The following is a 144,179-nucleotide window of genomic DNA, read 5'->3' as shown; positions in this document are numbered from 1 at the left end:
CATTTTCTGACTCGCTTTATCCTCACAAGGGGCGCAGGGGGTCCTGGAGCCTAGCCCAGCTGACTTCGAGGCGGGTGACACCCTGAATCAGTGGCCAGCCGATCGCAGGGCACGTGGAGGCGGATAACCATTCACGCTCACACTCATACCTAGGGGCAATTTAGAGTGTCCAATCAGCCTACCATGCATGTTTTTCGAATGTGGGAGGAAACGGGACTACCCGGAGAAAACCCACGCAGGCCCAGGGAGAACATGCAACTCCGCCAGGCCGCCAGTTACTGGATATTTCATGACCAAATTAATGACATCTCTCCTAAACACAATGCGACAGCCAACTTTCCGCTTGCACTTAACTACTGTACTGCAGTTTTCCGCAGCCTCATGAAATATGTAAGAAGCAGTATTGCCACTGCCCATTTTGTGTGTGTGTGTGTGTGTGTGTGTGTGTGTGTGTGTGTGTGTGTGTGTGTTGCTTGTGTCTACATGCAATGATGAAATCAAAGAGAAAGCTTACTCAGCTGTGACTCTGAATGGTCTCACAGCACCTTTTTGAAAAGGGTGTGGAACCTCTTGCTCCACGTGTGAGGTTTAGATCCAGATCAACATATAATTCTAAAAAATAAATACGTTATAAAATCAATAAAGGTTACTCCCAAAACACACAAACGTCCATAATCCATATATCCATTATCCAAATCACTATATTAACTTTTTGTCGATCAATTTAGGCGAAAAATAGCTCGCAAAAATAACATTTGTGCAAAAGTTGGAAAGCTGTTGCCCAAAGAAGTTTATACCCCGAAGGCCAAACAGAGGTACCAAAAGAGAATAGAACGGTATAAATGATCAAAGTAGCTGTTGAAATGCATAGCAGGGGACTTTGCGCAGTGTGCACTCCGTTTTCTGAGTGGTGCTGTACAAAGGACTGTAGCGAATTGAATCAAAGCTGAGTCACCAAGCTCATATAAGACTATGAGTCATGTCCACGAGGGAAAGTCCTTTTACTTGAATACTAGCTTGAGTAATCAAAGTGCAACAAGCAGCGAAAACCATTGGTGTGCACAATGTCAGGTGCAGTTGTGTGAGTGTTCTCAGGGGGACACAGGTCGTATAAAAAGATGAATGACAAGTCATATTGCCTGAGAGCACATTTGCTAGGCAAGCTAAATGTTTGGAGTATTGGATTAACGCTTTGAAGCAGCAACATTTGATTCTTTGCAGAAAACGCTTACGCTCGAGAAAAGCTTTCAATTGTTTTCCAATTTTTCAAGTGCCAATTTCTGTCGTTAAGTACACTGATCTTTCGTTTATCGCGGATAATGTAGACCAGGCATGGTCGCGGTAATCGAAAAAACGTGAAGTAGAATCACCCTTATTATAACTACATCCCATACTACATGCTTGTACATATATCAAGAAGTTTATTTATTAAATATCAGTTATAGGCATATCAAAAGACTATAATGTATTAATATCTTAATATAATCTATAAATTAAAAATATGTAAATACTTCAAGTACTGTACTCACAGTCCTCTTTGCCAGATTTGAGAGGCAGTTTTCTTGTACAAATATTGCTGTTGTTGCTGTCTTGACACTCTCAAGACGATTGCCAGAGACATGGAAAGGAGGCTAAAAATTGAGCATGATGAGTGTATGTCAAAACAAAGGATTGAAAGACAGCATCCTGATTGGTTCAGTCAGAAAAACTAACCAATACGCACGCTTTCAGTGTGGACGAGTTTTGATTTATTGGTTACAAACATGACATCCCAATCACTTGGGCAAAATTAATGATTACAAAAGAGGTGTTAAGGTAGGCTGAGTTTTTTACACAGCAACATGCATTTTATTTCTGTAGGTTAGAGACTCATAAAATTAGGCAAAATGTAGGCATAATTACTGTTCTAAAAAGTGACATTTAATTTATTATTCATAAATAGATATATGAATCAATATGATTCAATTAATATTCATTCAATAAAATGTCTTAATAATAAAAAGTTGGAAAAGTTAAGTGGTTTTAAGTGTGTGTGTGTTTGTGTGTTTGTGTGTGTGTGTGTGTGTGAGTGTGTGTGTGTGTGTGTGTGTGTGTGTGTGTGTGTGTGTGTGTGTGTGTGTGTGTGTGTGTGTGGCTGGATGCGTGTGTGTCTGTGTGTGTGGAGGGGGGTTGGTATAGGGTCGATAAACATCTCCCTGAAATAATGTTTTAGAACTTGGAATGTCTGCATGGCCAAGAAATATAAGTACGCTGACAATCACATGTTCTCTTTATACCCCCCGAAAAGCAAGTTTCATCAACCATAGACTGTAAAAATAACCAAACACAAAACAAACAAACAGAAAATGTTCTTCTTCCACTGGTGTGCAATGCTTCCCTGCAAAGTGCTGCCTACTAATGCCCGAGATGCAAATACACTTAAAGCTGTTCTTTTGATAAATGAACTGCAATGTTAAAGAAATTTATTGCATAGTGGTACCTCTACTTATGTGATTAACTTGTTCCAAAAGTGGTTTTGTAACTTGGATTTCCCATAAGTAGAGATATGTTTTACAATGAAATGGCCTAATTCATTCGACTATCTTTATACTATTGCGAAAAAAACACATTTAAAGATTATCAACGTATACCAGTTTTGCATGAAATACGTATGGAAAAAAGAGGAAAGAGATGAGATAACTATTCATTAAGCAAATCAAATGAATAAGAAATGCAAAGTCATTTCCAATGGGGTGGAATTACGAGTGGCAGCTGAAAAAATTAAGAACATAAACAGAGAACTTATCCACTTAAAATTATGTTACACACACTTGGGAAACCTCTAGAAAGAACTTAAAACTCTGTGACAAACTGGAGTCAAAGGTAACAAATCAGGAACTCGCCGCCGGAATGACTCCACCATTCGCACCCAAACTCTGTCAGTGGCCTCTACCCCATTTTGGGCCGAGTTCGACATCCGCCTGGAGCACTCCATTTTCTATTCAAATTGGCGCCGTTCCCCCCGTCGAACCCAGTGGCCGTTTACCCGCATGGGCTGGCTCTTGCTCCCCCCTACAGCACGTTAACTTCGGTTCCAGCATCATGGGTATGCAGTTTCCTCCCACCTATTTGGATGTCAGTGAGGTGTTGGGAGATGGTCAGTGTGAGCAACTCTACCGCGATAATTAAAAAAAAATAAAAAATATAGATAAAATAATAGATACAAGAAGTGTATTTATGTTTCAAGATGTTTGATTCCATTTGACATTTCGTAACTTGTTTTTTTATTTTTGTAACTTGGGACATTTTTTTCTTCCCATCGAGGCTTTTCATAACCTGAATATATCATGAGACATTTGTAAGTAGGGGTATCACTTGGGAGGTGTACTGGGCATGTCCCACCGAGAGGAGGCCACGGGGTCAACCTCAGAACGCTGGGGAGCAGTGGCGGTCCGTGCATTTTCTGGTAGCGCCTTCAACGAATCAATCCAACCCTCAAAAACTATTTTATGGCTATAAAACCTCTACTGCAGCTACAGCTGCGACACATAAAAAAATAATCAATAAATCAATGCACAAAATGGGGTAAAATCCACTTCCTACCAGCATTTAATGATTAAATACAAATACTGGAGCTTTTCAGACATTACAACCAAGCCAGGGGGGTGATTTTCCAGGGAAAAGACAGCGATGAACGTCAATGGCGTACCGGCAAACATTGCCCAAAATGAGGTAAAATCCAGCCGAAAACAGCATTTATTGATTAAATACAAATACTGGAGCTTTTTAGACATCAGAACCGGGCCCGGAGTATAATTTCCCCGGGAAAAAGACAGCGATGAACGTCGATATGTCCATATACGTCCATACGCGAAACGGCAAAAATTGCACTAAAATGGGGTAAAATCCAGTTCCTAGCAGCATTTACTGATTCAATAAAAACACTGGAGCTTTTCAGATATCAGAACCGGGCCCACAATTTAAATATTATTTAGGAATATAGCCATATTTTACTCACCAAAAATCATTTTTAACTGTACACAATATCCATCCTCCTTTCTTTCTTCCTTTTTTTCTATCGCCATCGAAGCTAATGCTGAAAGTCGAGCCTGTCCTGTCGTATTTCTGGCATAGTCCGCCTTGAAAATGGCTTTAAATCAACACAACAATATATTTGCTTGTGCTCGCTCCAGATACAGTTTGGTAGCTCTGGCTCATCACTAGTCAATCATAGTTGGTGAAAGCGATGACGTATCCCTACGCCTGCGAGAAGGAAATGACGTATCCCTACGCCTGCGAGAAGGCAATGACTTATCCCTACGCCTATGACAGGGCATTGTGGTGTTGCCAACTCGAAATCTGATTGGTTAAAGCAACAGTCTTATCGACGCTTGTTTAATGCAGCAGAGACTGCAGAACTGATTGTGAAGGCCTTGAGGCAGATTTCTGACCCTGGCAACAAATCATGGCTGAAATGTGATTGGTTAAATGCTTCAATATGAAAACACACATCTGGAAGCAGTGCAACCAGGGGGAAAAGCAATGAAAGGAAGCTAACAGACAATTTGGAATTATTTAATAAGTATTGATGGACAAAATATAATATATGATTCAGATATTTCTTAGGCCAGCAGAGAAGACTATGTCTCCTGGAAACGCCTTGGCATCCTCCTGGAAGAGTTGGATGAAGTGGTTGGGGAGAGGGAAGTCTGGGCCTCCCTGCTGAAGCTGCTGCCCCCGCGACCCGACTTTGGATAAAATGAGACAAGATTAGATGAGAGATGAACATTTCAAATATGGTCATGTTGACTAAAAAATACTAAAAACATCTCAAAACTATCTATATAATCTTTTTTTATTACACTTACCTTTCAAAAAGCCCAGAATCTTTCACTCAATGCCACTGTTTAAAATTGACATAGTTTTCATGACTATAACTGTCAATGGCAGTTTAGTAGTGCATGACTTTTGGTTTCAAATCACAATGATCATGACATGTACACTTTATCTAGTGCAGTTTATGAATCCATCTCTCTCTTGCTTCTGCAGCCGCAGCAGCCGCAATCACGTAATCAAAGTAGAACGAAAAGCTGGCTCACCCATCCTGTCATTGAGCTGGATCAGGATTCTGCAGCTCAGCCTCTGCAGCATGACTCCACCTTCTTCACTTTGTTGAACTGCCCATAGACATATTGCAATGCGACCAAACCCGAGGACACACCAGCCACAATATTAGGGAATCGTCAAACCTACGTTTTGAACAGATTCACATTCAACTGGAAGAGAAAAAATGAACAACAAAGTTGATTTAAAATTTATTCACGTCATCATTAGGAATACTGCATTTTTTGGACTGTCGGTCACACTTGTGTTACGTAGTCACAATTTTGAAAGGGCTTTTTATTTTATATCAGAAATCAAGAAGAAACATATAGCTAAATGATAGTGACAGAAAATAGAGTAATAAGAAAAAAACATCTATCTCCTGCTACGTCATTGCAGGACGTACGCAAACGCAAATAACATGCATCAACTTTGTGTTTCTATCTAAAATAACAAAAATGCATATTCATTCATTTTCTTAACCGCTTATACTCACAAGGGTTGCAGGGGGTGCTGGAGCCTGAGGCGGGGTACACCCTGAAAGGGTGGCCAGCCAATCACAGGCAGACGGACAACCATTCACTGTTACGTTAAAAAGAATGAACTACACATTGTGAGCAGTTTTGTGTTATTATTTTTTATAAAGAAATGGAATAATTTCAGAATGGGCAATTGTTTAAGGTTTTCATGGGGTCTTCAAAAGCTTTAAATTGACTCATTTTGATAAAGTGTCTTAAAACGGCATTGAATTTCAAAGATTTGTCTTCCATATGACTGTGAAATTCCCAAATTCAAACTTTCCTGCCTCTGAGTTTGTGTTGGTATCCATCCTCAACCGCTGTATTTCATTCATTCGTTCATTCATTTTCTGAACCGCTTATCCTCACATGGGCCGTGGGGGGTGCTGGAGCCTATGCCATTTGACTTCGGGCCAGAGATGGGTGACACCCTAAATCGGTGGCCAGGCAATTGCAGGGCACGAGGAGACGGACAACCATTCACGCCCAAACTCATACCTAGGGGCAATTTAGAGTGTCCAATCAGCCTACCATACATGTTTTTGGAAAACCCACGCAGGCCCTGGGAGAACATGCAAACTCCACACAGGTGGACCGACCTGGATTTGAAGCCTCTTTTTCATAAAAAAATATATTCATTTATATCTAGCCTAGTGATTCAAGCCAACTTCCTCTACTCTATATACTAAATAACACCTACAAATTCAGTTTCACTTTTTTTTCTCGCTAGGTCATATTTCCTGCTGCAAACGGCTCGGCAATTCCAGTTAGCGGCAGTGTTGGCTTTCACGCCATTCATATACGTCATGACAAAGCTGCTCAGTGTTACCTGATCCAAAAGCACGATCTAGTGAATCATACCAGTGTAACTATACATTTGCTAGCTGTCCACAATTCAAAGTGATAATACTGCAAGGTGCTGCTGCCATGGGCTAAAACACACCCACTGACTCTTAAAAACAACCAGCAAATATTGCAATAATTATAATGTGAAGCTGTGTGCGTATAAGGAGACGAGTGTAGAAGGAAGGGGAGGGTTACAGAAAAGGAGGGTGATGAGTGACTCTGCAGATTCTGACAACAGGCAACACTCCAGGATATTAAAACAAAATGGAGGGTTTTTGTGTGTGGTTATGATGCTGTGATTAAAGTGAATATCTTTAGAAAATGCACTGCAAGAGATTTGTCAATTAAGGACTGGATGCTAATTTAATACATTTTATGTATGTGCATGGTACACAAGGGAGATCATTGTAACTTACAAAGGTTTCAAGTAAATTAGATGCATTTTAAATTAAGCTGTCAAATGCTTATTATAATGCTTGAAAGGTTTGAGGTTTTTGTTCCAATCGATCCAGCACAGACAATTTAACCATTGAGATTTCTGCAGAAAATAAGAAGCACCGACCGGGCTGCAATCCACTGATCACACTTGAAGGACACCAGACTGGTGAAAAGGTGTCCTCATTATGGCTTTGAATGAAAACCTGCACCAGACATGGTATATATATATATATATATATATATATATATATATATATATATATATATATATATATATATATATATATATATATGTATATATATATGTATATATATATATATATATATATATTTATTTTATTTTTTTCTTTTAATTGCTGAGTCCTAGTAGCAGGCGGAGGACAGGGGAGTGGCTTCAGTTACGCTTGTGAATTTCAGCGTGAATTTTCCCATTTTGAGTCAGCTGGGATAGGCTACAGCACCCTCCCCCCCCCCCCCCCCCCCCCCCCCCCGTGACCCTAATAAGGATAAAGCGTTTCAGAAAAAGAGAAGAGAGAGTGATAGATTAGTTATAGTATTTGTTGAGCACTCATTTACACTTATGGATAGTAAACATTATGATAAAAATACATTTGAACAAATATTTTTTTCTCATCTCATTTTCCAAACCGCTTTATCCTCATTAGGGTCGCTACCAAATCTTTTTATTTACTTCTAACTTAAGAAAAACTAATTGATTAGTAATGTGCCAGCTAAATAATTGATTGAGTTGAATCTTTTCGCCTTCCCTTGATCAGTGACTTCCTGCTCGAGGTAACCAAAGCTGCTGGCGTAAGGCTACGATGGAGAGTTGAGCACAAGTCAGCATATTGATGCTGTCTTTTAGATGCGGTGTGCCTGTGTATTGTCAGCGTGATTTTATGACTGTTTAAATATTACACGGACTTACACCTACATGATATATACACTTGTGGGGCCAGAATCTGAAGGAGAACTATGAGGAGAATCACAAAATAGCCATATCTCACCTTTGTGTGCATCTGAAAAGCTGTAATGATCCACTTTATGGCAGTCTTCAAAAGTCAACATAAAAGGTTTTATTTGATTTAATGATGAGGTGCGTTGTGTCATGTGTTTAAAGTATTAGATATTAATTTGAAAGAATGATGGTTGCCTCATCAAATTTGCCTCAACAAAGTTGTTGGTATCATCTTTTAACTTTAAACAAAAAAAATCCTGTCCATCACTTACCATTTTCCCACCAATGTACAAATACAGTTTGTCATTATAAATGTAAAGTGAACAATTTGTATTTGAGGCACTGTTGCACACTTAGATGAACGGATAAGAAAATCTGGGTGATGCATTCATGCAAAATAATATCTCAGAGTGTATAAAAAAATTCTGTCCTCACAATCCATGCATGCAGAGAGTGAGAGAGAAAGAGAGAGAGCTAGTGATGCATTGCAGATAAACTGCAGCGTAATCCCTCCCTTTTTCCTCACCTATGCACCCCACCATAGACACACCCTTGTTTCTCATTTGTTTCCTGCTGCTGTCCCGGTCCACACGGTCCCAAAAACCACTTACCACCCGGGACCATCCACACCGTGTCACAGACACAAGTCTTTCTATGACCTTTACATCTATATGTGCCATTCATCCATCCCAGGTCACCTTGAATCAATGTGAACATCCTTCAGAAAGAAAAGACAAATGTGGAATATTTCAAACTATTATAGATAAGATTCACCAATATCATACAGTTTAGGAGACAACAGTGATTCAATGGAGATATTGTGGAAAAATACAAGGAACTCTGGAGTTAACGTTCTACCTTCAAAACACTTTGACGGCCTGCTGATAGAAACAATGCCCCATTGGATTTATAAGTCAACATGAGTTTTCTGGGAGAAATGCAATTTTAAATTGAAAAAAGAAGAAATCAATATCACTGAATTTGGATGTACTCCCCAAATAACCAGCCACCTCCATTTGAACCATGTAAAAAAAAAGTTAAAAAAAGAAGAAAGGTCAAATGACAGAAGTGGATCAGAAAATTTGAGCAGTACATTTCAAAAACACGGTAAACTTTGAACCTGATGGGGGTGGGAAGTAATGATAATTTTAGACGCATTCACTGGTTACTGTCTTTAGTTAAGTGCCCTAAACAGTAGTTTTGCTAGAACTCCCATGGAGAAAATACACAACTGTCCTTTGTTTTATTGATAGCGAATAAACAATATTTCTGGTTATTCATTCACATTCGCTTATCCTTGGCAGGGTCGTGAGGGTGCTGGAGCCTATCCCAGATGACTAGGCGAAAGGCACAACAACACCCGAAAATTGTCACCGATCAGTAATAGAGCACACATACAGTAAGACAACCATTCACAATAACACCAAGTAGAAATCGAACCCACGCAGCCTGCCCAAAGTCTGGTGAAAGAACCGCTGCACCATCGGGTGGCTTGACAGGTAATATTTTTGGGAAATGTATCTTGAAAGTCATCTTTTTTTTGTTAAATATACTAATTTAACAACACTGCTAATACAATATTTTTCCATTTTGTGAAGCGTGAGCAGTGTTTTGCCTGTTCTAAAAACACAGTTTAGATTAATTATTCTTGATAACTTCTGGTGTATTAACTTCTGCCAAGTCAAGAAATTTATGGATGTCAATAAATCAAACAAGAGTGCTGTAGGTATTCACAATGCAAATGTTTCTGCTTAGTGGGCTCATTTGTAACAGGGCAACAGTTTGTTAACGCCCTCGCCAGCCGTGTGTCAGCTCAACGCGAGGACACAACGTCCTTGCCTTCTCTGTACACAGAATCGAACGACAAGAGGCATCTGCGTTACAACACCTCCATACAGTGTGTTTGCGACTTGAGAACCTCTTTGCGTGTATTAGTCAGACAAATTGATGGCCCGGATTTGGAAGCGCGTCTATTTGGCTGCAGTATCATTTCAGCCCCTTCTGCAGCTCACCGTAGCCTTGAACTCCAGTCGACGACTCGCCAGCTGTTATTGCAGGATGCTACCCAGCCCCACTCATCACGCCACACCGACCGTCACCCTTGCAAGACCCAATGACACAACCCCTAAAAGACCAGCATCCTCATCAAGCAGTCTTCAAGGACAATGCAACATTGTGTGAGCTTGTGGCTCCTGGATCAGTTCATTTGCAGTAGCTATATTCCTAAAAATAGACGCGGCTCTCGTGGAGAGGAACGCTGATAGGACAGTAAAGAAAAAAAACAAGGCATTGATGCAGCTGGTTTTGGTGCATCACTCCTACACCCGGCTGGTAATCATTCAAATCGACCAGATTGAGTTGAGATAAGAGGGCAGTGTTCAAATTGACAGGAAATCAACAGTGTAAGCTATCAATAGCCCGCAGTGATGCTGCTAAAAGGAAAGGTTTGGTAAATGGTTTTTAATCGTACATTACTGCATAAAATGAAACCTTACAGGAGGGAAGACATGCACTAGTGGAAGGAATGAAAGACTATTTCAGGAAGTAAATATATATCATAAGGTGGTGTTGAGCTGTCGGTGCTTGCTGGGCTTCTTGTGTGTTTTGAAGCCCCCCACTGGCCTCTCCGCTGCTGCTGATTAGGTGATTGGACAGTTTAGGCAAGAAAGATGATCTTTAAAACCTTCAGACTACTGAGGGACTCAGTCTCAGTCTGCAGAAGGTCCCCACCTTGTGGACTTCCTGTGTGTGGCTCCAGTTTCTTACCTAGGTCTACAATGTCTTGTGTGTCTTGTGTCTGTCTTGCTACTGCAACCAAGAAATTGCCTGAATACGGGATGAAATAAAGTTCTAATCTAATCTAATATTTTTGAATTTGTGTCCTTTCCGGGAAAATAACACAGATCGACTCCTCTTGAAGCATCTAAAATTCACACATTTTTGTTTGATTCATCCTTAGTAGTTGGCATTCAGTTTAGGGTGTACTCTGCCTGTTGTTAGCTGGGACAGGCTCCAGCAATCCCGAAACCCTTGTGAGGAGAAGCAGTTCAGAAGACGAATGAAGGAATATTATTTAGGAGGGAAACACCAGGGTAAAATGACTTCATGGCAAACGGACGAAAATTAGTGATCTACACAAAAGAATCTGAGGGCAGTTGAAAAATTACAAAGGATTGAGGGAAAAGAGAATATGTTAACTTCTGAAAAAGCTAGAATTAATTGCATTCAATGGAATTTATTGTATCAATAACTGCATTTTTAATGATGTGCTAAGATAAAAAATTGGCCACCTGATTGTGTAGTGGTTAATTTGGCTGACTTTGGTGTGGGCAAGCGTGGGATTCTCGCTTGGTGGCGGTATGATTTAATGCATGGTCCACATGTATATTACTGCTCTTTTGTGAATCTTTTGCATATTCTTTCATTCATTCATTTTCTGTACCGCTTATCCTCCTAAGGGTTGGGGGGATGCTGGAGCTTATCCCAGCCAACTATGGGCACCAAGCGGGAAACACCCTGAATTGTTTGGCAGCCAATCACAGGACACAAGGAGCTAGCTGGACAACCATTCAGGCCTACACTAATAACTATGGGCAACTTACAGTGTTCAACCAGCCTACGTTGCATGTTTTTTTTATGTGGCAGGAAACTGGAGTATCCGGAGAAAACCAACAGAAGCCCGGAAGAACGTGCAAACACTACAAAAGAAAGTCCAGACCTAGGATCAAACCCTCTATCTCAGAACTGTGAAAATGAAACACTAACTTCTCGTCTTCAGGGCCGCCTTTTTTCATATTCATTTTAAAATCCCATACCTGTCAACCTCTGCCGATAACTGCCCTTATAAATGATTATGATTCCCCTTACAAACCCCCAAAAAACCTTACAAACACCGTACGAGTCGTACGGTGTTTGTAAGGTTTTTTGGGGGGTTTGTAAGGGGAATCATAATCATTTATAAGGGCAGTTATCGGCAGAGGTTGACAGGTATGAAATCCTCAAATGAGTACCTATGCACACATTACATTAAACTATACACTTTACATTCATACCTAGATCAATTTTAGAGTGTCCAATCAATTGCAATCGTACAATTTATTAATCAGTATTCCAACAAAAAGCACAACAATTGTGCTGCATATTTAAGATGTAACAATAACTAGATGGTCAACACAAAGCACAACAGTTGTGCTGGATATTTAAGATGTAACAATAACTAGTTGGTTTACTTATTTTTCCCCCTATGCCTGCAGGATGACTTTCCACTTTTTTGTTATACCTTACACCAACAGGAAGTTGTTTTTAGCAAAAGAAAATAAACATTTGGCTGCATAGGACGTTATCTTGAGCAGATTGGAAAAGTAGAACAATGCAAAATATCAATAATTGACCCATAGTAATTGTTAGTGTGCAGCTCCTTAATTGGATTTTTAGATATGAAAATACGTATCAGGGCAAGAAAGAGAGAAACAGACACCTAGTCACGTGCTCGTGACTCGCCAATAGGAGAGGTTTTGATGGAAGGACCTCTCTCCCCTCCCCGCAGGGTAGATGCAGGTTGCCTGACGAGCGTGCCAACGCTGCCCATATAAAAAGTGCATCGGGATGAGGTGGTAGTCGCTGTGAAAGCCATTCACCCCTCACATCTGCACAGGCACGCATACCTACACACTCCCCCCTCACACCCTCATCGTCCCTATTCTCTTATTAGTTACCGCACACTTGAGCAGATGGACGCCATCGGGAGCCCCTTTCGGAGAGTTCCGGACAGCAGGGCGAGCGGCTTCGGCTACAGTCGCTCGGCCGGCTGCCCCTCCACCCTTGGATTCCGCTCTCAGACGTGGTCCCGGGCCAGCCCGGCTTCCGGCACCAGGAGGAGCGGCAACAAGCGCATGGACACCTTGGAGCTGAACCAAAGTGCCCTCCTGAGCGCCGACTCCTCCCGGCGGTCCAATGAGAAGGAACAACTACAGGGTCTGAATGACCGCTTCGCCGTGTACATCGACAAAGTGCACTACCTGGAGCAGCAGAACAAGCAGATCGAGGACGAGATCCACGCCCTGAGGACACAGCAGGTGTCCCGCTCGCAGCTGGGTGACCTATTTGACCAAGAGCTGCAGGAGCTGCGCGCCACGCTCGAGCAGATCCACCGGGACAAGGCTCAAATCCAGCTGGACGGCGACCACCTAGAAGACGACGTCCAGCGGCTCGGGGAGCGCCTGGACGAGGAGGCGCGCCTCCGAGAGGACACCGAGGCCATCATCCGCGTCCTCAAGAAGGACACGGGTGACTCGGAGCTGCTCAAGTCCGAACTGGAGAAGAAAGTGCAGTCACTGCAGGACGAGATCGCCTTCATCCGCAACAACCACGAGGAGGAAGTAAGCGAGCTTCTGGGCCACATCCAGGCGTCTCAGGTGACCGTGGAGAGGAAGGACCCGCAGCGGGCCGACATCACCGAGGCTCTGCGCGAAATCCGCAGCGAGCTAGAGGGCCATTCCGATCAGAACCTGCAGCAAGTGGAGAGCTGGTTCATGTGTCACTACGCCAAGCTCAACGAAGCGTCCGAGCAGAACAAGGGCGCCATCAAGAACGCACGCGACGAGATCAGCGACTACCGGCGCCAGCTGCAGTCCAAGACGCTGGAACTGGAGTCCGTGCGTGGCACCAGAGAATCCCTGGAGAGACAGCTGGGCGATATCGAGGACCGCCATAACAGTGACCTGGGTGGTTTGCAGGTAACACCGCCTCCATCCCGTGCATTTCCAATAAACTATAACATTTATAGTTTATTCATTTATAGCTAAATGAATGCAAATTTGTTGGAAACAACTGAGCCGCTGAGTTTACTGGAAAGGACAAGTTATTTTCCCCCCATATAACATGTTATCTAAATACAAAGTAATCATTCCTGGGAATGTTGTGCTATCCTCATTTTCTTTGCAGTCACCTTCTCCTTTCAAAGTCACCTGAAAGAGTTAACAAAAATGACTGCAGTAGATTCTCTCATCCTTACTTTCTCTCTCTGCACACATTTTTGCTGACTAAGAATCATGGCGGGGTGCCCTCACTGGCTATGTCCTCATATCACACTGCCGCTCCTCCAGGGCGGGGGTGTATAGAAATCAGAATCCCTGACCAGAATATACGCACAGTCTGTTGGCATAAAAATACAGTCAACGTCATTTCTGTCAACCTGAAAGACGAGCAAATAATCAAATATCTGTTTTCTAGGAAAACATCCACCAGCTGGACAATGAGCTCAAGAACACAAAATGGGAGATGGCACGTCATTTGCGCGAGTACCAGGACCTGCTCAATGTCAAGATGGCCCTGGACATTGAGATTGCCGCATACAGGTGAAATGCGCTTCATGTACAATTTTGAAGAGAGTAAAGAGAGATTGGAAAGCATACGCATTACTGCTAGCAGTGCAACAGTTTTGATTTAATTTGGTTGGTGAACAATCACAGGTGTGGGATATAATTGAAGCCTCATGCCTACATTTTTTTATACAGCATGTGTCTTCATTATGATCATAATGCTGGACAAATCAGGAAATTGTAGATCACCCAATAGGCAAACAACAGTTCAAACTAAAACAATTTGGCATCTTTATTAATTACACGTGCATGCGATTTGGAGATATCGGGACTCAAAAATCCCAGCAGGAGCATCAAAAACATACAGTAAATATACATGTGCATGCGATTTGGAGATATAAAGACTCAAAAATCCCAGCAGGAACATGAAAAACATACAGTAAATATAGTACAAACAGTCGTCGACTTAGGACCACATCCTTGTAATGTACTAATTTTTCTTTTCATAAGGAAACTCCTGGAGGGTGAGGAGACCCACTTCAGCACATTCTCCCATCGTCCCGATGCTTCATTCTCAAGAATTTCAATGACCAAGTCTGAACCACCCAGAATGAAGGTGCAGCATAAATTTGTGGAAGAGATCATCGAGGAGACCAGGGTCGAGGATGAAAAGGCCATTATGGAAGATGCCCTAGATCAGATTGCCCAAGAGCTCTCGGCCACCCTCGAAGGCGGCGCAGGCGAGGAAGAAGATGAAGGTGACGAGGACGATGGAGCGGAGGAAGAGGAAGTCGTAGCCGCAACCGATGCAAAAGTCAGTTCCAAGGCACCGGAAAAGGAGGACGATGACGGTGATGAAGAGGGTGACGATGAGGAAGAAGAAAAAGATGAAATTGAAGGCGAGGAGGATGAGGAGAGCAAAGGAGATGAGGAAGCAGGTGATGTCATGGAGGTTGTGGAGGAAACTGTCCTTTCCTCCAAATCTCAGGAGTCCAAAGCGATTCCTGAGAAAATGAAGACCGGAGAGGAAGAAGATGAGGAAGTAGAAGATGAAGCCAGCGAGGCAGAAGATGAAGCTGATGCTGAAGAGGATGAAGACAAAGATGAAGACGATGAGGAGGAAAATGAGGTTGAAGATGAAGGAGAAAAAGATGACAAGGTCAAAATTGATGATATCGTTGCAGAGACAATAGTCGCCAAATTAGGAGTTCAGAAAACAGAAGCTGCAACACCTGAAGCCAAAAAAGACGAAATTGTTAAAACTGAACTAACCAAACCAGATTCTCTAAAACCTGAATCACCAAAAGATGCTTCTCCTAAATCAGAATCCCCCAAAACTGCTTCTCCACAGTCTGAATCCCCAAAAGCGGTTTCCTTAAAGTCTGCTTCACCCAGGACAGAGTCTCCAAAAGCAATTTCCCCAAAGGCTAGCTCCCCCAAGACAGAGTCTCCAAAAGCAATTTCCCCAAAGGCTAGCTCCCCCAAGACAGAGTCTCCAAAAGCAATTTCCCCAAAGTCCGAATCCCCAAAGGCTAGCTCCCCCAAGACAGAGTCTCCAAAAGCAATTTCCCCAAAGTCCGAATCCCCAAAGGCTAGCTCCCCCAAGACAGAGTCTCCAAAAGCAATTTCCCCAAAGTCCGAATCTCCAAAGGCTACCTCCCCCAAGACAGAGTCTCCAAAAGCTTTTTCCCCAAAGGCTAGCTCCCCCAAGACAGAGTCTCCAAAAGCAATTTCCCCAAAGTCCGAATCCCCAAAGGCTAGCTCCCCCAAGACGGAGCTGCCAAAATTCGGGACCACAAAGTCTGTGTCCCCAAAGTCAGAATCCCCAAAAGCTGTTTCACCCAAGATGGAATTGCCAAAACCTCTCTCCCCCAAGTCCGATTCCCCCAAGTCTGCATCACCTAAATCAGAGTCCCCTAAACCCGAATCTCCCAAGCCTGCAACCCTCAAGGAAGACTCAGCGAAAATACCCTCCCCAAAAGCAGAGTCCCCTAAATCGGAAGCTCCCAAACCTGCATCACCTAAAGAAGACTCACCGAAGGCTACTTCACCTAAATCAGAGTCTCTAAAACTCATGTCGCCCAAAGCGGACTCCCCCAAGGCTGCATCACCGCAATCTGAATCCCCAAAAGTCATCTCCCCCAAACCTGAGTCCCCTAAATCAGAGTCTCTAAAACTCATGTCGCCCAAAGCGGACTCCCCCAAGGCTGCGTCACCGCAATCCGAATCCCCAAAGGTCATCTCCCCAAAAGCCGAGTCCCCTAAGTCAGAATCCGCAGAGCGAGAGTCGCCAAATGCGGGATCTCCTACGACGGAAACTACCAAACCTAACCAAATGTCGGAGCCTACTGAAGACGCCAAGAAGACAAAAGATGTGGCAATGAATGGCGATGTGGACAAGAGCGACCTCAAGGAAGAGGAAAAGGCCAACCAAGTGATCATCAACGGCGTGGACGAGAGCCCTGTCAAGGATGACGGCAGCCAGAAGGTGGTGATCACCAAAACGGTGGAGACCATTACTACTGGGGAAGACGGCTTGCAGCAGGTCACCAAGTCCATCACAGTTACCGAGACTGTGACGGAAATGGAGGAAATGCTGGAGGAGAAGTCAGTCTCCACCGTGAAGACGGAGAAGCACTCCAGTCAATCCATCAAGCTGGTGACTGAGGGCGACTGAGGCTCTATGAGCAATTCCCGTGATGAAAAGCAATCAAGCAGAACTAACAAGAAAACGCCATACAGCTAGAGCCACATTATATAACACACAAACCTTAGAGAGAAGCCAAATGCTACAAATGTTAGAAATGCATGTTTGCAGACGCTGTGAGGAGTGAGCCACCGAGACAATTCTTCTTCCGTTCTTGCTACTGATCACTGACGAGCTTGTGTTTTCGGGGGTGGGCGGGGCTTTGCATGCTTTGGCTCAGGGGCCGGAGGGGAGGGCACTTTCCTCTCCGATGTATGTATGACTAAAAGAGAAAGCACTGTATGATAAAGGATTCATAATATAGAATATGGTTAGGCAATGAGGGCGGATGGTTAGGGGTGAATTGGGGAGGAGGGCTTTTGCACATGTGAATTTGTTGTGTTTAAGTAGCCTTATACCTGACGTGACCATAGCAACTCAGCCAAAAACAAACAACACACCTGCAGCAGCGAATGACGACGGGCCAGAACAACAACCAACATGGAGTTTTCGATAAAGCCTGTGAAAGTTGTAGCCTTAAACATGCTTATGAATGCTAAGCGCAAATGCAAAGAAATTCAGTACGAGCGCTCAGGGGCATTTCGGTCTTGCATTTGCAATGTAAACTAACTTGAATTGAAATACTGAAGTTTATGAGGTGCTACTGTTTGCAGGCCCGTGCGTGACCTTACACATAAGCAATTTCCCAGCAGCATTTGCTTAATAAACATCATCAAATTGAACACCTGCTTCTTCTTTCTTTTCATATTATGTGTTGTCTTCCTGGCGGCTGAATGGTTAGCGTGTTAGCATTACAGTTCTGGGGTCAAGGGTTTGATTCCCACTGTGTTCTCACTGTGTGGAGTTTGCTTGTTCTCCCTGGGCTTGTGCGGGTTTTCTCTCCAGGTACTACGGTTTCCTCGCATATCCCAAAAACATGCAAAGTGACTGGTTGGACTAAATTGCCCTTAGGTATGAGTGTGAGCGTGAATGGTTGTCCGTCCCTTGTGCCCTGCGATTGGCTGGGCACCACTTCAGGGTGTTCCCCCACCTGGTGCCTCTAGTGTTTGGGGCTACTTGCCAACACTTAAATAAACTCGAACACAAGAGCACACATTAAGACAGAAAGAATGAAATTTAAAGCCGCGTCTGCAGAGGCGGGGGAAAAGCAACAATTCAGATACCGGAGAATGTGACTACACTCCAGGCTCCTCCAAGCTATTTCCCGCCAAAAAGCTGCTTCAACTGTGTTTTTAATAGAGATAGGACAAGTCATAAAAATGGGAGGTGTTGATACAAATGAAGGAGGTGGAGTACAAAAGGTGTATTGCACATTTTAACCAATAGGTGTAAATAAATTCTATTCTAGTAACTTCTAATACATCAGTGCAAAAGTGTGCAAGATTAAATATAAGAATACAATTCATATTTTACATTTCCCCCCTGAAGTGATTAAAATCATTCTCTTTAAACACATCAATTTGTATCCCTCCTTTTCAGGTTTTAGAATACAAATATTATCAGTTACTACTCATAGGGTATGAAAAATAACAAAGTCACTTGTCAAGGCAGAGGCGAAAACTCAAGTTTACTCAGCGGTACTTGAGAAAAAATTCCTCTACATCCCTCTTAATGAGCGAACACAATTTTTAAGTCAAGACAAGTACATTTACCCAGAGGACTCCACATCTGGGGATTCGTCACACTTTGGAGGAGTGCAAGAATCTCCAGCATGGTTTGTCATCCTGTGGTACTGTATGTCACTGTAAGCTACCAGCGTGTGCTGGATAGTGTTTTGAATCATAGCTTTCATACAAGGGATTACACACATTAAGAAAATACAGAATAGTAGTAAAACCGCAAGAAAGGGAGTTGCAAATTTAATCAGAATAGAGAACCATGATCCGGTTGTTAACCACGACCAAAGCGATACACCACCTACGGCTGAGTGATCCTGGGCCATGGTGTTGGCTAGGGCTTTCATTTCAGCTATGGCACGAGTTATGTTACCTTCGTCACCGGTTTCATCTAGGATGAAGGTGCAACAGTGTTCTCCAACTATGGCACACACCTCCATCCTTGGCCGTTAACAAATCTAGGAACATCCGGTCTTGCAACTCCATTTCTCTAAGGACTTTCAATTCATCTGCTATACCTTATAGGGAAGGGGTCGGGAACCTTTTTGACGAAGAGAGCCATAAACAATTCATATTTTCAAACATTATTCCTTGAGAGACATAATAAATACACACATTTGCATTGGCATGAAAATGTGTGCATTTATTAATCATTTCACCACTTTGAAAGTAAAAAAGTCTCTGAATTCTTTTAGGAATATTTTTTCACGGTTGCTAATCAATGAGTATCGATAAGAGTATGCATGCAGAAGAGTATAATGAAGAAAAATTATGATTCAAAAGCTGCTGCGTTCGGGACTTAGGTGGTCTCTCACCACCGGTTCCCATATTTTATCACACAGGTTAGCGGCGAGCCATATACACCCATCAAAAGAGCCACATATGGCTCCCGAGCCATAGGTTCCCTACCCCTGTTGTAGGGCCTTGACTGTTTGGTTAATGAACAGTCCCATGCGATAATTCAATGTCTCTACACGGAGCATAAGTTTACCTACTCCAAGCTGGGGAAGTAGTGACAATATGATTTTTGGGGGGTGGACCATAATTTATGATCATCAAGAACATCACTGCCCCAAATTGAATCATGTGATTTGAATTGCACTGGTGTTAATCTCTTATTTCTTACTAGTATTTTCACTCCCCTTAAAAGGAATGCATCTTGGACCATCTGCACCATTGCACAACGACCTTTCCATGCTGTGGGCAAACTCAAATACACTGTATATCCACACATCCAATACCCATCATCTTGAGGATCAGTGCCCATCACATCAGGGACAGTGTAATAGTCCCTGCAGGTGGCACCCAGGGGTGCTCCTGTGGCATTGAACCTGGCTTTGTTAGTGGTGTCTCGTGTGCACGGGGTAAGTACCTCACTACAGTATTTCATGGGGACTTCTCCTACCGGCCTAGAGTTGCTCCAGAATGCCATGTTACTAGCGAAACACACAGCCTTAAAATCGCGTGGGAATGGGACGTTGTTTAACATAGCTAGATTTGGTGGTACAGTGGCATCAATCTTGGGAATTATAGATCTAATTACTTTTTCTAGGTACCGTGATCTCAGGATGTCGGGATACCATAGAGGTGTGTAGGTGTTATAGGCATAGGGATCAATTGGCTTGGGATACACTGGTGGGGTACCTGTGGAATAGGGCATACGACTACACACATAACAACTTTCTTTCACACCAGTTAGTTTTTTCTGAAATACCATGAAATTATACCACATATTTTCTTCATAGTGGTTCTTTGGATTGTTCTTTTCATACCACTTCACTCTCCTCTGTGACAGGAGCACGGCATCATCTCGTTTTTCAACTCAAATCTCTGGGGGCGGGGCATTCAGCCACACCCAGGCTGCCACTGACAATACAGTCACTGTGATGAGGGTGGCAACAGCTTTCATTTTGGCTTCTGTGTGAGAGTGCAAAGACTATGAGAGGTCAAGGTTAGGTGACGGGTGCTCGTGGCAGGTGAGCAGACGTCAGATGAGTTTTTCACGAACAAGGGTTTTGGCACCGTCCGACTTCCAGTCTACTCAGAGTCACCGATGTCTCAAACTACTTTGACCTGGGATTGGTGAATCCACGTCGACCTCTCAGCAATCTTTACTGTTGTGGGGGTGGTGAGTTGAACCACGAATGGGCCTTCCCAACGTGGTGAGGACCAGGACTTCCTTTTTATGACTCGAATCAGGATCTGGTCACCATGCTTCACCACCTCCTGTAAAGGAGACAAAGGAGACAAAGGGGATAGCGACAGCTTACATGTATTTTGGACAAGTTTTTCTCTAAACATTTTTACCATCCACTCTGTGACTGGATCTGCCTCGTCCTTAGTCTATTGCCATGGTTCACCTTCCCATAGGGGAAGTTGGAATGGTCTTCCATGAACTATCTCAAAAGGTGTTAATCCCGAGCTAGTTGGTACTATTCTCATAAATGTTTTGAACAGTGATATGCATTCTGGCCATGGCTTTTTCGTCTCTTCCATGGTTTTCTTAAGCCTTAGTTTTATTGTACCATTTGTTCTCTCTACCAGTCCCGCGCTTTGCGGATGGTACGAGCAGTGTTTTTTTAGACTTATTCCTAGGTGTTTTGCCAGATGTTGTACTATGCTGTTTACAAAATGAGCTCCATTGTCACTCCAGATGATTCTGGGGATCCCATGTTCTGAGATTATGTGTTTACAGATGGCTTTAGCCACCGTCAATGCATCTGGTGATTTTGAGGGGACTATTTCAGTCAATTTTGAGAATGAGTCAATCAAGACTAAACAGTAATTATATTGGTTGCTTCTGGATAATTCAATGAAATCCATGTGTATAATTTCAAATGGATAGGTACCTTTTGGGCAAGTGACCTTGCACATTATGTCTGCAACAAATTAAACATTTCTTACATTTTTTTAAGTAGGTATTTAGACCTGTTGGCACATGGAACACACACTGTACCATATTCATCATTCCCCCTGTTGAGACATGAGCCTTCCCATGGCTCAATTTTGCTACCATTTGGAATAAATTCTTTGGTGAGCATGGTAGGCCTTTTGTTGTGTATAGGCCGTCTGCAGACTGTTCTGCGCCTTCATGTATCCATGCATCCTTTTCTTTTTGTGTTGCAATGTTTTGCATATCAATTAATACTGTTTTTGGGATTGAGTCATTTTTTTGTTATTGTTGTGTATACTGTGCAGTGTTTGAGCTGCTTCTTTAGCTGCTGTATCTGCTCTAGCATTTCCTCTACTAATTCTGTCGCTGCTGTTAGTATGTGCCTTACATTTGCATACAGCTATGTGGCTTGGAAGTAGTACTGCGTTAAGTAATTGTTTCAGCAGTTCGGCATGTTCTACTGATTTGCCTGTGGATGTTTTCATCCCTCTTCTATTCCATTGTGCAGCAAATACATGTAGAGTGGAGTGTGCATATTGGCTGTCTGTATAAATGGTGACCTTCTTACCTTTAAACAATTTGCATGCCTTTGTCAATGCTATAATTTCTGCATCTTGAGCTGAGAGATTAGATGGCAATTTTTATGCACATAAGACTTTGTTGTCTGTGACGACTGCGAATCCTACTTGATTTTTTCCTTGTTCTGATTTGGATGCTGATCCATCTACGTATACATAAGTGCTGTCTGGAATAGGAGTATCTTTGAGATCTGGTTTTGGTTTACAGCTTTCACTGGTTCTTTCATCACATTGGTGTGGATCTCCGTCTTCTTCAGTTGGTATTAAAGTTGCTGGGTTCAAGGTATTGCATCGCTTAATGGTGAAATGGGGTTGCGATAACAATGTGGCTGTTATGGCCAGGTGTCTTGCTGGTGACAGGAACGACATTTTGGTTTGTGTTATCACTAGATCCACTTCATGGGGAACTTGGAGTGTGAGTGGATGGAACAGTACAAGTTCAGCTGTCATCTGGACGGCTAATGCTGCTGCGCACACTCCTCGTATACACGGAGGTAGAGCAGCTGCAACTGGGTCCAGTCGTTTTGAGTAGAACGCTACTGGTTTCATCTTTGTTCCATGTGGTTGTAGTAACACTGATGCCCCTACACACTTTTTTTTTGGGGGGGGGCATTTACAAGTATACTTCCGGCATCCCACATCGACAAAACATCACAGTTGTAAGTTAAGGCTTGCTTTTAAATCTCGCATCAACAAGGACGAGTGATAAATACTTTTAATACGGATTTATTTACCCCCCCAAAAAGATCATTTTATAATTTCTGTCACGGCCTGGCTGTAATTGACCGCATTATCTTTAGCCTTCTCATGGTTGTACTTGGTGTTTAGTACATTTGTAGACGATAGATGCATCACATGACTCTGGCAACAATATCAAAGATGACTTTGCCCTCAATCCAGATGTGCATGTAACAATCCAAAGGATGAAGGGTGCACAGTCCTCTTTTCACATGCTTGAGCCTCAATTTTATCCCCATGGAATTTTTTTTGACCGGTTGGGTTACAACAGGTGATATCACATTTAAATTGATGCTAATTTCTCTTCAATATTTTATTGTAAAATTAGCTACATTTATTGTTGTTGAAGTTAACAGTTCTGTAGGACCAGGGATCCGCAATAAATAATTGGTAGAAAATTATTGAAATATAGTATTTCCACAAATACTGTTAGGTTCATCCAATTGTAAGTTTATCCTTAGGTTTTTCCAATTCAGCTTTCAATAAAAAAGGCATCTGTAGTCACATCACATTTAATTCTTGCAAGAAGAGAATACATCCGGCAGCTCGCCCCACAAGATTATTCTAAAGAGCGGCATTATGTCCTGCCCATTTAAGGCTTCAAATCAAAACAATTACAAGGTTATCGATTCCATTTGCGTAAGCAAGAAACAAAACAATTCCATAATCAAGCAAACCAAGCGTCAACCTAGCGTCACAAATTAAAACAATATGCGAGTAATCGATCCAATTGCGTAAGCAAGAAACAAAACAATTCCATATCAAGCGTCACAAAGGAAAAACAATATGCAAGTTGATTGATAGCCATCCGTTGAGCCAACAACAATTTAAGCGTCCTTCACCGATCTTCATTGCGAACTTGCATCTGGGGGAAAGGGTTGAGGTGTATCTTCCAGTACTCAGTCCTCGGAGCAAGAACTTAGTGTATTGTTTTATGTCCTTGCGAACTTGTATCTCTTGCTGGACCCAGCTGTCCTGGAGAGCGACCTTGGCATAAGCGCTTGTCTTCGTTGAAAGCGATCAACACATATATATATATTGTTTAATATAGTTACACATTTAGGATGAGCATTACTATTCCTAATAAGCAAATATATTGATTAATATAGTAAGCATGTATATTATAAGGCTTTATATTCATTGCAAACACATTTATAATAATGATTACTCCAACATTCCCCCCTATATTATAAATTTGCACATGATCCCCTTAATAAAACTTCCTTTCAGCTTTATTCCATTAATTCCAAATGAACATATAGTAACATCCCAGAATGAACCCAACATTCCCCCCTTTTTTATTATATGTTCGTTATTTATTTTATGGCAAATCCAAGAAGAGAGGGATATCTTTGTTGGCTGTTTTAATTTTATCCGCTTAGGCCCTACTCGTTCGGCAGGTCTGAAAGCAGAAAACAAAATCATTATCGCCATATTTTTCATCCTCGGAACTACCATGCTCTTGAAATTCACTGCTGTCGTCAGCACGCTTCATTAGTAGGGGATACAATTCATGCAATTTAGAATTTGTAGGGGCAATCGCAGTGGTCATAAGTCGGCTTATCAAAGATCTTAAGCAGGGAATAATACAACACCCACATATGTCAAAATCGTAGCAAAAAGGGCTACGGAAAATGCAACAGATTGGGCCAAATCCAAAAGGGCTTATGCCACCAGCTCCAGGCGGATTCTCTGACTCCAGAATGCTTCTTCATATTGCGGTTGAGGGTCTGCAGGCCACTAATGGCTTGGGTGAGGGACCCACCGGGTGACGTGTTGTTCGGTATGAAGGTGCAACATTGATCTCCAAACATTGCACACACGCCCCCTTGCTCCGCAAGCAGCATATCAACTGCTATGCGATCCTGGAACGCCATAAGACTGGTGGCTGCCAATTGTTCCTTTATCGCCACAAATCCCTGTTCAGTATAGTTTCCAAGTTTTTTGACATTGTAATACAGGTAATTTATCCAATCAACATTTTTTTTTGGAGTAGTTAAAAGAAAAATATACTCCCAGCCTGCTGCGATCTGATTAGCCAACTTATACTCATCTGGTACGCCCCGTGGATGCCAATCGCATCAATGTATGTTGGATCACCCTCTCCATGCCGATTGACGCCGTCGCGAGGGGCCCGCCATCATACCGGATTTCTGTGCAGCCAATTGTATCTCCTCTACTGTAGATGGAAAAACAGACACTGGTAACATCAGTGACACCAAGGCACAAAGTCCTGCTGTCATTTTGGCAGGAGTCGTATAATTTGTTTTGACCCCACCACCACCATAGGTCAGAACGTGGAATCAGGGGTGCAGTCTGTTTTAGGACGTGGGCACACCACGTCACATTTATCGCTCCCAGCTTCAGACCATGCCCTGTAGGGTTTTAAGCAGGTAAAATGATTAAACGCGACATGTGTTGAAAAGTTAGGCTTGTCCTTTGCTGCCGTTGTAACTGGGTAGACATTATTCCATTTCATACATTTTGGGCTTACATCTTCTTTTGTCATTATCTCCTTTACACAATCAGGGGTAATTTGCGCGGGTACTACTCTTAAGAGAGGTCGGCCCCCCATACATGTTATACAGGTTTGATACAGGTTTGATTTATAATAGCTGCATTTTCCATCAACAATAACCAATTATTTCTTACCGCCTCCCGTTTGGGAACTCCCCGTTGCAGAAATGAATTCTCTGGTCATCTCAGATTTTAATTTTACTATGGCGGATCCGGGTGTTTCCATCTCTGACGACCTTCTTACCCATGGACTTAGGAAAAACGTCAGACAAAGATCCACAAGTTAATTTGTCAGTCTGAATTATGATTTGTAATGCCCCACCGTATGGGTTAATTTTATCGAAGGCCTGATGGTTTTTTCGCACGGGTGTGTCATCCAAGCTTGCCAATCCAGACCAGTTTCTGCAACAAGGTTTCCCCAATCTGTTTAAAACCATATGTATCCTTTGAAATGGATATGTAGCTTTTGTAGCTTGACATGAGGGGGAATCGCCCGTGTTTTGGCCATATATCTGTATATAGATTGAATATATATAACCTCCCCCTTTTTTTTTTTTTTTTTTGAGGCATGAAATTTACCATGACTCAAAATGGTAGCCCTCCTAGATAAGTCTTTTGTTTTTGTTTAGTCCCCCAGGTTCCCAAAATTTCGCATTGCAGAAATAAAAAAAAATTCATTTGGCGAAATTCTTTTCTTTTTGTTTCTGTCCTACTCTGCCACCGCTGTCCTTGAAAGGCTTATCAGCGATTTCAGAAATATTCCACCTTGATATTAGAATATTGATATATCTTGGTGGCCAGCCAATTAAAACACAAAAGACAGACACTCATCCACGCTCGCACTCATAATCAAGGAATTTACTTTGAGTGCTGCCACAATCATCCATAATTTTGGTTTGTTGGAGTAAAACTGGAGTACCCAGAGAAAACCTACGAATTCTTGAGAACACCAGGAATACTCCACACTCCGGAAGGTCTGGATCCACTCCGAATTAGTAGATCCTCGAACCGCAAGATTCATGCCTGAAGAAACTAGATAATTAATGTATTAGATTCACATGCCACATATCTAAAATAGAAATTTTTTTTTTTTTTTCAATTGCCATCGCCCCTTACCCCACTCAGTCAGCATGTAGACTGCCATGCGAGTGGCTGTGATTAACTATCTATTCGCCAATAATGCAATAACGGAAAAGTTGTGATACATTGAAACACACACACACCCCCTTTTAGTATTTTAACCGTTTGTAAAAAACTTTATCTCATTGTTCTGCATTAAGTTACCCCCCCTTTCAATGTTATGAATTTTGCCCATTCTAGTCAACCCATCTACTTAAAGCATTTCTCCAAGGTTGATATTTTATAATTTGGAGGTAAACATTTTATTTTATGCTGAAAAAAGATTAATTATTGGTCTCATCTCATTTTCTGAACCGCTTTATCCTCATGAGGGTCGCAGGGGGTGTTGGAGCCTATTCCAGCTCACTTCCGGCCAGAGGCGGAGGACACCCTGAATCGGTGGCCAGCCGATCGCAGGGCACAACGAGACGGACAACCATTCACTCTCACTCATATCTATGGCTATCAGAATCTGATGTAAATTTTTAGACATTTTTACGGATTGTAAACAACGCAAAAGCGCTAAACATGCAGTTTAACTCGGCAAGTTTTTCTTTTGTAAATGTGCAAAAGATTTAACAGTGGGAGTTGAAATAAATTGCAATAATGTTCAATTATTAATTTTAATGGCTGAAATTAAAATTAATTATTTTTGTGGCCAAAATTGATATATTGAATTAATTTTTGGTACAATTTATTTCCAGGCTCTGTGTAAGTCTGTATGGCGTCATTTTTTAAATATATTGACTCATGAAACTAAATGATTTCAGGTTATTCATTCCCATTCGCTTATCCTTGGCAGGGTCGTGAGAGTGCTGGAGCCTATCCCAGATGACATTAGGCGAAAGGCGCAACAACACCATAAAATTGTCACCAATCGGTCATAGAGCACACATAGAGTAGGACAACCGTTCACAATGACACCAAGTAGAAATCGAGCCCACGCAGCCTGCACCAAAGTCAGGTGAAAGAACCGCTGCACCATTGGGTTTATCTTGAAAGTCTGTTTTTTCTTTTTTTCTTTTTAGAAATATACAAATTTAACAACACTGCTACTACAATATTTTTCTATTTTATGAAGCGAGAACAGTGTTTTGCCTGTTCTACAAGAGGTAAAAAACTGTTTAGATTCATTATTCTTGGTAAATTATAGTGTATTCAACTGCTGTCAAGAAAACAATGGATGTCAATAAATCAAACAACAAGAGTGCTGTAGGTATTCACAATGCAAATGTTTCTGCTTAGTGGGCTCATTTGTAACATGGCAACAGTTTGTTAATGCCCTCGCCAGCCGTGCGTCAGCTCAACGCGAGGACAAGACGTCCTTGCCTTCTCTTTACACGTAATCGAACGACAAGAGGCATCTGCGTTACAACACCTCCATACAGTGTGTTTGCGACTTGAGAACCTCTTTGCGTGTATTAGTCAGACAAATTGATGGCCCAGATTTGGAAGCGCGTTTATTTGGCCGCAGTATCATTTCAGCCCCTTCTGCAACGCACCGTAGCCTTGAACTCCAGCCAATGGCTCGCCAGCTCTTATTGCAGGACGTCACCCTTGCAAGAACCAATGACACGACCCTTAAAAGACCAACATCCTCATCAAGCCGTCTTCAAGGACAATGCAACGTCGTGTAAGCTTGTGGCTCCTGGATCAGTTCATTTACAGTAGCTATATTCCTAAAAATAGACGCAGCTTTCGTGTAGAGGAACGCTGATAGGACAGTAAAGAAAAACTCAAGGCATTGATGCAGCTGGTTTTGGTGCATCACTCCTACACCCAGCTTCTAATCATTCAAATCGACCACATTGAGTTGAGATAAGAGGGCAGTGTTCAGATTGACAGGAAATCAACAGTGTACGCTATGAATAGCTCGCAATGATGCTGCTAAAAGGAGAGGTTTGATAAATGGTTTTTAATCGCACATTACTGCATAAAATGACACCTTACAGGAGGGCAGACATTCAATAGTGGAATCAATGAAAGACTATTTCAGGAAGTAACTTATATATCATAAGGTGATGTTAAGCTGCCAGTGCTTGCTGGGCTACTTGTATGCTTTAAAGCAGGGGTCACCAAACTGCGGCCCGCGGGCCGGATACGGCCCGCCGGCACATTTGGACCGGCCCTCTGAACAATACCAGAGACGCTATCGGATTTTTTTTTTTTCTTTTTTTAAATTTTTTTTTTGGGATGCGGCCCGCCGGCACATTTGGACCGGCCCTCTGAACAATACCAGAGACACTATCTGATTTTTTTTCCTATTTGGCCTTGAAGACTGGGACGTTTTAATCTTGTGTTTGGTTCATTGCACCCATGCTGAGCCCACAAATCATCCCAGTGAAGCGGGGCTTCGCATTGCTTCTTTGGTGACACGCGCGGGGAGAGTGTTTCCCTTTGATGCAGGCGGGCACGTCCACCGTTGCATGCACGAGCAGTGTTACCGAGACATCTGGACGATCGCAGGTGAGGGCGGAGCCCTGGGACCATCGCGGACTATTCAAGCATATTAAAACTGCAACCTGTTTGAGAACGGAATAATGGCGAAAAAGTTAGGTGAGAGAAAAATTGATTCAGAATGCAGGGTATTTAACCTGGAGTGGACAAACGATTATTTTTTTGTTCAATGCAAAGAAAAGGCTGTTTGTCTCATTTGTCAAGAGACGGTGGCGGTATTCAAAGAATACAATCTTTGCCGACACTATGAATCCAGTCACAAAGACAAGTACGATAGATTGCAAGGCCAAATACGAGCAGACAAACTCTCAAAGCGAAAAAGTGGACTACTATCTCGGCTGAACCAGGCATCCGTTCGGGCAAGCTTTTGGGTTGCTAAATTGATAGCAAGCAGCGGTAAGCCTTTCACTGACGGAGAGTTTGTTAAGAAATGTATGGATACTGTCGCGGAGGAGGTGTGTCCCGAGAAGAAAGATGCATTTAATGCCGTAAGTCTGTCGGTGAGTACAATGACCAGACGCGTTGAAGAAATCGGGAGTAATGTATATGCACAGCTGCAGCAGAAGACGAAATAATTTGACTTTTTTTCATTAGCACTGGATGAAAGCACGGACGTGCAAGACACAGCGCAACTGCTCATTTTTATTCGTGGAGTTAGCGCAAACTTTGAGATTTGCGAGGATCTGGCAGCCCTCCAAAGTCTCAAAGGGACTACAACGGGAGAGGATATTTTTGACAAAGTGTGCCAAACCATGGAGAAGTTGGACCTGGACTGGTCAAAGCTAGCTAGCATCACGACTGACGGGGCTCCTAGCATGGTGGCCGAAACTCGCGGTCTAATAATGGGACGCATGAACCGGGAGTTGGAAAAAAGGGGTCTCACCGCCCCGCTACGAGTCCACTGCCAAATTCACCACCAAGCACCGTGCTGAAAAATGTTGACGTGGGATTCTGTAATGACGGTTGTGGTGTCGTGCATAAACTTCAGAGCAAAGGGAGAAGATTGTGCATGGCACAACAGAAAGTTAATGTTCCATGGCTTTTTTTTCTATGAAGAACCCAGAGAGAGTTATTTAGTTATTATTTATTTCATAAATAGTGTTATTTATTTCCTGTTTTTTCTGTGAAGAACTCAGAGAGGGTTATTTAGTTATTATTTATTTCATTAATAGTGTTATTATATGTTTCCTGACTTTTTTCTGTAAAGAACCTGGAAAGGGTTATTTGGTTATGTGTGGCTTTCTGGAAAACAATTAAAAAAAATTAAGCTGCCCTACGATCGTCACACTTTTTCTGTTACAAACTGACACCGGCCCCCCATCAGAGAAGGGAAAAGTTATGTGGCCCTCACAAGAAAAAGTTTGGGGACCCCTGCTTTAAAGGCACCCCAACGGCCTCTTCGCTGCTGCTGATTAGGTTATAGAACAGTTTAGGAGGATCTAGGCAAGGAAGATGATCTTTAAAACCTCCAGACTACTGAGGGACTGTGTGGGAACCTCAGTCTCAGTCTGCAGAAGGTCCCCACCTTGTGGACTTCTAAGTGTGGCTCCAGTTTCTTACCTAGGTCTACAATGTCTTGTGTCTGTCTTGCTACTGCAACTGTTGGGTTTATTCTGGGATGTTTCTATATGTTTTGTAAGCATTTGTAATAGGTAATATAGCTATAAATTAATGTATGCTTTATGTTGGACCAAACAAGAGGACACTTTCCCCCACAGCTGCTTTCAAGGCCAGTTAATTGTTTTCAGGACTATTGACGGCAACAAACCCCTTGTTCCAGACCAAGGATGCTGATCTACAAAGGACTCATAAATTGCTTTGATGGGACGCCGGCAGTTTACCTTATTAAGAAATTATTATGCTTATACTGCAAATTCTTACGCAGGTGTTTTGGTTTCGATCTAATATGAGCAGTTGTTTTTGACCTTAAGGGTGTTATTCGGTTAGCTTATGCAATTGTTTTGAATCAGATTACATTAAATGTTTTCAGTATGTCGCGACTAAATAGAGAGAAGAGTATGCCGCACGTCAGAATCCTTTTGAACGAAGCCGCGTTATGAGTGATTTCTCCTTGCAAGTTTTAATCAGTGTATATCAACGATGTCTTCCTGTTTAATTAAATATTACTAATAATGATTAAATGGTATTAATCATTATTCCATCAGCAACCAAGAAATTTCCTGAATTCGGGATGAAATAAAGTTCTAATCTAATTTAATCTAATATTTTTGAATTGGTGTCCTTTCTGGGAAAATAACACAGATTGTCTCCTCTTGAAGCATTTATAATTAACACAATTTTGTTTGATTCATCCTTAGGGGTTGTCATTCAGTTTAGGGTGTACTCTGCCTGTTGTCAGCTAGGACAGGCTCCAGCAATCCCAAAACCCTTGTGAGGAAAAACAGTTCAGAAGTCGAATAAAAGAATATTATTTAGGAGGGAAACACCATGGTAAAATGACTTCATGGCAAACAGGCCAAAATTAGTGTTCTACACAAGATAATCTAAGTGCAGTTGAAAAATTATAAAGGACTGAGGGAAAAGAGAATATGTTAACTTCTGAAAAAGCTGGAATTAATTCCAATCATAGGAATTTTTGTATTGATAACTTTTAAATTTTTCTGATGATATGCTAAGATAAGAAATTGGCCACCTGATTGTGTAGTGGTTCATTTGGCTGACTTCGGTGTGGGCAAGCGTGGGATTCCCGCTTGGTGGCGGTGTGATTTAATGCATGGTCCACATGTATATTACTGCTCTTTTGTGAATCTTTTGCATATTCTTTCATTCATTCATTTTCCGTACCGCTTATCCTCAAGGGTTGCGGGGGATGCTGGAGCTTATCCCAGCCAACTATGGGCACCAAGCGGGAAACACCCTGAATTGTTTGGCAGCCAATCGCAGGACACAAGGAGCTGGAAAACCATTCAGGCCAACACTAATAACTATGGGCAATTTAGAGTGTTCATTCAGCCTACGTTGCATGGTTTTTTGATGTGGCAGGAAACTGGAGTATCCGGAGAAAACCCACAGAAGCCCGGAAGAACATGCAAACACTACAAAAGAAAAGTCCAGACCTAGGATCAAACCCTCAATCTCAGAACTGTGAAAATGAAACACTAACTTCTCGTCTTCAGGGCCGCCTTTTTTCATATTTATCTTAAAATCCACAAATAAGCACAGTAGGTTTCGCAAAAAAATGAACAAATGTGTATATCTTAAACTGTCAAATAGCGCAGTAGTTATTCACTTACTTTCTTGAACACTAACAGAATTAAATTTTAAACTGATCTAAAAAAGTCTCTCAAGTTTTATTGGCCTGTAAATCTAAATGATTGTTAGTCTGTTTGCTCGCATACAGTATAGGATTTAGCAACCTCGTGAAGATATGTCATGCGAATAATAAATGACTCATTCCAGTTTGGTGGCTCGTTGGGGGAGCGATTAGTATGTCCACATTGCAGTTCTCGGATTGAAGGTTTAATCCCTGGTGGGTCCCGACTTTCCTGTGCGGAGTTTACATGTTAACTCTGGCCCTGTGTTGGTGGGTTTTTTCTGGGTTTTCAGGTTCCCTCCCACTTGCCCAAAAGGCTGGTCGAAGACTCTAAATTCCCCCTAGACAGGACCATCTGATTGTGCCTTACAATCGGCTGGTAACCTATCCAGGGTGGTCCCTACCTGCTGCCCATAGTTGGCTGGGATAGGCTCCAGCATCCCCTGCGACCCTTTGGAGGATAAGCGGTTGGGAAAAATGAATGAATAATTCACCAGCTCAAAGTAATGAAAGCAAAGCACATGACATGAATTTTCTGAACTGCTTTATCCTCACTAAGGTCGTGGGGGTGTTCCAACCTATCCCAGGGAACTATGCCCACCAGGCTGGGCACACCCTGAACTGGTCAAATAGCATCTCACTTTTAGTTCAAGAACAATATGGAGTAGGACTTCTGGATATACAATTTCATAACAGTATGCTGTTACTGCTACTTTATTTACTCTATTTCTTCTGTCACGTGTACTTGTATTTAGAAATAGGCCCTGTACTTGTATTTAGAAATATGCCATGTATTTGTATTTAGAAATATGCCCAGCGGGGGGCAGTACATGCTCTTGTTATTGAGGGGTCAGTACATGCCCTTGTTATTCCTAAATGAATGTTATCTGTAACGGCCGTATATGGCCCGCGGGCCGAGGTTGAAAAACTTGTACACACACGATCCAGGGGCGGGAAGAGCGCGCCGGCGAAACCTCCGCTCGGCCGAACCTCCGTTCGGCCGAACAGCCGTTCGGCCGATTGACCGTTCGGTGGAACGTCCATTCGGCGACCTGTCCGTCTGTCAAACGTCCGTCGGCGAAACGTCTTTAGGCGAATCATCCGGCCACGCCTGAATTTAACAATCACAGGGCACAATGAGACAAAAAACATTCACGCTCACACTCATACCAGAGGCAATTTTAGTGTCCAATCAATTGCAATTGTACAATATATTGATCAATATTCCAACAAAAAGCACAATTGTGCTACAGATTTCTGATGTAACAATAACTAGATGGTCAACACAAAGCACAACATCTGTGCTGCATATTTAAGATGTAACAATAACTAGTTGGTTTACTTATTTTTCCCCCTATGCCTGCAGGATGACTTTCCACTTTTTTGTTATACCTTACACCAGCAGAAAATTCTTTTTAGCAAAAGGAAATAAACATTTGGCTGTATAGGGCGTTATCTTGCGCAAATTGGAAAAGTGGAACAATACAAAATATAAATTATTGACCCATAGTAATTGTTAGTGTGCAGCTCCTTAATGGGATTTTTAGATATGAAAATATGTATGAGGGCAAAAAAAAGAGACGCATACACCTAGTCACGTGCTCGTGACTGGCCGATAAGAGAGGTTTTGATGGAAGGACCTCTCTCCCCTCCCCGCAGGGTAGATGCAGGTTGCCTGACGAGCGTGCCAACGCTGCCCATATAAAAAGTGCATCAGGATGAGGTGGTAGTCGCTGTGAAAGCCATTCACCCCTCACATCTGCACAGGCACGCATACCTACACACTCCCCCCTCACACCCTCATCGTCCCTATTCTCTTATTAGTTACCGCACACTTGAGCAGATGGACGCAATCGGGAGCCCCTTTCTGAGAGTTCCGGACAGCAGGGCGAGCGGCTTCGGCTACGGCCGCTCGGCCGGCTGCCCCTCAACCCTTGGATTCCGCTCCCAGACGTGGTCCCGGGCCAGCCCGGCTTCCGGCACCAGGAGGAGCGGCAACAAGTGCATGGAAACCTTGGAGCTGAACCAAAGTGCCCTCCTGAGCGCTGACTCCTCCCGGCGGTCCAACGAGAAGGAGCAACTACAGGGTCTGAATGACCGCTTCGCCGTGTACATCGACAAGGTGCACTACCTGGAGCAGCAGAACAAGCAGATCGAGGACGAGATCCATGCCCTGAGGACACAGCAGGTGTCCCGCTCGCAGCTTGGTGACCTATTTGACCAGGAGCTGCAGGAGCTGCGTGCCACGCTCGAGCAGATCCATCGGGACAAGGCTCAAATCCAGCTGGACGGCGACCACCTAGAAGACGACGTCCGGCGGCTCGGGGAGCGCCTGGACGAGGAGGCGCGCCTCCGAGAGGACACCGAGGCCATCATCCGTGTCCTCAAGAAGGACACGGGTGACTCGGAGCTGCTCAAGTCCGAACTGGAGAAGAAAGTGCAGTCGCTGCAGGACGAGATCGCCTTCATCCGCAACAACCACGAGGAGGAAGTAAGCGAGCTTCTGGGCCACATCCAGGCGTCTCAGGTGACCGTGGAGAGGAAGGACCCGCAGCGGGCTGACATCACTGAGGCTCTGCGCGAGATCCGCAGCGAGCTAGAGGGCCATTCCGATCAGAACCTGCAGCAAGTGGAGAGCTGGTTCATGTGTCACTACACCAAGCTCAACGAAGCGTCCGAGCAGAACAAGGGCGCCATCAAGAACGCACGCGACGAGATCAGCGACTACCGGCGCCAGCTGCAGTCCAAGACGCTGGAACTGGAGTCCGTGCGCGGCACCAGAGAATCCCTGGAGAGACAGCTGGGCGATATCGAGGACCGCCATAACAGCGACCTGGGTGGCTTGCAGGTAACGCCGCCGCCATCCCGTGCATTTCCAATAAAATATAACATTTATAGTTTATTCATTTATAGTATAAATTAATGCAATTTTTTTGGAAACAATCAAACCGCTGTTATGTTCCCCCATATAACGTGTTATCTAAATACAAAGTAATCTTTCCTGGGAATGTTGTATTATCCTCATTTTCTTTGCAATCACCATCTCCTTTCAAAGTCACCTGAAAGAGTTAACAAAAATGACTGCGGTAGATTCTCTCATCCTTACTTTCTCTCTCTGCACACATTTTTGCTGACTAAGAATCATGGCGGGTTGCCCTCACTGGCTACGTCCTCACATCATACTGCCGCTCCTCCAGAGTGGGGGTGTATAGAAATCAGAATCCCTCACCAGAATATAAGCACAGTCTGCAGGCATAAAAATACAGTCAACGTCATTTCTGTCAACCTGAAAGATGAGCAAATAATCAAATATCTGTTTTCTAGGAATCCATCCACCAGCTGGACAATGAGCTCAAGAACACAAAATGGGAGATGGCACGTCATTTGCGCGAGTACCAGGACCTGCTCAATGTCAAGATGGCCCTGGACATTGAGATTGCCGCATACAGGTGAAATGCGCTTCATGTACAAATTTGAAGAGAGCAAAGAGAGATTGGAAATCATACACATTACTGCTAGCAGTGCAACAGTTTTGTTTAAATTTGGTTGGTGAACAATCACAGGTGTGGGATATAGTTGAAGCCTCATGCCTACATTTTTTTATACAGCATGTGTCTTCTTTATGATCATAATGCTGGACAAATCAGGAAATTGTAGATCACCCAATAGGCAAACAACAGTTCAAACTAACACAATTTGGCATCTTTATTAATTACATGTGCATGCGAGTTGGAGATATCAGGACTCAAAAATCCCAGCAGGAACATGAAAAACATACAGTAAATATAGTACAAACAGTCGTCGACTTAGGACCACATCCTTGTAATGTACTAATTTTTCTTTTCATAAGGAAACTCCTGGAGGGTGAGGAGACCCACTTCAGCACATTCTCCCATCGTCCCGATGCTTCATTCTCAAGAATTTCAATGACCAAGTCTGAACCACCCAGAATGAAGGTGCAGCATAAATTTGTGGAAGAGATCATCGAGGAGACCAGGGTCGAGGATGAAAAGGCCATCATGGAAGATGCCCTAGATCAGATTGCCCAAGAGCTCTCAGCCACCTTCGAAGGCGGCGCAGGCGAGGAAGATGATGACGATGACGAGGACGATGGAGCGGAGGAAGAGGAAGTCGTAGCCGCAACCGACGCAAAAGTCAGTTCCAAGGCACCGGAAAAGGAGGATGATGAGGGTGATGAAGAGGGTGACGATGAGGAAGAAGATAAAGATGAAATTGAAGGCGAGGAGGATGAGGAGAGCAAAGGAGATGAGGAAGCAGGTGATGTCATGGAGGTTGTGGAGGAATCTGTCCTTTCCTCCAAATCTCAGGAGTCCAAAGTGATTCCTGAGAAAATGAAGACCAGAGAGGAAGAAGATGAGGAAGTAGAAGATGAAGCCAGCGAGGGAGAAGATGAAGCTGATGCCGAAGAGGATGAAGACAAAGATGAAGACGATGAGGAGGAAAAGGAGGTTGAAGATGAAGGAGAAAAAGATGACAAGGTCAAAATTGATGATATCGTTGCAGAGACAATAGTCGCCAAATTAGGAGTTAAGAAAACAGAAGCTGCAACACCTGAAGCCAAAAAAGACGAAATTGTTAAAACTGAACTAACCAAACCAGATTCTCTAAAACCTGAATCACCAAAAGATGCTTCTCCTAAATCAGAATCCCCCAAAACTGCTTCTCCACAGTCTGAATCCCCTAAAGCGGTTTCCTTAAAGTTTGCTTCACCCAGGACAGAGTCTCCAAAAGCAATTTCCCCAAAGGCTAGCTCCCCCAAGACAGAGTCTCCAAAAGCAATTTCCCCAAAGGCTAGCTCCCCCAAGACAGAGTCTCCAAAAGCAATTTCCCCAAAGTCCGAATCCCCAAAGGCTAGCTCCCCCAAGACAGAGTCTCCAAAAGCAATTTCCCCAAAGTCCGAATCCCCAAAGGCTAGCTCCCCCAAGACAGAGTCTCTAAAAGCAATTTCCCCAAAGTCAGAATCCCCAAAGGCTACCTCCCCCAAGACAGAGTCTCCAAAAGCAATTTCCCCAAAGTCCAAATCTCCAAAGGCTACCTCCCCCAAGACAGAGTCTCCAAAAGCAATTTCCCCAAAGTCCGAATCCCCAAAGGCTAGCTCCCCCAAGACAGAGTCTCTAAAAGCAATTTCCCCAAAGTCCGAATCCCCAAAGGCTACCTCCCCCAAGACAGAGTCTCCAAAAGCAATTTCCCCAAAGTCCGAATCTCCAAAGGCTACCTCCCCTAAGACAGAGTCTCCAAAAGTAATTTTCCCAAAGTCAGAATCCCCAAAGGCTACCTCCCCCAAGACAGAGTCTCCAAAAGCAATTTCCCCAAAGTTCAAATCTCCAAAGGCTACCTCCCCCAAGACAGAGTCTCCAAAAGCAATTTCCCCAAAGTCAGAATCCCCAAAGGCTAGCTCCCCCAAGACGGAGCTGCCAAAATTGGTGTCCCCAAAGTCAGAATCCCCAAAAGCTGTTTCACCCAAGATGGAATTGCCAAAACCTCTCTCTCCCAAGTCCGATTCCCCCAAGTCTGCATCACCTAAATCAGAGTCCCCTAAATCCGAATCTCCCAAGCCTGCAACCCTCAAGGAAGACTCAGCGAAAATAACCTCCCCAAAAGCAGAGTCCCCTAAATCGGAAGCTCCAAAACTTGCATCACCTAAAGAAGACTCACCGAAGGCTACTTCACCTAAATCAGAGTCTCCAAAGTTGACGACCTCCCCCAAACCGGAGTCCCCTAAATCAGAGTCTCTAAAACTCATGTCACCCAAAGCGGACTCCTCCAAGGCTGCGTCACCGCAATCAGAGTCTCCAAAGTTGACGACCTCCCCCAAACCTGAGTCCCCTAAATCAGAGTCTCTAAAACTCATGTCGCCCAAAGCGGACTCCCCCAAGGCTGCGTCACCGCAATCTGAATCCCCAAAGGTCATGTCCCCCAAAACTGAGTCCCCTAAATCAGAGTCTCTAAAACTCATGTCGCCCAAAGCGGACTCCCCCAAGGCTGCGTCACCGCAATCCGAATCCCCAAAGGTCAACTCCCCAAAAGCCGAGTCCCCTAAGTCAGAATCCGCAGAGCGAGAGTCGCCAAAGGCAGGATCTCCTACGACGGAAACTACCAAACCTAGCCAAATGTCGGAGCCTACTGAAGACGCCAAGAAGACAAAAGATGTGGCAATGAATGGCGATGTGGACAAGAGCGGCGTCAAGGAAGAGGAAAAGGCCAACCAAGTGATCATCAACGGCGTGGACGAGAGCCCTGTCAAGGACGACGGCAGCCAGAAGGTGGTGATCACCAAAACGGTGGAGACCATTACTACTGGGGAAGACAGCTTGCAGCAGGTCACCAAGTCCATCACAGTTACCGAAACTGTGACGGAAATGGAGGAAATGCTGGAGGAGAAGTCAGTCTCCACCGTGAAGACGGAGAAGCACTCCAGTCAATCCATCAAGCTTGTGACTGAGGGCGACTGAGGCTCTATGAGCAATTCCCGTGATGAAAAGCAATCAAGCAGAACTAACATAAGAAAACACCATACAGCTAGAGCCACATTATATAACACACAAACCTTAGAGAGAAGCCAAATGCTACAAATGTTAGAAATGCATGTTTGCAGACGCTGTGAGGAGTGAGCCATCGAGACAATTCTTCTCCCGTTCTTGCTGCTGATCACTGACAAGCTTGTGTTTTCGGGGGTGGGCGGGGCTTTGCATGCTTCGGCTCAGGGGCCGGAGGGGAGGGCACTTTCCTCTCCGATGTATGTATGACCAAAAGAGAAGGCACTAAATGATAATGGATTCATAATATAGAATATGGCTAGGCAATGAGGGCGGATGGTTAGGGGTTAATTGGGGCGGAGGGCTTTTGCACATGTGAACATGTGTTTATGTAGCCTTATACCTGACGTGACCATAGCAACTCAGCCAAAAACAAACAACACACCTGCAGCAGCGAATGACGACGGGCCAGACAAACAACCAACGTGGAGTTCTCGACAAACCCGTGAAAGTTGTAGCCTTAAACATGCTTATGAATGCTAAGCGCAAATGCAAAGAAATTCTGCAATAGCGCTCAGGGGCATTTCGGTCTTGCATTCGCAATGTAAACTAACTTGAATTGAAATACTGAAGTTTATGAGGTGCTACTGTTTGCAGGCCCGTGCGTGACCTTACACATAAGCAATTTCCCAGCAGCATTTGCTTAATAAACATCATCAAATTGAACTCCTGCTTCTTCTGTCTTTTCATATTATGTGTTATCTTCCTGGCGGCTGAATGGTTAGTGTGTCGGCATCACAGTTCTTGGGTCAAGGGTTTGATTCCCACTGTGTTCTCACTGTGTGGAGTTTGCTTGTTCTCCCTGGGCTTGTGTTGGTTTTCTCTCCAAGTACTACGGTTTCCTCGCACATCCCAAAAACATGCAAAGTGACTGGTTGGACTAAATTGCCCTTAGGTATGAGTGTGAGCGTGAATAGTTCATACCTGTCAACCTCTGCCGATAACTGCCCTTATAAATGATTATGATTCCCCTTACAACCCCCAAAAAAACCTTACAAATACCGTACGACTCGTACAGTGTTTGTAAGGTTTTTTGGGGGTTTGTACGACTCGTACGGTGTTTGTAAGGTTTTTTGGGGGTTTGTAAGGGGAATCATAATCATTTATAAGGGCAGTTATCGGCAGAGGTTGACAGGTATGATAGTTGTCCGTCCCTTGTGCCCTGCGATTGGCTGGGCACCAATTCAGGGTGTTCCCCCACCTGGTGCCTCTAGTTAAATTGAATAGGCCACAGCTCCCTGATCATAAGCGGTTCAGAATTTTGTCTTCCACGTTAATGACATCAAACTGACCGGTTGGGTTACAACAACAGGTGATATCACATTTGAACAGTGGGGGGCAGGCAAACATCTGCTTATATATACTGAGGCCTTTCAGCCGTGATAGTGCACATGACTCAATTCACTCTTAAACTTTGAAACCAAATGTAAAGCGAGAGAAGGTCCTTGAAATATACTCTCGATGCTTGATGCTAATTTCTCTTCAATATTTTATTGTAAATGTTACACCCTGCATTTAATCTTAAAACACGGAGAAATAATCACAACAGTGATAAATTGTTGTTTCTTCAATCCAACTTTACTGTAATGACTAAAAATCCCCTGTGCCTCAAGCTATGCGCTAAGACATCAATAATCGGATACCGATATTTTTTAACATGCCACACACTTGCCATATGGATCAAAGGATCAACAATCGAGCACCGATAAACACATCCAATCCAAACTCGTACATTCCCAACATGCAATCGTTAATAAATCAAATACTCTAGCATGACACACTCCCCCACAAAAACAATGTCGTCTCGACATCAGTACATTCCAAATATCTTCCCCTTGTTGGTTGTTATTCTGAACAGTCTAGCGAACTTGTCACTTCACATCCTCTTCTGTGAGCTGATACTCATGAAAACTCCAGACGGCAAGGGCCACAGTTCAAATACAATCCACAACTCATACGGTCCACGTTCACTGGATGGAAACTGTAATCACAGTCCGTAACAGTCCGTGCCCGCATAATACATGTCACCCTTGTAGGCTCAAGCCTGTTGGAGTCCATACATAAAGGGTGGTTGAATGTAATATGGCTGCAGGTGTACTAACCAAGGGTTAGGCAGGTAGCAGCTGATGTGGTGACTGTGTACTGTAACAGGAGGGGACACCAAGCTGATCATAGGTCGTGCGTCGCGGTGGATGTCTCTCCCTTCTTGGCCGTTCGTAAGTCAACGCCTCAGGTTCAGTCACAGCGGTTGGCGGAGAGGTCTCTGATAAATGATCATCACGAGGATCTTCAACAGCCAGATTTGTTCCCTCACCATGCAGGTCCTCCAGCTGATAGTCATCTTCTGCTTGTACTGGTCCGGAAGCAGGGCCCTTCACTTCAAGTCTCTGATCCGCTGGCAGTGGCCTGTTCTCAGACTCCATCCCTTGGGCATCTCTCTCATTTAGCACCTGGAGGGGCTCGTAGTGAAAGTCATCTTCGTTACCACTGTCTTCGTCTGTCTCTTGAAGATGAGATACCGGCTGCTGTTTATTTCTCTGCATACTGTTGTCAATTTTTCCTCCTTCTGGTGTCAGGGTTTTTTTTTCAGTTGTCTGATCTTTGTCTTTGAATCGGCAAGTTCCACCATCAGGTGTTGCTGAGTTCTCATCCACTGCTGTTGCATACTGGGAGGATTGACAATGGACAGTGGACTGAATGTGCCACAAAGCACACGGACCACACCTTCCCTTTCTTGAGTTAGCTCTGCTATAGTCTCTTCTTTTAGTGGTCTGCCTCCTCGGATTTTACATCCAGCTTGGAAATGTTCTCCACTCCCACACCGATAACAGTGTGTGCACTTCACATCTCGCCCTCCCTGCTGACAAGCAAAAGACCTCCTTGGGACATAAGCAGGGCGGATAGTGTTCCAGTGGGGTCCTGGGGGCTTGCTGTAGTAATTTTGTTTTGCAGAAGGTGGCTGGGGCTCCCTAACTGGTCTTCTAATTGAAGGTGGGAGGTAGGACTGAGGCTGAAACATAGCCTGCTGCAGTGTCTCTTTAATCTGAGCTATCTCTGCACTGAGATCTTTAAGAGAAGCAACACTTGCCTTAAGTTTAGTCAACTCCGCTCGTACCTCAGGGGACACTTGGTTTTTCTTCTCCAGGGCAATTGGTAGGTCGTAGGTCTTCTGACTGTACCTTGCTAACATGTGTTGCTGCCTGTAGGGCATTAAACTTTTTATTTCTCCTTTCTGTTTCATTAGCACAGGCTACATTTAACTGCTCTAGTAAAAGCTCTTCTGAAGTCTTACAGTCCAGCAAGAGAGGCTGCATATCTATCCTAACACTGTCACTCTGGAGACCAGTGAGTATCGTGTGCAGGCACATACGCTGGACTAAACTTGGGTCGTACTGGAATCCTGATTCTGATTCTCGAGATGCAAACAGTACCTTCTGCCTAAGACTCGCATTAAGAAACTTTGAGGAGTCTCTTTGATATGCTGCACTTCTGAAGCTAACTGCAAATAGAGGCCGGTAGCACTCCTCTCCTGAAAATGAGCGCGTAGGATGCGTTTGAGTGTGCGAAGAGTGAGGTTAGGTTTTTCTTCCAAGTAATTACGTAGCTGCAAACTGGGGGAGATAGCTCTGATAACTGCATCAATGATTTCCACATCTAGGCAACCCAGTGGCGGGTGGTGCATTTTCTGGTAGCACCTTCAACGTATCAATCCAACCCTCAAAAACTATTTTATGGCTATAAAACCTCTACTGCAGCTACAGCTGCGACACATAAAAAATAATCAATAAATTAATGCACAAAAATGGGGTAAAATCCACTTCCTAGCAGCATTTCATGATTAAATACAAATACTGGAGCTTTTCAGACATTAAAACCAGGCCAGGGGGTGATTTTCCCGGGAAAAGACAGCGATGAACGTCAATGGCGTACGGGAAAACATTGCCCGAAAATGGGGTAAAATCCAGCCAAAAACAGCATTTATTGATTAAATACAAATACTGGAGGTTTTTAGACATCAGAACCGGGCCCGGAGTATCATTTCCCCGGTAAAAAGACAGCGATGAACGTCGATACGTCCATACGTGAAATGACAAAAAATGCACTAAAATTGGGTAAAATCCACTTCCTAGCATCATTTATTGATTGAATACAAATACTGGAGCTTTTGAGACAGTACAACCAGGCCAGGGGGGTGATTTTTCCCGGGAAAAGACAGCGATGGACGTCAATGGTGAAACGCCAAAAATTAAACTGGGGTAAAATCCACTTCCTAGCAGCATTTTGTGATTAAATACAAACACTGGAGCTTAAATACAAACACTGGAGCTTTTCAGATATCAGAACTTGGCCCACAATTGAAATATTATTTAGGAATATAGCCATATTTTACTCACCCAAAATCCTTTTTACACAATATCCATCCTCCTTTCTTTCTTCCTTCTTTCCTATCGCCATTGAAGCTAATGATGAAAGTCGAGCCTGTCCTGTCATATTTCCGGCATAGTCCGTTTTGAAAATAGCATTAAATCAACACAACTATATACTATTTGCTTGTGGAGCTAAGTTAGCGCGCTGAAAGTGCCCCACACACCATTTTCCCGGCTGTAACAGGCTTGCTAGCTTCGGAGTTGACCGCCCTTTCTTAATGATGTCCATTTTTTTCCTAAAAAAGTCCGTCTGGAAAATAGCTTTGTGAGCAAACAGAATCTATTTGTATTTGCTTCTGTCGGCCATAGTGGGTGGAGTTTGCGATCTCGGCTGCCTCGGTACTGCTTTGGCCCGCCTACTAGCCAATCATAGTTTGTGAAAGCAATGACATGTCCCAGCCAGCAAAATGCTAACGCCTATGAAAAATCATTGTGGGGTTGCCAACTCGAAATCTGATTGGTTAAAAGCAACAGTCTAGTTTAATGCAGCAGAGACCGCAAGAACTGATTTTGCAGGCTTTGAGGCAGATCTGATCTGGCAACAAATAATGGCTGAAATGTGATTGGTTAAATGCTTCAATATGAAAACACACATCTGGAAGCAGTGCAACCAGGGGGAAAAGCAATGAAAGGAAGCTAACAGACCATTTGGAATAATAAGTACGTATTGATGGACAAAATATAATATGATTCAGATATTTCTTAGTCCAGCAGAGAAGGCCTTGAAGGCCCTGACGGCCAGCCACTGATATATATATATATATATATATATATATATATATATATATATATATATATATATATATATATATATATATATATACTTCAGAGACACACTTATTTATTTATATATTTATTCATGTATTTATTTATTAACTTACTTATTACCTATCTATTTGTGTCTAAAATGCCTTTCCTATTCCTGCATCCTCACCCTCTTGCTACTGTGACAACAAAATTTCCCGAATACGGGATGAATAAAGTTATCCAATCCAATCCAAAAACACTCTTTAGATTCATTATTCTTGGTAAATTATAGTGTATTCAACCGTGCCCGGACGATTTGCCGAAAGATGTTTCGCCGACAGACGTTTGGCCGACATACAGTTCAATGAACGGACGTTTCGCCGACAGATGTTTGGCCGACGTACAGTTCACTGAACGGACGTTTCGCCGAAACGCTCGCCCTGCCCCCAGATCATGTGTGCACAAGTTTTTCAACCTCGGCCCGTGGGCCATATACGGCCCGTTACAGAAAACATTCATTTAGGAATAACAAGAGCATTTACTGTCCCCCACTGGACATATTTCTAAATACAAGTATGTACTACACTACAATGTGCTGCCAATTTTTTTATGTTTTTTATTTTATCCTTGCGTTTAAAGTAGTAGCCATTGGACACACAATGTAATTCACCAAAGCTGGGGATTGATGTCTGACACTGAGAAAAAACAACACTAGAAGACTTATGTTATGCTTAGAGAACAATACCTGAAAATGACATGGAACAAACTTTTACTTCTAGTTTAATTTTAAACAATTTCCCATTATTTTAGGAAATATATATTCAAAATGATTTGCTGAGAACCTTAATTCAAAGATTAATCGCAACGTTTTCTATGCTGGTGTAAATTTTCTGGAGTAGGATTTCTGGATTTACAATTTCATTACAGTAGTACTTACTGTTACTACTACTGTAATTTCTCTATTTCTTCTGTCACATACTGTTCTGCGTGATCTCCAAACCGTATTCAACTGCTGTCAAGTCAAGAAAATAATGGATGTCAATAAATCAAACAACAAGAGTGCTGTAGGTATTCACAATGCAAATGTTTCTGCTTAGTGGGCTCATTTGTAACATGGCAACAGTTTGTTAATGCCCTCGCCAGCCGTGCGTCAGCTCAACGCAAGGACACGACTTCCTTGCCTTCTCTTTACACAGAATCGAACGACAAGAGGCATCTGCGTTACAACACCTCCATATAGTGTGTTTGCGACTTGAGAACCTATTTGCGTATATGAGTCAGACAAATTGATGGCCCAGATTTGGAAGCGCGTCTATTTGGCCGCAGTATCATTTCAGCCCCTTCTGCAACGCACCGTAGCCTTGAATTCCAGCCGACGGCTCGCCAGCTCTTATTGCAGGACGTCACCCTTGCAAGACCCAATGACACGACCCCTAAAAGACCAACATCCTCATCAAGCCGTCTTCAAGGACAATGCAACGTCATGTAAGCTTGTGGCTCCTGGATCAGTTCATTTACAGTAGCTACATTCCTAAAAATAGACGCAGCTCTCGTGTAGAGGAACGCTGATAGGACAGTAAAGAAAAACTCAAGGCATTGATGCAGCTGGTTTTGGTGCATCACTCCTACACCCAGCTGCTAATCATTCAAATCGACCACATTGAGTTGAGATAAGAGGGCAGTGTTCAGATTGACAGGAAATCAACAGTGTAAGCTATCAATAGCCCGCAGTGATGCTGCTAAAAGGAAAGGTTTGGTAAATGGTTTTTAATCGTACATTACCACATAAATGACACCTTACAGGAGGGCAGACATGCAATAGTGGAAGCAATGAAAGACTCTTTCAGGAAGTAACTTATATATCATAAGGTGGTGTTGAGCTGCCAGTGCTTGCTGGGCTGCTTATGTGCTTTGAAGGCCCCCCAACGGCCTCTTCGCTGCTGCTGATTAGGTGATAGGACAGTTCAGGCAAGGAAGATGATCTTTAAAACCTCCAGACTACTGAGGGACTGTGTGATAACCTCAGTCTCAGTCTGCAAAAGGTCCCCCACCTTGTGGACTTCTATGTGTGGCTCCAGTTTCTGACCTAGGTCTACAATGTCTTGTGTGTCTTGTGTGTGTCTTGCTACTGCAAACAAGAAATTTCCTGAATTCGGGATGAAATAAAGTTCTAATCTAATTTAAACTAATATTTTTGAATTGGTGTCCTTTCTGGGACTATAACACAGATCGTCTCCTCATGAAGCATTTATAATTCACACAATTTTGTTTGATTCATCCTTGGGGGTTGACATTCAGTGTAGGGTGTACTCTGCCTGTCGTTAGCTAGGACATGCTCCAGCTATCCCGAAACCCTTGTGAGGAGAAGCAGTTCAGAAGACGAATGAAGTAATATTATTTAGGATGGAAACACCAGGGTAAAATGACTTTATGGCAATTAGTGATCTACACAAAAGAATCTGAGGGCAGTTGAAAAATTATAAAGGATTGAAGGAAAAGAGAATATGTTAACTTCTGAAAAAGCTGGAATAAATTGCATTCAATGGAATTTATTGTATCAATAACTGCATTTTTTAATGAAAATTCGCCACCTGATTGTGTAGTGGTTCATTTGGCTGACTTCGGTGTGGGCAACCGTGGGATTCCCGCTTGGTGGCGGTATGATTTAATGCATGGTCCACATGTATATTACTGCTCTTTTGTGAATCTCTTGCATATTCTTTCATTCATTAATTTTCCGTACCGCTTATCCTCATAAGGTTTGCGGGGGATGCTGGAGCTTATCCCAGCCAACTATGGGCACCAAGCGGGAAACACCCTGAATAGTTTGGCAGCCAATCGCAGGACACAAGGAGCTGGACAACCATTCAGGCCTACACTAATAACTATGGGCAATTTAGAGTGTTCAACCTGCCTACGTTGCATGTTTTTTTGATGTGGCAGGAAACTGGAGTATCCGGAGAAAACCCACAGAAGCCCGGAAGAACGTGCAAACACTACAAAAGAAAAGTCCAGACCTAGGATCAAACCCTCAATCTCAGAACTGTGAAAATGAAACACTAACTTCTCGTCTTCAGGGCCGCCTTTTTTCATATTTATCTTAAAATCCACAAATAAGCACAGTAGGTTTCGCAAAAAAATGAACAAATGTGTATATCTTAAACTGTCAAATAGCGCAGTAGTTATTCACTTACTTTCTTGAACACTAACAGAATTAAATTTTAAACTGATCTAAAAAAGTCTCTCAAGTTTTATTGGCCTGTAAATCTAAATGATTGTTAGTCTGTTTGCTCGCATACAGTATAGGATTTAGCAACCTCGTGAAGATATGTCATGCGAATAATAAATGACTCATTCCAGTTTGGTGGCTCGTTGGGGGAGCGATTAGTATGTCCACCTTGCAGTTCTCGGATTGAAGGTTTAATCCCTGGTGGGTCCCGACTTTCCTGTGCGGAGTTTGCATGTTAACTCTGGCCCTGTGTTGGTGGTTTTTTTCTGGGTTTTCAGGTTCCCTCCCACTTGCCCAAAAGGCTGGTCGAACACTCTATATTCCCCCTAGACAGGACCATCTGATTGTGCCTTACAATCGGCTGGTAACCTATCCAGGGTGGTCCCTACCTGCTGCCCATAGTTGGCTGGGATAGGCTCCAGCATCCCCTGCGACCCTTTGGAGGATAAGCGGTTGGGAAAAATGAATGAATAATTCACCAGCTCAAAGTAATGAAAGCAAAGCACATGACATGAACACGGTAATTGTCTCATCTCATCTCATTTTCTGAACTGCTTTATCCTCACTAGGGTCGTGGGGGTGTTCCAACCTATCCCAGGGAACTATGCCCACCAGGCTGGGCACACCCTGAACTGGTCAAATAGCATCTCACTTTTAGTTCAAGAACAATATGGAGTAGGACTTCTGGATATACAATTTCATAACAGTATGCTGTTACTGCTACTTTATTTACTCTATTTCTTCTGTCACGTGTACTTGTATTTAGAAATAGGCCCTGTACTTGTATTTAGAAATATGCCATGTATTTGTATTTAGAAATATGCCCAGCGGGGGGCAGTACATGCCCTTGTTATTGAGGGGTCAGTACATGCCCTTGTTATTCCTAAATGAATGTTATCTGTAACGGCCGTATCTGGCCCGCGGGCCGAGGTTGAAAAACTTGTACACACACGATCCGGGGGCGGGAAGAGCGCGCCGGCGAAACCTCCGCTCAGCCGTTCGGCCGATTGACCGTTCGGTGGAACGTCCATTCGGCGACCTGTCCGTCTGTCAAACGTCCGTCGGCGAAACGTCTTTAGGCGAATCATCCGGCCCATCTGAATTGAAGAATCACAGGGCACAAGGAGACAAAAAACATTCACGCTCACACTCATACCAGAGGCAATTTTAGTGTCCAATCAATTGCAATTGTACAATATATTGATCAATATTCCAACAAAAAGCACAATTGTGCTACAGATTTCTGATGTAACAATAACTAGATGGTCAACACAAAGCACAACATCTGTGCTGCATATTTAAGATGTAACAATAACTAGTTGGTTTACTTATTTTTCCCCCTATGCCTGCAGGATGACTTTCCACTTTTTTGTTATACCTTACACCAGCAGAAAATTCTTTTTAGCAAAAGGAAATAAACATTTGGCTGTATAGGGCGTTATCTTGCGCAAATTGGAAAAGTGGAACAATACAAAATATAAATTATTGACCCATAGTAATTGTTAGTGTGCAGCTCCTTAATGGGATTTTTAGATATGAAAATACGTATGAGGGCAAAAAAAAGAGACGCATACACCTAGTCACGTGCTCGTGACTGGCCGATAAGAGAGGTTTTGATGGAAGGACCTCTCTCCCCTCCCCGCAGGGTAGATGCAGGTTGCCTGACGAGCGTGCCAACGCTGCCCATATAAAAAGTGCATCAGGATGAGGTGGTAGTCGCTGTGAAAGCCATTCACCCCTCACATCTGCACAGGCACGCATACCTACACACTCCCCCCTCACACCCTCATCGTCCCTATTCTCTTATTAGTTACCGCACACTTGAGCAGATGGACGCAATCGGGAGCCCCTTTCTGAGAGTTCCGGACAGCAGGGCGAGCGGCTTCGGCTACGGCCGCTCGGCCGGCTGCCCCTCAACCCTTGGAATCCGCTCCCAGACGTGGTCCCGGGCCAGCCCGGCTTCTGGCACCAGGAGGAGCGGCAACAAGCGCATGGACACCTTGGAGCTGAACCAAAGTGCCCTCCTGAGCGCCGACTCCTCCCGGCGGTCCAACGAGAAGGAGCAACTACAGGGTCTGAATGACCGCTTCGCCGTGTACATCGACAAGGTGCACTACCTGGAGCAGCAGAACAAGCAGATCGAGGACGAGATCCAGGCCCTGAGGACACAGCAGGTGTCCCGCTCGCAGCTGGGTAACCTATTTGACCAGGAGCTGCAGGAGCTGCGTGCCACGCTCGAGCAGATCCATCGGGACAAGGCTCAAATCCAGCTGGACAGCGACCACCTAGAAGACGACGTCCAGCGGCTCGGGGAGCGCCTGGACGAGGAGGCGCGCCTCCGAGAGGACACCGAGGCCATCATCCGCGTCCTCAAGAAGGACACGGGTGACTCGGAGCTGCTAAAGTCCGAACTGGAGAAGAAAGTGCAGTCGCTGCAGGACGAGATCGCCTTCATCCGCAACAACCACGAGGAGGAAGTAAGCGAGCTTCTGGGCCACATCCAGGCGTCTCAGGTGACCGTGGAGAGGAGGGACCTGCAGCGGGCCGACATCACCGAGGCTCTGCGCGAGATCCGCAGCGAGCTAGAGGGCCATTCCGACCAGAACCTGCAGCAAGTGGAGAGCTGGTTCATGTGTCACTATGCCAAGCTCAACGAAGCGTCCGAGCAGAACAAGGGCGCCATCAAGAACGCACGCGACGAGATCAGCGACTACCGGCGCCAGCTGCAGTCCAAGACGCTGGAACTGGAGTCCGTGCGCGGCACCAGAGAATCCCTGGAGAGACAGCTGGGCGATATCGAGGACCGCCATAACAGCGACCTGGGTGGCTTGCAGGTAACGCCGCCGCCATCCCGTGCATTTCCAATAAAATATAACATTTATAGTTTATTCATTTATAGTATAAATGAATGCATTTTTTTGGAAACAATCAAACCGCTGTTATGTTCCCCCATATAACGTGTTATCTAAATACAAAGTCATCTTTCCTGGGAATGTTGTATTATCCTCATTTTCTTTGCAGTCACCTTCTCCTTTCAAAGTCACCTGAAAGAGTTAACAAAAATGATTGCGGTAGATTCTCTCATCCTTACTTTCTCTATCTGCACACAATTTTGCTGACTAAGAATCATGGCGGGATGCCCTCACTGGCTACGTCCTCACATCATACTGCCGCTCCTCAAGAGTGGGGGTGTATAGAAATCAGAATCCCTGACCAGAATATAAGCACAGTCTGCAGGCATAAAAATACAGTCAACGTCATTTCTGTCAACCTGAAAGATGAGCAAATAATCAAATATCTGTTTTCTAGGAATCCATCCACCAGCTGGACAATGAGCTCAAGAACACAAAATGGGAGATGGCACGTCATTTGCGCGAGTACCAGGACCTGCTCAATGTCAAGATGGCCCTGGACATTGAGATTGCCGCATACAGGTGAAATGCGCTTCATGTACAAATTTGAAGAGAGTAAAGAGAGATTGGAAATCATACGCATTACTGCTAGCAGTGCAACAGTTTTGTTTAAATTTGGTTGGTGAACAATCACAGGTGTGGGATATAATTGAAGCCTCATGCCTACATTTTTTTATACAGCATGTGTCTTCATTATGATCATAATGCTGGACAAATCATGAAATTGTAGATCACCCAATAAGCAAACAACAGTTCAAACTAACACAATTTGGCATCTTTATTAATTACATGTGCATGCGATTTGGAGATATCAGGACTCAAAAATCCCAGCAGGAACATCAAAAACATACAGTAAATATACACGTGCATGCGATTTGGAGATATCAGGACTCAAAAATCCCAGCAGGAACATGAAAAACATACAGTAAATACAGTACAAACAGTCGTCGACTTAGGACCACATCCTTGTAATGTACTATTTTTTCTTTTCATCAGGAAACTCCTGGAGGGTGAGGAGACCCACTTCAGCACATTCTCCCATCGTCCCGATGCTTCATTCTCAAGAATTTCAATGACCAAGTCTGAACCACCCAGAATGAAGGTGCAGCATAAATTTGTGGAAGAGATCATCGAGGAGACCAGGGTCGAGGATGAAAAGGCCATCATGGAAGATGCCCTAGATCAGATTGCCCAAGAGCTCTCGGCCACCTTCGAAGGCGGCGCAGGCGAGGAAGAAGATGAAGGTGACGAGGACGATGGAGCGGAGGAAGAGGAAGTCGTAGCCGCAACCGACGCAAAAGTCAGTTCCAAGGCACCGGAAAAGGAGGACGATGAGGGTGATGAAGAGGGTGACAATGAGGAAGAAGATCAAGATGAAATTGAAGGCGAGGAGGATGAGGAGAGCAAAGGAGATGAGGAAGCAGGTGATGTCATGGAGGTTGTGGAGGAAACTGTCCTTTCCTCCAAATCTCAGGAGTCCAAAGCGATTCCTGAGAAAATGAAGACCGGAGAGGAAGAAGATGAGGAAGTAGAAGATGAAGCCAGCGAGGGAGAAGATGAAGCTGATGCCGAAGAAGATGAAGACAAAGATGAAGACGATGAGGAGGAAGATGAGGTTGAAGATGAAGGAGAAAAAGATGACAAGGTCAAAATTGATGATATCGTTGAAGAGACAATAGTCGCCAAATTAGGAGTTCAGAAAACAGAAGCTGCAACACCTGAAGCCAAAAAAGACGAAATTGTTAAAACTGAACTAACCAAACCAGATTCTCTAAAACCTGAATCACCAAAAGATGCTTCTCCTAAATCAGAATCCCCCAAAACTGCTTCTCCACAGTCTGAATCCCCAAAAGCGGTTTCCTTAAAGTCTGCTTCACCCAAGACAGAGTCTCCAAAAGCAATTTCCCCAAAGTCCGAATCCCCAAAGGCTACCTCCCCCAAGACAGAGTCTCCAAAAGCAATTTCCCCAAAGTCCGAATCTCCAAAGGCTACCTCCCCCGAGACAGAGTCTCCAAAAGCAATTTCCCCAAAGTCCGAATCCCCAAAGGCTAGCTCCCCCAAGACAGAGTCTCCAAAAGCAATTTCCCCAAAGTCCGAATCTCCAAAGGCTACCTCCCCCAAGACAGAGTCTCCAAAAGCAATTTCCCCAAAGTCCGAATCCCCAAAGGCTACCTCCCCCAAGACAGAGTCTCCAAAAGCAATTTCCCCAAAGTCCGAATCTCCAAAGGCTACCTCCCCCAAGACAGAGTCTCCAAAAGTAATTTCCCCAAAGTCCGAATCCCCAAAGGCTAGCTCCCCCAAGACAGAGTCTCCAAAAGCAATTTCCCCAAAGGCTAGCTCCCCCAAGACAGAGTCTCCAAAAGCAATTTCCCCAAAGTCCGAATCCCCAAAGGCTAGCTCCCCCAAGACAGAGTCTTTAAAAGCAATTTCCCCAAAGTCAGAATCCCCAAAGGCTACCTCCCCCAAGACAGAGTCTCCAAAAGCAATTTCCCCAAAGTCCGAATCTCCAAAGGCTACCTCCCCCAAGACAGAGTCTCCAAAAGCAATTTCCCCAAAGTCCGAATCCCCAAAGGCTAGCTCCCCCAAGACAGAGTCTCTAAAAGCAATTTACCCAAAGTCAGAATCCCCAAAGGCTACCTCCCCCAAGACAGAGTCTCCAAAAGCAATTTCCCCAAAGTCTGAATCTCCAAAGGCTACCTCCCCCAAGACAGAGTCTCCAAAAGCAATTTCCCCAAAGTCCGAATCTCCAAAGGCTACCTCCCCCAAGACAGAGTCTCCAAAAGCAATTTCCCCAAAGTCCGAATCCCCAAAGGCTAGCTCCCCCAAGACGGAGCTGCCAAAATTAGTGTCCCCAAAGTCAGAATCCCCAAAAGCTGTTTCACCCAAGATGGAATTGCCAAAACCTCTCTCTCCCAAGTCCGATTCCCCCAAGTCTGCATCACCTAAATCAGAGTCCCCTAAATCCGAATCTCCCAAGCCTGCAACCCTCAAGGAAGACTCAGCGAAAATAACCTCCCCAAAAGCAGAGTCCCCTAAATCGGAAGCTCCAAAACTTGCATCACCTAAAGAAGACTCACCGAAGGCTACTTCACCTAAATCAGAGTCTCCAAAGTTGACGACCTCCCCCAAACCTGAGTCCCCTAAATCAGAGTCTCTAAAACTCATGTCGCCCAAAGCGGACTCCTCCAAGGCTGCGTCACCGCAATCTGAATCCCCAAAAGTCATCTCCCCCAAACCTGAGTCCCCTAAATCAGAGTCTCTAAAAGTCATGTCGCCCAAAGCGGACTCCCCCAAGGCTGCGTCACCGCAATCTGAATCCCCAAAGGTCATCTCCCCAAAAGCCGAGTCCCCTAAGTCAGAATCCGTAGAGCGAGAGTCGCCAAAGGCGGAATCTCCTACGACGGAAACTACCAAACCTAGCCAAATGTCGGAGCCTACTGAAGACGCCAAGAAGACAAAAGATGTGGCAATGAATGGCGATGTGGACAAGAGCGGCGCCAAGGAAGAGGAAAAGGCCAACCAAGTGATCATCAACGGCGTGGACGAGAGCCCTGTCAAGGACGACGGCAGCCAGAAGGTGGTAATCACCAAAACGGTGGAGACCATTACTACAGGGGAAGACAGCTTGCAGCAGGTCACCAAGTCCATCACAGTTACCGAGACTGTGACGGAAATGGAGGAAATGCTGGAGGAGAAGTCAGTCTCCACCGTGAAGACGGAGAAGCACTCCAGTCAATCCATCAAGCTGGTGACTGAGGGCGACTGAGGCTCTATGAGCAATTCCCGTGATGAAAAGCAATCAAGCAGAACTAACATAAGAAAACACCATACAGCTAGAGCCACATTATATAACACACAAACCTTAGAGAGAAGCCAAATGCTACAAATGTTAGAAATGCATGTTTGCAGACGCTGTGAGGAGTGAGCCACCGAGACAATTCTTCTCCCGTTCTTGCTGCTGATCACTGACAAGCTTGTGTTTTCGGGGGTGGGCGGGGCTTTGCATGCTTCGGCTCAGGGGCCGGAGGGGAGGGCACTTTCCTCTCCGATGTATGTATGACCAAAAGAGAAGGCACTAAATGATAAAGGATTCATAATATAGAAGATGGCTAGGCAATGAGGGCGGATGGTTAGGGGTTAATTGGGGCGGAGGGCTTTTGCACATGTGAACATGTGGTTATGTAGCCTTATACCTGACGTGACCATAGCAACTCAGCCAAAAACAAACAACACACCTGCAGCAACACACCTGCAGCAGCAGATGACGACGGGCCAGACGAACAACCAACGTGGAGTTCTCGACAAACCCGTGAAAGTTGTATTCTTAAACATGCTTATGAATGCTAAGCGCAAATGCAAAGAAATTCTGTAAGAGCGCTCAGGGGCATTTCGGTCTTGCATTCGCAATGTAAACTAACTTGAATTGAAATACTGAAGTTTATGAGGTGCTACTGTTTGCAGGCCCGTGCGTGACTTTACACATAAGCAATTTCCCAGCAGCATTTGCTTAATAAACATCATCAAATTGAACCCCTGCTTCTTCTGTCTTTTCATATTATGTGTTGTCTTCCTGGCAGCTGAATGGTTAGCGTGTCGGCATCACAGTTCTTGGGTCAAGGGTTTGATTCCCACTGTGTTCTCACTGTGTGGAGTTTGCTTGTTCTCCCTGGGCTTGTGTTGGTTTTCTCTCCAAGTACTACGGTTTCCTCGCACATCCCAAAAACATGCAAAGTGACTGGTTGGACTAAATTGCCCTTAGGTATGAGTGTGAGCGTGAATAGTTCATACCTGTCAACCTCTGCCGATAACTGCCCTTATAAATGATTATGATTCCCCTTACAACCCCCAAAAAAACCTTACAAATACCGTACGACTCGTACAGTGTTTGTAAGGTTTTTTGGGGGTTTGTACGACTCGTACGGTGTTTGTAAGGTTTTTGGGGGGTTTGTAAGGGGAATCATAATCATTTATAAGGGCAGTTATCGGCAGAGGTTGACAGGTATGATAGTTGTCCGTCCCTTGTGCCCTGCGATTGGCTGGGCACCAGTTCAGGGTGTTCCCCCACCTGGTGCCTCTAGTTAACTTGAATAGGCCACAGCTCCTTGATCATAAGCGGTTCAGAATTTTGTCTTCCACGTTAATGACATCAAACTGACCGGTTGGGTTACAACAACAGGTGATATCACATTTGAACAGTGGGGGGCAGGCAAACATCTGCTTATATATACTGAGGCCTTTCAGGCATGATAGTGCACATGACTCAATTCACTCTTTAACTTTGAAACCAAATGTAAAGCTAGAGAAGGTACTTGAAATATACTCTCGATGCTTGATGCTAATTTCTCTTCAATATTTTATTGTAAATGTTACACCCTGCATTTAATCTTAAAACACGGAGAAATAATCACAACAGTGATACATTGTTGTTTCTTCAATCCAACTTTACTGTGATGACTAAAAATCCCCTGTGCCTCAAGCTATGTGCTAAGACATCAATAATCGAATACCGATATTTTTTAACATGCCACACACTTGCCATATGGATCAAAGGATCAACAATCGAACACCGATAAACACATCCAATCCAAACTCGTTGTACATTCTCAACATGCAATCGTTAATAAATCAAATACTCTAGCAGGTCACACTCCCCCACAAAAACAATGTTGTCTCGACATCAGTACATTCCAAATATCTTCCCCTTGTTGGTTGTTATTCTGAACAGTCTAGCGAACTTGTAACTTCACATCCTCTTCTGTGAGCTGATACTCATGAAAACTCCAGACGGCAAGGGCCACAGTTCAAATAATCCACAACTCGTACGGTCCACGTTCACTGGATGGAAACTGTAATCACAGTCCGTAACAGTCCATGCCCACATAATACATGTCATCCTTGTAGGCTCAAGCCTGTTGGAGTCCATACATAAAGGGTGTTTGAATGTAATATGGCTGCAGGTGTACTAACCAAGGGTTAAGCAGGTAGCAGCTGATGTGGTGACTGTGTACTGTAACAGGAGGGGACACCAAGCTGATCATAGGTCATGCGTCGTGGTGGATGTCTCTCCTTCTTGGCCGTTCGTAAGTCAACGCCTCAGGTTCAGTCACAGCGGTTGGCGGAGAGGTCTCTGATAAATGATCATCACGAGGATCTTCAACAGCCAGATTTGTTCCCTCACCAGGCAGGTCCTCCAGCTGATAGTCATCTTCTGCTTGTACTGGTCCGGAAGCAGGGCCCTTCACTTCAAGTCTCTGATCCGCTGGCAGTGGCCTGTGCTCAGACTCCATCCCTTGGGCATCTCTCTCATTTAGCACCTGGAGGGGCTCGTAGTGAAAGTCATCTTCGTTACCACTGTCTTCGTCTGTCTCTTGAAGATGAGATACCGGCTGCTGTTTATTTCTCTGCATACTTTTGTCAATTTTTCCTCCTTCTGGTGTCAGGTTTTTTTTCAGTTGTCTGATCTTTGTCTTTGAATCGGCAAGTTCCACCATCAGGTGTTTCTGAGTTCTCACCCGCTGCTGTTGCATACTGGGAGGATTGACAATGGACAATGGACTGAATGTGCCACAAAGCACACGGACCACACCTTCCCTTTCTTGAGTTAGCTCTGCTATAGTCTCTTCTTTTAGTGGTCTGCCTCCTCGGATTTTACATCCAGCTTGGAAATGTTCTCCACTCCCACACCGATAACAGTGTGTGCACTTCACATCTCGCCCTCCCTGCTGACAAGCAAAACACCTCCTTGGGACATAAGCAGGGCGGCTAGTGTTCCAGTGGGGTGCTGGGGGCTTGCTGTAGTAATTTTGTTTTGCAGAAGGTGGCTGGGGCTCCCTAACTGGTCTTCTAATTGAAGGTGGGAGGTAGGACTGAGACTGAAACATAGCCTTCTGCAGTGTCTCCTTAATCTGAGCTATCTCTGCACTGAGATCTTTAAGAGAAGCAACACTTGCCTTAAGTTTAGTCAACTCCGCTCGTACCTCAGGGGACACTTGGTTTTTCTTCTCCAGGGCAATTGGTAGGTCGTAGGTCTTCTGACTGTACCTTGCTAACATTTGTCGCTGCCTGTAGGGCACTAAACTTTTTATTTCTCCTTTCTGTTTCATTAGCACAGGCTACATTTAACTGCTCTAGTAAAAGCTCATCTGAAGTCTTACAGTCCAGCAAGAGAGGCTGCATATCTATCCTAACACTGTCACTCTGGAGACCAGTGAGTATCGTGTGCAGGCACATACGCTGGACTAAACTTGGGTCGTACTGGAATCCTGATTCTGATTCTCGAGATGCAAACAGTACCTTCTGCCTAAGACTCGCATTAAGAAACTTTGAGGAGTCTCTTTGATATGCTGCACTTCTGAAGCTAACTGCATATAGAGGCCGGTAGCACTCCTCTCCTGAAAATGAGCGCGTAGGATGCGTTTGAGTGTGCGAAGAGTGAGGTTAGGTTTTTCTTCCAAGTAATTACGTAGCTGCAAACTGGGGGAGATAGCTCTGATAACTGCATCAATGATTTCCACATCTAGGCAACCCAGTGGCGGGCGGTGCATTTTCTGTTAGCGCCTTCAACGTATCAATCCAACCCTCAAAAACTATTTTATGGCTATAAAACCTCTACTGCAGCTACAGCTGCGACACATTAAAAATAATCAATAAATTAATGCACAAAAAATGGGTAAAATCCACTTCCTAGCAGCATTTCATGATTAAATACAAATACTGGAGCTTTTCAGACATTAAAACCAGGCCAGGGGGTGATTTTCCCCGGAAAAGACAGCGATGAACGTCAATGGCGTACGGGAAAACATTGCCCGAAAATGGGGTAAAATCCAGCCAAAAACAGCATTTATTGATTAAATACAAATACTGGAGGTTTTTAGACATCAGAACCGGGCCCGGAGTATCATTTCCCTGGTAAAAAGACAGCGATGAACGTCGATACGTCCATACGTGAAATGACAAAAAATGCACTAAAATTGGGTAAAATCCACTTCCTAGCATCATTTATTGATTGAATACAAATACTGGAGCTTTTGAGACATTACAACCAGGCCGGGGGGGGGGGGGTGATTTTTCCCGGGAAAAGACAGCGATGGACGTCAATGGTGAAACGCCAAAAATTAAACTGGGGTAAAATCCACTTCCTAGCAGCATTTTGTGATTAAATACAAACACTGGAGCTTAAATACAAACACTGGAGCTTTTCAGATATCAGAACTTGGCCCACAATTGAAATATTATTTAGGAATATAGCCATATTTTACTCACCCAAAATCCTTTTTACACAATATCCATCCTCCTTTCTTTCTTCCTTCTTTCCTATCGCCATCGAAGCTAATGATGAAAGTCGAGCCTGTCCTGTCATATTTCCGGCATAGTCCGTTTTGAAAATAGCATTAAATCAACACAACAATATACTATTTGCTTGTGGAGCTAAGTTAGCGCGCTGAAAGTGCCCCACACACCATTTTCCCGGCTGTAACAGGCTTGCTAGCTTTGGAGTTGACCGCCCTTTCTTAATGATGTCCATTTTTTTCCTAAAAAAGTCCGTCTGGAAAATAGCTTTGTGAGCAAACAGAATATATTTGTTTTTGCTTCTGTCGGCCATAGTGGGTGAGTTTGCGATCTCGGCTGCCTCGGTACTGCTTTGGCCCGCCTACTAGCCAATCATAGTTTGTGAACGCAATGACATGTCCCAGCCAGCAAAATGCTAACGCCTATGAAAAATCATTGTGGGGTTGCCAACTCGAAATCTGATTGGTTAAAAGCAACAGTCTAGTTTAATGCAGCAGAGCCCGCAAGAACTGATTGTGCAGGCTTTGAGGCAGATCTGATCTGGCAACAAATAATGGCTGAAATGTGATTGTTAAATGCTTCAATATGAAAACACACATCTGGAAGCAGTGCAACCAGGGGGAAAAGCAATGAAAGGAAGCTAACAGACCATTTGGAATAATAAGTACGTATTGATTGACAAAATATAATATGATTCAGATATTTCTTAGGCCAGCAGAGAAGGCCTTGAAGGCCCTGACGGCCCGCCACTGATATATATATATTTATATATATACTTCAGAGATACGCTTATTTATTTATATATTTATTCATGTATTTATTTATTAACTTACTTATGACCTATCTATTTGTGTCTAAAATGCCTTTCCTATTCCTGCATCCTCACCCTCTTGCTACTGTGACAACAAAATTTCCCGAATACGGGATGAATAAAGTTATCCAATCCAATCCAAAAACACTCTTTAGATTCATTATTCTTGGTAAATTAGAGTGTATTCAACCGTGCCCGGACGATTTGCCGAAAGATGTTTCGCCGACAGACGTTTGGCCGACATACAGTTCACTGAACGGACGTTTCGCCGACAGACGTTTGACCGACGTACAGTTCACTGAACGGACGTTTCGCCGAAACGCTCGCCCTGCCCCCAGATCATGTGTGCACAAGTTTTTCAACCTCGGCCCGCGGGCCATATACGGCCCGTTACAGAAAACATTCATTTAGGAATAACAAGAGCATTTACTGTCCCCCACTGGACATATTTCTAAATACAAGTATGTACTACACTACAATGTGCTGCCAATTTTTTTATATTTTTTATTTTATCCTTGCGTTTAAAGTAGTAGCCATTGGACACACAATGTAATTCATCAAAGCTGGGGATTGATGTCTGACACTGAGAAAAAACAACACTAGAAGACTTATGTTATGCTTAGAGAACAATACCTGAAAATGACATGGAACAAACTTTTACTTCTAGTTTAATTTTAAACAATTTCCCATTATTTTAGGAAATATATATTCAAAATGATTTGCTGAGAACCTTAATTCAAAGATTAATCTCAACGTTTTCTATGTTGGTGTAAATTTTCTGGAGTAGGATTTCTGGATTTACAATCTCATTACAGTAGTACTTACTGTTACTACTACTGTATTTTCTCTATTTCTTCTGTCACATACTGTTCTGCGTGATCTCCAAAACGTATTCAACTGCTGTCAAGTCAAGAAAATAATGGATGTCAATAAATCAAACAACAAGAGTGCTGTAGGTATTCACAATGCAAATGTTTCTGCTTAGTGGGCTCATTTGTAACATGGCAACAGTTTGTTAATGCCCTTGCCAGCCGTGCGTCAGCTCGACGTGAGGACACGACTTCCTTGCCTTCTCTTTACACAGAATCGAACGACAAGAGGCATCTGCGTTACAACACCTCCATACAGTGTGTTTGCGACTTGAGAACCTATTTGCGTATATGAGTCAGACAAATTGATGGCCCAGATTTGGAAGTGCGTCTATTTGGCCGCAGTATCATTTCAGCCCCTTCTGCAATGCACCGTAGCCTTGAACTCCAGCCGACGGCTCGCCAGCTCTTGTTGCAGGACGTCACCCTTGCAAGACCCAATGACACAACCCCTAAAAGACCAACATCCTCATCAAGCCGTCTTCAAGGACAATACAACGTCATGTAAGCTTAAGGCTCCTGGATCAGTTCATTTACAGTAGCTATATTCCTAAAAATAGACGCAGCTCTCGTGTAGAGGAACGCTGATAGGACAGTACAGAAAAACTCAAGGCATTGATACAGCTGGTTTTGGTGCATCACTCCTACACCCAGCTGCTAATCATTCAAATCGACCACATTGAGTTGAGATAAGAGGGCAGTGTTCAGATTGACAGGAAATCAACAGTGTAAGCTATCAATAGCCCGCAGTGATGCTGCTAAAAGGAAAGGTTTGGTAAATGGTTTTTAATCGTACATTACCACATAAAATGACACCTTACAGGAGGGCAGACATGCAATAGTGGAAGCAATGAAAGACTCTTTCAGGAAGTAACTTATATATCATAAGGTGGTGTTGAGCTGCCAGTGCTTGCTGGGCTGCTTGTATGCTTTAAAGGCACCCCAACGGCCTCTTCGCTGCTGCTGATTAGGTGATAGGACAGTTTAGGCAAGGAAGATGATCTTTAAAACCTCCAGACTACTGAGGGACTGTGTGATAACCTCAGTCTCAGTCTGCAGAAGGTCCCCACCTTGTGGACTTCTATGTGTGGCTCCAGTTTCTTACCTGGGTCTACAATGTCTTGTGTGTCTTGTGTCTGTCTTGCTACTGCAACCAAGAAATTTCCTGAATTCGGGATGAAATAAAGTTCTAATCTAATTTAAACTAATATTTTTGAATTGGTGCCCTTTCTGGGAAAATAACACAGATCGTCTCCTCATGAAGCATTTATAATTCACACAATTTTGTTTGATTCATCCTTGGGGGTTGACATTCAGTTTAGGGTGTACTCTGCCTGTCGTTAGCTAGGACATGCTCCAGCTATCCCGAAACCCTTGTGAGGAGAAGCAGTTCAGAAGACGAATGAAGTAATATTATTTAGGATGGAAACACCAGGGTAAAATGACTAGATGGCAATTAGTGATCTACACAAAAGAATCTGAGGGCAGTTGAAAAATTATAAAGGATTGAAGGAAAAGAGAATATGTTAACTTCTGAAAAAGCTGGAATAAATTGCATTCAATGGAATTTATTGTATCAATAACTGCATTTTTTAATGAAAATTGGCCACCAGATTGTGTAGTGGTTCATTTGGCTGACTTCGGTGTGGGCAAGCGTGGGATTCCCGCTTGGTGGCGGTATGATTTAATGCATGGTCCACATGTATATTACTGCTCTTTTGTGAATCTTTTGCATATTCTTTCATTCATTCATTTTCCGTACCGCTTATCCTCATAAGGTTTGCGGGGGATGCTGGAGCTTATCCCAGCCAACTATGGGCACCAAGCGGGAAACACCCTGAATTGTTTGGCAGCCAATCGCAGGACACAAGGATCTGGAAAACCATTCAGGCCTAAACTAATAACTATGGGCAATTTAGAGTGTTCAACCTGCCTACGTTGCATGGTTTTTTGATGTGGCAGGAAACTGGAGTATCCGTAGAAAACCCACAGAAGCCCGGAAGAACGTGCAAACACTACAAAAGAAAAGTCCAGACCTAGGATCAAACCCTCAATCTCAGAACTGTGAAAATGAAACACTAACTTCTCGCCTTCAGGGCCGCCTGTTTTCATATTTATCTTAAAATCCACAAATAAGCATAGTAGGTTTCGCAAAAAAATGAACAAATGTGTATATCTTAAACTGTCAAATAGTGCAGTAGTTATTCACTTACTTTCTTGAGCACTAACGGAATTAAATTTTAAACTGATCTGAAAAAGTGTCTCGCGTTTTATTGGCCTGTAAATCTAAATGATTGTTAGTCTGTTTGCTCACGTACAGTATAGGATTTAGCAACCTCATGAAGATATGTCATGCGAATAATAAATGACTCATTCCAGATTGGTGGCTCGTTGGGGGAGTGATTAGTATGTGCACCTTGCAGTTCTCGGATTGAAGGTTTAATCCCTGGTGGGTCCCGATTTTCCTGTGTGGAGTTTGCATGTTAACTCTGGGCCTGCGTGGGTGGGTTTTCTCTGGGTTTTCAGGTTCCCTCCCACTTGCCCAAAAGGCTGGTCGAACACTCTAAATTGCCCCTAGATAGGACCATCTGATTGTGCCTTACAATCGGCTGGCAACCTATCCAGGGTGGTCCCTACCTGCTGCCCATAGTTGGCTGGGATAGGCTCCAGCACCCCCTGCAACCTTTGGAGGATAAGCGTTTGGGAAAATGAATGAATAATTCACCAGCTCAAAGTAATGAAAGCAAAGCACATGACATGAATACGGTAATTGTCTCATCTCATCTCATTTTCTGAACTTCTTTATCCTCACTAGGGTCGTGGGGGTGCTCCAACCTATCCCAGGGAACTATGCCCACCAGGCTGGGCACACCCTGAATTGGTGGCCAGCCAATAACAGGGCACAACGAGACAAAAAACATTCACGCTCACACTCATACCTAGAGGCAATTTTAGAGTGTCCAATCAATTGCAATTGTACAATATATTTATCAGTATTCCAACAAAAATCACAACAATTATGCTGCATATTTAGGATGTAACAATAACTAGATGGTCAACACAAAGCACAACAATTGTGCTGCATATTTAAGATGTAACAATAACTAGTTGGTTTACCTATTTTCCCCCCTATGCCTGCAGGATGACTTTCCACTTTTTTGTTATACCTTGCACCAACAGAAAGTTGTTTTTTAGCAAAAGAAAATAAACATTTGGCTGCATAAGGCGTTATCTTGCGCAGATTGGAAAAGTAGAACAATACAAAATATCAATAATTGACTCATAGTTCATGTGCAGCTCCTTAATGGGATTTTTAGATATGAAAATACGTATCAGGGCAATAAAAGAGACGCATACACCTAGTCACGTGCTCATGACTGGCCAATAGGAGAGGTTTTGATGGAAGGACCTCTCTCCCCTCCCCGCAGGGTAGATGCAGGTTGCCTGACGAGCGTGCCAACGCTGCCCATATAAAAAGTGCATCGGGATGAGGTGGTAGTCGCTGTGAAAGCCATTCACCCCTCACATCTGCACAGGCACGCATACCTACACACTCCCCCCTCACACCCTCATCGTCCCTATTCTCTTATTAGTTACCGCACACTTGAGCAGATGGACGCCATCGGGAGCCCCTTTCGGAGAGTTCCGGACAACAGGGCGAGCGGCTTCGGCTACGGCCGCTCGGCCGGCTGCCCCTCCACCCTTGGATTCCGCTCTCAGACGTGGTCCCGGGCCAGCCCGGCTTCTGGCACCAAGAGGAGCGGCACCAAGCGCATGGACACCTTGGAGCTGAACCAAAGTGCCCTCCTGAGCGCCGATTCCGCCCGGCGGTCCAACGAGAAGGAGCAACTACAGGGTCTGAATGACCGCTTCGCCGTGTACATCGACAAGGTGCACTACCTGGAGCAGCAGAACAAGCAGATCGAGGACGAGATCCAGGCCCTGAGGACACAGCAGGTGTCCCGCTCGCAGCTGGGTGACCTATTCGACCAAGAGCTGCAGGAGCTGCGCGCCACGCTCGAGCAGATCCATCGGGACAAGGCTCAGATCCAGCTGGACGGCGACCACCTAGAAGACGACGTCCAGCGGCTCGGGGAGCGCCTGGACGAGGAGGCGGGCCTCCGAGAGGACACCGAGGCCATCATCCGCGTCCTCAAGAAGGACACGGGTGACTCGGAGCTGCTCAAGTCCGAACTGGAGAAGAAAGTGCAGTCGCTGCAGGACGAGATCGCCTTCATCCGCAACAACCACGAGGAGGAAGTAAGCGAGCTTCTGGGCCACATCCAGGCGTCTCAGGTGACCGTGGAGAGGAGGGACCCGCAGCGGGCTGACATCACCGAGGCTCTGCGCGAGATCCGCAGCGAGCTAGAGGGCCATTCCGACCAGAACCTGCAGCAAGTGGAGAGCTGGTTCGTGTGTCACTATGCCAAGCTCAACGAAGCGTCCGAGCAGAACAAGGGCGCCATCAAGAACGCACGCGACGAGATCAGCGACTACCGGCGCCAGCTGCAGTCCAAGACGCTGGAACTGGAGTCCGTGCGTGGCACCAGAGAATCCCTGGAGAGACAGCTGGGCGATATCGAGGACCGCCATAACAGCGACCTGGGTGGCTTGCAGGTAACGCCACCGCCATCCCGTGCATTTCCAATAAACTATAAAATTTATAGTCTATTCATTTATAGCTAAATGAATGCAAATTTGTTGGACACAACCGAGTTACTGGGAAGGACAAGTTATGTTCCCTCCATATAACGTGTTATCTAAATACAATGTAATCTTTCCTGGGAATGTTGTATTATCCTCATTTTCTTTGCAGTCACCTTCTCCTTTCAAAGTCACCTGAAAGAGTTAACAAAAATGACTGCAGTAGATTCTCTCATCCTTACTTTCTCTCTCTGCACACATTTTTGCTGACTAAGAATCATGGCGGGATGCCCTCACTGGCTACATCCTCACATCACACTGCCGCTCCTCCAGGGTGGGGGTGTATAGAAATCAGAATCCCTGACCAGAATATACGCGCAGTCTGCAGGCATTAAAATGCAGTCAACGTCATTGCACTCATTTCTGTCAACTTGAAAGATGAGCAAATAATCAAATATCTGTTTTCTAGGAAAACATCCACCAGCTGGACAATGAGCTCAAGAACACAAAATGGGAGATGGCACGTCATTTGCGCGAGTACCAGGACCTGCTCAATGTCAAGATGGCCCTGGACATTGAGATTGCCGCATACAGGTGAAATGCGCTTCATGTACAAATTTGAAGAGAGCAAAGAGAGATTGGAAATCATATGCATTACTGCATATCAGTGCAATAGATTTGTTTAAATTTGGTTAGTGAACAATAACAGGTGTGGGATATAGTTGAAGCCTCATGCCTACATTTTTTTAATACAGCATGTGTCTTCATTATGATCATAATGCTGGACAAATCAGGAAATTGTAGATCACCCAATATGCAAACAACAGTTCAAACTAACACAATTTGGCATCTTTATTAAATAGACGTGCATGCGATTTGGAGATATCAGGACTCAAAAATCGCAGCAGGTACATGAAAAACACAGTAAATAAAGTACAAGCATTGGTCGACTTAGGAGCACATTTGGGACTGAAAGTCATAAACCAATATGGCTGTATGTGGATCCATGTTGTGGATACTAGCCTTCACATTTGTGTTTCCGCATTGCAGTGGAGGTTGTCATTTGTGACACTGTGATTTCACGTGTTGTGTTGTAAAAAAAAAAATAATAATAATAATAAAAATCAGTCTTGTCAGTGGTGCTATTAGGAAGCAGTTAGAAAGTGAAGCTGCATCATCTCTTGATTTGATTTTTGATATGCGGCGCTAACAACTGTCATGCAAAACACACACTGCAATATTGTAATCATGCTTCACAACATATTCAGTCGTAAAGTCGAACAGAGGCAACCCGCAGCGGTTGTAATTCGACGACTGCCTAATTGTTCAAACTATACGTGATGTATTCATGCATGAAAAAACAAAATTACATAGGAAAAACACAGGCATAGGCACAATGGCACTTGAAACATACCACACATCTAGTCAAGATGTAGGACATTAATAGTCATATCAGTAAAAAAAAAGTGCACATTTCCAAAGTTTGCAAGTTTACAAATCTTTGTTAAAATAAGTAATTTCTTTGGTCGTTATATTGCAAAATTTAACAAATGGGAAAACTATAGTTTGGCATCTGCAAGCTATTGTGTGTACCAAATTTTTATTTATTGTTAATATAGATATCACTAATTACATATTAGTAAACCGTATGTAATAATGTTTTTGTATTCAAAAGGATAGAATACTGGTCTCTGCTATCATTTTTAAGGATATATAGTAAGGAAGAATTAAATTAAACAAATAATTGTTAAATAATACGGTGCATTTGATGAAATCAAATGGAAATGAAATGTGTTGATTTGACTGTTACCATTAGCACAACTAGCATAAAATAATTGTCATTATAAAATTAGGATTAAAAAAAGGAAAGAAACAGATTTCTTTTTCATTAATCATGCTTATTGTCAATAAATACGGTTGGAAAAAGGCATCCTTGTAATGTACTAATTTTTCTTTTCATCAGGAAACTCCTGGAGGGTGAGGAGACCCACTTCAGCACATTCTCCCATCGTCCCGATGCTTCATTCTCAAGAATTTCAATGACCAAGTCCGAACCACCCAGAATGAAGGTGCAGCATAAATTTGTGGAAGAGATCATTGAGGAGACCAGGGTCGAGGATGAAAAGGCCATCATGGAAGATGCCCTAGATCAGATTGCCCAAGAGCTCTCGGCCACCCTCGAAGGCGGCGAAGGCGAGGAAGAAGATGAAGATGAAGATGACGAGGACGATGGAGCGGAGGAAGAGGAAGTCGTAGCCGCAACCGACGCAAAAGTCAGTTCCAAGGCACCAGAAAAGGAGGACGATGAGGATGATGAAGAGGGTGACGATGAGGAAGAAGATCAAGATGAAATTGAAGGCGAGGAGGATGAGGAGAGCAAAGAAGATGAGGAAGCAGGTGATGTCATGGAGGTAGTGGAGGAAACTGTCCTTTCCTCCAAATCTCAGGAGTCCAAAGCGATTCCTGAGAAAATGAAGACCGGAGAGGAAGAAGATGAGGAAGTAGATGAGGAAGTAGAAGACGAAGCCAGCAAGGGAGAAGATGAAGCTGATGCCGAAGAGGATGAAGACAAAGATGAAGACGATGTGGAGGAAAATGAGGTTGAAGATGAAGGAGCAAAAGATGACAAGGTCAAAATTGATGACATCGTTGCAGAGACAATAATCGCCAAATTAGGAGTTCAGAAAACAGAAGCTGCAACACCTGAAGCCAAAAAAGACGAAATTGTTAAAACTGAACTAACCAAACCAGATTCTCTAAAACCTGAATCACCAAAAGATGCTTCTCCTAAATCAGAATCCCCCAAAACTGCTTCTCCACAGTCTGAATCCCCAAAAGCGGTTTCCTTAAAGTCTGCTTCACCCAGGACTGAGTCTCCAAAAGCAATTTCCCCAAAGGCTAGCTCCCCCAAGACAGAGTCTCCAAAAGCAATTTCTCCAAAGGCTAGCTCCCCCAAGACAGAGTCTCCAAAAGCAATTTCTCCAAAGGCTAGCTCCCCCAAGACAGAGTCTCCAAAAGCAATTTCTCCAAAGGCTAGCTCCCCCAAGACAGAGTCTCCAAAAGCAATTTCTCCAAAGGCTAGCTCCCCCAAGACAGAGTCTCCAAAAGCAATTTCTCCAAAGGCTAGCTCCCCCAAGACAGAGTCTCCAAAAGCAATTTCTCCAAAGGCTAGCTCCCCCAAGACAGAGTCTCCAAAAGCAATTTCCCCAAAGGCTACCTCCCCCAAGACAGAGTCTCCAAAAGCAATTTCCCCAAAGTCCGAATCCCCAAAGGCTAGCTCCCCCAAGACGGAGCTGCCAAAATTGGTGTCCCCAAAGTCAGAATCCCCAAAAGCTGTTTCACCCAAGATGGAATTGCCAAAACCTCTCTCTCCCAAGTCCGATTCCCCCAAGTCTGCATCACCTAAATCAGAGTCCCCTAAATCCGAATCTCCCAAGCCTGCAACCCTCAAGGAAGACTCAGCGAAAATAACCTCCCCAAAAGCAGAGTCCCCTAAATCGGAAGCTCCCAAACCTGCATCACCTAAAGAAGACTCACCAAAGGCTACTTCACCTAAATCAGAGTCTCCAAAGTTGACGACCTCCCCCAAACCTGAGTCCCCTAAATCAGAGTCTCTAAAACTCATGTCGCCCAAAGCGGACTCCCCCAAGGCTGCGTCTCCGCAATCTGAATCCCCAAAGGTCATGTCCCCCAAAACTGAGTCCCCTAAATCAGAGTCTCTAAAACTCATGTCGCCCAAAGCGGACTCCCCCAAGGCTGCGTCACCGCAATCTGAATCCCCAAAGGTCATCTCCGCCAAACCTGAGTCCCCTAAATCAGAGTCTCTAAAACTCATGTCGCCCAAAGCGGACTCCCCCAAGGCTGCGTCACCGCAATCCGAATCCCCAAAGGTCATCTCCCCAAAAGCCGAGTCCCCTAAGTCAGAATCCGCAGAGCGAGAGTCGCCAAAGGCGGGATCTCCTACGACGGAAACTACCAAACCTAGCCAAATGTCGGAGCCTACTGAAGACGCCAAGAAGACAAAAGATGTGGCAATGAATGGCGATGTGGACAAGAGCGACCTCAAGGAAGAGGAAAAGGCCAACCAAGTGATCATCAACGGCGTGGACGAGAGCCCTGTCAAGGACGACGGCAGCCAGAAGGTGGTGATCACCAAAACGGTGGAGACCATTACTACTGGGGAAGACGGCTTGCAGCAGGTCACCAAGTCCATCACAGTTACCGAGACTGTGACGGAAATGGAGGAAATGCTGGAGGAGAAGTCAGTCTCCACCGTGAAGACGGAGAAGCACTCCAGTCAATCCATCAAGCAGGTGACTGAGGGCGACTGAGACTCTATGAGCAATTCCCGTGATGAAAAGCAATCAAGCAGAACTAACATAAGAAACCACCATACAGCTAGAGCCACATTATATAACACACAAACCTTAGAGAGAAGCCAAATGCTACAAATGTTAGAAATGCATGTTTGCAGACGCTGTGAGGAGTGAGCCACTGAGACAATTCTTCTTCCGTTCTTGCTGCTGATCACTGACGAGCTTGTGTTTTCGGGGGAGGGTGGGGCTTTGCATGCTTTGGCTCAGGGGTCGGAGGGGAGGGCACTTTCCTCTCCGATGTATGTATGACCAAAAGAGAAGGCACTGTATGATAATGGATTCATAATATAGAATATGGCTAGGCAATGAGGGCGGATGGTTAGGGGTCAATTGGGGCGGAGGGCTTTTGCACATGTGAACATGTTGTGTTTAAGTAGCCTTATACCTGACGTGACCATAACAACTCAGCCAAAAACAAACAACACACCTGCAGCAGCGAATGACGACGGGCCAGGCAAACAACCAACGTGGAGTTCTCGACAAAGCCTGTGAAAGTTGTAGCCTTAAACATGCTTATGAATGCTAAGCGCAAATGCAAAGAAATTCTGTAAGAGCGCTCAGAGGCATTTCGGTCTTGCATTCGCAATGTAAACTAACTTGAATTGAAATACTGAAGTTTATGAGGTGCTACTGTTTGCAGGCCCGTGCGTGACCTTACACATAAGCAATTTCCCAGCAGCATTTGCTTAATAAACATCATCAAATTGAACCCCTGCTTCTTCTTTCTTTTCATATAATGTGTTGTCTTCCTGGTGGTTGAATGGTTAGCATGTTGGCATCACAGTTCTGGGGTCAAGGGTTTGATTCCCACTGTGTTCTCACTGTGGAGTTTGCTTGCTCTCCCTGGGCTTGTGCGAGTTTTCTCTCCAGGTACTACGGTTTCCTCGCATATCCCAAAAACATGCAAAGTGACTGGTTGGACTAAATTGCCCTTAGGTATGAGTGTGAGCGTGACTGGTTGGACTAAATTGCCCTTAGGTATGAGTGTGAGCGTGACTGGTTGGACTGAATTGCCCTTAGGTATGAGTGTGAGCGTGAATGGTTGTCCGTCCCTTGTGCCCTGCGATTGGCTGGGCACCAATTCAGGGTGTTCCCCCACCTGGTGCCTCTAGTTAACTTGAATAGGCCACAGCTCCCTGATCGTAAGCGGTTCAGAATTTTGTCTTCCACGTTAATGACATCACACTGACCGGTTGGGTTACAACAGCAGGTGATATCATATTTGAACAGTGGGGGGCAGACAAACGTCTGCTTATATACTGAGGCCTTTCAGGCGTGATAGTGCGCAGGACTCAATTCACTCTTTCACTTTGAAACCAAAAGTAAAGCGAGAGAAGGTCCTTGAATTCTACTCTCGATGCTTGATGCTAATTTCTCTTCAGTATTTTATTGTAAAATTAGCTACATTTATTGTTGTTGAAGTTAACAGTGCTGTAGGACCAGGGGTCCGCAATAAATAATTGGTAGAAAATTTTTGGTATACAGTATTTCCACAAATATATTTTAAGTTGAGCATTTGCGGTAAACATTTCTTTTTATGCTGAAAAGAGATTAATTAATTAGAAGAAATAAAACATTTTTTCCAATCCAATATCCTGTTATTGGTGTTTTTTCAGTGGGTTGGAACGAATTAACGAGACGGACAACCATTCACTCTCACTCATATCTATGGCTATCAGAATCTGATGTCAAATTTAGACATTTTTACGGATTGTAAACAACGCAAAAGCGCTAAACATGCAGTTTAACTCGGCAAGTTTTTCTTTTGTAAATGTGCAAAAGATTTAACAGTGGGAGTTGAAATAAATTGCAATCATGTTCAATAATTAATTTTAATAGCTGAAATTAAAATTAATTATTTTTGTGGCCAAAATTAAAATTGATATACTAAATTAATTTTTGGTACAATTTTTTTTCCAGGCCCTGTGTAAGTCTGTATGGCATAATTTTTTTAAATATATTGACTCATGAAACTAAATGAAGCTACCAAAATACTAGAGACAATTTTTAATATGACACTGCTTTCATTCAGCAATAGAAATCAAAATATACTGAAACAAATTTTCAGTATTTCTTGTAAACTGTTTCAAAGCTTTGGATTAGTTTGTAAAAAGCTTTTTTTTAAATTATCATTACTTTGTAGGTTTTCTAATTGTCTCTTTATGACACATTTCTACAACATTTTGCATTACTACACATAAAAAGAATTTTGCAATTATTGTCATCCTTTTTATATCCATGATGTTCACTAGCCAAAGGCAGAAACTTTGCTGTATCTTAATGGGCACTTAACACCAGAGGTAAAAAGTTCACAATGTATGTGAAAAATCTCAATTTTCTGTGCTGTAAGTAATGTCTAGAGCGGAACACCTCACTTTAAAAGTCATGTTACTATTTTGGCTCATGCCTAACCTTTGGCCTTCGCTGAGAGCACACCAGGCATCTCCTCTTATTGGCCACGTGAAGGGCTCTCATGGGTGCAAGGGAGGGGGGGCTTGCCAGTTACATGGTGCCTATGCTCATGCCGCTATAAAAACAGAGCAGAATGTCAAGCCGACCTTACTTTGGCTCGACCAGAGTGTGTACACAACTTAGAAGAACTGAGGGTCACATAAACTTGGTCTAACATGGCCGCCGCTCATCGCCTGGTTATCGTTCGTCACGGGGAGAGTGCCTGGAACCAAGAGAACCGTTTTTGCGGCTGGTTCGACGCTGATCTCAGCGAGAAGGGAGTGGAGGAAGCTACTCGGGGAGCCAAGGCCATCAAAGATGCAGGCCTCAAGTTCGACATCTGCTACACCTCCGTGCTCAAACGCGCCGTCAAAACCTTGTGGACCATCATGGAGGGCACAGACCAGATGTGGCTGCCGGTGATCCGTACGTGGCGTCTCAACGAGCGCCATTACGGAGGCCTCACCGGTCTCAATAAGGCAGAAACGGCCGCCAAGCACGGTGAGGAGCAGGTGAAGATCTGGCGCCGTTCCTTTGACATCCCACCTCCACCCATGGACAAGGACCACTCTTACCACTCCATCATCAGTGAGGTGATCAAAAAGAAAATTTAAACATGTTGAAATTGGTGTTTAACTCTTTGCTGGTACTTTAACTAACCTATAGTCCAGGCGATACAAGAACCTGAAGCCCGGTGAGCTGCCCACGTGCGAGTCTTTGAAAGACACCATTGCGCGCGCCCTACCTTTCTGGAACGAGGTCATCGCTCCCGAAATCAAAGCCGGAAAAAATGTCATCATTGCAGCCCATGGCAACAGCCTGCGAGGAATTGTCAAGCACCTTGAAGGTAAGCGTAAAGAAAAAAAACACTTATGCGTATCGGCCCAAGTCCATAAAGTGATGACTAAAGTAATTCTTGCAAACACACTGAGTCTGGGTGACAAAATAGTTTCACATGCACACAAACAAAGCCAGACACTCTCTTACAGTGCACATACTGTATATAAATAGCAGCCGAGGGATCAGGGACAGGAGAGGGTCATGAGCCTGGTTCCCGTTACAGTTGCGACCTTTATCTTGAAAGCTTTTGTGGAGTGGCCAGACAGACTTGCACATGCAGAAAGCCACCAGGTCCACACTTAAAGGTCACTTAATCCAATGTTGATTGCTGTAAGGAATTCAAAAAAAGAAATATGGTCAATGTGTGAAACCCGGGGTCTGGTTCAATGGGCGCACAAAGAGAACATGGAAACTGAGATTTGAACCTAGAACCTTGCAACAGTGAAGTAGAAACGCTTGTCCTCCATCCTATTATGTTGTAACAAGTATTGTGGCTAAACGTGTACATACTATACATTGTTTAGGAGAACGATGTCCGTTAAAACAGTGGTCCCCAACCACCGGTCCGTGGACCGGTACCGGTCAAAGAGCTACTTGGTGTGGGTTCGTCAGAGTAAAAAATATTAACGTTTTCAATCTCGCCCTCCTACTAGACATGAAAAATGTTTTCATAATAATAATAATAATAATAATAATTGCTATTATGGTTGGGACTTGTTTTTATTTCTGTTGTGGGTGTTATTCGGGCACTGACCCCACCCTCACACAGTTTTGTCTTAAGTTGTCACCCTCCCCATTAGGCGGTCTGCGAGAAAATAGATAGAGCTTTACCGGTCCGCGGTGAGAAAAAGGTTGTGGACCACTGCGTTAAAGAACATCAAGTTTCCATACCGCTCAACCCATTTGAAAAAAGGCCATCAAAACATTTACTCATTAATTTTCCTAATCGCTCATCCTTACAAGGTATGTGGGGGTGCTGGAGCCTATCCCAGTCAACTGTGGCCAATAGGCGGAGACACCCTTAATTGATTTCCAGCAGCCAGCCAGGAACATTGATACAGACAACTAATCAGTTATATCTCGGAATAATTAAAATGTCAAACCAGCTTTTGGGATGTGGTAGGAAACTGCAGTTCATGGAGAGCCCCCCGCAGCCACGGGGAGAAGTTGCATCAAATCATATTTCCGAGATCCCCGATATCCTGTGCGTACGAACAGTTAGAAGTGTAGCGATTAATTGCATTAAAAGCAATCGCATAAATCACTTGGAATTTAGTAACATTTTAGTTTCTGCATTAATACAAACATTGTGGCGTGCACTTTCACAGGCATGTCTGATGCTGCCATCATGGAGCTGAACCTGCCAACGGGTATTCCTATCGTGTACGAGCTGGATGCAAACCTAAAACCCATTAAACCCATGGCCTTCTTGGGTGATGAGGAGACCGTGAGGAAGGCCATGGAAGCTGTGGCTGCTCAAGGCAAAGTGAAGAAGTGAGCTCCTGAGAGGCAAACCCAAGAGAGACTGTGTCCTTACTCACTTCCCATCCTGAGGGACATTCATTTTGCAGTCCATTCCAACAAGAGTACATTTGGGTCTTGACAGGCTCACATTTTCTCTGGAGGATGACTCGTCAACTCAAGGAGACAAACAGGCCCCCAATCTACTGATCCATTCAACATGTGTACATAACTTCAGTTGTTCTAAGTTGTGGCCAAAACAATTTTACTGTGCGTCCCACCACCTTGATGCCACAAATAAAGAAACCAGGTTTTATATAAGCTTGCGTGTGGTTCTTTTTGCAAATCCAAAATAATGTAATGTCTCTTTCCACATTCTGTTCTTTAAATGACATTGTCTTTCTCATCTTTTGCTCCCAATTTATAAAGGTGAGCTATCAGCATACAGCAAATGGTGCAGTGGAATCTTATCCAGGACACTGAAATGAGGAGGGAGGAGTCATTGGGTTCAACATGGCAGCATTCCCATAATGCAGATACAAGTCAGATAACGGGTTTTAAACTGAATTACTGAACTGATTGTATTACCTAAAGGAGCATAAGCAGAAGAGTGAATTGAGCAGACACCCAGAAGTAAACAATAAAAGTATAGTTATTTACATAATCTAAACTAACTTTACCTCCTGTATCACCAGTACAAAAAAATGATTTTACATTTGGAGGAAATCCATTTCCCATCACACAGTAATGTATTATACAGTATATATTGACTACTGGGGCAGAAATAAGATGAAACCAAAAATCTGATGAGTCATACAGTGTTGAAATTTATTGGTAAAGGCAAATGGCAGAGGATGTTAATGGCTAAAGGGACCTACACGATTAAACACTGTACAGTGGAAGATGTTGAGATGACCTATTAAAGTTTCAGTGTTCTCACTCTACCTATAGGAGATAGAGAGAAAGATGAAGATTGATTTAGGGAGTCGGCAGTCTTCTAGCAAACAGTCATCTGCTTATGAATTTTAAATTGTCCTCAGAAGAGGCCTGTGAACATCAAAGGCTTTTTAGAATTCATAACGTATGTTTAGTGTCATAAGAAAAAGGCGTAAAGTATATTTCAGTTTAAATTTGCCATTCTTACATAAGTTAAAAACATGCAGTTTGCATTTTAGACAATGCCATTCATTCTGCAGTCAAAATTCATTTAGCATTTGGAGTTCTTTCATTGTGCTCTCGGGTGGTGGGGTTTGTTGGACTTGTGCGTGTAACATCCGATGTTTGCCTCCTGAAGGACTTGAAAAATCTCGGCAGAGACACTATCTTGTAACGATTTTTCTTATACGTCACTGCTTTGTGCGTCTCTTCTTTGGACTCCTCCACGTACACTGCAGCACTCGCCACATTCCTTTCTATGCTGTTCATCAACTCCCCCTGGCGGACATATAAATAGTATTGAAGTGATGTTGAAGCCAGATGGGTAGATAATTACCAGAAAAGACATCAATCATACCTGACTTTCCAGAAGCATTGCCATGTCGGCCAAGACGTCGTGGAGCTCTCTGATACTCGCCTCTAAGCGAATGATGTCCTCGTGACGAGATTTAATCTCATTCAGAGCCTTGCCCGAAATACAAGCGCCAGATTCGACAATCTGGAAAACATGAAGAGTTTAAGGCACTAGGCCTGGAAAAATCTACCTCCCCGTCCCAACACACGTCGCTACTCTCTTAAAATAATTGACTAATTGGCATTTTGCTATTTAAAAAAAACATAAATATATGACAAATTAGACCTGGGTTCAAATCCAGGTTGTTCCATCAGTGTAGAGTTTGCATGTTCTCCCCGGGGCCTGTGTAGGTTTTCGCCGGGTACTCCAGCTTCCTCCCACAGTCCAAAGACATGCATGATAGGCTGATTGGACACTCTAAATTGCCCATAGATATGAATGTGACCAAGAATGGTTGTCCATCTCCTTGTGCCCTATGATTGGCTGGCCACCAATTCAGGGTGTCCCCCGCATCTGGCCGGAAGTCAGCTGGGATAGGCTCCAGCACCCCCCGTGACACTAGTGAGGATAAAGCGGTTCAGAAAATGAGATGAGATCCGATATGACAAATTAAAAAAATGTTTCCTCAAAAGGCTGACAAAATGACCAAAGCAAATACATGCTTTGGTCATTTTGTCAGCCTTTTCAGGAAGCATTTTTTGATTTATGAAGTTTTTTTGAATGATTAAAATATGTACAATCTGCAGTTTGATTTTGATATTTGAGTGTGACAAACCAAAACTAAATGAACATAAAGTGAGATCGGTGCGTAGACAACATCTAACTGACATCAGATATGAAAACGGTCACACTGTGGCAGTTGAGCATCTCCTCCAACTCCTCATCCGTTGGCACTTTGTCCACTGTGAAAAGACCACAATAAATTAACCCTTCACAGTAATCCCTCGAATATCGCGGATAATGTAGACCAGACATGGCCACGATAATCGAAAAACCGCAAAGTAGGATCACCCCTATTATTCCTACTATACAATATGTTTTCGTACCTATACAGAAATACAAGTACACAAACACAAGTGTGAATGTCTTCCACTTGCGAGTTCCAGTCTGACTTTTGATATTTTAAGGAACTTTCTTTTTATGGTTAAGATAAAAAAAAACACGATGTACTGAAGCCGCGAATGTTGAAGCTGCGAAGTGGATCACAGTACAGTAATCCCTCGAATATCGCGGTTAACGTAGACCCGACATGTCCGCGATAATCGAAAAATCGCAAAGTAGGATCACCCCTATTATAAGTACCTTTTTTTTCTTCAGTGCTGAGTCCTAGTAGCAAGCGGAAGACAGGGGAGTGGCTTCTGCTTGCGAGTTTCAGCATGGATTTTCACATTTTTATGAACTTATTTTAAAAAAAAAAATAATTAATAGCAGAAAAAATCGCAAAGAAGTGAATTTCCGATAAGTGAAGTCACGATAATCGAGGGAAGAATGTATTGGGCAAGTGACGGAGACTGCATTGAGATGGAAATTGAAAACTCAAGATGGGAAATAATTAATTAAATAATAAATATTAATAAAAAAAATTCCACTACTTTTGGTAAAATCTTGTTTGAACAAAATGTTGCAATTTGGATCGGTTTCCATTTAACTAGGTAGATTTTTTTGGTATGAAGGTCAGTCATTTTTACGTCTCCATGGAGACAGACAAAACCAAAACTTACTTTTTTATTGTCAATTGTTTAGATCGCAATAACAGGGAGGGGCATGGTCAAAATTTCTGTGCTGATTTTTGGCATTTTCAGCCCAACAAAATGACTAATGTCTCAATGATATGGACTTGGGGAAAGTTTTATGGTTTTCCCTTCATGTAAATGGGTTCTAATTTTGGAAGTTAAAAAAAACAGTGAAGACATTACATTTGAGGTCATGTAGACCCCAGTCTTAAAGGGATGTGTATTGCTTCATATTTGGCGATATGATTTGTAGCACAATTAATTAATTATGATTAATCCCGATACTACATTTTAAGGCAATGATGGTGATTTTTTTACATCAATTTGGAGAAAACTAATCAAATTTGACATAAAGTACAGTGTACCTCAATATATGAGTGGCACGATCATACGAGAAATTTGAGATATGAGTAAAATTTCGGGCAAATATTTATCTTGAGATACGAGACAAATTTTGATCTACGAGCAGATTCCCTCGTGTAATGTGTCTCCGAGCACTGGGCGGAGCGTTGCATTTTTTCAGTGTTTTCCCCACCGTTAGTCATTGCGAATGGCGAGGCGATCGTTAATACGAGAATTATATATACTACTCGTTGGCAAGTGGCCGTGCGTTATCCTATTGTGAGGACATTTGTGTGCATAATTTTTGGTATATTTTGAAGGGAATACAAAAGCAAACTACCATCGATAGGTTGCATCTGAAACTCAGGGTGGAGGCGGGGCAAACAGAGCCAATCTGGCCGGGAGAAGAAAGGTATAAAAATGTAAAACAAAATTAGAATTAAGTTTAGTGTAAGGTTAGATTAAACTTAATTTTGAGTTAGTCTGCATCGTAATACATACAAGTTAATTTAAATTTGTTTATGTTATGTTACGAGTGTTGCCGTGCCAAAAGTCTCAACTGAAATAATCAAATTTGAACAAATACAAAATTAAAATAAATATATTCTGGCCCACAGTAACACTTTAGTTTAGATTCTTTTTTATGTATTTTTTAAAATTAATTTTATAGTATTTTACTCAGAGCCTGCCATTTGCAACATGTCATGTTTCAATGCCCCGACAGTGCTAAACGGCTAGGAGAGCTGGGCATGAACAATCACCGCCAATGCCAGCACTCAAATTAATAATGGATTGCACATTAAGTACCATCAGTGGCAGCCAATGAGTTAAATGAATGGCCTAAAAATGGTTAACAACATTCATGATTGTTTTTTCCTAGCAAAATAAAACAGCAAATGCAGAGGTAGTCCAGAAGATGGCGCCAAAGCAAGGCATCTAAATTGAATGGACTTTGGCTAGAGTACTCAAACAGGAAAAAGTAAGATTTTCAGGAAAAAACGTACATCAGGACCCCCAAAAAAGAAATAAATTATCAATAGTGAATATGTCAAGGACAATAATAACAATACAAATTCATTTATATTGGCAAAGATCTTAAAATTTTACCTTTGATCAAATTGAAGCCAGGTTGTTTACAGGGGTACTAGAGGTAAGATCAGGCCAAAAAAAATCTGACCTGAGCCCGCAGAATTAGCTTGATTGCAGGACCAAACCCGAAGCAAAACCGAAATTTCATATTTTATTTGTGAGGAGTCGAGACTCCCGAGTCGGGAGGAGGGGTGATTTATGATAACAGATTAAAGCCTGTCTTTTGTAACAAAATCTACCGTATTTTTCGGAGTGTAAGTCGAACCAGCCAAAAAAAAATCATAATTAAGAAGAAAAAAACATAAGTCACACTGGAGTACAAGTCGCATTTTGGGGGGAAATGTATTTAATGAAATCCAACTCCAAAAACGTACGTCATCGTGAAAGGCTATTTAAAATTAAAATAAAATAGAGAACAACAACAAGAATAACGTACCTGGTAAATGTCTGTCACAATGTAAAATATTAAGAGTCATTTAAATAACTATATCATAAGGAACATGCTAACAAGTTTACCAAAATATAAGTTTCACTCCAAATCATTAAATCCAACGAAATCTTCATCCTCTGTGTCACTTTTAAACAAATCCCCCAACTCGGGAGGTAGACGATGCGCCGCTTCCTCTTCTACGTTGCTTACGTCAGACTCATCGTCAGTCGCAGTTCCAATTATTCCAGCCTTTCTGAATCCCGACAGGATGGTTATGGTTGCCACTGACGCCCATGCTTTGTCGATCCATTCAATGACTTCCAGGAAAGTTGCATGGCGCATTCTCTCGGTTGCCGGGAAGCTGTGCTCTTCCTCCATCATCCACTGCTCCCACAGGTCACGCAAGACTGCCTTTAAGCTCCTATTTACGGAGATATCAAGTGGCTGGAGTATCCAAACTTCCTTTCTGCTGCTTGATTGCCATTTTCCGGCTACATATTTTACTATTTGCATCTTATAATCTGCAGAATACGATTTTCTTTTCGGTGCCATTTTTGTTCAGCCCATGTCAGTTGTTTTTTTTATAAATTAGCGGCATTGTTGAAATTACAGGAGGTGACGTTTGGATGCACTTGGTCCAAGTGACGTTTGGAAGTGGGGAATTTGCCAAACTAAAAGAAGCTTTTATAAACTCAACGGGACTTCAGGTCCTGTGCTGGATGTTGCGATGTGCTTGGACCGTCCAAGTGAATGTGAATGTTGTTCTTACGATCATGGACGGAGGACCCCAAAGCAGGCAAAAGCACAATCTGTGTGAGTGATTGTCTGTTTATTGAGAGCTTTCCAGAGATGGGCGAAGGTACTAGGTGAGCAGCGTAGGTGAGTCTTTAGTCCTAGTGAGGAGGTCTGTGATAAAGGGTTCCGTAGGGGTGTCCAGGGCGAAGGTACTATCCGTGCAATCGAGATCGTGGTCGTGGTCCGTCTTGTTGGTGCTGATTCACATAAGTCATAAAGATACTAAAGTCCATATATGGATTTTTTTAGCCATTCTAGCCAATCATACAGATTGATGTAGTCTTAGGTTGACAGGTATGTAATAATGATATAATAGTGTTAATAATTTCACACAAGTCGCACCTGAGGTTAAGTCGCAGCCCCGGCCAAACTATGAAAAACATTTATACTCCAAAAAATACGGTAAGTCAAACAAGACTGTATAAACATTTACATCTTTTATATGATAATATAGATGTTTCACGATTTCAAATGTTTAAATGCCTGCTGAGCGTTGAGGTGCCAGTCTTTTTGCTCTCGTAAGAGAGCAAAGCTCCACATTGACTACATCCAGCGAAGCCAACGCAAGTTTCTGTCGCATATTCAAAAATCCATTTGAAGCTTTTCCACAACTCACTCTTACAGTGGCGTGTTTGTCTTTTCAGTTCTCCTGTCTTTAGTTTATCCTTAGCTTCTTGCTTCTCCATATTGCAGAGGGGAAGATTATTAAGAAGGCGGCGCTCACGTGACGTGCGCAGAGCATGCTCTGGCTCTGCGGCTCCGCCTCCAATTGCAATTACATTACAGCGCCTTCTCTGTTTTATCCAAAATATTTTTTATAACAATTATTCCTTAGTTTAGTATCCACACATCGTTTCAGTATACATTTTTATAAGCATATATTTATTTATTTTTAAAGTCAGCGAGAGATCACACATCGTTTTAGTATACATTTTCTTTTTCAGCGAGAGAGAAGCCCGGCCTGACCTTAGCCGAACCCGAAGTAATGATTGACATTTTAGGCCCGATGGGTGGGGTTGGGCCGGGTTCGGGCTGGGGCTAAGGATCTCACCTCTAAGGGGTACCATAAAACCCTGAAATGTATGTTCATCCATTTTTCCCCTTTCAAATATGCATGGAAAGACAACTAGAAATAAGAGAGAAATGTCTCAGACTTACCAATCTGCAGCTGTCTCTGAATGCGGGCTTTGCATTTCTCTCTGAAGGCTACTTGTGTATTGTAGTGGCTTATCATGAGCTCAGAAAAGCAGCGCGTCAGGTGTGTGTGCTGGCACGGGGGACAACAGAAATCAAATTCAAGATATTATCGGGATGTGTTGACTATGAATGGGCGTTGTCTCCTGTTGCATGTACTAAATTGTTCTTCTTTGTTCAACAGTTTCATAAATATACTAGGGATGTCCTGATCCCATATTTTTGTACACGAGTTGAGTCCGAGTGACTTGAATTTTTCGGATCTGCCAGTCCCAATCAGATGTCTCCGAAACGTATTAAGGAGGAAAAAATACCTTGATGAAAAAGAAAAGCTGATCCAAATTCTTTCCCCAATTTGAACAAACCTATCCAACATTAAAGTGGTCCCTGAATTCAGCTGGGATAGGCTCCAGCACGCCCCGCAGCCCTTGTGAGGATAAGCGGTAAATCAAATGAATGAAAATAAACTTGTATGGAAAATAGTAGTCTTTTTAATCTTAATTTTCTTCACTTTTATGCTCTTTGTTTTGCAGTTTGTTTCACTGCTGTAAAAATACAGTACAATACTGTATTGTATATCTATTTTTTACCTCAGGATTATTTTTTTGTCTGTAGCCCTTCACTCTTTCACTGTCATAAGCAGTTGTAGAAATCAAATCAATTCCAATTGTAAAGGCTGGCATTGTTTCACTGCCATAGATGGCCATAGACGTCCAATTGAGTTTGACTGAGGCACCTGTCGCGATCGAATGATGCCACCACTCAAAACGAATTGGATGTCAATTGTTGACAATGGCAGCCAATGAGTTAATACTTAAAAATAAATACACCTGATTTTTTTTATCCAATTCTGATCCTATGACAATGATGTGATTAGGCCCGATTTCTGACATGATGATGATAATGATGGAGAATCTGGGACATCTCTAAAATACACAATTAAAAAGACTACACACCTGATTTTTCTTTATACGTTGCATCACTGAGGTACCATCGCCACAATCCACAGTGAAACCATCCCGCAATTCTAGTGAAAAACATACAAAGTAGATGTTTTAATAATGAGAAATGATGAAAAAGAGATGATGGGCAGGGAGAAATGTTTGTATAGTTTAGTAGTGTGACTCTGGTGATTTGTCACAGGACTCAGTTTCTTTGTTTTGCTACTGTGTTTGTTAAACAAATTAATGGTCAATTTAAAAACCAATGCAAGAATATGAAGGGGTGCAAAACACTGTTCACATAATTGTGAACAATAATGCATTTAATCCCAAAACAGCGACAATATAACTTAATGTAAACTCTAAAAGCCATACTGCAATCTAGAATACTAACCAAAATGATGTCTTTTATATGGGAGTTCAGTGATCTTCAGATACATCTAAATATTAGGATATTATTTAAATGTTCTCTTTCTAAAGTTAAATTCCAAAAGATCAGATTTGCTACTTATGAAACTATAACTTGACGCCTCCATGATTTTTTTCTTCTCAGCAACACGCTTATTTATTTATTAACTTATTGATGTCTAAAATGTATTTTCCCGTGTTCCTGTGTCTGTATTCTCACCCTCCTGTTACTGTGACAATGACATTTCCTGAATACTGGATGAATAAAGTTATCTAATCTAATCTAATCTGTCTTCCTTTTTAATCAACTAAGGAAATAACAATTTTCTTTTTATTTACTTGAATGGGCCTAGTTCCACTGAGTCATGTCAAAACCCACTCCGGTGTGTGTTAGTCATGGAGGAAAATAAAACTGCTGTACAGGAGCTGCTGGGGTGGTGGTCTTGTCGATATAAGATAAGGAGCCGTATTTGCTTAAAATTTAAGTTTTTGGGAACAGCTATAAAATATTTAAAAATAAACATCTAGCTTGTTGTAAAAATGTTATATGAACATAATTGGATGTATGTGTAGGTATGTGTACGGTAACATAAATATATACAGTGGTACCTCTACTTACGCAAGTATGAAATATTTAGGTTACAAAAAGCCTCAATAGGAAAATGTAGTTTCTACATATGAAAGAAATTCCAAGTTACAAAACAGGACATCTAAAAAACTCAAACCACCTCTTATAGCATCCTGTATTTTATCTTAATAATCGGATATAGGCCCTGTCATCATCAACAACAAAAGCCTAATTGTCATCACACCCAGAAACTGCGGTATGACGAAATTGGTAGTGCTTCTCCATAAGGTGCGTTTTCTCGGCAAAAGACCCAAATAAGTGATCATTTCGGACTCGCAATTTGGCATTCTGCCGTTATAGATACATCGCATCACCCCCCCCTTACCTCTCAATGTCTTTCACTTACATTCAGTCAGCCAGTAGGAGGCAGATCACCGCCCAAACGTCTTTTCATATTACCTCACCCCGAAGTTATTACACAGAAGGAATTGTGTGTTGCGTTACCGCAAGTTTAGAGTCCTGATGGATGTGGGGAAAACTGTCCGTAAGCCTATTTGTCCGTACTTTGTGGGACCTATAGCGTCTGCCAGAGGGCAGCAGCTGGAACAGATTGTGACCAGGGTGGTATGGGTCCCCGATGATGTCCCTGGCTCTGCTGAGGTAACGAGGGCTGGCAATGTCTTCCAGTGAGGGCATTTTTTTTTTAAATTGGAGATATAGTTGCTCTGCCATTGGCTATTAGCAGGGTAGCAGCCACCAGCAGAGTATGAGCGCGACCGTTGCAGGCACTTTTTTCTAGGACCATCACAGAGCCGCTACGGCGGTGAGTTCCTGATTTGTGTAACTTTGACCCTCGTTTCTTGCAGAGTTAATGCAGGTCATTATGGGCTAAAGAAAGTTATGGTGTGAGTGAAAAGATTCGTGTTGTTATCAAAGTGTTCACGAATGTTGCTATCACCCCGCTGTCCGAAGACAATGGTCGTTGGATTGATATTTCATCAAACATAACATAATTTTAAGCCGTGTGTTTATGTACGCGTTTACTCAGCTGCCAAACGTGTGCCTCCTCCTCCACTCAACAACGTACGCGCCCATCCACCCCAATGGAAAATGTCTTATTAATTTTAATGGCTTGAATATTTTCATTTTTTTGTGCTTCATACACTTTATTCATTGGTACACTTTTATTATTTTTAAAGGGTTTCTTGGGCAGCAGTGGCGGTCTGTGCATTTTGGGGTAGCGCCTTTTGCTATCGGAATCAATCCAACCCTCAAAAACTATTTTATGGCTATGAAACCTCTACAGCAGCTAAATTTGCTACACATAAAAAAATCATCAATAGTAACCTCGAAATCTGATTGGTTAAAAGCAACTGTCTTGTTTAATGCAGCAGAGCCCACAGAACTGATTGTGAAGGCTTTGAGGCAGATTTCTGATCCTGGCAACAAATAATGGCTAAATACTTCAATATGAAAACACATCTGGAAGCAGTGCAACCAGGGGGAAAAGCAATGAAAGGAAGCTAACAGACCATTTGGAATAATAAGTATTGATGGACAAAATATAATATATGATTCAGATATTTCTTAGGCCTGCAGAGAAGGCCTTGAAGGCCCTGACGGCCCGCCACTGTTAGGTAGTACAGACGCTCCCCTACTTACGAACGCAATTGGTTCCGAGCGATTGTTCATAAATTGAATTTGTTTGTAAGTTGATTCAGTGCTATATTTTGTATTATAATTTATGTTTAAGGCCGATATAAGTATATTGAAGGTTTATATAAGTGCATTTGTATGGTTAAGGCTTGTATAAGTAACACGCATTGGTTTGTACTGAAAAAAAAAAATTAATAAAATGGAGAGAATATGTACAGTACTGTAGAGAGAGAGAGAGAGAGAGAGAGAGAGAGAGAGAGAGAGAGAGAGAGAGAGAGAGAGAGAGAGAGAGAGATTTATGTATTAGAAACTGGCCAAAAGAAGCGACCTAATGACGATTGCAGTTTTCTTCTTTTTTTCATCATAAATGATGCGGTAGCACTGTATGGCATCATTCAATTGATTTGCAAACTTTGTGCAACGTTCAATATTTGGGTCCTGCTGCTCGATCTTTCTGTTTATAAATGGTACTGACGGTCGAACGATTCAATGCCCGTGAAACGCTCACCACTCTCACGCGCATCAAGCTTCGTTATTATGGCCACTCGTTTCAAATGAAATGGCTTGCCTCTTCCTTGCAACTCCCTCAATCGAAGCCTTTAGCTTTTTACCAACCATATTCAATATTGGATGCATGAGATATTTAATGATACAAATGAAAAAGGTTCTTTGCACACTGGAGATACATTCACGCACTTCCGCATTGCAACGAAGAAGGTAGATGCTGGGTGAGCTGAGCTCTCACAGCGCCAGGTGTCGGTATTAGCGGCGGAAAGAAGTACTACTCCGAAAAAGGCGCGAAATACAAAATTGGACTTGCGAACATTTTTGGACTTAAACGCAATTTGCAGACATGTTCGTATGTACCGTTGTTCGTAAGTTGAATGCTCGTAAGTAGGGGAGCGTCTGTATTGGGAACCATAGATGGGTGGAACAAATTACCTTTTTTCAAATGCGTCTCTATATACAAAAAAATCTAACTTACGGAAGCACTCCTCGAAGGAATTAATGATGCAAATAGAGGCACGACTGTATTTTAAAGAGGTATTTTTCTCCATAAACCAAAACATGCACCCACTTTTTAACATTGCTTGGAACACATTTGCATCAATCTGGATTTTGTTGTTCAACAGCTCCAGCTCATCTCTGCATTCTGAGAAAAGCACAATTAAATTATTATTATTATACAGTGCAGGTTGCTTCAATTACACTTTGTTGGATGTGTGCCTGACTCGTAGGACTATAAAAAGTGAATCATATTGCAAGCAACTAGCTATGAGTCTTTGAATTTGAATGTTAAATAATTGAGATGTAGCAAAATTGTGGTGACAAACACAAAATGACCCCTTACTTTTGTCGGGGTTTGAGGAAGCAAGAATACTAGTTTGTTTTTTCTCCATTTCTTCTACTTGACAAGACATCTTTTGTATGAGGGTCTTTAGTTCGCCTACCTGTAATCAACCAGAAGTTGTCAGGCCAGCCGGAGGCAAAATAAGACAAAAACTTGCTCAGCTGGAGACTTACCGCTTGGAAAAACTCCTCCATGATGACTTCACCGTTGGGTGCATTTGCCATAATGTCAAAAAAGCAGCCTTTGTTGTTGCTGAAAATAGCAAATAAATCCGTCTAAAAGGCCACCTGTTCCAGCTGGCAGGGACGCTAGATGCGAAAATGTTCTTCTTTTTTGGGACTCTTTTTTTTAATCCAGAGTTGACAGTCTTTAGAACCCGGAGTCAGTTTTATTGTGTGGACCACGACGTCGACAAGTGCTGTTACAAGCCAAGTTGGGCACACCTGCACACAGGCGAGTCACGTGAGCCCGCGGCCGCGACAAAAGGCAAACAAAGAAATTGGCTTCCTTCCGTCAACTACTTTGCATGGACAATGGGCCAAAGACGTACTATGGTAACTGTACACTAGATGGCGATCTTCCGCGAAGCATATTGAACACTCATACTGCCTACGTCACTCAACAGAGGTAAATTAAAAGGCGGGTTATTCTAAACTGGTTCTTGTCTCATCTCAACTCATTTTCTCAACCGCTTTATCCTCATCAGGGTCGCGAGGGGTGCTGGAGCCTATCCCATCTGACTCTTGGCCAGAGACGGTGGCCAGCCGATCGCAGAGCACAAGGAGACAGACAACCATTCACGCTCACACCTGTACGTAGGGGCAGTTTAGAGTGTCCAATCACCCTACCATGCAATTCTTTGGAATTTGGGAGGAAACCGGCGTACCCGGAGAAAGCCCGCGCAGGCCCAGGGAGAACATGCAAACTCCACACAGTTGTATGACCTGGATTTGAACCAGGACCCCAGAGCTATGAGGCCGACACGCTAGCCACTCGCACCACCAGGCCGCCCCCTAGCTGGTTCTTGTATTAAAAAAATAAAATAAAAAAGTAAAAAAGAAGTGGATGACATCACAGGGGTAAAGGTCAAAGCATAATAACGACGTTCATTCATTCATTTTGTGACACGCTTGTCCTTACGAGGGTCGCAGAGGGTGCTGGAGCCTATCCCAGCTATCTACGGGCACCAGGTGAGGGATGCCCTGAATCGGTGGCCAGCCAATTGCAGGGCACAAGTAGAAGGACAACCATTCATGCTCACATTCATACTTAGGGGCAATTTAGAGTGTTAAACCAAATTACCACACATGTCTTTGGAATGTTGGAAAAAAACGGAGTACCTGGAGAAAACCCACGCAGGCCCGGGGAGAACATGCAAATTCCAGACAGGTGGACCGACCTGGATTAGGACCCCGGCGCTGCGAGGCCGACGCGCTAACCACTCAATCCACCGGTCTTAACTAAAATATATCTTAATAAACTATGTGTGCTGGGGAAAAAGACTCGGACTTATTTGCTTCTAAGTAAAATAATGGTTGTCCATCTCCTTGTGACCTACGATCGGCTGGCCACCAGTTCAGGGTGTCCCCTGCCTCTGGCCGGAAGTCAGCTGGGATAGGCTCCAGCACCCCCCGTGACACTAGTGAGGATAAAGCAGTTCAGAAAATGAGAGGAGATATTATATATTTATTTTAAATGTGTGTTTCAGGGGCAGCCCGGTGGAGCAAGTGGTTAGCGTGTCGGCCTCACAGCTCCGGGGTCTTGGGTTCAAGCACCCCCGCGACCCTAATGAGGATAAAGCAGAGAATTGTCCAAAATGTCAGACAGAAAACATGGTGACTAATGCATTTCATGATGTTGCCACTAGGTGACAGAGCAGACCATCTAATGGGTGTGAATGTCGTTTTGCAAAAGGAGGCTGTGGATGCAAATTTAACATTCACCTGGCTCGGATGCAGGCATTGAAGTATAAAAATGATCACTCTCCCAATTTGTCCTGCAATTTATGGTAATTACTGCATGTCTTTGCCCTCCGTTTTCCCCTGGTCAGTCAAAATAGGCAACTGTTGGTCTGGAGGGGGGCAGGCCTATCTTCCGCTTAGTTGACTTGACAGCTACGGATAAGATAATTAAAAGAAATTAGTTGATGGATGAATGAATTCAATTAAAACAAGTAATGTCTAGATTGTCTAAGTAAAGTCATGAATTACTGTAAGTAATTAAAGAGGAACAAATGGGTCCTCAAAACATCTGAAATGTACTCCCTGTTTACCCCCCGAGCCCTTCAAAAAAATTTGCATTTATATTCACTTTCGTTCTTCTCAGTTAAATCAGAAAAGCAGGAATTGAAACAGCAGGAATGACCTTTCCAAAAAAAGTGACTTGCTTATCTGTGCAATGAAGTGGTGATGACCATAATGAAATACAGTTGATTTACAATTTAATATGCATCACATTCAAACCAATCTGATAGTGCAAGTTTTATCTTTTCTGGATATATCTTTTCAAGCGGCTTTTCACCATGGGTTGCTACCAATTATCGGTAAAAATGTCTAATATGTAATATGTAAAAAAAACAAACATATATTCATGCCTGGTGAAAGCAGTTAGGAAACTCTTTTTTGTATCAACACGCAAAAAATGTTTACCTCCCTTTTTTCTCTTTTTCTTTTTTTATTGTCATGTCATGAAACCTCTGTTGATGAAGCCTAAATTGCGTCGTTTACACATAAAACTATATTGGATTTTATGTTGTTTAACAGACTATTGCCTTTTTAATATTGTATTCTTGTAAAGTGTTTAGAGTTAGCGCTGATATTCTCATTCAAATAGAAGGTCAAAGAGATAAAATGGATGAGCGTCCCCCCCAAATTCTTGTGTGTCAAGTAAAACCAACATTCTCTCCTGGAATACACATTATGAAGGGCTAACTGCATGCAAGATACATATTTTACTGGAAATATAAAATCACTGAAACTGATGTAGATGGTTAATTTTATAGTCTCAGTAAAACATGGGGAGATACTGGCGGTGAATGAGGTCCAAGGAGAGGGGGCAAAAATGGGTCACTCCTATTTCTAGGCAGCACTGTATGCTGCTTTTTGACAGACCCTACTGCTTCAAATTTAAAAAAAGAATAGAAACTTTGGTAGCTGTTAGATTTTTGACAAACTACTTTGCAGTTGCAAATTCATGTCATCATTTTGATTGAGACACTTGAAACTGTACAAATACACAAAAGCAATATTTGTCTCTAACTAGAGCTTGAACTTCATGTATGTAGCTTCCGATTGTGTTTTACAAGCGCTAGCTGTATGAAAAGCAGCTGCAGAAATTGTAAACATGCCAAATATTCTATTATGATTTGCAGTGGCGGGCCGTGAATTTCAAACCGACGCCTTCAGTGCTACGTCTAAATCAATCCAACCCTAAAAAACTATTTCATGGCTATAAAAACTTTACTGCAGCTACGGCTGCGACACATTAAAAAGCATCATACAATTTAAATATTGTTTAGGAATATAGCTGTATTGTCTCACCAAAAATGCTTTTTATCTGTCACAAAATCCATCCTCCTTTCTTTCCTCCTTCTTTTCTATCGCCATCAAAGCTAATGCGGAAAGTCAAGCCTGACCTGTCGTATGTCTGGCATAAGTTTTTATTCGATTTAGTGCTGAAAATGTTCGTTCCCGGTTGTGACAGGCTTGCTTGCTTCGGATTTGTCCGAACTTTCTTAATTTTGTCCAGCTTTTCTTGAAAAGTCTGTCGTGAAAATGGCTTTGACAGTAAATCTGCAAACAATCAATTTCTTCTCCTCCTTCAGCGATTGCGGGTTGACAAAGCCGCTATTAAATCAACACAACAATATATTTGCTTGTGCAGCTCGCTCTAGATATAGTTTGGTAGCTCTGGCTAGTCCGCTCTATCACTAGCCAATCATAGTTGGTGAAAGCGATGACGTATGATGATGCCTGTGAGAAGGCCTTGGTGTCGCCAACTCGAAATCTGATTGGTTAAAGCAGGGGTCACCAAACTACGGCCCGCGGGCCGGATACGGCCCGCCGGCACATTTGGACCGGCCCTCTGAACAATACCAGAGACGCTATCGGATTTTATTTTTTATTTATTTATTTATTTTTTTTTTTTTTTTTAATTTTTTTTTTTTTGGGGATGCGGCCCGCCGGCACATTTGGACCGGCCCTCTCAACAATACCAGAGACGCTATCGGATTTTTTTTCCTATTTGGCCTTGAAGACTGGGACGTTTTAATCTTGTGTTTGGTTCATTGCACCCCTGCTGAGCCCACAAATCATCCCAGTGAAGCGGGGCTTCGCATTGCTTCTTTGGTGACACGCGCGGGGAGAGTGTTTCCCTTTGATGCATGCGGGCACGTCCACCGTTGCATGCACGAGCAGTGTTACCGAGACATCTGGACGATCGCAGGTGAGGGCGGAGCCCTGGGACCATCGCGGACTATTCAAGCATATTAAAACTGCAACCTGTTTGAGAACGGAATAATGGCGAAAAAGTTAGGTGAGAGAAAAATTGATTCAGAATGCAGGGTATTTAAGCTGGAGTGGACAAACGATTATTTTTTTGTTCAATGCAAAGAAAAGGCTGTTTGTCTCATTTGTCAAGAGACGGTGGCGGTATTCAAAGAATACAATCTTTGCCGACACTATGAATCCCGTCACAAAGACAAGTACGATAGATTGCAAGGCCAAATACGAGCAGACAAACTCTCAAAGCGAAAAAGTTGACTACTATCTCAGCAGAACCAGGCATCCGTTCGGGCCAGCTTTTGGGTTGCTAAATTGATAGCAAGCAGCGGTAAGCCTTTCACTGACGGAGCGTTTGTTAAGAAATGTATGGATACTGTCGCGGAGGAGGTGTGTCCCGAGAAGAAAGATGCATTTAATGCCGTAAGTCTGTCGGTGAGTACAATGACCAGACGCGTTGAAGAAATCGGGAGTAATGTATATGCCCAGCTGCAGCAGAAGACGAAATAATTTGACTTTTTTTCATTAGCACTGGATGAAAGCACGGACGTGCAAGACACAGCGCAACTGCTCATTTTGATTCGTGGAGTTAGCGCAAACTTTGAGATTTGCGAGGATGTGGCAGCCCTCCAAAGTCTCAAAGGGACTACAACGGGAGAGGATATTTTTGACAAAGTGTGCCAAACCATGGAGAAGTTGGACCTGGACTGGTCAAAGCTAGCTAGCATCACGACTGACGGGGCTCCTAGCATGGTGGCCGAAACTCGCGGTCTAATAATGGGACGCATGAACCGGGAGTTGGAAAAAAGGGGTCTCACCGCCCCGCTACGAGTCCACTGCCAAATTCACCAGCAAGCACTGTGCTGCAAAATGTTGACGTGGGATTCTGTAATGACGGTTGTGGTGTCGTGCATAAACTTCAGAGCAAAGGGAGAAGATTGTGCATGGCACAACAGAAAGTTAATGTTCCATGGCTTTTTTTTCCATGAAGAACCCAGAGAGAGTTATTTAGTTATTATTTATTTCATAAATAGTGTTATTTATTTCCTGTTTTTTCTGTGAAGAACTCAGAGAGGGTTATTTAGTTATTATTTATTTCATTAATAGTGTTATTATATGTTTCCTGACTTTTTTTCTGTAAAGAACCTGGAAAGGGTTATTTGGTTATGTGTGGCTTTCTGGAAAACAATAAAAAAAAATTAAGCTCCCCTACGATCGTCACACTTTTTTTGTTACAAACTGACACCGGCCCCCCATCAGAGAAGGGAAAAGTTATGTGGCCCTCACAGGAAAAAGTTTGGGGACCCCTGGGTTAAAGCAACAGTTTTATTGATGCTTGTTTTATGCAGCAGAGCCTGCAGAACTGATTGTGAAGGCTTCAAGGCAGATTCCTGACCCTGGCAACAAATAATGGCTGAAATGTGATTGGTTTGATGCTTAAATATGAAAACACACATCTGGAAGCAGCACAACCAGGGGAAAAGCAATGAAATGAAGGTGACAGAAAATTTGGAATTATTTAATAAGTATTCATTGGCAAAACATAATTAACATCGGTCTCTGATTCAGATATTTTTTATGCAGCAGAGAAGGCCTTGGAGGCCCTGATGGTCCACCACTGATTATTTGTGATATTTTCAATATTTGACATGCTGTCAAATTCTAGGCATCAGTGTCACAGATTCTTTATTGTTATTTGTCAACGTGACTGTTAACAATAGCAAATTGGAGTTTGGTGGAATTGTTGTGGGTTGTGCGACCCGGTGTGTTGAGTGGTTGCCATGTCAGCCTCACAGCTCTGGGGTCCTGGGTTCAAATCCAGGTCAGTCCATCTGTGTGGAGTTTGTATTCTCCCCTGTGTGGTTTTCGGCTGATTGGATACTCTAAATTGGCCCTAGTTATGCGTGTGAGCGTGAATGGTTGTTTGTCTCCTTGTGGCCACCAATTCAGGGTGTAGCCGCCCCGTGCCTGAAGGCAGCTGGGATAGGCTCCAGCCCCTCCCACGACCCTAGTGAGGACAAAGCGGTTCTGTAAATGAATGAATGGATGAAATTACCTTACAATTAAAAAATAACCATTCTAGTTATACGCCGACAAAATAATGATACAATATCATTCACAAATCGTTTTATGAGGAACGGCGTATCTTGAACCACGTAAAGAGCCTTACAGCATTGATGCTGGAAGTCCATTTGATATGTATGGTGCAACTTTCTTTCTTCGCTAAAGAAAAGTGTCCTCCTTTTTACCATTGTGGAAATGGGCAGTCTACCTCTTAATGAGTGCCTAGATGAGCTCATCTCTCATGTCGACCGCAGTCAAGAAGTTCTGATTAAATATAGATGAAATATATTTACCATAATTAATGGTCTTTTTCCCCGTATTGATCAGAGACTGGAAAAACGACAAATCCAAATTGCATGAATGTCATTTGGGATAGTTTAGGGGAGAGACATGTGATATGCACTGGGACAAAAAGGATGGAGTGCAAATGAGACTTTGTTTGAAAATAAAAACATAAAAAATTGCTTTGGGCTCCTGGTGCGAGGACAGCGTGGACCATAAAAAAACTAACCTCCACCATACAAACATGACTGCCACTTGCTAGTCCATGCATCAGACTCATCTCGTCTCATCTCATTTTCTGAACCGCTTTATCCTCATTAGGGTCATGGGGGGTGCTGAAGCCTATCCCAGCTGATTCCAAGCCAGAGGCAGGGTCACTCTGGATCGGTGGCCAGCCGATCGCAGAGAACAAGGAGACGGACAACCATGCACACTAATACTCATACCTAGGGGCAATTTAGAGTGTGTAATCTGCCTACCATGAATGATTTTGGAATGTGTGAGGAAACCAGAGTACCCGGAAGAAACCCATGCAGGCCCACACAAACTTCACACAGGCGGAAGAGACCTGGATTTGAACCCAGGACCCCAGAGATGTGAGGCCGACACACTAACCACTCGCCCCACTGGGCTGCCCATGCATCAGACTAGGGAGCCATTTTTCTTTTTTTCTTTTTTTTAATGAAATGTGCATCAGGTGTTTTATACAGAAATCTCAATCAATAGAATTTCTTTGTTTAAATGTCATTCGTGGCCAATGTTTTTTTTGAGACAGGTCAATATGTGGAGATGCTGACATTTTCACTGAGAGTTTTTTCAATTCATATACTGCATGCAGGCTAATAATAGTTACAGTATAACAACAATTTACTTCAGCAATCAGTGATAATGGTATGACTAGATAATTGCTTAGATTTGTCACTCAGGAAAGAAAAATGTATAGGCAGTGGCACCTCTAAGAAGCATATTTTACATTGCATTATCACAATTGATTCCACGAACTTTAATACTAACCCCCCTTTAAAAATGATATCAATTTTGTATGAAACATGTATGCAAATGTGCATTTATCAAAAAGAAAGAAAATAAATGATTTATTAATAGAAAAAGCAAAGACAGGGATGTTCCAACTTTTTTTGCTCCAAGATCTACTATCTAGATTTTTTTTTAAATTGGATTAAAAGAACTGGATCAAAAGCCCTGTATTGTCCATTTTTATAGATCTAAAGCAATGTTTATTTGAGCTTTTTTTTTCTTAGTATTGGAAAATATCTTTTAATCATGTTTTTTATTTCAAATGGAAACAAAATCTTTTTTAAATTGGAAAACGGAAAATATTTGTATATTTATTTTTAGATTTTACAAAATGCTTTTTGAACTAAAAATACAAAAAAAATGGATGAAAAAATTGCAGTGATTGTTTTTAAAAAGAGGAAAATCAGGAAATGTATCATCTATAATCATTTGAATTTGATCCTAAAACAGAAAGTCGGCACTCATGATTTACTTTCTCGGGCACACAACTTAACAACTATAAATGAATAATTCCCCACACCGTACCCTGACAATTTTAAAATAAAATACAGAATAGATTGGATTGGATTGGATAACTTTATTCATCCCGTATTCGGGAAATTTCGTTGTCACAGTAGCAAGAGGGTGAGGATGCAGGAATAGGAAAGGCATTTTAGACATAAATAGATAGGTAATAAGTAAGGATAGTAGATAAGTAAGAATACAGGAAATGTATTTACGTTTCATGGCATGTTTGATTTTGTAACATGGATGTTCTTTCATATCTTGGAAAAAAGTTTCCCATCAACGTTTTTCGTAGCCTGAATATTTCGTATGTAGAAGTATTCATAAGTGGTCCTTCCATCTCGATATGGAAAGAAATGTTGTATTGAAGCATTGCTATGTTATCTAGCTCGACGAGTCCTTAACAATCTTATTTTTCTTTCATTCATTCATCTTCCATTCCGCGCATCCTCTTAAGGGTTAGGGGGGTTGCTCAAGCCTGATCATGCTGACTCCGGGCGAAAGACAGACTACACCAGGGTGGGCAAACTATTTCAGAAAGGGCCGCAGTGGGTGCGTGTTTTCGTTCCAACCTAAAAGAGGAAACCTTTCCACCAATCTGGTATCCTAGAAGTGAAATCAGTGGATTGCAGTCAGGTGCTTCTTGTTTCAGCAGAAACCTCAGTGGGTGAACTGTTTGTGTTGGATCGGTTGGAACAAAAACCTGCACCCACAGCGGCCCTCGAGGATCGGTTTGCCCACGTCTGGACTACACTCACAATCATACCGCCACCAGCGGAAATTGTGCCCATGCGAGTGAACCTCTACACTATGAGGCGGCCCTTAACAATCTTTTAAACCAATTACTTTGGGTTGATGATATGCATCAAGATTAAACTAGATTCCAGGGTCACAATGTGAAGTGAATTTATTTTAGCTATCATAATCATCGGAATACATTTGTATGTGCACATCACATATGGGGATTAACAATTCATGATTCTTCTCGGTTAAAAGGCTTTCTTGTCACCCTTGTGATCTGCTTCTATGGCTCACTGCTGTTTCCTGAGAACATCACCTCGATATGAACTTTCAGACTGTTAGCAAAAAGGCCAGTGCTTGCATTATTGGAGGTAAATCAAAGATGTGTGAAGTCCTTACACTAATCCTTTGTTTTTCGTGGATAATGTAGACCAGACATGGCCGCGATTATCGAAAAACTGCGAATTAGGATCACCCGTATTATTACTACATATAATACTACATGGTTTTGTGGCTATACAAAAATACAAGTACACAAATTTATTTGTTAAATATCACAGTTACAGGCATATGAAGACTGTAATTTATTAATTTCTAAATATATAATCTATAAATTAAACAATAATACAATTAGAAATACTTCAAGTTCAGTGCTCACAGTAAAAATTGTTAATCTCCACTTGATTTAAATAATTTAAAAAACAGGTTATTGGAGTTTTATAGTCCAAGTCCTCTTTGTCAGATTCGAGAGGCATTTTTCTTGTACAAATATTACTGTTGTTGTTGTCTTGACACTGTCAAGACGATTGCCAAATTCAATGGCTCAGACCATGTTGTCATCAGTCTCTGTCTGAGTGTGTTGACGTCCTATCGTCATGCCAGCTTCACGACTGTATATACGGCGCAAATCCCTCATAATGCTTGTTCATGTTTTTATTCCTCGGAGTCTTAGACCACACGAGAATTTGCAGTTCTGCACTTCAGAAGATGCGAGCTTCGGGCGGTGAACAGCAGCGCGTGTGCACCGGTGGCCAAGCGAAAGCGCTTCGTGGAGATGAACGGTCGCCGTAACGTGCTGCACGGCAACCTGGTCAAAGAGACCAGCTGCTACATCTCGGACCTCTTCACCGATGGTGGACCTCACGAGAATGTATTTGTATTTATCCGCAGCATACCGATATTTTTATTTGTTTTTTTACAGTCTGTAACTGTCAATGGCAACCACAGTTCAGTAAAAACTTGGATTCTGTCAGGATTTTATTTCATATTAATACATTTGGTTGCAAAGAAGAGTCGCCTTCTGGTGTAGAGGTTGATTCCCGCTGGTGGTGGTATGATTGTGAGTGTGGACGGTCATTTGTCTCTCTGTGTGCGCTACAACTGACTTGCGAACAGTCTAGGATCTACTAGTTTGCCTTTCACCTGAAGTCAGCTGGGATAGGCCCCGGCAAACCCCCACCACTCTTACAAGGATGGTGGTACGGAAGATGATTGAATGAGTAGTTCATGAGAAATCAGAGTGTTTGCTTCTTCGTCAGCTCGGAAATATGTCACAGAAAGTTCACCTCGTTGGCGGTGCAAAAATTTATCAGGCAACATCATGTGTCACCCTTCATGGGGGTGTCTGTCACCCTTACATTGATTTTGCAATAAATTAAAAAAAATGCAAAAAATGTAAAAGTTTAAAAAAACAGCTGGATTGAATGCAGCATCTACTACCCCACATGGCACCATGCTGCATTCAGCAGATTTACTAAACTAGTAACTGACCTGAGAGACCAGCACAGAACAATAAATGATGAGGAGGTTTTGTTGAGTGGTTACAACAAGAATTGAGGATAAACTATGCCTTGAGCCATCTGTCAACCTCCTTTCCAGATGGAGTGTTGAAAGACCAGCACGCACATAATTCATCACCATTATTATTAGTCCCAAAAAAGTCCCGGAAGTGTTCTGTTCAGACAGGCTTTATCATCATCATCGAATCATCAAAAGCCTATTGTCATCATACACAGCAGCGTATGACGAAATTGGTTCATTTGTAAGCCGTTTGGCTAGCATGCATCCTTGTCGCTTTTGCCCTCTGCTCACAGTCTGGAAGAACGATGCTATGATTTAACACGATTTGTCATTAGTCACACAAGAATTTATCCTGACACTGCAAGTTGCTCTACTGGAAGGTGGTGTGATTACTGATCGGTACAGCTTCATTGCTGTTGTAATTCTCACTTACAGAATTGCCAAAAGTGACTTTGGCCACCTTTCATAACCAGTTGTAGTTCATGTAAAAATGACAATTGAGGAACTGGAACCTGCAAACTTGATTGCCAGTAGGTCACAGAAAAACAGCATGTACTATCTTATTGTATATAATTTTAGAATTGAAGACTTTTGTTTTTTCTTATTGGTTTTGCTTTTTGCAGGATTTACCATAGATAATGTCTTTTTCGAACTATAAATTGCACTAGCCAACAAATGCAAATTGAAAGGGAAAAAAACACATGGCACTGGAATATTAGTCGTATTTTCGGTACCCGGACATTTCGTCGACGGACACTTCGTCGCCGGACGCTTCGTCCCCGGACGGTTCGTTGAACGGACGCTTCGTCGCCGGACAGTTCGTCGACCGGACACTTTGTCGACGGACAATTCGTTGCCGGACACTTTGTCGCCAAACAGTTTGCCTAAGCTCAACCACTATTAAAGAAGACAAAGGAAATTCACATATTCTTTATTAAAGAAAATAAAACAGCAAAAACTCGCTCGACAACACAAACACATTAACATTTGGGCGTGTCCAAGTACTAAATGTGCTTGTCTCTAAACACACTACGCACGAAACGGTTCCTACGTTGAGCGCTCCACGTTTGGAAAGACCCCCAAAAGAATCAACGTGACATAACAACTCAGATGTCACGTTGATTCTTCATAACAAATAGGGAGTCATCTTGCAACAGACGAGTTCTCGGGGGCACTGAGTGACTCCACTAAATTACTATTAACTGTTTGGTTTTTAATCGCGAATTGATGTGGCTACGATTCTGACTGGATGCTGATATTTGTTATGAAGTATGCCAAAAATACTGCATCTCTGACTTTGATATAGACGCACGCGTTTGATTTTAAATCAAGCAATCTATTGTCCTTTCAAAGAACAAATTCTATTGACCCTATTAATAGGAGCGAATGGGCCTGTTCTTAAAATGGCTGACAAGCGACGACATCTAGCTCGCATTGGAAATCTAGTCTGTATACACGATACCTATGGGAATACCAGGCAAAAAAAAGAAGGAAGACGACGAAGAATAAGTGAATTTCCTTTGTCTTCTTTTAAATAAAATTTTTAATAAAATAATTTTATTTATTGCCTTTTATTTCAAAAACTATCGTTCGCGAGTCCAGGGACGAATTGTCCGTCGACGAAATGTCTGGCAACGATATGTCTGTTCGACGAACATTCCGGCGACGAAGCGTCCGTTCGACGAACGGTCCGGGGACGAAGCGTCCGGCGACGAAGTGTCCGTCGACGAAATGTCCGGTCACGGAATTTTCGGGGGAATTTTATTTGATAACATTTTTTAAAAAGATCACATATGTCATATAAAACGTTCATATTGTAGGAACAATACAAAAAAACTAACCGCCTGATGGTTTAGTGGTTCACTGTGTGCTCTACGGATAACTGGCAAGCAGTCTAGGGTGTAGTCTACCTTTCGCCCAATATCAGCTAGGATAGGCTCCAGCAACCCGAGGATGCATGATACGTAGAATGAAGGAAAGAATATCTTGGCCCATTGGAGAGAAAGACAGAAGACCTTTTTAGACGTCACCCAAAAAGACTGCAATAGTACTTTCTTTGTTAGTATTTTCATAGGTAACATAAAACAGATATATTTAAAGAGTCACCCTGAACCTACCAACTATTTTTTTTAAAACAAATGATGAATGATGCCAGTATGTAAACATGAGTAGGGCCAGGGCTTTAATTTTTATTTACTAATTAGTGACTATACGTATTTTTATTGGTATGCACACTTAAATAAGTAATACATTTAATTAAAAGTTTCACCTACTGGTTGATGGATTGTGCTCCCTAATATACAGTCAATTTGAATACTTTTATTGGTCAAGTCTTGCATTTGTCTATAAACACTCACTTTTCTAATTCATTCATTCATTTTCTGAACCGCTTAATCCTCGTAGGGGGTGCTGGAGCCTATCCCAGCTGACATCGGGCAAGAGGTGGGGGACACCCTAATTCGGTGGTCAGCCAATTGCAGGGCATGAGGAGACGGACAAACATTCATGCTAACACTCATACCTATGGGCAAGGCGACCGTTCTTCTGAAACCAGAGTACCTAAACAAAACCCACACAGAACATGCAGACTCCACACAGGAGTTCTGACCTGGATTCAAACCCAAGACCCCAGAACTGTGAGGCTGACGTGCTAACCACTCGGGCCACCTTTCTAATTCATTTTCAGAAAAATTGAAAGTGTTGCATTCATGTTTTTACAGCAGTTAAAGATGGTGCCTAGCCAGAAAATATAGCTACATCAGCGACCCTTTAGCTAAAAACTCAATCAATTATTCAGTGTTTCAATGAGCCAAAGGAAGATAGAATATTTGTACTTCTCCCTTGTCTTAATGCAATTATTTACCCTCTCTCCCACCTCAGCCTAGTTTAACTTTGCTCTGTTGTTCCTCCTCTTTCTTTTTTATTCAGCCTCCACAACACTAGCATTTAAATGGACTGCATTTTCTTGGTCACCATCAGCTGCAGCGTAAGAAAACAAATGGTATTTAACTCAATACTCAACAGAGCCAATCTCACAAAGGGACAAATGTGGTGGAATGTGGGAGAAGAGTAGGACGTAAGCTGCTGTAAAAGTGATGGCTTTAAGCTTCTCTACCAGCAGAGAACTACTTTTGTATGAAATTGAAAGAAAATGAAGCTGTAAATGTAGGATATATACTGTTAATTTTTCAACTCGCATTTTGTTACTGAACCATTGGTGTTTAATCCATGGCTCTGAACTTAAAACGCTGAAGCATGGGTTTTAAACCTTGTGAATAAGGGCTTGTAGAGAGGAAAAAACATTTATTTTTTATGCTGTAACCACAGGCAACAACTCCACCCCTTCACATTCGATATTATTGAAATTTCTAAATGTCCTCTATAGAAGAAAAAAAAAAGAATTATATGTAGTGGGCGGGGGATGTTCAGATGTTACAATGTCCTCTAAAGATGACAAATTTGAACTAATGGACGTCAGGAGGAATTATATTGAACATCAGCTTCCACTGTGAGCAGATTTAACTGACCTGAATCTTTTTTTTGAGGAATGGTTACATATTTGTGTATTTGAGCTCTTACTGTAAACAGTGCCGAGTTCGCTGCAAATAGTAACCATGATTGTATTACTTCTACCTCTAACCACCACTATATGGTGTCAAATATTGTTCTATGGAACCTACTGTTTGGATGATTTACGTGTACGTGTATATGTACATTTATATGTGTACACAAACTCGATTTTGTCTGCTAAATAATGTTCATTCATCTTCTGTACCTTGTATCCTAGTAAGGGTAAGGGGGGTTGCTAGAGCCTGACCCATCTGACTTCTGAAAGGCAGACTACCCTATAAACTGGTCGCCACTGAGCCGTCAGGCACACAGAGAGACAGACGACCATTCGCACTCACAATCATACCACCACCAGTGGAAATCAGGTCCGCACCGAAGTCAGGTGGGTGAACCACTACACCATCAAGCAGCTAAAATATATATATATATATATATATATATATATATATATATATATATATATATATATATATATATATATATATATATATATATATTTTTTTTTAAATATAGCAATTCAAATACATTTCATAAATGAAATGTTCCCTAAAAAGCTAAATTGTCAAACCATTTGGTGTCTTCATATCCTGCTGCTGTTGTTTCTTTAATAACAATTGAATATGTTTATTTTTGCAATACTCATTAAGTGCATCTAATGTATTCATCTGTATTAAACTTTTCACATTTCAGAAGAATTACATTCGAAAACTCATGTGCCATGACTTGGACATCTTAGCTCCTCCACATATATATGGGGCTTTGTTACACGGATTTGTGGAATATCAGCAAGTTGAGCCATATGAAAAAAACTGAATATAAATTCACTTGCTCTGGTAAGTAAAAGAAAAAGGGTACTGACTCAAAGATATTGCTATGTTGGTAGTGCTGCATGCATGAATGCATCCATCTCCCCGTTGTCAACAAAACCAGCTTGAGTCAGTCGTATAACTGCGTTGTATATCAATTTTTGACACATCCTTACACCATGGATGTTAGGATCAATCTTAATACTACAAGGGAACAACCATAATTTCCGATGTACTCTACAAACGACTTGACAGGGATGCTGTTTCTCGATGTTAGAGCCATTGCGTCGGTAAAAGGGAGCACTCCCTGAGTAACGTGGAGCAGAATTTCCAGAGCATAAAAGCCCTGCTGAGATTTCAGAGGGGAAGATAATTACACCAAGCCCCATAAAGGATGTGTGCTAAATTACCCGGTGGGGCGAGTGGTTAGCGTGATGCCCACACAGCTCTGGGGTCCTGGGTTCAAATCCAACTCACATCCACCTGTGTGGAGTTTGCATGTTCTCCCCAGGCCTGCATGGGTTTCCTCAGGGTACTCCAGTTTCCTCCCACATTCCAAGAACATGCATAGTAGGCTGATTGGACACTAGAATTTTCCCCTAGGTATGAGTGTGAGCATCAATGGTTGTCTCCTTGTGCCCTGCGATTGGCTGGCCACCAATTCAGGGTGTCCACTGCCTCTGGCCCAAAGTCAGCTGGGATAGGCTCCAGCACCCCCTACGATCCTAGTTAGGATAAAGCGCTTCAAAAAATGAGTGATGACTTTGTGCGCCTTTGATTTTGTGAATTTGTTGTGTTTTGGTTGTACAGAAGCAAGCATATTTACAATGGATTTTATTTTTATTGTTTTTGCAGGGATGACGTCAATTATTTTCTCATCAGATGACAACTGTAAATGTGTTATTGAATTGTGTAATTTTGAACTAGGTATATTGTCTATTGTGTAGCAATATCAAGACATTGAAGTATAATTCCATTTTAAAAGACGTTTGATCACTTATCTATAATCCTTATAAAGCGTGATTTATGGGTGTGTGTGTAGGTGTGGGTGTGTGTGTATGTTAAGATTCTCTCGCTACGTTTGTCCAAACTGTGCAACGTAGAGAGTTGAATTTTCTTTATGGTGGCCAGAAACGGCTGACGGATCCCAATAGACGAGTGATTGAATTTCTTCACCTTCTCTAAGTGTGTAAACTCAATCTTTTATTTTTTAAACACCCATTTTTCAAAAGATATTTTTTTAATAGCGCAACAATTGTCTTTTGGTTCTAAACAAGCAGGGGGGACCGGCGGTCCCCCCTGCTTGTATTCTTATAAAATCATCATCGGCTGCTCTCTGCCCTCACTGGATGACATTGCCACCCCTCGCTACCTCAGCACAGCCGGGAACATTGTTAGGGGCTCTTACCACCCTGGTCACAACCTGTTCCAGCTGCTGCCCTCTGGCAGACGCTACAGTTCTCACAAAACATAGACAAATAGACTTAGGGACAGTTTTTTCCCCAGAGCCATCAGGGCTCTGAACTTGCATTAGCATGACACACAATCCCTTCTGTGCAATAACTTCGGGATGTGCAATAACAATGTGCAATATCTTAGATTGTGCAATATTTCAGATTTACCTTGCCCGGATGTGAATTTAAATTACTTATTTAGGTTTTTATTGGAAAACACGCACTTTGTGGAGTAGCACCACTAATTTCGTTATACGCAGCTGTTGTATAATGACAATAAAGGCTTTTTGACTTTGACTTTGACTTTAAAAGGAAGTAAATACATACCCAACGTCTCTCCTTTTTATGCACCTAATCTATTTACTCGTGTATGTGAGAAATTTGTGTGATTATATTATATTCGTCCTTGTAGGTATCACCTTACTTTTAAAAAAAACTTTGTCAATTTTTCACGCATGTTTACAATAAATACAAAAAAAAAAGCCAATTCCTGAGTTAGTTTGAAAATTTGCAACGACAAGTTCATACTATATGAAATATATTTGCTTTAGGTTGTTTTTGCTGTTGTATTCTCTTAGGGAAAAAAGAAAATAAAGTCAGCACCCACTTCCGGGTTGACACTGTTGCTATGAGACGAGATCGCCATTTCCATAGTCCGTGTTTTGACTTGAGTTTGAATTTTTTTATAACAAGGATGGAGATAATATATGAGTACTCCAAACCAAGAAGCGACTTTGGCCGCCAATGTCTCTTTTCCGACCGCCCTGCTGAGCTTATTGCAGATGTGCCTCCGGATTCGGACCTGGCGCTGCAGTTCATGCCGAGAAGCAGCAGAGTTCATGCGCTTCAATGCTCTTGGGATATGTCCGAGCACCAGGTAGTCCTGCTAAACATGATCTACAACGACAAATTGTGCATTGTAATGGCGAACAATTAATCTACCCCAATAACTGAATTCCAATAGTAAAAACCTTTAATTGTATTTTTTTAAAGGGAAAAGGAATGGGAAATACCACATTTCCCAGTCGTTTTTTTACTGGGGGAAAATGATTTTACTCTTTTCTTAATATAAATGTTTTTCATTCATTTTCTGAACAGGTTTATCCTCACTGGGGTCGCAGGGGGGTGCTGAAGCCTATCCCAGCTGGCTTTGGGCCAGAGGCGGTGGCCAGCCAGTTGCAGGGCACAGGCAGACAGTCAACCATTCGCACTCACACTCGTACCTAAGGCAATTTTGTGTCCAATCAGCCTAGCATGCATGTTTTTGGAATGTGGGAGGAAACCGGAGTACCCGGAGGAAACCCACTCGCGGTTGAGAACATGCAAACTCCACACAGGTGGACCGACCTGGATTTGAACCCAAGACCCCAGAGCTGTAAGGCCGACGTGCTAACCACTTAAGAGTTATATAAACGTAGAATATAAATAGAATATAAATTTAAATTCATAAACTGATGTAAATGTAGTCATCCACAATACTGAGATGTACACATATAGTAGAACTTTATAGAAACATGTGGCAATTGGGGAACGGAAAAATCATATTTGTACATTTAATCATTGAGTGAAATTACATCACAACAGAGTTGTATTATGTGAATCTGGCATTTTTTTAAACTTTCTCATTCACATTTTTGACTACTATACTTGCTCTTTCACTGGCAACATAGCAGCACAATGACGTAGTCGCTACCGTATTTGTTGGGGTATAACGCGCACCCGTGTATAATGCACACACATAATTTGTGACTAAAAATTGGTATTATTTTTTTTCCAGTTTTTCTCAGCTCACACCTTGGATTGCACCAGTACTATTAATTGGCAAATACTGAACACATGTCGCCATGACAAAACATTTATCCACAACATATGGTACGTAAACCTGATAAAACAAACTACTACCAATATGAACACAATTTTCAAATGGAATTTACAATTTTAAATCCTTAGTCTAATTCATCATCATAATATATAAAAATGTTCAAAGGCTGATTTATCATCGTCAGATTCACCAATCAATTGATTCCATTCTTCTTGCACAAGAACATTTTTATTTGTTCTAATTCACCATCTATTAACAGAGTAACAAATAACTAGTGGTTATGATGTTTAATAGTACTAAAATTAGACAGATTTCGTGGACGGGAGAGAGAGAGTGACATTTTCACGGCAACATGCTCGTAACATAACATAAACAAATTTAAATGAACTTGGATTATGATACAGACACACTAAAAAATAAATTAAATCTATTCTTACTGTAAACTTAATTCTAATTTTGTTTTAATTTGTTATACCTTTCTTCTCCCGGGTTGGGTCTAATTTCCCCGCCTCCACTCCGACTTTCAGCTGCAGTTTTTAAAAGGAACCTATTGAGGGTTGTTTGCTTTTGTCTTCCCTTCAAAATATTCCAAAAATGATGCACACAAAGGTCCTCACAATAGGATAACGCAGGACCACTTGCCAACGGGAAGTAGTATATTCCTCTTGTATTGGTGAGCAAGCTCCGCCACGCGTACACCATTCTGCACTGACTAACGGGGGGAAAACACTGAAAAAATGCAATGCTCCGCCCAGTGCTCGTAGAGACATTTACACAAGGGAGTTGCGGCGAGATAATGTTCTCATAAGCAGCCTCTCGTGGCTGTCTTAAATGCTCGTATATCAAAATTTGTCTTGTATCTCAAGGTAAATATCTGCTAAAAAAAATACTTGTATCTCAAGGCACTCGTATGTCAAGGTATTGCTTTATTTTTAAGTCAAACGAAAAAAGTCTCTTGAATATCCACCATGTTTGTGTTGCACTCACCAACTGTAGTTCATTGTTTACTTATCAGGTGAACACCGAAAGGTTCGAATCAGAAAGCCGTGGAATAAACCATGGGGAAGGGGGTTGGCCGAAAGACATCAACCCTCAAGAGATGGAGCAAACCATTCGCTTCAGGAAGAAGGTGGAGAAGGAAGAAAGCTACTTGAACAGCATAATACAGCTCGGCGATGTAAGAGCCGCTGTAGTTGTTCATTTGCTCAACTTTATTCCTTATAGTAAGTCATGGGTGTCCAAACTGGTCCTCAAGGGTTGCATTGGGTGCAGGTTTTCATTCCAACCGAAGAAAAGGATATGTTTTCACTAATCTGGTGTTTTAAAAGTGTAATCACTTGATTGCTCTCAGGTGATGCTGGTTTCAGAAGAAACCTCATTGATTAAACTGTCTGTCCTGGATGAGTTCGAACAAAAACCTGAACTCACTGCGGCCCTTTGTGGAATATTTTGGACACTCCTGTTGTAAGTCATTGTGCTCTCTCTAATGTCATATATTTTGGGTCCAGGTTATAGGACGCTGTGTGGGACAAAACACTGCTGTTGACATCTACCAGAAATACTTTGAGGAGGAAGATCTGGGGGACGAAATTCAGGAACCACCATCTGCTAAGACTATCAATGTCTTCAGGTATCTGAAGACTTATTGCTCCACATGGGCCTCTTTTTCTGCACATTTCAGATTTCAAAGCTCCACTTCGTGATGTTCTATTTACGATTGTTTCAACAGAGAACCCAACCAGGTCAAGCGAACCGTCAGCTTTCTATCCTGGCATCCCGATGGGGGCAGAAAATTAGCAGCGGCCTACTCTTGCCTAGAGTTTCAAAAAGCTTCCACGGACATGAGCCCGGACGCATACATCTGGGACATTGGTCAGTGTAACAGACAGAAGCATGCTGAGGTTTAGTGCTGTGCCCATTAAATGTGTTTTTCAGAAAACTCCAACAAACCTGAACTTACTCTGAAACCGACATCTCCTCTTGTCTGTTTGGAGTACAACCCAAAGGATTCGCATACTCTCATTGGCGGAAGCTACAATGGACATATTGGTGAGTTCATTTGCCTGACTTCGATGAGGGCAGCATGGGATGGATTGCTACACTGTGGCGGTGTGACTATGACTGGGAATGGTTATCTGTCTCTGTGTGTACCCTACGAGTGACTGGCGACCAGTTTAAGGTGTAGTCTGCCTTTCGCCCAGTGTCAACTAAGATAGGCCATGCCACCCTGCGACCCTAACAAGGATAAGCAGTGTTGAAATGGAATGAATGTAAAAGATGACTCAATTTCACTTCTTGTATGTACCAGGAGGCCCTGGATATTAAACTCTATGTGAGTTGGTTTCATGTTGAATTGGCTCTATTACAAAAGCCCATTTGTAAATACTACATTGCTTCTGTGTGTCTACGTCCTTGACTTCTTATGCTTACCCTCGATAAGGCTTAATTTTGTTCAGTGTTCTGGGACACCCGTAAAGGCAGTCAGCCAACAGATATTTCTTCACTGGAGCAGAGTCATAGAGATCCTGTCTACAAAGCTATTTGGTTGCAATCCAAGACAGGGACAGAAGCATTCTCCGCGTCCACTGATGGACAGGTCAATATGTCAATATGAACCACCGCTGATCCATTGGGTTGGACTGACCGTATTGAGTGTATTTCGCCAGATTCTGTGGTGGGATGTCCGTCGGCTAAGCGAGCCCACAGAGAAGTTGATTTTGGACCCGGGTCGGGAGGATAACCTAGACCGGGCCTTAGGAGCCATCTCTCTGGAGTTTGAACCCACCATGGTACAATGTTTTTTGGCAGACTATTATAATGGTCAAATAATCAATCTGGCTAATGAAATGTCTTCTTTGATTTGCAGCCAACCAAGTTCCTGGTGGGGACCGAGCAGGGAATTGTTGTGTCCTGTAACAGGAAGGCAAAGACCCAAGCCGAGAAGATAGTGTGCACGTATGACAGCCACCATGGACCCGTCTACGCCCTACAGAGGAACCCTTTCTTTCCCAAAAACTTCCTCACCGTGGGGGACTGGAGGGCTTGCATTTGGGCTGAGGACATCAAGGAGTCGTCCATTATGTGGACCAAGTAGGCCACTCCTTTAATTAAAATGCTACTGGCTGTTGTTTGATGACCGACTTTTTCAAACATAACTAAAATATTCATTCATTCATTTTCTGAACCACTTTATCCTCACTAGGGTCGCGGGGGGTGCTGGAGCCTATCCCAGCTGACTTGGGGCCAGAGGCGGGGGACACCCTGAATTGGTGGCCAGCCAATCGCAGGGCACGAGGAGACGGACAAATATTCACACTCACACTCATACCTAGGGGCAATTTAGAGTGTCCTATCAGTCTACTATGCATGTTTTTGGAATGTGGGAGGAAACCGGAGTACCCGGAGAAAACCCACACAGGCCTATGGCGAACATGCAAACTCCACACAGGTGGATGGACCTGGATTTGAACCCAGAAACCCAGAGCTGCGAGGTCGACACGCTACTGGGATGTCTCCAAAGTAACAACCCTCTTACAGGGTCTTGTTTTTGTCCTGATGAATTAACGTAGAACTAAATTATGACGAGCGAAATTCTGTACATGGTGAGCACGTGTGCTATTCATAGTTGCGGGCTTACTTCCTGTGGCGTTTGCCTGTTCTCCTCATACTTGTATTTGTTTTCCCCAGTAATTCGCCAAGTTATTTTCCACACCATGTCAGCTCCACTGATCCATGACCATTTTAAGGAGAAAAACATCTTGAAAATGGCTGCATACATTGATTCAATACTTCCAGTTGTAGCATGAATGTAAACATATGGCGTATCTTTCAAGATTCCTACCTATACGGCAAAATTACTGTCATTAAAATGCATTCGGTTGCTAATCACATACAAATGTGCATTCAGTTATTTATACATTTTTTAACCACAAAAAATCTGTAATTACGGTCTCTCAGTATTAATTTTTGTTACACATGACTCTCCCATTTTTGTCTGTCACTTTTCCCTCCCATGTCTTTTCTATAATCAGGTATCAGATGTCATTCCTGACAGATGCCTGCTGGAGTCCTGTCCGACCTTCCGTCTTCTTTACTGTGAAAATGGATGGCATGCTTGACATCTGGGATGTCTTGTTGAAGCAGAATGAGCCCACGCTGAGTGTAAAGGTAAACACCTTCCTGTAATGTTCACATAAAATTTGAATAGGTTTTTCTCTGACAGAATGAAAATGAGTGTTGTTTTTCAGGTGTGCGATGAAGCTCTTTATAGCCTCCGGTTGCACGACTCTGGACGCCTGGTGGCCTGCGGCTCTCAGCAGGGTACAGTGACAATATTGGAGATTTGTTCAGGTCTTTCCAGCCTACAGAAGAATGAGAAGAGTCTAATGGCTGAGGTGAGACTGCTGATTTACTCTACCTTTATCAGAAGCAATCCACCCTCCATCAAATTCGTCAGCAGACTTTTGTGGGGGCATTCCAGAGGAGAAAGACACTTGTGTCACTTGTGTACCTGCAGATGTTAGAGCGTGATGCCAGGCGTGAGAAAATCTTGGAAGCTCGTCAGAAGGAGCTGCGACTGAAGGAAAGGAGTCGTTCCGGGCAGAGCCGAGAGGACAAAGTGGGCCAAGATGCGGCGGAACAAGAGGAGACTCCCGAGCGGCTGATAGCCAAGGCCGAGCAAGATTTTTTCAGTATAGTGGAAGCTGAGAAGAAGAAGAGGAGAGAAAGAGAGGAAGAAAAAAGAAAAAAAGTGGATGAGGATGGATGTTTGTAATGGAAAAAAATATAGCAAACTGTTGTCTTGATACATCCAAGATTGAATTAAAATCTATAATCTAGACCAGGGGTGTCAAACCGGTCCTCAAAGGGCCGCAGTGGGTGCAGGTTTTCATTCCAACTCAACAAGAGGATACCTTTTGCAAGTTTAATCAGTTAATTAAAGTCAGGTGCTACTTATTTTAGAAGACAGCTGATTGGTTAAAATGTCGGCACTGGATCGGTTGGAACAAAGACCAGGACCCACTGCGGACCTTGGTGGAATTGGTTTGAGACATGTGATCTAGACCAATGTTCCCTCTAAGCTGCGTGCATGCGCAATTGCGCACTACTCTCGTCTTCTCTGCGCACAGCAAATCATATGGAGCGCCCAAAATAAAATCCCCATTTTTTTAAGATGTGAGGCCGACGCGCGAACCACTCATCCGCCGGGCCGCCCATTCATAGATATTAATCATTACATTTTATTATTACTGGTGTGTGCCCATAGCGAGCAATGATGATGTTGCTCACACCAGTACTCAGTGTGCTCAGGGAGGTTGTCTTTCTGCCCAGACAAACAAAAAAATTAGAGGGAACATTGATCTAGACTCATCTGATCTCACTTTCTTTTATTCTTCTTTCTTTTATATCTCTTTATCTCAGTTTAGCGCATAGACAGGAAGTGGACAAGAGTACAACAACAGAATTCAGATTTGTGTGAAGTAAATTTAAGTGAGTGAAAGTAGTTGCAATCATGTTATTGAATTCCATTATTCATTTGCAGTATTGTCAAACCCATTATATGGTGTTCATGAACAACACCAGAATTTATTAAAAACAATAACAAAAAACATAAATTGTCAATGTTTTAATGTCCTTAACAGGTTTGTTGGAATTTTAGGGACGCAAGATTTGAAGATATTTATTGTTCATTCAAATGAACATAGATCAGTTTGGTGCATCGGCTTGAGTGTGCGGTTGATGTTCCTCACGGCTCCGCCGTGCCAAAAATGTGCCGTGGGAGCAAGAAGTTTGCTAATGAAGAAATGGTGATTGAACTGCATGATTTATTCATGTCAGCCAGAGTAAGTAAGTGTTGGATTAAAGAACTCCCAGTCTCAGAGTTGCTTTTTACTACCTAAGCAAATCACTGACAGCTGTCAATTCAACAGAGTGCTTTTATTGAGCAGTGTGTTTACTGTGCATGCTCATTTCAATAATGCGATTCAATTTAAGCATGCAATTGATTCAACAATTACCTGAATTGAAAAAAAAGACATCCATAATGTGTGCTGGTAGTTAGCCCAGCCACCACACATGGAGCAGCCATCTCCAAAAAGAGCACTTTTAATAATGCATTTTTACTAAGAAAAATAACAACCTCAAACTCAAGTGTATTCAAAACAATAATACAATTTTCTACACACAAAAAAATCCTTCATTCATTCATTTTCTGAACCGCTTATCCTCAGAAGGGTCGCGGGGGATGCTGGAGCCTATCCTAGCTGACTTCGGGCACCAGGTGGGGATACCCTGAATTGGTGGCCAGCCAATTCAGAGTGTCCACTGCCTAATGCCCATTGTTGGCTGGGATACGCTCCGACACCCCCGCGACCCTTGTGAGAAGTGAGCCAGACACAAAATGAATGAATAAATGAATGAATGCATTCCATTACATAGGCCTATGTGTAACAGAGTAGGGAGGGGGAATTGGGAATAGGGGGACTTTTGTTCACATCATTTTTATTTAGTCATTGCATTCCTCTTGCAAAGTACAGTGGCCTAAAGGAAAGCATTTATTAGTACTTAAAATTTGCCAAGTAGGCCAATTATGAAGAACTATTTGGGGTAGATTTATTTGCATCAGTTTTAAAGTACAAGTCTAACTATCTAGTATTCGGGATGAGAACTACAGATAAAATGAAATACAAATGCAGCATTACTTACGAAATTAAGATTTGCTTCATAAATATAGCTGTATGTTACATGTAAATTCTCTTTAAATCTCATTATACTTGTATAATGCCAATTAAAGCATTCAATTCAATACATTAATCAAACAATGGGTTCAAGACAAAAGTGATATCAAAGGACACATTTAAACAAAGTCCCAGCTACTCACTTGACATGGACATTGTACACCTTAAAACATCCAGTAGGCCTACTGAATGCAGAAGTAAAAAAAATAAAACTATTGAAAATAAGAGAAAAAAATCTAAACTTTACTGCTCATTCCATTCAGCCATTTGCTTTGAATGTGCTGACAAACTTAGTAAGTACACACTTCGGTCTGACTGTTAGCGGCTAATGTCCGGGCTCCAAAACTGCAGTCACAATAATCTTCCCTAGATGATAATGTTCGCAGCTAATAGCATTAACAATCTCTACAGTCTGACTACTTCTGAGAAGAGAGGGTTATAACAAGAAAGTGTATCGTCCGTTGTGAGCCTGCTTCTGTTCAAAGTCCACGCCTTGTGTTTTTTTGGCATGTTGAGTATTTTCGGGTTCTTGTTGCAGCTATTAACATTTCCATGTTTTCTTTTTTTTCTCTTTTGCAAAGAGTTTGATATTTCCATTTTAACGGCCACTCCCGGTCACTGTGATTGGGTGTACTTCTCTTCACATAACAAGCAAGGTCAGGGGCGGGCTTACTGCGATACCTAGCGTTCAGGATGAAATGAAATACAGTTGCACCTTTGTCTACAAAATTAAGATTTGTTTCGTAAATAGAGATGTATATTATATGTAAATTCTCTATTTTTTCTCAAATTCTCTAATTTGTTCCATGGCCCTGTGGTTCCCGCCTCACAGTTTTCTGAGGTCCTGGGGGGGACCAGTTTATGCCCACATTCCATGTGCTCCATAGGCTGGTTGAAGAGTCTAAATTGCCCGAAGTGAGTGCGTGTCCGTCTCCTGCGATTGGCTGGCCACCAATTCAGGGTGTACTCGCCTTGTGCCTGAAGTCAGCTGGGATAGGCTCCTGCACCCCCTACGATCATTGCAGCCAGTGATGGTCAAGTGGGGCATGTTATCGTGTATAGACAAATGAGTTGATGTCTTGACCTCCGCCGGAAGAGGCTCCACCGAACCCCTGAGACCAACTCACCGAACCCCTAGGGTTCGATCGAACAGAGATTAAAAATCACGGAACTAACCCCTTTAAAAATGATTACAATGTCACAATTTTGTATCAAACATGTGAGAAACACCAAAAATGAGGAAAGCAGATCAGAAAATGATCTATTATTGTATTAAAGTGAATAACATGCATGCAAAACATTTTCCGTTTGTGCAGATGCAGAAGAATAAAGAGGAAGCTAACGTTAGACAAGCAAATGAACACATGCACACATCCAAACAACTTCAAATTAATTCAGTCATTCAGCACTCAGGCGCCGAGCCGCTCTCATTCATCTTCCATACCGCCCATCCTTGAAAGGGTTGCGGTAGTTGCTGGGGCCTGAGGCGAAAGGCAGACTACACCCTAGATTGGTCGCCAGTCAATCATAGGGCACACAGAGAAACAGACAACCACTCACACTGACACAGAGTGGGAATCGAACCCAGACAGACTGCTTTCACCAATGTCAGGCGGAAAAACCACTGCACCATCGGGTGGCCTCGACTTCAAATTATGAATTCAAAAAAAATTAGCATTAAAAGCTGCTTTTTCAAAAATGACCGACTCATCACGATATGTCCTGCAATGTGTTTCTCCTTTATGCAAAGGAATAACATTTTCCATCTTGTTCAGTGACAACCTCTTTTCTGAAGGACATGCCAGGTAGCTGTCGCTTTTAATAGTCTTCTGCTTCAATACTGGAGTGATGGTAGGTGGGTTACGACCGTATTGCCTTGCAATGTCAGTCAAGGATGGATAACATGGCCCGTTTCTTTATTTCATTTGCACCAGAAACGTTTAAAAACGAACAAAATTGCTTTAACTACAATAAAAAAAACATGCCAATGGGAGGCCAGCAGAGTGTAAGTAGATCATCAAGCAGGACACAATGCTACCACGAGAATTTGAAAATAAACTTGGGGATAGAGGAAATGTATTGACGTTTTGGGGAGTTTCATTACTTGGATCTTGTTTTTATATATTGTAACAATAATTTGCATATCAAAGGGTTTTGGCACCTGGAAATGTTGTATGTAGATGCATTCATAACTAAAGGTACCACTGTATTCTGGACCTCACTCTGTGACTGGAGGGGCTCCATGAAGTTGGTAAAGTGAAAAATGGGCTTGCTGCCCAAAACTCAGATAAAGTGGTAAAAGATGGAAATGAAAACAATAAGTAATTTCCAATATCTAAATCTGCATTAATCACCATTTACTTTCTGTCAAGATATCCCAATAGTGACCTTTTGGGTTTTAAACATTAATTCATTTATTTGAACTTCTTTATCCTCATTGGGGTTGAGGGGGTGCTGGAGCTAATCCCAGCTGTCTCCGGGCCAGAGGCGGGGGACAGCCTGAATACCTGAATCGGTGGCCAGCCAATTGCAGGGCACAAGGAGACAGGCAACCGTGCACACTCACACCCATACCTAGGGGCAATTTAGAGTGTCCAATCAGCCTACCATGCATGTTTTTTGGGGGGGAATGTGGGAGGAAAGCGGAGTACTGAGAGGAAATCCACGCAGGCCCGTGGAGAACATGCAAACTCCACACAGATGGACATGACCTGGATTTGAACCCAAGACCCCAGAACTGTGAGGCCAACCCGCTAACCACTTGCGCCCACCGAGCCGCCACAATACCTAATTTCCAATGTCTAAATCTGCATTAATCACCATTTACTTTTTGTCAAGATAGCCCAGGTGTGACCTATCGGGTTTTAAACATTCATTCATTTATCTTCTGAACCACTTATCCTCACAAGGGTCACTGGGGTGCTGTAGTCCAGCGGTCCCCAACCACCGGTCTGCGAGCTACCTAGTGCTGGTACGTCAGAGTAAAAAATATTAACGTTTTCAATCTCGCCCGCCTACTTGAAATGAGAAAAGCTGTTATAATAATAAGTACAGTGGTACCTCGACATACGAGCACCCCGACATACGAGCATTTCGAGATACGACTAAAATTTCGAGCAAATAATTATCTCTAGATACGAGAAAAATTTCGAGATACGAGAAAGCCAGGTGGCCAAGACATGAGAGGCTGTTTATGATTTTAGCACACTGTTTTTTTGCCGCATCTCTTTCGTGTATAACAGATATCTACGAGCACTGGGCGGAGATGCATTTTTTCAGTGTTTTTTTCCGTGACTCAGCGCGAATGGCGGAGCGATCGCTAATAAGAGTAGTATATATTACTTCTCGTTGGCTGCTGAAAAGAACATCATGGGCACTGGCTCTCTCCCCGCAACTCCCTTGTGTAATATCTCTGGTCGCAACTCCCTCTTTGTAACGTCTCTGCGAGCACTGGGCGAAGCGTTGCATTTTTTCAATGTTTTTCCCCCTTAGCCTGTTGGCATGAATGCAGGAAGTTTAGATGTTGACTAGGTGAATGGTACATGGCTTTTTCAACAAGTACACTGGCCAGTCATGGTAGTTGTTGCTCATCTCTGTTTCATGGCAGAACAAGCCGTAGAACCAAGGATCTGCTTTTACTTCCTACCCGCGTTTTTAAAATCTATTAATTGGACAATCAAACAGGGGGTGTATGTGTATTAAACAACCCAGACCTATTTTTGCGTTCTTTCCGTCAGCCACTGCATCGGGACGCTGAGGAGACCCCCATGGTGATGACTGGTGTCAAAAGCGACCCCTTCACATCTATTATTCACAAAAAGCATGTGCGAGCAGCTGTTTCTAGCCTCATTAGACCAAAACCACAACAAGAAGGGTGATACAATGGCCCAACTGATTGCACTCTTGCCTACTGTAGCAATTTTCTAAAGCTTCAAGCACTATATTAAGAAAGAATTAATAATTGAAAACTAGAATATTTCAGATAGGGTTGGTATGCAAATATGTTGATCAAATATTTCCTTAAAAAATCTTACGTGTGATTTTGATGGCAGATGGAACCTATTGAACTGGTGATTCCCTTGATGCTCTGTCACGTTGATTTGTCCACTAATTAAGAACATTTCCACGGTAGGGACACCACAGTTCACACACAGGCCACGCAAATCAATGTTGTTGTTTTGTGAGATTGCACAGTCAATACTAGAAATACTGTCTCACCCAAACACGGCTGTGTCATTTTAGTCCCTGTATTACATATTGTAACTACATACATGCAGTTTGAGTCAAAGAATTTACTTCTGTGGTGTGTCTCCGCATTAATATTGGTGCTCTAATGCCTTTTTCCTGCTCGAGTTCACAACAACATGGTTCTTTAATTACCTTGTATATTCATTTAGAAGAGTGGATGGAGGCGAAAAGCTGAAAAAATTGAGTGAGGTGTGAAGCATTGAGGGAAAAGTCAACAAATGGCACCTGCACATCATCCTAAGGCTGTATTTTAGATTAGACTCCACCGAGGTTTGTTGCAAGCTGAGGCAATTTCTTACACAGATGAAGTGCATGATAAAATAATTAAATTAAAATATTGATGATCTCCACCCCCCTTTCACATATTGTTTTAAATCTCCAACCTCCAGACACATTTTAAGTAATATAGCACATGGCACCATCAATGAGTGGGTATAGTAACGTCATTATTGCGGCAAGTTTGAAATATGTTTGGAGTAAAAATGTGCATTTTCTTTGTGTTTTAGTTTACATTTTTTTATCGTGGGGTGTTAAGTATATTTTATATGTATTGTCTCTAAATTGTGGGAAAGTACTGGAAGCAGATTTTACAACATCAAAAATACCAAGTACAGTTTTACCTTGACATACGAGTGCCCCAACATACGAGAAATTTGAGATACGAGAAAAATTCCGAGCAAATATTTCCCTTGAGATACGTGACAAATTTGATTTATGAGCATACGAGACAGCCTGGTGGCCGAGCCCATGAGAGGCTGGTTATGATAACAGCGCTTTTTCGTCACATCTCCCTCGCGTAAAGATATCTACGAGCACTGGGCATACAGATTGCATTTTTACATGTTTTTTGCGTTAATCAGTGCAGAATTAGGGGTAAAAACAATGGGTCCTAAGCAAAGTTGTGTAATGAAGGGTAGTGAGAAGAAAAGCGTATGATGACAATCTATTGAGCACGAAATGATGGAAAAACATGAGAGTGGTGTACGCATACGTACGAGATGAGTACTTCGACAATGTGTACCATCCTTAAACGGAACAATGGTATAAAGGATACCAAGCCTTCCAAAAGACTAACTACAATTTCCAAGCTGTGCAGTGACATTCATAACGAGATGGAGAGCCTTCTTTTAATATGGATAAAAAATAAGCGGGAGATGGCATGACTGATTCGATAATATGCCAAAAAGCCTGCAAATCTGTATGGACTCAAAAGCAAAGCAAGCATCTGAAAAAGGGGACTTCAAATTGAGTCGAGGCTGGTTCAATAATTTTAAAAAAGGAAGTTCCGTCTCGAAAGCCGCAGTGGAATACATTAACAACTTTGCCTCGGTTATTGCACAAGAAGGTGTAAATTTAGTGTAACGTAAGATTAAAACTTATTTTAAGTGTGTGTATAGTAATCTAAGTTCGTTTAAGTGAAATTTAAAGTTTATGTTATCTTACGAGCGCATCTGTTAAGTCTCTCTCCTGTCCTTTCTTTCTTCCTCTCATCCGCGGCGTCAGTCTATACTGAGCAGTGGTGTGCCGTCAGGGCCTTCAAGGCTTTCTCTGCTGGCCTAAGAAATATCTGAATCACAGACTGATGTTAATTATATTTGGTCCATTGTCTTATTAAATAATTCCAAATTGTCTGTTAGCTTCCTTTCATTGCTTTTCCCCCTAGTTGCACTGCTTCCAGATGTGTGTTTTCATATTGAAGCATTTAACCAATCACATTTCAGCTATTATTTGTTGCCAGGGTCAGAAATCTGCCTCAAGGCCTTCACAACCAGTTCTGCAGGCTCTTTAAACAAGCGTTGATAAGACTGTTGCTTTAACCAATCAGAATTCGATTTGGTGACACCAAGGCCTTCTCGCAGGCGTAGGGATACGTCATTGCTTTCTCGCAGGCATAGGGATACGTCATTGCCTTCTCGCAGGCGTAGTGATACGTCATCGCTTTCACCAACTGATTGGCTAGTGATAGAGTGGACTAGCCAGAGCTACCAAACTGTATCTGGAGCGAGCTGCACAAGCAAATATATTATTGTGTTGATTTAATAGCGGTTTTGTCAACCCGCAATGGCTGAAGGAGGAGAAGAAATTGATTTTTTTGCACATTTACTGTCAAATCCATTTTCAAGACGGACTTTTCAAGAAAAAAAAGCTGGACATCATTAAGAAAGGTCGGACAACTCCAAAGCAAGCAATCCTGTCACAACCGGGAACAAACATTTTCAGCACTAAATCGAATAAAAACTTTTGCCAGAAATACGACAGGACAGGCTCAACTTTCAGCATTAGCTTCGATGGCGATAGAAAAGAAGGAGGAAAGAAAGGAGGATGGATATTGTGTACAGGTTAAAAGGATTTTTGGTGAGTAAAATTTGGCTATATTCCTAAATAATATTTCAATTGTATGAGGTTATTATTGATGATTTTTTATGTGTCGCAGCTGTAGTTGCAATAGAGGTTTTAGAGCCATAAAATAGTTTTTGAGGGTTGGATTGATTCAAACTTAACTGAAGGCGTCGCTAGAAAATTCACAGACCGCCGCCGATACTGAGTAATGTCATATTTTAGTATTGAAGATCATAACCACTAGATAGGTATTTGTTACTAGTAGGGGGTGAATTAGAACCAATAAAAAGATGTTATTCCATTGTAATAAACCGGTTTTTAGGTGTTTTTCTTGAGGATGGGAATGAATTAATTTGTATTTAGTCCATTTCTATGGGAAAAATTGATTTGAGATACAAGTAAATTGACATACGAGCTCGGTCCCGGAATGCATTAATCTCATATCTCAAGGTATCAAAGTATTTCCTTTTTTTTCTCCGAGGGCTGTTTTCCATTTGCTAACCAGAATGGGGTAAAAAAAAAATATTGTCTCTCTAAAATATCTCCATTTTTAAAAAATAACCGATTGGCTGCTGTTAGACATCCAATCCATTTTGACTCACAGGGCTAGCAGCAATCTTTGAATGTTGAACTTTAATGTTTCCTACCTGTAGTCGCAATTAGTGTATTAATAAACACATGAGTCCTACTTGAGGCTGGGCAGAACACCGGAGGAGGCATTTAAATAGACTTTCCTGCATACACCATAAGATGCATGGCCAGCCTACTAGAATGTGCTTAAATACACACACATGCAGTTCATCATGGATGATTTCAAACTAATTATAATCTGTGTTTTTGACTGATGACACAAGACAGAGATAATTGGGATTATTATATGGACATTTAAATGCTGCCGTCAATCACACTTTGGGCAGCTGCAGCAGAGCCAGATTGTTTCTGTCAGAGATGCATTCTCCTCCTGCCAAGAGAAGCTGAGCAGCTCCATCCTGCCTGCCAGTTATGGTGAAGCTCAGCCAGGTTGTGACAACAATGGTGGCTCTCAGCGCACGGGCCAGGAGAGCCGACTGTCATTGCCATGCAGAGACAGCTAATGAATGAGAGGAGAGGATGTGCTCACAAGGGCATGGCTTTAAGAGACATGCTCGGTATCTCACTAATGTTTTTTGGCAGTAATCGAACAGGCAGAGAAGAAAGGCATCGGCTCACAGGTAATGCTAACAAATGGTGTTTTCATCTCTCAAGTCTCAATGGTACTGTGGATAAGGGAACATTGGAAGATGGTTCCAATAGTGAAGAGAAATAATTTCTTTACACCTTTTCACTTTCAGCAAGCCAGATTATACGTTTCTTCTCAATCATATCATTAGGAATATCATCATCGTGGGGAAATTTTTTGATGGAGTTGCACAAAGGGAGAAATAGATGTAAGTTAGATTATAATAGATTTACTTGATTGCCACACACACGCACACACACATATTTTAAGGTTTGGGATGAAATGTCATGATGTGACAAAAAGAACCAAAACAGGCAAACTTATTTTAAAGTGGCACCCACGTTCGTTGTTTTCCCCCCATCGTTTTCTGATCACCTTGGGTGACATTTTACCAAGTTTGTTCAATAATTTCCGTTGAAATTGGCTAGGAGATAATTTTTGAAGCTGTCATTTTCTTGGCACTTCTGCAAAATCATGTGCCTCATTGATATTCAATCTAATCTGCATACTCTTTGCTCTGATTGGCCATCAGTGGACTGGGTGTGACGGTTCGAAGCTTATTTTGAACTACACTCAAGAAGATGGAATAAATTCATTAATTTTATCTATCGCTTTTCCTAACAAGGATGGTGGTGCTGCAGCCTATCCAAGCCAACTATGGGCACCAGGCAGGAGAGACACCGAATGAGTGGCCAGCTAATCGCAGGCCAGAAGCAGACGGACAAAAATAGGTGGGCCGGATCTGGGCCTCCAGGGGGCTCAATCCGGCCTGCAGGATGATTTGAAGGTGAAAAAAACACACAAATCACGGAATCAATGATTTTAGTTTGTTGCAATAGATGAATTACAGTGGTACCTTGTGATATGATCTTAATAGCTTCCGGGACTGAGCTCGTATGTCGATTTACTTGTATCTAAAAAAAAACGTTTCCCATAGATATGAACAAAATACAAATTAATTCGTTTCGATCCTCTGAAAAAAACACCCAAAAACATGATATCACAATGGAAAAACATTTGTATTGGTTGCAATTCACCATCTAATAACAGAGTAACAAATAACTACAGTGGTTATGATGTTTAATAATCACTTGACGGATGCGCTCGTAATGTAACATAAACTTTAGATGTAACTTAAATGAGCTCAGATTCCTATACACACACTTAAAAAAAAGTTTTAATCTTACATTACACTAAATTTAAACCTTCTTGTGCAATAACCAGGGCAAATAGGTTAATGTATTCCACCGCGGCTTTCGGCGAAGTTCCTGCTTCTCCATACGTATTGGCGAGCCAGCTCAGTCACGCATATGTGACATGTTAAAATGTTCATGTTATGACTGGGGATGGAGGACCACAAAGCAGGCGAGGGCTGCGAGTCTGGTTCTCGAATCTTTATTAGAATCGTCCAAGAGACGTGCAAAAGCACAAGAGGGGATAGCGTAGGCGAGTCGTTAGTCATAGACGGAAGGTCGGTAGCCGTGAAGTCCGTCGTGAAGTCCAGAGTGGAGGATACAAATGGCGAAGGTGAAGTCGTTGTCCATGGTCCGTGATCCGTGGGGCTGAGCGTGGTCGGAATCCTGGGAGCAAAACAAGAGGTCGTATATCAATAAAGGCAGGCAAGGAGAAAACGGGAGGGTACCTAACAGTGAACTGATGAGACGATCCAGCGGCGTGGTGATGTTCCTGATGGCTTTAAATACTCCTCACTGGCTAATGACTCACACCTGGAAGCGCTCGAGTCATTAGGGGCTGGGCCTGTGATTGGATGACAGGCGCAACCAGCCACCAGTCTGGTCTGGGGCCTGACAGTTCAGATAAGAAAACCAGCGTGGGAGATCTTCCTCATATCAGTAAAGTTGGATGGAGGAAGCAACAACGAATCTATTGGTATAATTTCTCCCTGTGTTTCCAGCGCAAATGCAGGGTATAACACATACACTACTCATGTTTTTCCCTTATTTCGTGCTTAATATCAAATGTCATCATACGCCTTTTCATCGCACTACCCCTCATTGCACCGGCTGGCTTTGGATCCATTGCATTTGCCTTAATTCTGCACTGACTAATGCAAAAAAAAAAAATGCAACGCTCCGCCTAGTGCTCGTAGAGATCTTTGCACGAGGGAGATGCGGCGAGAGAGACAGTGCGATGAAATCATACGCAGCTCTCGCGGCCTGGCCAACTGGCTGTCTCAAATGCTCGTAACTCAAAATTTGCCTCATATCTCAAGGTAAATATTTGCTCTGAATTTTACTCCTATCTCAAATTTGTCGTATGTCGGTGAACCCTATATATATCAAGGTATTACTTTTATTCGCTTCAGCGCTCAGTTTAAATCAGAGATGAGGTATGCTGTCATTAAACATTTTGCAACAACATCATTGCCCAACCGCAACCTGCATAGTGCAAGAACTGTGCCAACACAGTCCACGGGGTCATGCTGGGAACTCCTCGGGGTGATTGGAGGAGACGCAAGGACTCTGCACATATCACGCTACCTATCCCAGCTGACTTCGGGCCAGAGGCAGGGAACACCCTGAATTGGTGGCCAGCCAATTGCAGGACACAAGGACACAATCAACCATTCACGTTCACACTCATACCTAGGGGCAATTTAGAGTGTCCAATCAGCCTACTGTGCATGTCTTTGGAATGTGGGAGGAAACCGGAGTACCTGGAGGAAACCCATGCAGGCCCGGGGTGAACATGCAAACTCCACACAGGTAGACCGACCTGGATTTAAACCGAGGTCCCGCACTGTGAGGCCGACGCACTAAATCGCCCAAAAGGAAAACCGCTTTTGGAATTACAATCTCAGAAATGGCTACAGGACCTTGCATTTCTGGTTGATATTACTGAACAAATAAGTGGTCAACATAAGAAGTATAAGTAATAGAATATCCCAGCATGCACCGCGCACTGCTTCTTCTACGGGAGAAATGGAGTCGGCGGCTGCTTACCGTATTTGCGGGACCTGTTGCGGCTCAATATTGATCCATATATAAGGCGCACCGGATTATCAGGCTCATGGTCAGCTTTTCAAAATATTGAAGGCTCTTAGGTGCGCCTTATAGTGTGGAAAATACGGTACTTTGCTCATCACACCACTGAACCACAAGATCAGTAAAATAATAATAATAATAATAATAATCGGACATAGGCCCTGTCGTCATTATCAACAACACAAAAAGCCTACTTGTCATCACACCCAGAAACTGCGTGTGACGAAATTGGTGGTGCTTCTCCATAAGCTGCGTTTACTCGGCAAAAGACCTAAATAAGTGATAGTTACGGACTTGTAATTTGGCAAGGAGCCATTTTGGGGATGAGTCATTATTAACAGATGCTCCAAAATTAATTGATGACATTAAAAACAAATCAATTTTTAACATTTCCTATAAAGACTTTCCTTGGGAAAAAAATCAAGTGAATTGATCTGAAATTAATTTTGAACTGCTCACCAGTCAATCAAAGAGCACTGATTTCCCCACTTTCATCTCGGACACAAAATAAATGGACCAGGCAACCAATTTTTTTTTCCCTTTCCCTGAACTAGCCTAACCTTTTTCAGTAATTACACTAAAGTCAGCTCGAGAGGCTTGTGCACATCCGTCAGTCATTCATTTTCCCCAGACAACCTCCCAAACCAAAAGAGCAAAGCCTCCATCCTTACTGCAACGCTGATATAAAAATGTCACCACGAATTCAACAAACCTTTAAATCATGACGATTTTTTAGGACAGTGCTGTGCAGAAACATTGACAGGAGAGATGATGTATTGCAGCCCTCTTTCATGCACACACTCACACATCCATACAGGCAAAAGGGTGCTGGAAGTTTAAATAGAAACAAACCAAGCGTAACTGCTTCTAAAGAATAATGATTGGTTCCAGATTCAGTACCTTCAGCTGCCATAAAATACCTCAATTTTCATTAACCCCAAAGTGGACATGTTGAACAGGAAAATTCACTGATTGTGTCTTTTTGTCTGATTGCCGTTAGACATCCACAAAAAACATGCATAAATCAGGTGGAAAGACAGCCTTCTGGATTTTCACTTGCAAGGAGGACTGACGTCAAGTGTCTGTGGCAATTCCCCAATTGCCTTTTGTCATTTATTTTCTTTTGTCAATTTCAGTAAATGATTACATGGACATCACAACTCTAAAGGGAGGGGTGGATCACCCAATTGGGACGTCAGAATTTTCAAAACATATTCATAATCTCATCACTATAGTCAAAACACAAGACACAAGAACTCCAAGATGCCTTGGCACATCTCATTTTAAATAAAGATGAACAAAACGTCCTTCATTGGTGGCAAGAAATGAAATGATGGCAACTTCATCTAAATCAAGAATGCATTCAAATTCAGGCAAAGCTTATTCTAAATGTATAAAATGTAAACTAAATGATAATTGTGTGCGGATAACTCCTACATTCCCCTGTTCATTGTCTATTTATAATCTTATATTTGTGGATATCCTTAATAAAACTTAATTGTGACTTTATTTTATTAATTTACATTTTATTAAATCTGTAGGTCTGCCCTTTACCCAAATTCCCCCTACTCGTAGGTCAGGTATCAAGGGCTGTCACCATACGCAACTTGAATTCTCCACCTAAGACCTAATCAAGACTTGTTGCTAGCCACTTTAGTCACTTTCTCCATTTATCCACGTTGTACCACTTATCTACTTTGACTACTACTTATACTACTTCATACTACATTTATTATGTTGACTACTTATTTATCTGTTACTTATTAATTGATTATCGATGGTTGTTGACTCCACAAACTCAGCGGGTGGTGCGCTCTCAGCAACTTGCCGCTGAACGTCTCCAAAACCATAGAACTCATCCTGGACTTCAGACGAAACAAGGCCGCTCCACTCTGCTGATCTCACCTGGACTACTTATTTATTTATTACTTATTTATTGGTTAATTATTTGTCTGTTTATTTGTTGTTGTCATTTGTGCACTATGTGGTGAAAGCTTTAAATCTCGTTATACTTGTATAATGACAATAAAAGCATTCAAAGAGAAAGGACAATATACTTAAAAATCAATTCTGTCAAATTCATTTTCATAGTGTTGGAAATCAATGTTCTCACCAGCATGCTGAATTAAGAGAAGAGACCCATCTTGTTTATTGGAAATGGTAGGGCCAATTGCAGTAGTTATAAGTTGGTTAATCAAGACTCGCATGGGATGCAAACACATTTGCACAATGTCACTATAGTTGTGAAAATAGCTATAGAGATAATAACAGAATGCCAAATCCTTATACTTGCCAAAGGTCTTAATCCACCACAATGACGATGCCGATGGTTCCACCTCAGGGTGTCTCTTCACAATGGAGTTATTGGGTCTTCAGACCTTTAATGGCACTTGTGAGTGACCCATCAGGTGATATGTTGTTGGGTATAAAAGTGCAACATTTCAAACAATGCACAACCACCACCTCTTTACTAGAACCAGAAACATATCGACCGGTATACGAATCAGGCAAGCCATCAAAGAGGTGGAAGCCACAAACCCTAAATCAGTAAAAAGTTGTTTCGACATTGTAATGAATGTAACACATTTTTTCCAACCAGTTGCGATTTTGTTAGCCAACTTAAACTCATGTGTCAGTAGTCATCAGTGTAAGTTGGATACACACCTTTCCATGAGGCGCTATGCTGTCGTGAAAGATCCACTCAAACCCCAAGATTCTGAATTGTGAATTGAACATCCTCAGCTGCAAAAGGAAAAACAGATACTGGTAAGAGCAATGACACCAATACAAAAAGCCCTTTTGAACTTTGAATGAATCATATGAATATGATTTTCTGAACCACTTATCCTCACAAGGGTCAAGGGGGGAGCCTATCCCAGCTGACCTCTGGTACGAGGCGGGGAACACCCTGAATCGGTGGCCAGACGATCACAGGGCACAAAGAGACGGACAACCATGAACACTCACACCCATACCTAGGGGCAATTTAGAGTGTCCAATCAGGCTCCAATGCATGTTTTTGGAAGGTGGGAGGAAACCGGAGTACCCAGAGGAAACCAACATGCAAACTCCAGACAGGTGGACCGACCTGGATTTGAACCCAGGACCCCAGAGCTGTGAGGCCGACGTGCTAACCACTCAACTGCCGGGTCGCCCCCTAACCCTATATCAAGACACCTTGAAAAATTCCCAACACCTTTCCACTAAACACCAAAATATACACTGCTTGGACACACTCCACATAGCCAAAATGCTATTCTGTGATAAATTTCACTTGCTCGCTCAGTAGTTTTACAAACTTTTCCGTCTAACTCATACACTTAAGCATGAGAAAATGTGAAAAATGATAGGGGTAAAGACTCAAGGCCCAGTTGTGCCGACACACACACTTACACACACACACACTTACACACACTTACACACACACACACACACACACACGCACACACACACACACACACAAAAACGCACACATTACAGTCTTGAGAACACTGGGAGAAAGAAAAAAAACATCAAGACAGGATGGTGACACGTTTTAGTGGAGTTTTAAACAATTAATATAACCCCTATATTTCTGCATCCTGAAGCCAGGTACTCCATCAAAACGTTCATAATTCATAATAGCTGCAGCAATTATCCATTCCGTTGCCTTGATAACAAATTGCTCAACACCCAACGCAGGGGGATGAACTCCCCTTAATAACCCATGAGACACTTCATTAGGCATACCTGCACTAGCTAATGAGGTTTGTTGTATGAGCAGAAGTGGCACTGGAAGATAATATTAATATAGTTATAGTATGTTAATTACGGGCAGCCCGGTGGAGCGAGTGGATAGCGCGTCTGCCTCACAGCTCTCGGGTCCTAGGGGTTCAAATCCCGATCATGTCCATCTGTGTGGAGAATGGTTGTCTGTCTCCTTGTGCCGTGCGATTGGCTTGCCACCGATTCAAGGTGTTGCCTGCCTGGTGCCCGTAGTAAGCTGGGATAGACGACCACGACCCCTTTTAGGATAAGCGGTTCAGAAAATGAATGAATTGGATTGGATTGGATAACTTTATTCATCCCGTATTTGGGAAATTTCGTTGTCACAGTAGCAAGAGGGTGAGGATGCAGAAATAGGAAAGGCATTTTAGACATAAATAGATAGGTAATAAGTAAGTTAATAAATAAATACATGAATAAATATATAAATAAATAAGCGTGTTGCCGAAATATATATATATATATACATATATACATATATATATATATATATATATATATATATATATATATATATATATATATATATATACATACATATGCACACATACGTACATATAAGCACATATATATACATTCATATGCACACATACGTATATATAAGCACATATACATACATACATATGCACACATACGTATATATAAGCATATATATACATACATATGCACACAAACGTATATATAAGCACATATATATATATATATATATATATATATATAAGCACATATACATATATATATATATATATATATATATATATATATATATATATACATATGCACACATACGTATATACAAGCACATATATACATACATATAGATGTACATGCATGCGTACGGTAGGTCTTAACACACAGCCATTTTTTGAATGAATGAAACATTATTTATCTCACAGTGGACATTAGCCAATGGTGAAAATTTCAGACTCCACCATGATTTCTAAATGGGAGAACTTGCAATATTATAATGTTCAAATTCTTATTAAACTGACTGTAAATTTGCATACATATTTCATACAAAATTGGAATACTTTTATCATTTTAAAGGGTTCATATTGGTTAATATTAAAGATTGTGGAATGAATTCTGATAATTCAGAGTAAAATGCTGCTCTACTTACCAAAAATCCAAGATACAAAACTATTCTGGAACCAATTAATTTTGTAATTAGAGGTACCACTGTATGTCAAATATGACAGTTTGTTCAGTAGTGGTTGCAGGAATTGTAAAAAAAAAAAGGCTTTATTTTTGATGAACATGATGATTATTTTTGTATTTGGGGTAGTGTAGTTCAGTCACATCTTTCACAAAGGGAATCTTTTTTGTTTATTTGCATAAAAAGTCCTATATGTTTTCAATAAGATGAGAATGCTAATTCCATTTTTTTTAGGTATTATCTGTTTAATGTTCTATTATGTTGTTGTAAACATTAGAAAAGCTACAACACATTGCCTTCATTATAACCTTTTCTCATTTTTTGTTGAAAGTGTACACACCATTTTGTTTATTTCCACCAAAAACACACGTGTAAAAAATGTTTTAGACAGATTTTGGATTTGCGCAATGTGATATAGAAATAAATCACGGAAACATTTATTCAAACACCTTTAGCCTTTAAGCCTCCCCTCAGAATCTACTGATACCCCTACCCTTTATTGTTGTTGCCTACCTTAAGGTCAACTTTGAAGAAAAAAAATCCAATGTAAAGTTTTTAATTTTCAATTTTATTGACAACAATGGCATACACATGAAAATTAATTAATGACTAGCATTGATAGTGATAGATGCTCAATGAAACAGGTTTAACATATACTATCACCGTCTTTAGCAGCTAATGAGATAACATATAGTTGAAGAGAATGTCATTTAAAGAACAAAATTTGGATTGTGTTTTGTTCCTATTAGCACTAAAAGCATTAAAGAACATAATAGACGCAGCATTTACCACACTGGGCAAGAAAATGCACTTGTAAATATAATTAAAAGTGATTGATGAAACAATCTCTTTTTAGTAGCAAATCACAATGGTGACCATTTATTGAAAAAGAGGAGCAATGAAGAGAGCAGCTTCGACACAAAGCGAAAATAAAATAGCTCTTCATTGGAAGGGGCTGAGGTGTTGAAGTGAGATAGCTGGGAAAAGGGATGAGTGGAAAAATGACAACAACAAAAACCTAAGCCCCCTGGCAGAGTCACAGTGAAAAGATTCTGCAAAATGTACTTATTTTGCATCCCTCCTCCTCCTCTGCACTTTATCTCTCTCTCACTCTGTTATTTTTAATAAAATGCAATATCATGAATTATTTAAGCTCCTTAAGAATTCCTACATCAAAATATGTGTCAGCAGGTATGAAACATGACATTTGTGTTCATCTGGTAGTTACTTCTTGCTTCCATTGCAGCCTAGGACATGTTAATGAAGATTCTCTGGTGTAACCATGAAACCCATATGACATTGATCGGCCATGGAGGGGTCAAACATAATGGAAAAAATGGTACAGTAATTGAAAAAGCAATGTGAATTGTGTTAAAATGCTGCAGCTTTTAGGTTAGGTTAGAACTTTATTTCAGCCCGTATTCGGGATATTTCTTGGTTGCAGTAGCAAGACAGGCACTAGACACACAAGACATTGTAGACCTAGGTAAAAAACTACTGTATAATGCCGTTTAATATACCCGGGTATATTAAAAGATTTTTGCTTTTTTGAGCCTCCCGTTTGTGCGCCATTTAATATACCCCTGCCGTTTAATACCCCCGGGTATATTAAATGGCAACTCAGCTTTTTTGGAAAGATTTTTATGGTGTTCATGGGGGCATAACTATAGATACTTAAGTTCATTAAAATTCCAAGTCAGACTTTATTCAGCAGTAAGTAATTTTAACCTGAGTAGTAAGTAGTTTTAGTCTGCAAAACGTTGATGCACCCCGTCATGGCATAAAGAGTGCGTAGTGGATCGTACCCGGGAATATTAAATGGGGGTATATTAAACAGCAAAATACGGTAAATACCAAACTGCAATAAAAAAAGACAGAAAAGCAGCAAAAACACAAAACGAGCAAGAGCGGACGGAGCTATCGCTACCGGCTGCCACTTGAGCGGCGTCATCTTGGTTGCAGTAGCAAAAACAGATACAGACACAATAAAAGATGTTGTAGAGTTGGATAAAAACTGGAAACACACACAAGAAGTCTTGCATAAGATGGGGAACTTCTGCAGACTGTGACCGAGGTTGAAAATATGCAGTCACTCACTCTTCCAAGCTGATCCGCACAGTCCCTCAGTAGTCTGGAGGTGAAGAATCAACAGTAGCAGAGTACAACTCCTCGACTCCGTTTCCGGCCTGGTAAGCGCCGACATCTCTTCCATCTTATCGGGGAGGGAACTCACTTTCCCCATAATAATAGATGGAATGGTTGGTCTGAAGCATCGCTTCTTCTCCCGGCACTTTTGTCCAGCTCCGGATTTCCAGCGGCATTGAGGTGTTGCTCCTTCTGCTGCGTATTGTTCACAGCTAATCCCATGTGTATGACAGCGTAGGCATGGCTAAATGGTTCCAAAAAAGAAGTATCACAAAGAAGCCAGACTAACAGAACAAAGAAAGTTGTAAAAACATTAAAGTAAAAAGTAAAGTAATAAGGAATGTATTAAGAAATATTAAAATGTAATAAAAAAAGATAGAAAGGCTGTGAAACACAAAAAAAACAAATAAGAGTGGACAGAGCTACTGCACCGGCTGCCGCCAGACGGCGCCATCTTGGAAAAAAACACTTTAAGACAAAGACAATTATTAGTCAACCTATGAGGCACCCATTTTTCATCATTAATTCTTCTTTTTGTTGCTTCCTGTTTTATTTGGGGGCATTTCCAGGTTACTTCCTGTTGATTTGGCCTCAACTCCAGCTGGTTTGGGGGCATTTCTGAGTCACTTCCTTGTTAACTCATTGGCTGCCATTGACATGCTCCATTTTGACTGGGAGAGGGCAAATAAATGAATATGAGTGCAGGTACAAAACTGCACAAAGTGCAGTATTGCACAAACTCGATCATTCATTTATTAATTATTCGTACTGCGTGTTGCACAGGTTGCGGGGGTTACAAGAACCTATCCCAGCGTACCTCGGGCGAAAGACAGACTACACCCAAAACTGGTCTCCAGTTACCCGTAAGGCATACCAAACTTGATTACACAGGATTGGACCACCTAGCATGCCCAATTACTATACGTTTGAGACCACTACTCCAAATGATCTAACATTGAAGCCATGCTCTGCCTACTTATAAATAATGTACTAGGCCCTATTAATGTACTAAGCCAGGGGTTAGCAATCTTTTTGATGGAAAGAGCCATAAAAAATCATATTTTTTAAATGTTTATCTATCTATGCTCTGAATTTAAAAGTCAAGATACATTAAAATGTGTGCCTTTTTTAGTCACTTCACCACTTTTAACCTACAAAAAGTCTCTGTATTCTTTTGACAACATTGTTACGTTGTTGCTAAGCAATGAGTATCAATGAGAATATCCATGCAGAAGAGTGTAATGAAGAAAAAAAATGATTAGAAGGCGCCAGAGGTCCTGTCAATGCCATAACAACAACGTAACGCTCTTATTCCTGCGCTTTCTCACCAGCAGTTTCCATAGTTTACCTCACAGGTTAGCGGAGAGCCATATGCACCCATCAAAAGAGCCATATGTGGCCCCCGAGCCATAGGTACCCTAACTCTGTACTATCCCATAGAACAGGGGTCGGGAACCTTTTTGACGAAGACAGTCAGAAACAATTCATATTTTCTAATGTTATTCCTTGGGAGCCATACTACGAATTTAAAAGTCAAAATACATGTAAATGGGTGCCTTTTTTTCTCTTAGTAATTTCACCACTTTTAAAGTGGAAAAAATGAATATTTTTGAAAAAATGAATATTTTTGAAAAAAATGAATATTTTGGAAAAAAATGAATATTTTGGAAAAAATGAATATTTTGGAAAAAATGAATATTTTTGAAAAAAATGAATATTTTTGAAAAAATGAATATTTTTGAAAAAATGAATATTTTTTGAAAAAAATAATATTTTTGAAAAAATGCTTATGCAGTTTGCTAATCAATGAGAGTATGCAAAAAACATGAAAATTAAAGCAACTCGGTTTCCATATCTTAGCTCACAGGTTAGCGAAGAGCCAGATGCACCCATCAAAAGAGCCACATGTGGCTCCCGAGCCATAGGTTCCCTACGCCTGCCCTAATATATTTTCCTCCAATAGTCTTTTTTTGGCTTGTATTTTATAGTGTTCTAAGACTGGAAAGCTGAAAAATCACTGAATCCTTTTTTTCTTAAGTGTCTATAAACCTCAGTAAAACTACCAATATACACACTCTTAGTTTGATGCTCTCACTGAAATCCAGCAATGTATTTACTGTATGTGGGACACTTTCCTATAATTTTAATGCAGAGTACCATAAATTATGTGTAATTGTTTGTATTCTACTTCAGTGGTTAACATTTTGATGAATAATACAGCGACATGTATCTTATGTGCGTTCCTAATAAAAAATGGTTTGAAATGATAAGTTAGATTTCCCAGCATTACATGCGGCATACAGCAGTAGATATCAGATACATCTGATTTACAACTGCGTGGCAGCATACCACCGGCTTCAATCTAGGATTCAATCTGTTGGTGCGCATGAATTTGCACAATTTATTCCAGACACAGCTCTGCCTGTCGGCCCTGTGCGCGAACGACAGAAAACTCCAATATTGTGTAAACTGTTCCAATCGTGTGGAAGAACACCCATTTCATTTATGTAAACAAACATTTTTTTTCAATTTTTATTTTACTTCCCTCCTACGCTACGCTGTGTGTATGGTAAACAATTTCAGAAAAACTTTGACAAACGAATGACAACGTCCACCATTCACGCTTCATTTTAATGTCCTTTTATGGAACTAATCAATCACTTTAATGTGTAAGTCAAACATGACAAATCTTTCCAGTAACATTATTTATAATTCAAACACGCATACGAACAGAAAGAATGAAAGGAGTTCAAGCGGATTTATAGATAGTCAGCCAATTTAAAAGGAAGTTATGTTTTATTAATCATGGTGAATAGAGGAATGCGAGTAGGGATGGATAGAAAGATTAATGAGTTGAATTTCGACTCATCACTGAACCCGGGGGTCGGCAACCATAGTTTCTGGAGCCGGATGTGGCTCTTTAGCACTGCCCCTAGAGGCTCCCTGGAGCTTTTTCAAAAACATTTGAAAATTGGGGAGAGAAGTATATTTTTTGTTTTAATATGGTTTCTGCAGAACAAACATGACGCAAACATTCTTCCATTGTAATAAGAATGTGTACAATAAATATTAAATTTCAACATTTCTGCTAATGAAGGTTTGCATCATAGCCTGCAACACGATTACTATCACTATATATTTTCTCTCGTTTATTTTTTTCACTCTGACCGCTAAAAGATTGTTAAGTAATGTTTCTATGTCTATTTCTAGGCTATTATTATTAAAAATAATAGTTAATAGTTAATTGGGCAGCCCGTTGGGGCGAGTGGTTAGCGCATCGGCCTCACAGTTCTGGGGTAGTGGGTTCAAATCCAGGTCACGTCCTCCTGTCTGGAGTTTGCATGTTCTCCCTGGGCCTGCGTGGGTTTCCTCCGGGTACTCCGGTTTGCTCCCACATTCCAAAAACATGCATGGTAGGTTGATTGGACATTCAGAATTGTCCCTATGTATAGGTGTGAGTGTGTATGGTTATATGTCTCCTTGTGCCCTGCGATTGGCTGGCCAACAATTCAGGGTGTACCCCACCTCTGTCCCGGAGTCAGCTATGATAGGCTCCAGCACCCCCCATGACCCTAATGAGGATGAAGCGGTTCAGAAAATGAGATGAGAGAGAGAATAGTTAATTGTCATATTTCGTTGGGGTTTTGTGGTTGGGGCGTTCTCCCCTGTGTATCCTGTCCATGTGATTACTTATTAGTTTCACCTGCTGATTCTTTCTTTCTCACCCATATTTGAATGCGACCGTCCAAGTCCCGTACGTGAAAACGGTCACTAGGATTTCGCGCTCGAAGGCGGTCACCGGAATTCAGCCCTTTCAGAAGGCCACCGGAATTCGCCGCTTGAATGCGGCCGCAGGAATTCGCCACTTGAAGGCAGCCGCCAGCGCCATCCACTTACTGAGTGTGCAATTCGACTTTCACTCTAGTAAATAACTGTTTTTTAAAGCCGATGCTCACAGGTATTGCTTCACCCCCCAGCCCCAAATCATAAAGTCACCTTCATTAGGCTGCCACCGACGATACCGCATTTACTCTCAAGCAAGACCGTTTCTTCTTCATTTCGGGAATATGACAAACGCCCTTCACCCTTAAATGCGGGAAAAAAATCCTGCCATTCCTTTAGGATTTAAAGGCTGGATTAATGCATGTCATAGCAAGATTCTATACTGCTGTTATATAACAAAATGCTCCTTGTGGAGAAAAAGACAATGCACAAAATAAAGAGCCTTCTTACCAAAATACTTACTGTTCCCATCACCATAGTCCCTGAGCCAGGTGGTGATCACATCCAATAAATAGTGTATTAAAAAGGTGAACTTGTGAAGAGAAAATACATCTTAGTTGGATTACGATTCAGTTCTTGAAGTAGTTAAATGAAAAACGGGACCCGTTGATTTAGATGTGTATAAATTGAAAGCATGGCTATTACATGTAAGGATCGAAGTTCATGGCTCACTTGTACTGCAAGTGTACATTCTCCATCGGTCAAATAAAGGAAGTTGCTTATAGTTGCATTTTCCACCACGAGAAATAGGCGGCAAATGAGCTGGGAAGTGTGTCTACTTTGGAAACGCTGTGAAGTTTGTTTACTTCTGCTCGGATGGTTCCATTAATGGTAATTTAATAGAGGAATCAAAGGAGAAAATTGAATATTTTTAAATCTCAAAGGGGAAAAAAAGTCATCTGATCTATTTTCCTATGAATTAGTAATCACATGGAATTAAAAAAAAAAAAAAACTTGTGATCTGGTTTACATCTTATCATGCTTTTAATTAAAACATCGCATGCATGGGGCACTTTTCATAATGTTGAGAAATATAGTGGCTTTGAATTGATTGCGCTAATCATGGCTAACAATACACATGGAGTATGAGCTGGTTTTTCTGTTGGAAATATTTATAATTTTTTCTCAAGCAAATGTTCCCTCATTCCTGTAAAGAACATAGCATTTCTGTTACAAATCCCACGTTAAGTGTGAATTTAGCTCAACTGGCGCATATTACCACTTAGACTAAAATAGATAAAGCCATGGCAATCCTTGCGCTGGCAGCAAAATCAGCCTCGTCCGACATTGTATTCAAATAGAGCCTGAGAAGTTTGGATTGAGAACAAGCCGGGACAAAGAGCCGAACATTGCGTCCATGATGCATTACTCAGCTGCATCCCCTGTGGTGCATCAATTTATTTTCTGTTGTGGACATTATACTATTAAGAGACTGTAGAAGAAACATTAGGCGATGACTGTTTCTGGTATACATTTCCTTCTTCTGTTTACTAGCTGTCAAGTTCGCTATTAGACATTCACAAAACCATGCATAAATAAAGAGTAAAGAGACTCTTTTGGATTTTTACTTGCAGGGAGGTTGGAGGTTGAGGATTGCTCCCTGATAGGTTTATTATTAATACACTTTAATCAAACAGAGAGACATCTTTAAACATACACTGGCCACAACTTGCAAGGAAAATCACTCCCGATCCGTCTTCATCCAGGATGATTCTGAAGAGCGGCATCCTCCTCTGTCCATTTAGTAGCGCATAATTCAAAACATCTAAGGTAATCTGATTCAAACAATTGCAAAAGCTAACCGAATAACACCATCAAGGTCAAAACAACTGCAACAATAATCGCATATCAGGTATTCGATTATCGCCATCTGCTCCGGAATCCAAGTCCAAGCAATTTAAGAGTCCTTCGCAGATCTTCATTGCGAACTTGCATCTGGATAAAGGGTCGAGGTGTATCTCCCAGTAAACAGTCCTTGGAGCCGAGGATACGGTGAGGTGTTACGTCAACAAGCTGGAGCCAGCTGTCCTGGAGGGTGACCTCGAGTTTGCCCCAGTCTCAAATTAAAGACACTCTTATACAAAAGTAATTAAAAATGCATACATCTATAATAGTATCCAGAATAACCCCAAAACTCCCCAAACCTGTTCTGACCTTACAGTTCTTTTTTGTCGCTTTATTACATTCGGTGGCCCTAATTACATGGACGTCTCAACTCCAAAGAGAGGGATGGATTACACAATTGAGCCGTCTGAGTGTGTTGATCGATATGCGTGCAAGCAAGATGAATCTTTAGCCCTGTACATGTGTACTAAAACACATTCATAAATGTCAAAACAGATGAGGACTGAAGTGTAAGGAAGCCTCCTAGCCTCTTTAGCGTCCATGTTGGGGTGCAGATGACGAGGGTGGTGTGCTCACTGCAGGTCCTTGAGTCAGCCTTGATTTGGGCGCGAGTACTCCGAGGTACCATGGCACCTCTATGTTTAGACTAAACAAGCCTATCAGGAGTAAAGCTTATACTTCAGGTATTATAAAAATAATGTCCGCATAACTAAAGATGAGCAAAGCGTTCTTTAATAGCAAGGCCAAGCTTATACTTCGTAGCAGGCAAATGTAAAATAAAACGAAATAAAAAAACTTGATGCTATCTCAACACCTGCTCTTTGGGTATTATACAATATCATCATATCATTCTTTATCTTCAGGGGTGCTGGACCCTGCCACATGTATGAAACATCCCATTTTGAAGCGATGGTTTCTCAAACTGAAGGTTTACATCTTTCTTTCTTTTACTTGATCAACACTTCCCACTTTCCTTTGCCACATGGAGCATTTCCCTTTCCAAGGCCAACTCCACAGCCTCCTATTGGGACCTGGGTTATGCCAGCAGGATCTGAACTCACAGGTCGCCATGCTGTCCCTGGAGGAAGTGGCCCCGGAACAGTTCATTTTGGATAGCAGGTGGCACAAGACCATAACTATGGTGACCCAGCCCTTCAATGTCATCGGCATGCACACGCACAGACTCCCCAAGTTTTCTTTTGCCGCTGCACAGTTCTGAGCGGACCAGGCTCGCTGTGGCTCAGTTCAAACACCGCTTCACTGCCCCCACCAAGGCATCATAGTCACTCCTATCCTCTGACCAACGAGCAGCAGGCAAGAAAAAGCATCACCAGTCAAACACATTGCTATTTCGAGAGCCATCATGCCAACGGACCAACCGCTGGCCTGAGCAAGGATCGCAAACTGAGCATGAAAAGCCTCCCAGTAAGCCTTGCCATAATATGTCAGGGTCTTACCCCACCTTCTACCTCCAAACCCGAGTCAGAGCTGGCTTTGTAGACGCAAACATTTCCTCTTCATCATGGTGTGCCGAGCCAAATCTAGCCACACTGGTCATTTCAACAGTCAGTTTCTCTCGGCTTCTTGGACAGCATCGTCTGCTCTCCACTTCCTGCAAGTCTTTACTTGTATCCCCACACTGGCCACCCTGGGGGTCTCTCATGTCCCTGTACTGCATCACTTCTCTGGCTCTCGTCACCTTGAATTCTTCTTCAAGGGAGGGTTATTTCGCCCATAGAGAGCAATACTGTTCAGGCTGCTAGATAGCCAAAGCCATCTTTAGGGGCTTATTCGGCTGACTTTGGTGTGGGCAGGCGCGGGCTTGGTTCGGGCTGGTAGAGGTATGATTGTGAATGTGAACTGTCATTTGCCTCTCTGTGTGCCAAACGGCTGATTGGTGACCAGTCTAGGGTTTATAGTCTGCCTTTCGACCAATGTCAGATGGGATAGGCTCCAGCAACCCCACAACCCTTAAAAGGTTGCGCGGTACGGAAGATGACTGAATGAATGAATATGTGAAACTTGAATTTCCATTAGTTTTTTGTTTTTTAAAAGAACAATTATGTAGCCTGCCTACATGACATATTTCTTTCACTGAATCTGGGATTTCATCAGGCACATTAAGCTCATGATAATCAACAACAATGTCAGTTTATCATCAAGCCATCTTGAGATCAATATGCATTTCACACATGTGATAGGTCTCACAAATATTAGAGGGACTCATTCATTATAAAGTCCGTCTCCTCGTGCCACGCAATCGGCTGTTCACTGATTCCGGGCGTCCCCCGCCTCTGGCCTGGAGCCAGCTGGGATAGGCTCCAGCACCCCCCGCGACCCTAATGATAAGTGATATGGAAAATGAATGAATGATCTTAATGGCTTCGGGATAGTCTATCTACCTATTTTATTAGCGCCCGAGCATACGGCTAAATTGACTGAATATTGGATTGGATTGGATTGGATTGGATAACTTTATTCATCCCGTATTCGGGAAATTTTGTTGTTCCAGTGGCAAGAGGGTGAGGATGCAGAAATAGGAAAGGCATTTTAGACATAAATAGATAGGTAATAAGTAGGTCAAGAAATAAATACATGAATAAATATATAATTAAATAAGCGTGTTGCTTAGCACATATATACATACATACATACACATAAATGTACATGCATGCATACGGTAGGTCTTAACACACAGCCATTTTTTTGTTAAAGAGCCTGACAGCTGATGGGAGGAATGATCTGCGGAAGCGCTCCTTCCTGCAATGAGGGTGCCGCAGTCTATTGCTAAAGGAGCTTCGGAGGGACTCCACAGACTCATGCAGGGGGTGGGAGGTGCTGTCCATGATGGACATCATCCTGGTCAGCATCCTGACATCTGTTTTCTTTTGATTTTGGAAACCCATGGGCCTTTTCTCAAATTCCCACATTAAAGACACAATCAACATCTCACATCATAGAATCTCATCTTTTATCAAGGTCTTGATGCACAGACAAGCAGTAGGAGAACCCTTGTCCTACAGAAAAAAAATAACCTCCCAAGTCCCAGACTCTTGCAAGGCAAGCATTTTAATTTTCTCTTTGATATTTAGGCTAATTGGGACCTGATGAGTGTAAAAACAAAGACATATCTTTTTACATGATGTAGTTTCTGAGAAAAATGATGTCCACATCATAAGTGGATGCCAGGCCCTCGTAGTCCAAAATTTAACATTGTAGTCTTGTGACAACCAAAAATGTGATCTCCATACATGTGGATGCCAGGTCCTAGGAAGTTAAAACAAAAACTTGATTGCCTACAGTAATTACCAGAATTATTTTTGTGTGTTTACAAATGACCATTATTTGCGTTTGAAAGCGTGGTTTATTAGGGCCCGAGCACCCCCAAGGAGAAGGGCTCTATTCTTCTCAAGGTAAAATTATTCACATCTCATCTCATTTTCTGAACCGCTTTATCCTCACTAGGCTTGTGGGGGTGCTGGAGCCTATCTCAGCTGATTGCGGGCCAGAGGCGGGGGACAACACCCTGACTTGGTGGCCAGCCGATCACAGGGCACAAGGAGACGGACAACCATGCACGCTCACACTCATACCTAGGGACGATTTAGAGCAGGGGTCTCGAACTCAATTTACCTGGGGGCCGCTAGAGGCCGAGTCTGGGTGAGACTGGGCCGCATCAGGATTTCCACAAGAAAAGCACTGATAAAACTTTCCAACGTTATCAAATATCTTTATTTTTTAACAAAAAATAATGAATTAAATAAATTAACTTAAAGATGAATAAAAAATAAATCAATCAGTAATATAAAACCAAATAATACTAATGAGCATACAGTAGATATACACTGGCTGGCTAAGTAGAGAAAATGAATTATTTTTATTCCGTTTCAAATGTCTGTATTAACAGCTCTTTAACCTTTAACTTTCTGAACTTGAATGGAACATTGAACATGAAATATTCTGAACATGGCTTCTTTTGCCTACTCCTTGCTGCTAGAGACCTGGCAGCGCTTCTTCTCACATAGTCACATTTGGCTTGAGGGAGGAAGCAGTGGAGACCCTCAGTAGAGCTTGAAGATGCTCATCAGTAAGTCTGGACCTGTACTTGGACTTATTGAAGTTCAAGGTGGAGAAGAGCTTCTCACACAAGTATGTGCTCGCAAAAAGGCACATGGTCCGCTTGAACCTTCGGGAAAGTTCAGGGAAGCTGGGGGTCAACTCTCTCAAAAATTGCCCAAGCTTGTCTGCTTCTCCACTCACCTCCCTGAACTTGGCTTTGAGTGCAGAGTTGCACTGCAGGTCAATGAGCTCCATTTGAAGCTCAGGATGGGCATCTTGCACATCAAAGGAGAAGGGGTCCGCAAAAATTTGAAATGTGGCTTTGTGTGTCTTGAAGTCTGCAAATCTGTGATCAAATTCCTCCTGTAGCTTCGAAATGGCCTCAACATACTTCTCACCACTGAATGGTGTGCCTGCATCCACGAGAGCCTTGCATGCTGGGAAATGGCAAAGGTTTGTCTGAGAGAGCTGGGCTTTCCATAACACAAGTTTAGTGCAGAATGCTCTCACGTTGTCATAGGCAGCACTGACAAGTTGCCCCTGGCCTTGTAGCTTCTTGTTCAGTACATTAAGCTCATGTGTGATATCAACAAGAAAAGCCAAGTCCATGAGCCATTTGGGATCACTTAGCACAGGATCAATCAACTCACAAACGGCGTAGCTAGCTTTGACTGCTGCATTACTGTCTTTGGTAGCCTTCTTGAAGAGATCCTGTTGCCTCAGAAGACGTGTTTTAAGACTGGCAACCTGGTTGGCTCTCTCATCTCCCTGGTATTTTTCGTACTCCTCAGCATGTCTCATAGTACAATTACGTTTCAAATTGTATTCCTTGTGCACCGCAACTTTTTCAGTGTAAATGAGACACGTCGGGGTGCCCCTTTGTTCAACAAAGAAATATTGCACTCCCCACTTTTCTTGAAACTGTCTGTGCTCATCACCGACCTTTCTCTTCACGGCAGGCTTTGAAAGAGACATCTCTGGGGCTCTGTAATATGTTTTTCCACTTGGAATGAGTTTCGGGTTGATCTTTCACATTCAGTCGCGCGGGTTTGTGGCGCATGTGCACTTTCGCTCTCCGTTTCAATCGCGGAGATGGCTACAGACACTGACACAGGCTGGATCACGGATCATAGCGCCTCATTCAGTTCTATGCTGAGAGCAGCGGAGGAGTGTGCGCGCCGAGCGGAGTGATCAGCCTCACGGCTTCTCCTCCGCCCAGCTGATTGGAGGAATGAATGAGTGAGTGAGCGAGGCACTGGACAGCCCGGCCGATGTCCCGCCCTCCAGAGCCGTATACCTCACCGTGATTGGTTCATTCAGCTCCGAACCAAAGTTCCCTCTAATTTTTTGTTGGTCTGAGCAGAAAGACAACCTCCCTGAGCGCACTGAGTACCAGTGTGAGCGACATCATCGGTACTCGGATGATTCGCCTAAAGACGTTTCGCCGACGGACGTTTGACAGACGGGCAGGTCGCCGAATGGACGTTCCACCGAACGTTCATTCGGCCGAACGGAGGTTTCGCCGAAACGGGATTCGAATGCTCGCCCCGCCGGATCGTGTGTGTACAAGTTTTTCAACCTCGGCCCGCGGGCCATATACGGCCCGTTAGGATTTTTAATCCGGCCCGCCGCCGGTGTTGTCCAAATTATAGTAAAAATCAATGTTCGTCTACCATCAATGGCAGTCCGGGAATAAGCACTCTTGGGCAGGCAGATGTAGCAGAACCGAGCCGTAAAATGACAGCAATCGGGTCAAATCCATCCTAAAACAGCATTTAATGATTAAATACAAATACTGGATGATATCGTGATGGAGGCAAAAAAACGTCTATAGACGTCCATTCGCCAAACGGCTCAAAATGCTCTCAAATTCGGTCAAATCCAGCTGAAAACAGCGTTTAATGATTAAATACAAATACTAGTATTTGTATTTAATCATTAAACTAACAAATACTAGTATGACCTGTCCGTCTGTCAAACGTCCGTCGGCGAAACGTCTTTAGGCGAATCATCCGGTCACGACATCATCATTGCTCGCTATTGGCACACCAGTATCACACCTGCCACAAGCAGGTGCATGTCAATGTTCCCTCTAATTTTTCATGTAAAACATGAGTGGACAGAGCTACTGCCACTGGCTGCCACTTAAACGGCGCCATCATGGGGAAAGGGGTAAAAAAAAAAAAAAAAAAAAAAAAAAAAAAAAAAAAAAAAAAAAAAAAAAAAAAAAAAAAAAAAAAAATTACAAAAAAAAAAAAATCGATCTTTCATATTAAGACGGGGGCCGCAAATTATCGTCCCGCGGGCCGCAGTTGGCCCGCGGGCCGCAAGTTTGAGACCCCTGATTTAGAGTGTCCAATCAGCCTATCATGCATGCCTTTGGAATGTGGGAGGAAACCAAAGGACCCGGAGAAAACCCACGCAGGCCCGGGAAGAACATGCAAACTCCACACAGGATTCAGCCATCATGTTTTTTAGCGACAAATACGGAAATTGACATCTTCAGTTTTTGTCTCAGTTTATCAAATTCCATTTGACGTGGCATATCTACTTCCTCTCTCAGGTTGGCCATTTCAATGTCCATAAAATGCCGCATTGTAGCATTGACTTCCCCTTGCGTCTCATTCTCCCTCCTGTTTAGCTCCTAATCGGAGTGGAGTAAAAACTGTTCGCTCTCTCAGCCATTGTCATGACCATTTTCAATAATTTAATAATAACAGACTCGTCTACATTTAAATTGTTGTCTGTCTCTGCTGACATCTCATGCTAAAGGTGGGTTTTATGATGCCACATCATATATGTCAGCAGGTTAATTAAAAATCCTATATTGTTCTCCTCGTCCATAAAAGGTATCTGAAGTGTAATGGCTGAGACAAGAATACTATTTTCTTTGGGAATAAAAAACCTTTCGAGTGACCAGGATACTTTCAGTACAGAACCCAAAAATATTGCATAATCATATCCTGTGTGAAGTGTGAATATAATTAGCTAGAGTGCTTTTACAAGCGGACACCAAATTAGAGGCATGGTTTAATGCGTGTACCAACCTGATAGCTCGTTTGCCAGGGTGGCCATCAGTTTTAGGTAATAGTTGGACTGCAAATCTTTCTTTAAATCGATTTAAGGAGTTTTCCCCTTAGCTCATCAAAAGATAAAGCATCCTCCTGGTTGCAAACATCATTATTGTCAAGCATGAGGTGTCCCCTAAGGTATGCCTTTTGAATTTGAAATGTCAACCAAATGATTTGGATTATAAACGGTGGCAAAAACAAACTAAGAACCTTTCAGTTTCTTTGGTCCGTGACCTCAAAGAGATTAAACATCAAGTGCATCGCAAAGTACATCCTCGAATCAATTTGATGCCACACTGACTATAGGGTCATGGTTATCATTGCCATGGTAACCCTGCATTTTTTTTGGGCAGTCCATTAAGTTAAGGGGCACCCAAGTAAGATTTTTTATTACTGATCAAAGTAGTTGGTGAAGATTGTTTTTATGCCAATTATATCGTACTTCAATTTTTTTCATCATTAATTATTTTGTGTTGGAAAATTTAAAACTTGAGTAGTAGTTATTTTTCAGAATGAAGAATTATCAAGTCACCATTCAGGTTATTGTTCTTCTTATGGATGTTAACTTTGATATTGTACTCCGTAATGCGCGAATAGATCATTTTGAAGCTCGGTGGCATGGGTCAGTATCTATTGATCATGTGTTGATACTCATTTTTTTTGTTTAGTTTTTTGTGTTTCAGGGCTGGCGGCCCGTCAGCTTGAGTGGTTAGCATGACAGCCTCACAGCTCTGACGTCCTGGGTTCAAATCCAGGTCGGTCCACCTGTATGGATTTTGCTCCGGTACTCCGTTTTCCTCCCACATTCCAAAGACATGCATGGTAGGCTGATTGGACACTCTAAATTGCCCCTGGGTTTGAGTGTGAATGGTTGTCCATCTGCTTGTGCCCTGCGATCGGCTGGGCACCGATTTAAGGTGTCCCCCCGCCTCTGGCCCCCAGAGTCAGCTAGGATAGGCTCCAGCACCCCCTTCGACCCTAGTGAGGTTAATTCGGTTCAGAAAATGAGATGAATGACTGAATGTTTCATAGCTGAATAATTAATGGCAGGATTATAGATAGGCCTAGTGAGGATAAAGCAGTTCAGAAAATGAATGAATGAATGAATGAGTGAATGTTTCAGGGCTGAATAATTAATGGGAGAATTATAGATAGGATGTAGCCAGTATGGGGCAATTTTCTGTATGTTAAGAATTGGCCATTTGAGGACAGTGCGCATATATTGTTGCTTGTAGATTGTACTCATCAAAGGGTGGCAGTGGGTGCAGGTTTTTGTTCCAACCCATCAAGAGGACCTTTTCACCAAACGGGTGTCCTACAAATGCAATCAGTGATTGCAGTCAGGTGCTTCTTGTTCTCACACAAATCTCATTTGTTAAACTGTTTGTGCTGGATCGTTTGAAACAAAAACCTGCACCCACAGCAACCCTTAAGAAGCCGTTTGCCCATACCTGTGTTAGCCAGTAGAGGCAGCCTTGCACCTCTAATACACATATACTTGTTTTATTTGCCTTTGGCATTTTCCTTCAAAATTCTGTGCACTACTTAAAAAGTCTGAAAAAAATCTTACAGATATTTGTTCAAATGAAAAAAAAGAAAAAGTAATGTTATATTCATTTTCCGTAACGCCTATCCTCATAAGGGCTGTGGGGGTGCTAAGCCTATCGCAGCCAATTGCAGGCATTGGGCAAACACCCTCATAGTTAGGGACAATTTAGGGCGTTCAATTAGCCTAGCACGCATGTTTTGGGGATTGGGAGCAAACCAGAGTATGTGGAGGAAACTCATGCAGGCACAGAGAGAACATGAATACTCCCTGTAGGAAGCCAGTGGGGATTAAACCCTAAATCTCAGAACAATGAGGCGGATGTACTAAACACTCACACAGAGTGTCGCTTCGTTTAAAAAGAAATACAATAATTTTCCTGTTTGCATTGGTTGAATACTGCCCTGACGACACCTATCGAATCTGAGGAAGGGGCATTACCTGACTTTGAATAAAGCTTTCAATTCATTTTCATCAACTTCACTTCACCTTTATCGTACTGTACTGGTCTCTCATCATCATTTTTGGGATTAAAATAAAGCAACATTATATAATTGTGTAACATTTAATATGTAAGCTTCTTGATATTGTTTAGATGCAAAAACATGGAAGTATGGTAGATATAATAGGGATGATCCAACGTCATGTTTTTTTTAAATTATCGCGGCCATGTTTGGCCTTTATAATCTGCGAAATTCGAGGGAAGACTGTAATACCAGTTATTTGAAGTTCAGCCTCTCGAACTGTCCCTTGTTGGCAGCTTTGTGACATTCACCTGCTTCACACTCCTCTACGCTCAACGGAACAGGAAGTGCGGACACGGAGATACCAATCTAACCCCTCAGATGCCTGTACAGCATTTTCTCGCATATAAACCATATTTGTTACTAAAAAATATGCGCACAAGACGTACGGCATTGCTTTACTTTTTTCACCAGTAGATGATGGCAAATTAACATTGACTACTTGTTGATTATTTTCTGCTTTTCAGT

At 42.4% G+C, this 144,179-nt stretch overlaps 7 protein-coding genes across 7 annotated transcripts; 6 read left to right on the top strand and 1 right to left on the bottom strand.

The window, feature by feature from the left end:
- The first annotated feature begins 12,342 nt into the window (after nt 1-12,342).
- On the top strand, nt 12,343-17,591 carry LOC144090875 (uncharacterized). The gene is made up of 3 exons (XM_077622778.1): nt 12,343-13,577; nt 14,074-14,198; nt 14,673-17,591. Exons 1-3 carry the CDS (start codon nt 12,573-12,575, stop codon nt 16,837-16,839), a joined length of 3,297 nt encoding a protein of 1,098 aa, XP_077478904.1. The 5' UTR covers nt 12,343-12,572; the 3' UTR covers nt 16,840-17,591.
- Nucleotides 17,592-33,795: 16,204 nt separating this feature from the next.
- LOC144090876 (neurofilament medium polypeptide-like) lies at nt 33,796-38,729 on the top strand. The gene is made up of 6 exons (XM_077622780.1): nt 33,796-34,909; nt 35,386-35,510; nt 35,912-36,560; nt 36,894-37,322; nt 37,548-37,612; nt 38,189-38,729. Exons 1-6 carry the CDS (start codon nt 33,905-33,907, stop codon nt 38,532-38,534), a joined length of 2,619 nt encoding a protein of 872 aa, XP_077478906.1. The 5' UTR covers nt 33,796-33,904; the 3' UTR covers nt 38,535-38,729.
- A 10,012-nt stretch (nt 38,730-48,741) lies between these two features.
- nefma (neurofilament medium chain a) lies at nt 48,742-53,996 on the top strand. The gene is made up of 5 exons (XM_077622875.1): nt 48,742-49,855; nt 50,331-50,455; nt 50,930-51,578; nt 51,801-52,190; nt 53,304-53,996. The coding sequence occupies exons 1-5, from the start codon at nt 48,851-48,853 to the stop codon at nt 53,697-53,699; spliced, it is 2,565 nt and encodes an 854-aa protein (XP_077479001.1). The 5' UTR covers nt 48,742-48,850; the 3' UTR covers nt 53,700-53,996.
- Nucleotides 53,997-63,284: 9,288 nt separating this feature from the next.
- On the top strand, nt 63,285-69,631 carry LOC144090942 (uncharacterized). Its single transcript, XM_077622874.1, has 3 exons — nt 63,285-64,519; nt 65,016-65,140; nt 66,510-69,631. The coding sequence occupies exons 1-3, from the start codon at nt 63,515-63,517 to the stop codon at nt 68,875-68,877; spliced, it is 3,498 nt and encodes a 1,165-aa protein (XP_077479000.1). The 5' UTR covers nt 63,285-63,514; the 3' UTR covers nt 68,878-69,631.
- Nucleotides 69,632-71,480: 1,849 nt separating this feature from the next.
- On the top strand, nt 71,481-73,987 carry pgam2 (phosphoglycerate mutase 2 (muscle)). The gene is made up of 3 exons (XM_077622860.1): nt 71,481-71,966; nt 72,040-72,220; nt 73,542-73,987. Exons 1-3 carry the CDS (start codon nt 71,550-71,552, stop codon nt 73,709-73,711), a joined length of 768 nt encoding a protein of 255 aa, XP_077478986.1. The 5' UTR covers nt 71,481-71,549; the 3' UTR covers nt 73,712-73,987.
- Nucleotides 73,988-74,476: 489 nt separating this feature from the next.
- Nucleotides 74,477-86,228, bottom strand: LOC144091384 (syntaxin-2-like). The gene is made up of 8 exons (XM_077623683.1): nt 85,865-86,228; nt 85,692-85,791; nt 85,419-85,493; nt 81,724-81,794; nt 80,732-80,840; nt 76,013-76,086; nt 75,188-75,328; nt 74,477-75,108 (listed from the first exon to the last, which is right to left on the bottom strand). The coding sequence occupies exons 1-8, from the start codon at nt 85,913-85,915 to the stop codon at nt 74,878-74,880; spliced, it is 852 nt and encodes a 283-aa protein (XP_077479809.1). The 5' UTR covers nt 85,916-86,228; the 3' UTR covers nt 74,477-74,877.
- Nucleotides 86,229-103,093: 16,865 nt separating this feature from the next.
- On the top strand, nt 103,094-109,434 carry dnai2b (dynein, axonemal, intermediate chain 2b). Its single transcript, XM_077622956.1, has 11 exons — nt 103,094-103,323; nt 105,284-105,445; nt 105,777-105,898; nt 105,998-106,140; nt 106,204-106,317; nt 106,725-106,864; nt 106,935-107,057; nt 107,135-107,358; nt 108,300-108,435; nt 108,516-108,662; nt 108,785-109,434. Exons 1-11 carry the CDS (start codon nt 103,141-103,143, stop codon nt 109,040-109,042), a joined length of 1,752 nt encoding a protein of 583 aa, XP_077479082.1. The 5' UTR covers nt 103,094-103,140; the 3' UTR covers nt 109,043-109,434.
- The last annotated feature ends 34,745 nt before the right edge of the window (nt 109,435-144,179 follow it).

The sequence above is a fragment of the Stigmatopora argus genome, chromosome 16, assembly GCF_051989625.1.
Source record: "Stigmatopora argus isolate UIUO_Sarg chromosome 16, RoL_Sarg_1.0, whole genome shotgun sequence".
Taxonomy (NCBI): Eukaryota; Metazoa; Chordata; class Actinopteri; order Syngnathiformes; family Syngnathidae; genus Stigmatopora; species Stigmatopora argus.
This window is presented reverse-complemented; position numbering and strand designations above follow the sequence as displayed.

What these genes read in the sequence shown, in the direction of transcription:
- LOC144090942 (XM_077622874.1), top strand. Translation starts at nt 63,515, where the DNA reads ATGGACGCCATCGGGAGCCCCTTTCGGAGAGTTCCGGACAACAGGGCG. An exon ending in GCGACCTGGGTGGCTTGCAG is followed by an intron (nt 64,520 to 65,015) that starts GTAACGCCACCG and finishes TCTGTTTTCTAG; the next exon opens with GAAAACATCCACCAGCTGGA. An exon ending in ATTGAGATTGCCGCATACAG is followed by an intron (nt 65,141 to 66,509) that starts GTGAAATGCGCT and finishes TCTTTTCATCAG; the next exon opens with GAAACTCCTGGAGGGTGAGG.
- pgam2 (XM_077622860.1), top strand. Translation starts at nt 71,550, where the DNA reads ATGGCCGCCGCTCATCGCCTGGTTATCGTTCGTCACGGGGAGAGTGCC. An exon ending in ACCACTCCATCATCAGTGAG is followed by an intron (nt 71,967 to 72,039) that starts GTGATCAAAAAG and finishes ACTAACCTATAG; the next exon opens with TCCAGGCGATACAAGAACCT. An exon ending in AATTGTCAAGCACCTTGAAG is followed by an intron (nt 72,221 to 73,541) that starts GTAAGCGTAAAG and finishes GCACTTTCACAG; the next exon opens with GCATGTCTGATGCTGCCATC.
- nefma (XM_077622875.1), top strand. Translation starts at nt 48,851, where the DNA reads ATGGACGCAATCGGGAGCCCCTTTCTGAGAGTTCCGGACAGCAGGGCG. An exon ending in GCGACCTGGGTGGCTTGCAG is followed by an intron (nt 49,856 to 50,330) that starts GTAACGCCGCCG and finishes TCTGTTTTCTAG; the next exon opens with GAATCCATCCACCAGCTGGA. An exon ending in ATTGAGATTGCCGCATACAG is followed by an intron (nt 50,456 to 50,929) that starts GTGAAATGCGCT and finishes TCTTTTCATCAG; the next exon opens with GAAACTCCTGGAGGGTGAGG.
- LOC144090876 (XM_077622780.1), top strand. Translation starts at nt 33,905, where the DNA reads ATGGACGCAATCGGGAGCCCCTTTCTGAGAGTTCCGGACAGCAGGGCG. An exon ending in GCGACCTGGGTGGCTTGCAG is followed by an intron (nt 34,910 to 35,385) that starts GTAACGCCGCCG and finishes TCTGTTTTCTAG; the next exon opens with GAATCCATCCACCAGCTGGA. An exon ending in ATTGAGATTGCCGCATACAG is followed by an intron (nt 35,511 to 35,911) that starts GTGAAATGCGCT and finishes TCTTTTCATAAG; the next exon opens with GAAACTCCTGGAGGGTGAGG.
- LOC144090875 (XM_077622778.1), top strand. Translation starts at nt 12,573, where the DNA reads ATGGACGCCATCGGGAGCCCCTTTCGGAGAGTTCCGGACAGCAGGGCG. An exon ending in GTGACCTGGGTGGTTTGCAG is followed by an intron (nt 13,578 to 14,073) that starts GTAACACCGCCT and finishes TCTGTTTTCTAG; the next exon opens with GAAAACATCCACCAGCTGGA. An exon ending in ATTGAGATTGCCGCATACAG is followed by an intron (nt 14,199 to 14,672) that starts GTGAAATGCGCT and finishes TCTTTTCATAAG; the next exon opens with GAAACTCCTGGAGGGTGAGG.
- LOC144091384 (XM_077623683.1), bottom strand. Translation starts at nt 85,915, where the DNA reads ATGGCAAATGCACCCAACGGTGAAGTCATCATGGAGGAGTTTTTCCAA. An exon ending in TCAGAGACAGCTGCAGATTG is followed by an intron (nt 76,087 to 80,731) that starts GTAAGTCTGAGA and finishes GTCTTTTCACAG; the next exon opens with TGGACAAAGTGCCAACGGAT. An exon ending in TGACCGTTTTCATATCTGAT is followed by an intron (nt 75,329 to 76,012) that starts GTCAGTTAGATG and finishes CATGTTTTCCAG; the next exon opens with ATTGTCGAATCTGGCGCTTG.
- dnai2b (XM_077622956.1), top strand. Translation starts at nt 103,141, where the DNA reads ATGGAGATAATATATGAGTACTCCAAACCAAGAAGCGACTTTGGCCGC. An exon ending in CGCATACATCTGGGACATTG is followed by an intron (nt 106,141 to 106,203) that starts GTCAGTGTAACA and finishes TGTGTTTTTCAG; the next exon opens with AAAACTCCAACAAACCTGAA. An exon ending in AAGCTACAATGGACATATTG is followed by an intron (nt 106,318 to 106,724) that starts GTGAGTTCATTT and finishes AATTTTGTTCAG; the next exon opens with TGTTCTGGGACACCCGTAAA.